The sequence below is a fragment of the Ceratotherium simum genome, chromosome 33 (assembly GCF_057802395.1).
Source record: "Ceratotherium simum simum isolate JZ-2026a chromosome 33, ASM5780239v1, whole genome shotgun sequence".
In the NCBI taxonomy this organism is placed as follows: Eukaryota; Metazoa; Chordata; class Mammalia; order Perissodactyla; family Rhinocerotidae; genus Ceratotherium; species Ceratotherium simum.
Genome location: NC_141932.1, coordinates 8,488,501 through 8,632,679, shown reverse-complemented (window position 1 = coordinate 8,632,679; position 144,179 = coordinate 8,488,501). Strand labels below are relative to the sequence as shown.

At 39.6% G+C, this 144,179-nt stretch overlaps 3 protein-coding genes and 1 long non-coding RNA gene across 4 annotated transcripts; 2 read left to right on the top strand and 2 right to left on the bottom strand.

Annotated features, from left to right (window-relative positions):
- Positions 1–54,003: 54,003 nt before the first annotated feature.
- Positions 54,004–66,256, top strand: LOC101397533 (uncharacterized). Its single transcript, XM_014794298.2, has 2 exons — positions 54,004–54,824; positions 62,416–66,256. The coding sequence occupies exons 1-2, from the start codon at positions 54,575–54,577 to the stop codon at positions 64,737–64,739; spliced, it is 2,574 nt and encodes an 857-aa protein (XP_014649784.2). The 5' UTR covers positions 54,004–54,574; the 3' UTR covers positions 64,740–66,256.
- Positions 66,257–90,053: 23,797 nt separating this feature from the next.
- On the bottom strand, positions 90,054–105,621 carry LOC101395448 (uncharacterized). Its single transcript, XM_087422051.1, is given in 5 exon segments — positions 90,054–90,163; positions 90,166–91,865; positions 99,617–99,743; positions 103,073–103,136; positions 105,232–105,621. Coding segments are annotated over 4 exon segments (1,878 nt in total). The 5' UTR covers positions 103,088–103,136; positions 105,232–105,621; the 3' UTR covers positions 90,054–90,127.
- Positions 105,622–106,449: 828 nt separating this feature from the next.
- Positions 106,450–117,417, top strand: LOC147912782 (uncharacterized). Its single transcript, XR_015549571.1, has 4 exons — positions 106,450–108,286; positions 112,086–112,180; positions 116,304–116,385; positions 117,358–117,417. It is a non-coding gene; the product is annotated as an uncharacterized LOC147912782 (long non-coding RNA).
- A 5,328-nt stretch (positions 117,418–122,745) lies between these two features.
- Positions 122,746–136,485, bottom strand: LOC147912781 (uncharacterized). Its single transcript, XM_087422044.1, is given in 5 exon segments — positions 122,746–124,160; positions 124,162–125,957; positions 132,013–132,166; positions 133,963–134,023; positions 136,088–136,485. Coding segments are annotated over 4 exon segments (2,082 nt in total). The 5' UTR covers positions 133,978–134,023; positions 136,088–136,485; the 3' UTR covers positions 122,746–124,043.
- Between the last annotated feature and the right edge of the window lie 7,694 nt (positions 136,486–144,179).

Below are 144,179 nucleotides of genomic sequence, written 5' to 3'. Positions count from 1 at the left end.
AAGGGACGCCTTGCCCAGGACGTGTGATTCTTGCCCAGCCGCGTCGATTGACAGGACTCTCCTGGCAGTGGGGTGTGGATATTGTGAGTAATTGATTTGATGTGAAGTAATTGATTTGATGTGTTCTCTTTTCCGTCAACCTGGTGTTTTTCCGGTTGATTTGTGTCATTTCTCTTCAGTCGATGTGGATGTTTTCCCTTTCCAGTCGAGCTGATGTTTTTTCCCTCTTAATATTTGACCTATTCAGATCTGTTTGCAGACTATCACCTTTACTGTCCTCTATATAATAAAATATACCTTCAGTTCATTTGTTTGGAGTGGAGAGTGTCTTTTACGTCTCCGATCGAATCCCTGAACCTCTCATAACAAGCCGCCAGTAGCGGAGTGGGCACACTTAACCGCTAAGTCACGGGGCCGGCCCTATTTTTTTTTAAATAAATGCTTAGACTGAAATGAATTGAAACTTTGGAAGATCAATTTCTCTTGGGTAAAAGAATAAGAACCTTTCTCCTGTCCCTCTCTCTACCCAGGCTCCGTGGGCTCGGCTCACTTCGCCTGAGCTCTGCTCACTCCACGCAGAGGGATTTTGAGGTAGTCCTAGATTAAGGAGCCAGGACTGTGCACCATTGGGGGTCAAGAGATGCTGACATCTGAACTCCCCATCTGGTTTTTCTTCAGCTACCTTGCCTTACATGGGGGCCCCTAACCCACATTTTTAATCAAATATTCTCCTCCGGTACTTACACATAACATGTGCTTGGTAATTTTCCTGACCAACTGAAGTGATTTCTCTTGGGCCTAGACAGGAAACTTATGGGTTGGAGGATCCCATGCTCCCCAAGAGAAGCTGAGCCCATAAGAATGTGTCTGAGTAAACCAAGGTCTCCTTGGCTCTCCTTTCCTGGCTGGGAATTAGATCTGATAACAGGTGAGGGGTGACAGAGCATTTTAGTATAACTTTTTCAATTTATATTTTTATTAATATTATAAGAAAAAAAGTCTCTAGGGAGTATTTAGAAAAACTGCCTCACGAAAGAACTAGGCCCCTTTTCAGGAGAAAGTGCAGCCCTCCATAAACACAAAGAAAGTTAGATGGAGGCCTCATGAGGGTCACTGTGATGGCCTACAGGAGCACAATGTGTGTAAGGGAGCCAGTGCCCACATCATTCGATGGAAATAACACCGTCCTCCTCCAGCCGCTGCCTGGACCTACCGCAGGTGACCATCAACATCTATGTGGCCTTCCAGGCTAACAGCAGAAATTTGATGAGAGCAGAAATTGGTGAATCTGCTGTGAATGAAATCAGGGAACCTTAGAAGAGGGAAGCAGTTTATGGGAATGGTTTAAATTGGTGGAACAAAAGAGCTACAGTTTGGAGATTCTAATTCCCCTGGATGGGGACATGGCCATATGTAAGGCTGTCAAGAGGGAAGTTTGAGAATATCGTGGCTTCCAGTGTAGGAAACATGGGACAGGCATTTGTCCTTTGATTTTTGGCTCTCCTTTGATTTTGACCCTCAAGATGCTCATGCTCCAAGCTTGTCTCACATTTTTTTTTTATGAATGAAATTACATTTCTTGATTAATATTTTAATATTCTAGTGATGCAATGTTGGCTGGAGGTGAAGAAAACAATTCAGAAGTAGAAAGTGAAAATCTTTCTTCTCCTGCACCCAGTAGATAACCCATTGACATAACCAGGGTGAAGAGTTTAAGGAACTATGTTCTGAAACATAAAAAAAAAATTCACAGTGCTTAATAAAATACACAATTCATATTGAGAAACATTTGGTAAAATAATGAAATAATACGGATGGTAATATGTTCCGTTGATTATTCCTTGTTTCATACTCATTTTGTAACAATATAAACCCTTCATTAGTGTGAGCTCTATCTTTCCAGACCATTTTATATACATTTAAGGTACAGAATAGTGCATATAATAATAACATACAGCACACTGTTATTCTGTACTAATAGTTTACATAAATACCACCAGTTGATTTTCTTAATCAAGAGCACTTTCTTGAGATATTTTCTAATATTAAAGAATATGAATGTACCAGAGGTTATTTAATAGTCTCCTCATTTTAGACATTGTTGTTTTATTTTATTTTTTATTTTATTTCATTTTTTTTTAAAGATTTTTATTTATTTATTTTTCCCCCCAAAGCCCCAGTAGATAGTTGTATGTTATAGCTGCACATCCTTCTAGTTGCTGTATGTGGGACGCAGCCTCAGCATGGCCGGAGAAGCAGTGCGTTGGTGCGCACCCGGGATCCGAACCCTGGCCGCCAGCAGCGGAGCACGTGCACTTAACCTCTAAGCCACGGGGCCGGCCCATGTTGTTTTATTTTATATGCTAGCTAGAATGTATAATGATTCTATTCTTGTACTTCTTGGATTTTTGAACATGTGTGAGTATTATCTGGATGGCTCTGAAAAGTGGCACTGATGATGAAGAAAAGCAGAATATGTCGCCCAAAAGTGTGCCACTCTGGCATATTGATCATTTTGAATTAAAGTTACTTGAGAAACAGCTGGTGCAAGAAGGACAGTGTCCCCCTGAAAGCATGAAATAAATCTCCCCTGTGAAAGGTACCCTCCCTGTACCAGGAGGAAGGAAGACATTCTTATCACCAGAGATAGGGAATTTAGGTCTGAGAAGGCTGCCTTGTTACTTCCAGACTAATTTACTATCCCTAGCCCAAACTTCTTTGTCTTGTCAATTCTCCACAAATTTATTGTTTCTTTGTGTAAAAGGTATAAAAGCTCCCTGCCTGGGTCACTTCTTGGAGCCTCATATCTTCAGGGTTCCCACATGAACAAAATTAAATTTGGTTTTTTTTTTCTCCTTTTAATTTGTATTATGTCAGTTTAATTATTAGACCAGCCAAAGAACCTAGAAGGGAGCAAGGGAAAAGTCTTCCTCCCCTACAGCTTTGGTGCCCAACATGGGGCTCTCCACTAGCTGAATAATGGTTGTTCCAGGGCTGCTGCAGCTGAGATGTCACAGGACCTCTGACAAGATCTGGCAGCAGGTAAGAATTTTTACCACCTCAGTCTCCTGGATCTCTGTTTGCAGGATCTGGTGGAAGCGAGAGTGGTAAGAGTCCTTTTGTTTTTCTAAATTGAGATTAGCAGGAGAGAATATTTGTATGAATTCGTTCCTTTGGTAAAGATTTGTAATGAGTCCTTATTTTCTATTGATCCCTTTCCTCCCAGAGATGGTCAGTGTTTTCCTTTGTCTCTGTCTTTTGTGTCATTTGTCATAAGGAGGAAAACCATAGGGCAGAACACAGGCATAGGTTATAAGCTTGTTGTTTGAGCCACCGTCACAGACTATTGTGTTCACTCTTCTCACAAGACCAGTGTCTGTTTAGACAAACTCTGCTGTGTAAAAACCAAATGAGCTTTTCCTTCCATCTTGTTCTATGTCCTGAAAGCTTGACTTTGTGATCAGTGAGAATATTCTCGATGGTCTCTGCCAGCCAGAAGATGCAAGTACCAGCTTGATTTTGGTGGCCAGTTCAATAGACTGGGGTTCTAAGACACAAAGTCACAAAGAACATTCTCTTTGTCTGGCTGTGCCAACTCTCCGAGGAGTTTATCATAAGGAGTCCCAATCCATTAAGGGACTTTGTTGTCTCAACTTTCATTGTCTTGTTAGTGCTAGAAAAGTCCCATTCCAGTAGCACCTGCCCCGTATCATAGATTAGCAAGTCTGTGAGTCGAGGCATCTCACATTCCTGAGATGAGAGACCAGAGACACCGTTTTCACTACACCATTCTTAACCAACTGTGACAACAAACGTCTTTCCTTTCTTCGGCTAACTCTGGGAGTGAACTGTCTGCATCTTGTGAGGGCTGCATCATTTACACTCTCTTTTGGGATGCCTCTTGTGCCCATGGTTAAGCCATAAAAAGCCTTATTGGTTTGAGTCACTATTGAGATTAATATAAGATCCTACTCATCAATGGCCAGATAATGGATCCTTTGAACCGGCTATATTTAAAGAAAAAAAATTAAAGAGCTCTCATCTTAAACAGTTGTCTTACTGGTAACTATGGAAACACCAAATTAAAAAGAGGACACAAAGGAATATAATGGCTAGCTTTAAAGACTCCCTTGACAAGATGAAAGAACAGAAATTAGAACAAAAATTAAAGTCCACATCCAATGTAAAGTCTCTTTCTTAAAATCCAGCCCCATCTCCTCAGCAATCTCCCTTAACTCCCAAAACTCCTACAACTGTATTTTGTTGTTGAAGCTTCTTGGCAAGTCACCCTTTTCTGTTCCAAAAGGTGGGGGGGAGACATGTGATTCCCTGTTTTGGAACAGCTGTTAAAAAAAAAAAAAAAAAAAAACAGGGCACCTCATAGTTAAGATGTCTTAGGGACTCTAAAGGCAAAGGAGGGGTTCCACCTGATCTAAAACTCTTTCTTCGCCTCCCTAAAAAAAGAAAAGAAAACAAAACAAAACAAAAAAACACTCCTGCTTCATATATATATATATCCACTATGGACCAGGATCTTGTACTTTAGAAAAAAAAAAATCCCCCTTTCCCTGAACTTTTTCCCACTCCCTCTTCCTCAGAACCTATCAGAACCTCTCCCTTTAAAATTAAGCCTTCTGAGGATCCAAGGCTAAACCCTTAATTTCTTATATTGCCTGGACCAAAGCTGAACTTCGAGCCATAGTCAAAGATTTTCCCAAAGTAACTGAAGATTTGCTGAGGAATTTAATATAGTCATTCAAATTTATCAACCTGGCTTCTCTGATTTATATCAGCTAATTCATATGCCTGTCAGTGAAGGCCAGGCCCAGCATTGGATGAAAACTACTAATTGAGAAAATCCTGAAAGATCTCTAGAATTACCCAGGAGACCAACCCACTGATCTTTTGTATAATCAGACTTGAATAATCAATAGACAACATCATTGGGCAATTCCTAGGGCTTTCCCAAAGCTAGTTGATTGGAACAAAATTCAGGATTGTGCACAAAAACTTGATAAACCTGTTCATGACTATTACAATCAACTTAAGATTGTTTTTAAAGAAAATTCTGGTCTTCCTTCAGATGTTGATTCCACCCACGCAGCTTTTAACTCTATGTTTATTAATGGGCTGAACTGAAACCTTTCCCTTTAGTAAAAAGGACCAGGATGGAATGGGAAACTGTGTCCTTCCAGATTTAGTTAATCTGGCAAACCAACTCTCTCCCACTCTAGATGAGTCACCTAAGGGAAAGACTATTAACATTCTTAATCATCAACTCTAGCAAATGAAGGCCCCTAAACAAAACCAAAAACCTCCTAGTTCCTGCTATTATTGCAAAGAGCCAGGACGTTGGAAAAGAATTGTTACAAATTTAAGCACTTCAAGTGCCTTTAGCCCTCTAACTAGCCTTTCCAATGTCCTCCAAATTCTCAGTGATGGGGCTCTGAGGAACTAGAGGGGCTCTTCCCAATACTCCCTCTTAATCTGCTCAGAGAAACATTTCTCCGAATTGGAAATGAATCTCTTCCTGTCCTAACTGATACCAGAGTCACACTCTCGGTGCTCAACCCCACACTGCAAAGCAGCCCCTGCATCAGAGTACTAAAACAGTTCAAATAGTGGGGATTTCTAATAACCCTCAATAGTTTTCTGTCTCTGAACCTATTCCCTTTCGTCTAGGCCCTTTGAGAGACACACACTCTTTTCTCCTTAGTTCCTCCACCCCTATTTATTTATTAGGCCAAGACTTCTTGAAAAAGTATTATGCCAGAATTTCTTTCCCCTGAAAGGGGGAAATAATTCTACAATTTGACAGTAGTCATCAAAACAGCCAACCAGGTGAATTAAATGACACTTTGACATCTTTTATTTCCTCCGTCTCTAACAGTATTAGAGCTGATTCTGGAAACACTGATCACTAGTCCCTATTGAATTAGCTACCAGCCTCCTTATGGGCAAAATCTCCAACAGATATTGGTAAAATTCACAGGGCACCTCCCATCAAGATTCAAATAGATCCCTCAAAACCTCTCCCCAGAATTAATCAATACCCTATAAGTAAAGAAGCTCTTCAAGGTATAAAGCCCATAATAGAGGATTGTAAGGTTGAAGGCCTCATTATCCCTTGTACTAGTCCCTGTAATACTCCTATTCTACCTGTGAGAAAACCCAAGGGCAAGGGTGGAGGTTTGTCCAGGACCTCTGAGCAGTAAACAACATTGTTATCCCTGGACACCCTGTTGTTTCTAACCCTCATATGCTATTAACATCCATTCCCAATGGAAGCAAATTTTTATGGTAATTGATTTACATAATGCATTCTTTAGTATTTCAGTTGATGAAGCAAGTCTATACCTTTTTGCCTTCACTTGGGAAGGAAAATAATTCACCTGGACAGTCATACCTCAGGGTTTTACTGAGAGTTTTTCTTATTTCTCACAAATCCTAAAGGCTGATCTGGATGATATAAAGTTCCCTAGGGGTTCTACTTGGTTGCAATATGTGGACAATTTGGTTCTTTGCTTCTCCTCCCAAGTCTCTTCACAGAAAGACAGCATCCACTTGCTAAAGCTTTTAGCCTTAAAGGGACAAAAAATCACCAAGGAAAAATTGCAGTTTGCCCAAACCCAGGTTCAATATTTAGGGCATCTGATATCAAAACAAGGGCCAAACCTAGATCCAGATAGACTTCATGATGTCCTAAGTTTCCCAAAACCCAAAACTAAGTGTCAATTGCAAGATTTTCTTGTGCTAGTTGATTATTGCCAAAATTGGATTCCAAATTTCTCCCTTATGGCCAAACTTCTATATGTTTTACTAAAGAACAACAACCCTGACCCCATTTTATGGGAAGAACAGGACGACATACCCTTTAAAGCCTTAGAGGAGAATTTGATGAACCCACTTACCCTTGGACATCCCAATTATCAGATTCCCTTTTTCCTTTTTGTATATGAAAAAGAAAGGAATGCCCTTGGGATACTCACCCAAAAACACGGGACTGCCATCAGCCCTTAGGGTATTACAGCCAGCAACTGGACCCTGTGGCATGGAGATACCCCCCTTCCCTTAGAGCCATTGCTGCCACTGCATTTTTGGTTAAGGCCACCAAGAAAATATTGTGAGATCTTAACCATTTTTGTACCGCGTGCTGTGCAAGTCCTCCTGAATTCTCATCACACTCAACATTTTTTAATCAGCTGCTTTACTTCCTAAGAAATCCTTTTGTTAATGCTCCTTATATAACTCTTCTACATCGTAATAACCTTAACCCTGTTACTCTTCCCTCCATTACCAACGAAGTCCCTCACAACTGCTTAACACTGATGGATCACCTGATTCCTCGTGATGATCTGCAGGAAACTCCTTTTAGTAACACCAACTTCTCATGGTTTACTCACCGTTCTTATTTAAAGGATGACAATGGCAAATACTGGGCTGGGTATGATATTGCAACTCCTTTTGATATTGTTGAGGCAGCACCTTTACTATGGCTACTTTGGCCCAACGGGCTGAATTATATGCTCTTTCACAGGACTGTACTTTAGCCAAGGGCAAAAAACTGCCAATATTTAAACCGAGAGTAGATATGCTTTCAGAGTAGCTCATGATTTTGGGATGTTGTGGAAGTAAGTGGCTTTCTTATTTCCAGCAGAAATAAAATTTAAAATGCCCCTCATATTCAGAAATTATTGGATGCTATACTTTTACCTCCAGTTTTAGCTATTATTAAGATCCCAGGGCATTCTAAACTTCACCCTCTGGAAGCTAAAGGAAATCACCTTGCTGATATTTCTGCAAGGAATTCAGCCCTTAAAGGAACCAAGAGCAGCAAACATTTGTCACAGAAGAAAGGGATATTTCTCCCAAATGATCATGTAGAAAAACTGGCTAGAGAAGCCCAAGAATTGGCCTTAGAAAAGGAAAAACAAGACTAACATTCAACAATTGTTGATTTGATAAAAAGAGAAAGCTCTGGTTTGCACCAAATAACAACCCAGTCCTACCAGAGTCTCTAAAATTCCCACTCTTAACCACTGTATATGCATTAATCCATTGATCAAAATGGTAGCATAATTGATTCATGAATCAATATTGTTGGAGAAATATTAACAAGGCAAAAAAAAGTGCCTACCTCACTTGTCCCACTTGTCCACAATACAACCCAGGGAAGCCTGTTCATAACTGCTCCTGGACCTTTTAAACTGCCTAATGGACCATTCGAGGTTTGGCAAATGGATTTCATACAACTTCCCCTGTCTCATGGATATAAATATGTTTTAGTCATGGTCTTATGTTTTCTCCCCCGACTGAAGCCTTCTCTTGCAGACAGGCTATTGCCTCTTCTGTGGCTAAAGTCCTCTTGGAAAAGATTATGCCTACCTGGAGAACTGTTGAACTTCAGAGTGATCCAGAAACCTATTTTGTTGGTCAGGTACTTCAACACGTCTGCACTGTTTGGCCGGTTTTACAACACTTTCACTGCACTTACCATCGTCAATCCTCTAGTTAAGCTGAATGCACTAACAACATTATTAAGATGCAGTTTGCAAAATTTTTAGAGACACGCCAAATACCTTGGCCAAAAGCATTGAATTGATCCTTCTAAACCTCAGATCTATCCCTTTTGGGACCCATATACTCGCACTCTTTGAGACAGTCACAGGACACCCAATGCACTTGGCTCCTGCCTCTTGATTCACACCTGATAAAAGCAGATATACTCCAATATTGCAAGGTCCTAATTGCTTCTATTAAAAATAATCATGTTTTGGTAGAGCAATCTTTTCACAGCACGTTCTTGGGACACAGATATCTTAAGCATCACACTTTGCAACCTGGAGATTTTGTCTATTGGAAAAGATACTTCAGGAAGGGCTCTTTTTAACCTCGCCTGAAAGGCCCCTATCTGGTACTGCTAATTAACCCTTGTGCTGCCAAACTGCAGGACATAGACTCACGTGACACAGCTAAAGAAAGCACCAAACCCTGATGGGACCTGCATATCATCCGGTGACCTGAAAGTAAAAATTTCCCTAAATTGAAACAGACAACATCTAATGATACAGCTTGCCCAAGATGTCTGGACCAGGACTGTTGGAAGTTTGTCTGTCAAACTTCTGATGATGTCATAACACTTCAGATGATCTCCAGTGCCTATGACCTTGATAACATATGAACTTTAGATTAAAAGTGCCTGAGAGTTCTCCCTTCTACCCCTCCTTGTTACTCAAATGTGGATACAATAGGTTTCCAATCTGTGCCCTTGCCCTCCAACATGGGACACAACATCCAGGAAAGATTCCTGGCATGGAGAGACAAAAGGCCAATGAAACCAGAAAAACCCAACTCCAGCAGTGATGTTTTCAAAGATCTCAATCCAAACGGGGAAACGTATTAACAGAAACCTCATTAAAATGGAGTCAGGAGATCAAAAGGGGGCCCTCTCACACACTGTCAATAGCCAAGCCCAGCAAGAAGAAAGACTGCCTCTTATTGACTGGCAAGAAGCTCAGCCAATGAGAAGCCACTACACTTGGAAGTCCCAGTCTCCTTCAATGGACTCTTTGTTTCTAATAGCCCCCCCAACTTCCTCTTCTATAAAAGAGTTTCTCTTCCCCTTGTTGCTCTGAACTTGTGTGTGGCTCACCATGTTTGCGGCTCACCATGTTTGCAGACTCCAAATTGCAATTCTCTGCTGATCCTGAATAAAGCCATTTTTGCTGGAGGAATACCTGGCTATTTGTTTAAGGTCAACATTTCCAACATAAGTGGCCCACACAACTCTAAGCTTTTACCTTAAAACTGCTTGAAACATTAACTTGAAATAGGTAGGAAGCAACACTGCTCCACAAGAGACAAAACAGACCTGAGAAGAGCCGGGCCCAGTGAAGCCCAGGCCCCGCCCGCCGCGCCCCTGGGGCCTCGCCCGGCGCGCCTCACCCACTCCCAGTTCCCGCCAAGGCCCGGCGTCTTGCCAAGTCCCGCCTCCTGCCAGTCACGCCCAGGCCCCGCCCCCAGCCTGCCCCGCCTCTTACCTCTGCCCGGGCGCCCGCAGTTTCCTGCAGACCCGGAAGGGGATAGCGCAGAGCGAGGGTCACGTTGCGGAGAGTGAGTTTCTCCCTAGTCCAAACCCGGGCTTCGCAGTCCTCCTGCCTCCCCCAGCGGGGTCTGATTTTCCCTACTGACCTTGAAATTCTCGCCCACACCTCTCCACGTCAAGTAAATTCAGATGTCGCCATAAGAGGCCAGGGGCGCTTCCCTTTTGGTTAAAATCGCTCTGAGGCTGGTTCCTGTCCTTGGCTTTTCTGCTTTCGTCCACGTAGACACCGCCTGTTGCGTCATTTTCCTGCTTAAAACCCTCTACTGACCTCTCAGCCGCGCCATGTAAAGTCCTCTTCTGCGAAGTGGATTTATTCCCTTCGTGGGCCCTTTGAGGGCAGCTCCTGCTGTCGCGCTCCAGGAGGTGCCGTGTCCTCTCTCTGGTTTTGGGATTCTGCAGATCCCAACCCTTTTAGGACACCGCCCCCCTACCTTTCGCTCCACAGGACTCCTCATAATTACTGCTTCTCCCGACCCTGCGTTGGGGAGGAGACTTGGCCCAGCCAAGTCTTGTGACCTTGTGTGTTCTTGGTCCCAAATTCCATCCCAGTGGAAAATATGCTTTTGCGGGGGCGGGAGTCGTTCCATCCTCCTCCTGAATGTGTGGGCAAGGGGGATCAGGAGAAACAGAGAGAGAGAGAAATTGAAAAACTAAAAATAGAAATGAGGGAGAACCAGAAACCCATGGCAAAGTGGGGCGGGGGAGAGACCTGCAAAGAAACCGTAAGAATGAAAGAATAAGCTGTGAAAGTAGCAGGGAGAGAAGAAAAGATGGAGTAATTTAGAGAAAAGCAGAATCTCCAGAGAGGTGAAAGGGCATGAAACAGGGACAGGGGTCCCTGGTCAGAAGTAGGAGTGGGGGCAACAAAGGGAGAGGCCGTTGGGATGGTGGGGTGGTGGGGGAAGGAGGATAAAGGAGCTGGAGCCATGTCAGACAGAGCAAGTTGGTGCTGGGACAGAAAGAGGTGGCAGTGTGTGACATAGAGAGGAAAGGGAGAAATAGCAAGTGTAGGGGAAGCGGGAGAATCCCCCTCTGCCCTTTCCCTTAAGGTTCTTCTGGCTGGCCAAATAATTAACAAGACAGGTTAGCAGGAGAAAATAATACCAAGTTTACTAACGTGTATACATGGAAGAAACTAGGGACACTGCGTTTCTCAACACAATAGCAGAAATGCTCGTCTTAAATACCATCTTCAGCTAAGGACAAAGGAGGATGTTGGGGGTGGGGGGAGTCAGTTACAGGAGATTACCACTAAAGCACAGTAAACAGGAGTAAGGGTGTTATGCAGATTTAAGGCCTCACCTTCCACATTGACAAGTTTCTAGAAATGAGGTCATCCCCTCTCTTCCCAATACAGAGAGAGAGATACCTTTACAAATGGAGATTTCCCTTGTAAATGTAAATGTTTGTCTGGCAACTCCTCACAGGGCCATGCAGGGCCATCCAGGGAACGTGGCCAGAGAGACAGAACTTCCAATAAGATGGGCTTGTTGGTGCCTTTTCTATTGTAACATCTGTCGGGGGCGGGGAAGAGGGAGAATCCCCCTCCGCCCTCTTCCTTAAGGTTCTTCTGGCTGGCCAAATAATTAACAAGACAGGTTAGCAGGAGAAAATAATGCCAAGTTTAATAACATGTATACATGGGAGAAACTCAGAAATGAGCAACTCGTCCCTCTGTCTCAGCTGCTTGCTTAAGTATTGCAGCTAAAGGCGAGGAGCGTGTTGGGGGTGGGTAGTGGCCTGGGACTTCAGAGGGCAGGAGGACAATTCTTTTCGGGGTCATCTATAGATAAGTGGTCAGGGAGAGACAGAGTTTTTTGATAAAAGGGGCCTGGTGCCCCTCCCATTGTAACATCTATTTTACATTATCTTTATAGCCATCATGATAGAAGATCTGTTCCAGGAATGAGCCACCATGTCAGATTTTTTTAGGCAGTTAGTGGGGGAGGTCAAATGTCCTTATTGTCTTCAGCTCGAAATAATCCGCATACCAGAGTGGTGCTTCCTGGGGCAGCTTGCCCTGAGCACCATCACATCTATTTTACATTGTATTATAGCCATCAGATAGAAGATCTGTTCCAGGAAGGAGTTACTATGTCAAATTCTTTAGGCAGTTAGTGGGGGAGGTCAAATGTCCGTTGGAGAAAACAATCAAGGTAAAGAGATATATTTCAGGGTGGCCAAATCTTGATCTCCCACACAAGGATAAGCATAGAGAGCTGGGCAGGGCGCCAGAGAATGGAGACAAAGGAGGTGTAACAGTGTAACCATGGGCCCATTCAGAGCCCGTCTGAACAGACCCCATCTCTTATCAACAAAGTGATTAAGGACTGTGTCGGGGGAAGAGGGAGAATCACCCTCTGCCCTTTCTCTTAAGGTTCTTATGGCTGGCCGAATAATCAACAAGACAGGTTAGCAGGAGAAAATAATACCAAGTTTAATAACATGTATATATGGGAGAAAGCAGGGACACTGCGTTTTTCAACACAATAGCAGAAATTCTCGTCTTAAATATCATTTTTAGCCAATGACAAAGGAGGATTTTGGGGGTGGGGGGAGTCAGTTATAGGAGATTACCACTAAAGCACAGTAAACAAGAATAAGATTTATTATATAGCCCCAAGGCCTCACCTTCTACATTGATAAGTTACTAAAAATGAACTCACCCCCCCCTTTTTCCAATACAGAGAGAAAAATACCTTTACAAATAGAGACTTCCCTTGTAAATGATTGTCTGACAACTCCTCACAGGGCCATCCAAAGAATATGGCCAGAGAGACAAAACTCCCGATAAGATAGACTTGTTAGTGCCTTTTCTATTATAACCTCTATCCTAAATTATCTTTTATAACAGTCATGATAATAACCCCTTCCTAAAACAGATTTTTTGGTTTTAAATTTTTTAGGCAGTTTGTGAGGAAAAACTCAAATATTTTTTCTAAACTCTCTGAGTCCTTATTGTCTTCAGCTCAAAATAATCTACATACCAGAGTAGTGCTTCCTGGGGCAGCTTGCCCTGAACACCATCAACTGTCTTTCAGAAAAACTGCGAAGTCACGCAGACAGGGCATGTGCAAAAGAAGAAATCATGACCTGAAATGACCTCGGAACCAAAGAGCCTCCTTCTACGGAACCCAAGGACCCGGACATGACTGGAACTTGAAAGCCAGACTAGTATCAGAAGCAAGGGGTCCCTCATTCAGAAAAATCTGGTGTTAAAATTCCTTCCCAATTTCATCATAGATGTTTAGAACCTCATCATAAATGTTTAAAACCTTACCATAGGGCTGGCCCCGTGGCTTAGTGGTTAAGTGTGAGCGCTCCGCTGCTGGCGGCCCGGGTTCGGATCCCGGGCGCGCACCGACGCACCGCTTCTCCGGCCATGCTGAGGCCGAGTCCCACATACTGCAACTAGAAGGATGTGCAGCTGTGACCTACAACTATCTGCTGGGGCTTTAGGGGAAAAAATAAATAAATAAAAATTAAAAAAATAAATAAAACCTTACCATAAATACCTGAAGCCCACCAATTGAAACCTGTACCACCAGTGTTTCCACGTGCCAACCTGTTCTCCCTAACCTCTTAAATTTTGTCCCAAATCCTGAATCTAGGAGACAGATCTGAGGGCACAGGCTCCCCCTGCCCACCCCCTCGCCCCCGCTGTCTCCCTGGAGATTGATCTTGTAGAATAAAAAGCTGATTTCTCCCCTCAAAGGCTGGTGCCATAATTAATTGGCTCGTTTATGCGCATCCGGCAGGGCAGAGAACCCCAACTGTGTGCGGTAACAACAGGAAAAGAGCCAACTTAGGAGGAGGGGGGCAATACATGGAGATTGGGGACAAACGGAACAAATGGAGAGAGCAGTAAGTGGTAAAACAAGTTGCAAGAATGCAGCAGAACAAGTGTTAGAGAAAGGAATAGAGAAAAGGGGGGGACACAGCAGGGGGAGAGAGGAGCAAAATGAGCAGAAACCCAGGGGAAAAACACAGCAAAGCAAAAAAAGTATAAAGAAGAAAAATAGTCAATGGCACTTGTTCAAGATGAGAAGGTGGGTTTTATTCAGGACCATCCTGGCATGTACTGGGACCACGACAATAGAATTTTAGAGTGGGGGAGAGAGATTAGGCTCAACTCTGAATGGGGCAAGTGGGAATTTAGAGGCAAAGAGCAGAGTGGGTGTCAGTGGATGGAAAATTGCCAAGAGGAAACATCAGGGGTAAGTGCAGTTCTGGTTAAACCGGCCTAACTGGATTCTTGCTAAAGATAGCCCAAGGTGATCAATATCAGCTTGGGGGCTGGTGGAGGATGAGGAACTTAATCAGATATGGAGGGTAGGAGCTTCTGATTAAACTAAATTTAGCAGGCTTCTTGCTAAAACTAGATTTTATAAGGAAGTGCACAAATGGGCCCAGGAGAAGGTTCAGGAGCCTGACTAAAGTTTGTTCAAGCAAAGAATCCTTGTCAAGAGACAGAGTAAGAGAAAGAAATAGGAGATAGAGATACAGAAAAAGGGGAACACACAGTAGTGAAGAGGGGATCTGGTTCCAGATGATTGCTGAGTTGTTTGGATATGGATGATTTAAGTTGTGATATATTGATTTGTGGTTTTATAATCTAATAAATTTAAAATGTATTTGTTTATACATATGAGGATGAGAATTGCAAAACTCCTGTCTATGAGGCTTGTGCATTTTGTAATTATTTGTATCAGAAGATAACTTCCATTTGCAATCCCTATTCAGCCAGAGGGCAGTGACTTGATTCAGTCAGTTTGTGGGTCCCCCTCTCCTCTTTTCCTGGGATGGAGGAGCGGATGGGAGAGAGGAGAAGTGGGGCAAGAAATGGCTGACTCTGTCACTACATGGTACTTTTTAAAGGAACATCCAAAAGTTGTTTTTTTGTAATGGATTTACTTTTTTCTTTCTCATTTCTTTACATTTTAATTCATTGTTCTTTTTGAAAGTTGGGATAAATCTTAGTTCACTCAATTTCTACTTTTTTATAATAATTATTAACTTCTGAAGTGAGCTTTGGTGGCATCCTATAGTCGACATCCTATAGTTGAAAGTTTTTTAAAACTTTACCTACATAATTCATTAGCGTTTAAAAACATGTCCAAACTTTCTTTTTTAAGTTAATTGTATCTTGTTCAGATTGAGGCCTGCTGGCTTTCTACTGTTTATCACATATTTTGGAAACATTCTTTGTACCTAATATAAAATTTTAGACTATTTCAATTGGTACTTGCTAAGGATATCAATGGTCTTTTATCTTAACACTCAAAACCTAGTTTAACCAGTTAGTCTAATATTCAATTTTCTTCTCTTTTATGTGATCTGTTAAAATAGTGAGCTGTGAGCTACTAATTTCCTCACGTCCCCCTTGTCCATTCTCTGCAAATGTTGAAGGATGGGCTGGATTGACTTGGAACCTTTCTACAGCAGAGCCCATGTATTCATAATGAAAAAATTTGCTCAGACCTTATTTCTGTAGGTGACTCCCTTTCAAGATTTTCAGCATCAATAGCTATGTGTTCACAATTTTGTATTTTATAAAAACGTTACTGTGACTTTCTGGAAAAGAGGAATTAACTGCTTGGGATCAATGTGTTCGAAACTTTGGAGAAGTTTCTTTTGTTCAGACGTATGATTTTCCTGGAATTTTTAAGATGGAAAAGTGATAAAGACAAACCCTGCCTATTGGCCTTCCCAAGCTACTATATGAGAATTCAGTTATACCCAGTTCTCCTCACTCATCATGGACCTTCTCATGGTAACTTGGCCCTTTCTCCTCCTTCAGGTTTATGCTCAGAAATGTCTCCTTACCCTCTCCTGCCCCATCACCTAAGTTCTATCCATCATGCAGACTTTAATCACATAACTTAGGTTTTATTGCCTCCATATCAATCACACATGTCAGAAATGCCTTTCTTCATTGCTTGCTTTGCATCTTTCCTGTTCTCCTTCCATTGGAGGGTGCACAGTCACCATCTCCTTCTCAGGACAGCTGCAGCACCTTACTTTGGGGTTCTGTTTAGATGGTAGGGGCTGTGGGTTGGGCCAAGAGGCTAGAGCAAGTGATGAGAATGGGTGCCATATTTCTTCTGGAAATTTCAATATTAATTGATCTAAACCTCCTGTGGCTACTTATTTTACTCAAAATAAGAGCAGAAGGATGCAAAGAGGCCTAAAAAGCCCTACAGAACTGTGTCCTCAACCAGTGTGCTGAGATGTCCCTATATTTAGCCTGCTGTGTCCTGCTCCGCTATACCTCCCAGGTCTTCCAGGGTCTGCACACCACCAGGGATCAGTTCCCATATTGGGCAGAAGATGTGCCTTCCACCAGGCGATCTGCTCAGAGTCAGAGACATGGTTTCACTTCAGGGAAGGTGCAGAGAAGGTTAGGAGCCTGAGGGGGCATGAAGGAGGCACTCTAGGGAATCTGCACTTTGCTTTGAGTGGAAAGAGGTGACAATAGTGGAACATTGGGGCCTAAGGCTCATGTGGCACATGGTTTTCATTAGAGAGGGCTTGCTGGGGGTGGCTTTATGGGCACAACTCCAGAAGGAGGGGTTAAAAAAGACTGTGACTTAGGAAAAGATTTTCCCAAGAATCAGAAAGCAAACACCATCATGGTGACCTGCAGCACAAATGCTTATCCTTGGGATTGTCCTTGGGAAGATAACAGGTGCCACTTTCATCCTGCCACGCTAGTGGTATTTACTCTCTACTGAACACACACACAGTCACAAGGCAGCTGAGGTTGGAAGGGCAAGATGTTTTAAACTAAACATGGAACAAGGATATTTCTGCAATGAGCCTTTAGGTCCTGGGAAGGGAGTTTGGAAAGAGTATGGGGAATACTGTTTGGAGCTTACAGCCCAAGTAGTGGTAGGGAGACTCAGGAACCGGATTAAGGAAAAGCTTTGTTCATCCTCACTTGGTGACTCCACGCTCAGCAGTTACTAGAATAGAATGGGTTGAGCTAATGGGGTCACATTTAGAGAAAGGATCTTGTCTTTCCACCAAATACACACTCACCCTCTGTCACACTTCTCCCTTTCTCCATTGTCTTCTCTAGAATGGCAGTGTTGGTGCCTCCCCGGGGTTGGTGACTTGAGGAAGGAAAGTGGTTTGTCTGTTGGTGCCTCTCCTGTGTCACCTCCGTCAAATCTTCTACCTTCCTCTCTAATGATCTGTTCAGACACACACTCGCTGCTGTTCTACTATCGCTTTCTACAATCCCAACAACCCATCTAAGACACTAGGATTTGGTTCTGTGAATATTTAAGCCAATGTTCTGCAAAGGGAGAAATTTCAGACACCAGGAACTTTTCTCCAGTGAGAGGTCCGGGCAGCCAGGAAGTCTCTCCTTTGGGCTGAGTTTAGAATCTTGTCACAAAGTGATGTTCTCAGCTTCAGGCAGCTACCCCGTGGATAGCTCACTGTTTCTGATTGAATTACGCTTGCCATCCCCTAACGCTGAGGGCAAGGACAGTGGTCTGAGTGAGGGATCCATGGCTGTACTCTCCTCTGCTGCTCCAAGTCCGCTCTCCCTCTCACACATGATGAAGACTATTTCAAGGACAGACAGGACCCCTGCACACATCAGTCCCCCCAAATGGAGGCCATGCCAGAGGGTGTACTAGTATCACTTTGTGTCCTCGTTCATTAATTTTTTCACTACATATGGAGTATATACTATATTTCAGGCCTTTTTTCTTTTTTTTTTTTTTTTTTTTTTTGGTTTGCATCAGGAATAAGAATGGTGAACCAATGAATTATACACCCCTACCTCATCCAGGTTATTTTTAAATGACGGAGATGAACATACCCTTTCAGCTACTTATAGCCATGCAAGTCAAATGCCCCAAAGCAAAGGACTGATGTTCATTCTCCCACATGCCCCCTACTTCCTTGCTTCTCCCTGACGTCGTCATTACATCCAACTCTGCCTCCTCTGTGTCTGTCCCCATGTGGCTGCTCACAGTTGGAGAAAAACATACACCCAAACTGACTGGTCTCACTTAATTCCTGGCCTGGCTCCTCTTGCATATCCCTATTTGTCTATCCATACCTGTCTTCTAGAGCCCCTCAGAAGTCTAACTCATCCTCTTCCATCTTTTTTCTCAAAGACCCTGTTTCTTCTTCAGGTGAGCTCCTTGAGCAAAGGGAAGAGATCTTCTCCAGCTGGCTCACCCCCTGCCTCAGGCCCTGTGCTCTCTACTCAGTATTGACCAGGAGTGGTCTGTCCCTGCTCCTGGCTGTTGCTGACCCTGCAATTGGGCCCCACTTGCCAGCCCCAGTCACAGTGTCGGGACGGTATGGCATCCTTCCACCGCTGCATCATATATTTTTACTTTTTCTGATTTATTTTGATCAGCATACATAATAGTGGTATTTCCAGCTTACACACACACACACCAAAAAGCTTTGTAGTCACTCTTTTCTTCCATCTTTAAAACAAAAAATTCTCTATTAACTACATTTCTTCCTCTAGTAAGTACCCCTTTTCTGTGCTCCCTTTCAGAGAACAACACACTAAAAACTTGTTTATATTCTTCCAATCTTGCTTCCAGTTGAACCCCTCCAATCAAGCTTTCACATCCACATTCCACTGATACTTTCTTTGTCAAAACCACCAACGACCTCCCCATTTCTAAATCCAGTATTTAATTTCCTGTCTTCATCTTACTTTTCCTGTCAGCAGCATGTGACACAGGTGATCCTCCCTCTTCCTTGAATCACTTTTACTCTTGGCTTTGAGGACACTCCACTAACCTTTATAAACCTATCTATTTGTTTTGTTTCTCACTTCCCTGATCACCTCTCAGTTTCCTCTGCTGGTGTCTGCTGAACTCCCTGGTCTCTGAATGTGGGAGCATTCCATGGCTTGAACCTCTTCTCCTCTCTTCTACACCCACTGCCTTTCCTCTTCATTGCATCCTACAGCTTTCAATACCATTGCATGTCTCCCAATTTCACCTCTTCAACCAGACTTCTGCCCTGAACTCTATATCCTGTGTTCAGCTCGACATCTCTGCTGGGATGTCTAATGGGCATCTCCACCTTCATTTGTCCAAAAATGGTCTTGACCTCCCCCAATCGCATTCCCCCTGCAGGCTTCCACATCTCAGTTAAGAGTGACTCTATACTTCCTGGGGCTCAGATGAACATTTTGTCATGTATATCAAATATGTAAGATATTACATTATTTGTAAGTATTTTGATGTATAAGTTGAAGAAAAAATTAGATGTTTATTTAAAATGAGTAAGGGAATACATGGTTTCTAAAATTCTTTAGAAGAATTCTTCAATTTTTTTGGAAGAAAGATGTTTGAAGACCAAGGCCCTTCCTGATCAGCTTCCCCCAGTGCCTCTCTGCCCTCCTACCCTGCTTGTCTCCTCCTCCTCACCCTGCTCTGGCCACACAAGTCTCCTTCCTTTTCCTGGGGCCAAGGCTGCTACTACCTCAGGGCCCTCACAGGGGCTCTCCCTCTGCCTAGAACCATCTGGATCCTCAGATGCAGATGACAAACAGCCTTCTTCCCTCAGGTTCTTGTTCTGATATCACCTTCTCTGACCCCCCTCCCATTTAACATGCCAGCCACATCCTCACCCCCGCCTCTGCTCCATATTGCCTGCTCTGTATGTTTCTTTCTGCTCCTTCCTGTTCTGCTGTCTGGGTCCTGAAGACAACAAGGCTCCCATAGGGAGAAAAGAGCCACAAAGGGGGAGGTGTGCTGGGCTTGCCCTCTCTGAGTGGTGCTCATCCTGGCTTCACGTCAGATCGCTGAGGCATAGTGCAAATACATCACTTGTGCCCAGTCCCCAGAGATTCCCTTCAAATAGTCGAGGCAGGGCCCAGGCTCAGTACTCTAATGTTTAAAGTGCCCCAGGTGATTGTAGTCTGTATTGAGCACCAAGGCTCTGGGTCCTCCATTTCTGAGGATGAGATCAGCCTGTGATCCAGGGAGAGGTGAGGGGGCTCTACTCTGCGTGGGGTTTGATCAGGGCCGGGTCTGACCTGAAGGGGGAGGGTCAATCCAGTTCAGATCCCCACTGCTACAGTGTATGTGAGGGCTTCACCAGAAAGGGAGCAAGTTCTGAAGAAAGAGGTGGAAAAACTCACTTGTTGGTCTCCATGTAGGATTTTACTGTCCCTGACTTCCTCCTGGGGCAGTGGGCAGCAGAGACCTTCTTTTCCACATGATGAGGTCTTCCCTGTGTATGTGGTTGTGACATAGGAAGGGTGTATGTTGATTCTGAGCATTAAACAGCATATTTTCCACATTCAAGATTGACTTCTAAGAAAGACTCATGTTGCCTGAGGAAGAGGCCCGGAAGAGGAGGAAGAGGAAAGAAAAGGAGTCAGGAATGGCTCTTTCTCAGGTCAAGTCATATTCTCAGTTGATTGTTCTACCTCTCCTTCCTGAAATGCCCTTCTTTGGACTTGCTAATCTTCTCTGACTCTGACGTATCCTCCCTGACACCTATTTGTTCACACTCACCCAGGGCCTTCTCTCAGTCCTTCTCTTCTGCGCTTAGATTCTATCTCACCATGACCCAGTGACATGTAACTTCTGAAGAGGCTCCACTGAGCGTGGTCCTGGGAGTGGTTTCACACCTATGGATTGGAGATGGGTGTGGGCCCTGTGGTGTCAGTGCAATTGGGCAGGAGAGATTGTTTAAGGGCCGCATCTGGAAGCACTGTCAGCTCTCTGTGGACCAGGATGAAAGAAGGTGCACGTGGAAATTAATGTTAATATGCACAAATATTTGGTAAATTCTGGACAAGGAGACCACTGAGAGGAAATCTGTGCTACTAAAGAGGGAATATTGTTTTCAGTATATTGTTATTAGTTCTTATACTTCAATGTCATCCTCTGTCTTGGTCGCAATCACGTGATCTGTGAATTTTAACCAGATCCAACTCTTTGACTCTCTACCCTCTCCCTTTTTTCTTTCACTTTTTCTCTCTTCTACTCCTCTCTTCTCAGGCATCCTGTGCAGTGGTGAATTGCAGAGAGGCTGGCTAGCCCCTTTTCTCTGCGTTGATTTAGAGGAAATACATCCAGTATTTACTATTGATCATGATGTTTGATCACCTTTGATCACAGGTGTTTTTTTCTTTCAAGTCTCCTTTTTTGCATGATTTTTAATTATCCAATAATTTTTCAGGTGTCTACTGCTGCAATACATATTTTTTCTATCTTATTCTGTTATTGTGTACCACTAATAAATTTTCTAATCTTAAATCATTGTTTTATAAGTGGAATGAACTAATAAACTCCATTTGGCATTTTTTTAATGCCTAAATATCTAAATGTAAGTGGATAAATTATATATATATATATATATATATATATATATATATATTTGTGTGTGTGTGAGAGAGGAAGACTAGCCCTGAGGTAACATCCGGTGCCACTCTTCCTCTTTTTTGCTGAGGAAGATTGGCCATGGGCTAACATCTGTGCCCATCTTCCTCTACTTTATATGGGACACCACCACAGCATGGCTTGACAAGCAGTGCGTCGGTGCGTGCCCAGGATCCGAACCTGAGAATCCCGGGCCGCCAAAGTGGAACACGTGTACTTAAGCGCTGTGGCACCGAGCCAGCCCCTATATTTATATTTTTGATTATAGGTATTTAATAGAGATTCGAGTTAAAGTTTTCTATGTGTATTTTTTTATGTTGTACCACTTTTTTTCAGGCATGATGTAGAATAATGTTGACAAACTTAACTCACTACAGTTTATATATTTTCATTGACCCAGATGGACTGAAATACACATGAGCAAAATGAAGATGAAAAAATTCATCCAAAATATATGTTATTGAGAGACAACTCCTCTCATTTCAATTAAGTGTGTGAATGGATGCACAAGCCCATGGTTTTTATAAAAAACACATCAAAAATAAGTTTTATATTTTTTAACAGTTGAAATTACATCCTAAATCTTTTCCATGGCTTAAGTTTTTTTACACTGTTAGGCTAATGATTTAAATAGTAGTAAGAATAGTAACGTATTATGTTCATGCTTGTGTGACCTTTCATGCAGTTTCATGTTATTACCTTGAACTTATTTCAAGTTCCCTCAGGGAATCTTTTGATGCTGTATCTGTTAACTGTTTGATTCTTAAGTTCAATTCTAAAGCCCATACATCTGGGATCAGGAGCTTGCTGTATCATTTCTTAGCTGTTTGATCTGGGGCAAGTTTCTTAGAGTGTCCATGACACAGTTGTCTCTTCAGTAATTTGGGAACAAATCTTTCTCTAATGGGCTATTCTGTTGTTATAGGAGTTAGTGCATGTAAAGCATTTTGAGTAATGCCTAGCACATAGGAACTGTTCAAAAATTTTGTCATTGCTGTTATCATCATCATCACAATTTTTAGATTCTGACCTTTCTTTAAAGCCACTGTAGACTTTGTCATCTCTGAAGATACCACTCATGCTCCAACTCACCTAGATATTGAATATTACTTGGTGTGTAGAACATAATAATTCATATTTATATATAGATATGATATCTATATAGATATAAATACTGTGTTGATCCTTTTTTTTGTATATGTTATATACTGTGCACAAAAAATGAGAAATCCACACTGATTTGGAGGATATCATTATCTCATATGGAAAAGTGTGATAACCAAAATTAGGGACTTATAACTTGCTCAAAAATGCCTTATGTAGATCTGTAAGAACACTCACTTCAATTGAATCAATCCTTACCCTTCTCTACTCTTCTTGTTTTATGTGAAGAAAAGAACTCTACCCATAGCCCCTTGGTGAAATGTGTTCTTTCATTTCAAGGACAGTTGACATTCAGGGATGTGGTCATTGAATTCTCTCAGGAAGAGTGGGAATGCCTGCAGCCTGCTCAGAAGGCCTTGTATGGGGTCATGATTCTGGAGAACTTCAGGAACCTGCTCTTCCTAGGTGAGGATGATTTCCCTCGAGAAGTTAGGATCTGCCCTTTGGGTATCTCAGCATTTTCCCCTGTTTGCCGCTTGGGAGCACCTACAATGCTTGACTGAGATCAAAGCCTGGTTGACTCAGAAATGAAAAGCTTCATGATGCGGCATCTGGACTTTAAACTTTCCCTTTCTTCAGATGATCTGCTCATTTCCTGATACATCAGGGGTGCTTCAAGAGCACATAAAACCTATGACAAACTTAAATATCCAATTCTTTGATTTCTACCTGTGCTTTTGATTTAGTAGTTCTGAATCCCTTTACATTTATTGAGATTTATTTTATGGCTCAAAAATGTGATCTGTCTTGGTAAATATTTTGTGTCCAGATAAAGATCAACATGCAAAAATGAATAGCTTACCAGCATACTAACAATAACCATCTAGAAAGTGTCTTGCAAAAAACAGATAAAGATTAATATCTCTGAAACCTATTTTTTTTTTTTAGAGATCAGAACAAACAAAATAACACAAAGGATTTGATTAGCCAATTCATGGAATACAAACGGGTAATAAATACATTAAAATATGTTCAAAATCACCAGTAATAATACAAGTAAAAATAATAGTAAAACTAATTCTGATAGTACTTATTAAATCATAAAATATACATACACACATATCAGTGGTTCTTCTCTTTGATCTTCAGTCCTACATCAGAAGCATATTTCAGTCTTTTAGGCTCTTAGCTTGGGGCTGAGGACAGAGCAGAGTACCATCTCAAGATCCCACAAAATCTGACCCCCTTATTTTGTATTTTTCTCTCTCTTCCAGTGCTCTACCTGGTCTGGACCTTGGCTCGGGGCCAGCCCTGTGGCGCAAGCAGTTAAGTGCACGCACTCTGCTGCCGTGGCCCGGGGTTCGCCAGTTCAGATCCCAGGTGCGCACCGACGCACCACTTGGCAAGCCATGCTGTGCCAGCGTCCCATATAAAGTAGAGGAAGATGGGCATGGATGTTGGCCCAGGGCCAGTCTTCCTCAGCAAAAAGAGGAGGATTGGCAGATGTTAGGTCAGGGCCGATCTTCCTCACACACACACACACACAAAAACAACAAACCTTGGCTCTTTCTTATTTTGTATTCTCTTAAGTATTGTGATTTTGCTTCTGGGACTTGCTTTTGATATGATCATTCTTAAGATCTGAAATGTCATTCTTTCTTGCTGCTGTGATAATCCACCTCTAGTTGATGGACAACTTCTGTTGGACTCTCCCTTGGAGTTGTTTACATGGTAACAGAAAATTCTTGAAGGAGAACACTTTGGCTAATATGTTTCCATGACATCTTATTACAGGTGTGCCTCTTGAAGCCACTGAGTAGAGTGGTCAGCATGTCTGAGGATGCTAAAATAGAAAGTATCACAGGACTGACTAATAAGTGTTTCAAGTTGTCTCTTTTTAAAAAATTTTATTCATTTTTGATATATAAAAATTATAAATATTTAAGGTGTACAATGTTATGTTTTTACATGTGTATTGATGGTGCTCAGGGCAAGCTACCCCAGGAAGCACCACTCTGGTATGCGGATTATTTCGAGCTGAAGACAATAAAGACTCAGAGAACTCAGGAAGAATATTTGAGTTTCCCCTCCCAAACTGCCTAAAGAATTTAAAACAAAAGATCTGTTTCAGGAAGGAGTTATTATCATGACTGCTATAAAGATAATGTAGGATAGAGGTTACAATAGAAAATGCACCAACAAGCCCATCTTATCGGAAGTTCTGTCTCTCTGGCCACATTCTTTGGATGGCCCTGCGAGGAGTTGCCAGACAATCATTTACAAGGGAAGTCTCCATTTGTAAAGGTATCTCCCTCTCTGTATTGAGAAGAGGGGGGATGAGCTCATTTCTAGAGACTTATCAATGTGGAAGGTGAGGCCTTGGGGCTGCATAATAAACCTTACTCTTGTTTACAGTGCTTTAGTGATGATCTCCTGTAGCTGACACCCCCACCCCCAACATCCTCATTGTCTTTGGTTGGACATGGTATTTAAGACGAGAATTTCCGCTATTGTGTTGAGAAACACAGTGTCCCTGGTTTCTTCCATGTATACATGTTATTAAACTTGGTATTATTTTCTCCTGCTAACCTGTCTTGTTAATTATTTGGCCAGCCATAAGAACCTTAAGGAAAAGGGCAGAGGGAGATTCTCCCTCTTCCCCCGACAGTATATGTTGTGAAGTGATTACTACAATCAAACTAATTAACATATCCATCACCTCTCATAGTCACTTTTTTTTTTTTTCTGGTGAGAACACTTGAGATGTACTCTCTTGGCAAATTTCAAGTATATAATATGTTATTAACTATACTCACCATGCTTTAGTGCATGGTGAGTATAGTTTAGTGCATGCATTAGCTCTCCAGAAATTATTCATCTTAGAACTGAAATTTTATACCCTTTGATCAATATCTCCTCTTTTCTCCCATGTCCTATATATCAGATTTTCTTTATCCATTCATCTGCTGATGGACATGTAGGTTGTTTCCATCTTTGCTACTGTGAGTAATGCTGTAATGAATGTGGGAATGCAAATATCTTTTGAGATAGTGATTTTATTTCCTTTGGATATATACTGAGAAATGGGATTGCTGGATTACGTAGTAGATCAATTTTTAATTTTTTGAGGAACCTCCATACTGTTCCATAATGCCTGTACCAATGTACATTCCCACCAACAGTGCACAAGGGTTCACTTTTCTTCATATCCTTGCCAAACTGTTATCTTTTGACTTTTTGATAATAGCCATCCTAACAGGTGTGAGATGATATCTCATTGTAGTTTTGATTTGCATTTCCCTGATAATTAGTCATGTTGAGCATCTTTTCATATATCTTTTGACTATTTTTATGTTTGCTTTGGAAAAATGTTTATTCACATCCTTTGGCCATTTTTTAATTGGGTTATATGGTTTTTTGCTATTGGGCTGTATAGCTTCCTTATATATTTTTATATATTAATGCCTTATCAGCTATAGAGTTTGCAAATACTTTCTCGCAATTCATAAGTTGCCTTTTCATTTTGTTGATTGTTTCTTTGCTGTGTGGAAACCTTTTAGTTTGATGCTTTTTTTGCCTATGTTTTTGGTGTCAATTCTAAAAAATTATTGCCAAAACCAATGTTAAGGAACTTTTCACCTATATTTTCTTCCAGGAGTTTTATAGTTTCACACCTTACTTTTAGTCTTTAATCTATTTGGGGTTGATTTTTTTTTTTAATTTTATTTATTTATTTATTTTTTCCCCTAAAGCCCCAGTAGATAGTTGTATGTCATAGTTGCACATCCTTCTAGTTGCTGTATGTGGGACATGGCCTCAACATGGCCGGAGAAGTGGTACGTCGGTGCACGCCGGGGATCCGAACCCGGGCCGCCAGCAGCGGAGCGCGCACACTTAACCGCAAAGCCACCGGGCCGGCCCTTTATACTATCTTTTGTGTGTGTGTGAGGAAGATCGGCCCTGAGCTAACATCTGCCAATCCTCCTCTTTTTGCTGAGGAAGACTAGCCCTGGGCTAACATCTATGCCCGTCTTCCTCTACGTTATATGGGACGCCGCCACAGCATGGCTCAACAAGCGGTGCAACGGTGCACGCCCAGGATCCGAACGGGCAAACCCCGGGCCGCCGCAGCGGAGCGTGTGCACTTAACCGCTTGCGCCACCAGGCTGGCCCCCTTGGGGTTGATTTTTGTGTATGGTGTAAGATAAGGGACCAGTTTCATTTTTGTGCATGTAGATATCCAGTTTTCCCTACACCATTTACTGAAGAGACTATCATTTTCCCATTATATATACCTAATAGACATTTACAGAACTCTGAGATAATAGAGAAAATATATAATTGTCTCTGCCCCCAGTTCCTAGCACAGAGCCCTAAAACCCTTGTAATTTCCTAAGTGATAAGAGCATGAGGAGCATCTTTTGTTCTGTTGAGGTGACTCTAATGGGGGCTGGTCACCAGAAAGATCAAGCCATGATTAAAAGCTTGGAATTTTTAGCTCTACCCCATATCCTCCAGAGAGGGGAGAGGGTCTGGAAATGGAGTTAAAAATAGTCAATCATTCCTGTGTGAGGATGCCTCCATAAATCCCAATAGTAGGGGTTCAGAGAGCTTCAAGGTTGGTGAACACATCCACACTGGGAGGGTGATGCACCCCAATTCCACAGGGACAGAAGCTCCTGCACTTGGGACCCTCCCAGACTTCACCCCATGCATCTCTTCACTTGGCTTTTCATCTATATCCTTTATCCTATCCTTTAATAAACCAGTAAATGTAAGTAAGTGTTTCCCTGGGTTCTGTGAGCCACTCTAGCAAATTACTCAAACCCGAGGAGGGGATCATGGGGGCCTCCAATTTGTAGCCAAATTGGACAGAAATTGTGGGTAACCTGGGGATCTACTACCTGTGATTGGCATCTGAAGTGGGGTGGAAACAGTCTTGTGGGACTGAGCCCTTAACCTGTGGGATCTGACACTATCTCCAGGTAGATAGTGTTAGAATTGAGTTAAATTATAGGACACCCAGCTGGTATCATGGAGGATTGCTTGGTGGATGTATCAAATAAAACCCCCAGACATTTGGCGATCAGAAGTGTCAGAAGTGAAGTGTTCTATGTAAAAGAAAAGGAGACACACAGTAAGGAAGAACTGGGTTTTTCCCTACACAGGAAAGACAAAACTGAGTTTTTCTAATGCAGTAACCCTGTTAGCAACACAACCCAGCTCTTATATTTCTCTCAAAGTATTTCTTTCTAAGCTCCTGGTATTTGCTGTGACCTGTTGTTATTTGTACTACCTGATTGGGCAGTTGTGATTATGTACATAGTGTCTGCAGGTCCAGGGTTAAATCCTGTTTTTTTCACTTACATTCTGTGTAAATTAGGATTAGATAAATAAACCCTGTGGGTCCACGGTCCTTATTGGAAAAATAGTGGTAATTTACCTCAAGGTTTTTAAGACAAGTGCTGTTAGATTGCTTAGAATACTGCATGTTTTACAAGAAAAACTCAAAAGTTCCTTTGTTTAATAAGATATATCAACTCTCTATCATGTTTATAATGAGATGGTCCTTTGCCTGTGTTTACTCAGTTTAGACTGCCATAACAAATACCATAGGCAGGGTGTCTTAAACAATATAAATTTAGTTCTCACAGTTTTGGATGCCGAGATGTCTAAGATCTAGATGCCAGCTGATTACATTCCTGGTGTGAGCCCTCTTCCTGGCTGGTGTAAACCAGCCATCTTGTTGCAGTGTCCGTACATGTTGGAAAGAGCAAGAAGTAAGCTGTCTTGTGTGTCTTCTTATAAAGGCATTATTTAATCCCTTTCATGAATTGTCTACCTTCATGACCTAATTACCTCTCAAAGGCAATACTGTCACTTTGGAGATTAATACCGAAACATATGAATTTTGGTGGACACAAACTTTCAGACACTAGCAGCCTCCATTATATCTTGCATGTTTCGATTTTGCAATTTCAACAAACAATGCTGTCTCTGACCTTAGTTAATAAATTTTCCAAGCGCAGACTCTATATCACAAATATTCTGTGGCCAATGAACTGGATACAGTAGTCCCTCCTTATCCACAGTTTCACTTTCTGCAGTTTCAGTTACCCACAGTCAGCCATGATCCAAAGAAGAAGGGTGAGTACAGTACCATAAGATATTTTGAGAGAGAGAAAGACCATATTCACATAACTTTTATTATAGTATATTATAGTTGTTCTATTTTATTATTAGTTATTGTTGTTAATCTCTTACTGTGCCTAATTTATAAATTAAACTTTATCACATAAATTAAACTTTACCATAGGTATGAATGTATAGGAAAAAACATAGCATATACAGGGTTCTGTACTATCCGGGGTTTCAGGCATCCGCTGGTGGTCTTGGAATGTATCCCCCACGGATAAGGGGGGACTACTGTGATTAAAAGGCACTGACTAGTTAGGGAGTTCCTATATTGATTGGTTGTTACATAACTGCAGGCAGGAAATCATAATTGTGATTTCTGACTTTTCCCCCAATTCTTATTGTTCATAATGTTATATATTTACCAATGCGATATTTCCAAAGTCAATGATTTCAAGATATTTCCCAGTTCTTATATTGTGTGCTGGTTCTGGAATAGAAGTTCTTCCTTTTTTCTTAAGTGGGAAGTGTTTAGAATTCCAGAAACTATAATTTTGTATAATTGTAGTTACTTATTATTTACATGTTGGTTTTTACTATGGGTTACTAGTATGTTTTATTTATTAATTTTCAGTATGAGTTACATATGATGGTGTTTCAGCATATATTATCAATTTAACTGACATGCACCGCTTTTTAATGTTGCAAAATGCCTATTCTACATGAGCATAGTCTTATAACAGGTATTGAGGAAAATATTTTATTTTTATAATGTTTTATTAAATGCTTACTTATTTTCCCATTGCTGTTTTTGATTTGCTATTCTACATTGACATTTATTTAGATTATTCATTAGATAATGTTAGTATAGATTATTTGCCTTTACAATACATGGTGCCGTGCTTTAGCATTTATTAATTCACAATAAATATGTAGTAAATATGTATAATATTTTTCACCTTCAAATAAGACACAACCATATGTTTACTGACAGTTGTGTGTGCTTTGGGGTTATGGTGGAAAAATACCCCCTTTTCAGGGTTAATATGTTTCCACAATGTGTTTTGGTCATATGTTGTTTGAAACTAGGCTTCCCTAAAATTAATTTGAATTATAAGTAATCACACTTTCTTTATTAAAAAATCCTATTTCATTTGTGTTCCTAAAAATTGAAGATCATGGTTGAGAAGTTTTTAAACTCTGTTCAATATAAGTATTACTCTTGGTGAAATATTATATTTTTCAATATGAAATATTTATTTAACAACTGTAATTAATACAAAATCTATGGTGCTTTACATCTTGTAGATTTCTCTCCTACACATGTGATCAAGAAATTACAAACAAAAAAGAACAGTAATACAGCAGAAGTCTTCCAAACAGCAATGTTGGAAAGACGTGAGAGCCATGAAATCAAAGATTTTTACTTTGGGGAAATCCAAAAAAATATGCATGACTTTGAGTGTCAGTGGAGAAATTATGAAAGAAATTACAAAGGAGTGCCGCTGACCCATAAAAATAATCTCACTGGTAGAAGAGACCAACATGGTAGAAGGGATGCGGGAAACATGCCGATTGGAAATAGGCTTGGATTAAGCTTTCAGGATGAACTGCAGATATTTTGTCAAACTGAAGGGAAAATTTATGAATGCAATGCAGTTGAGAAGTCTATGAACAGTAGTTTCTCAGTTTCACCACTTCAAAGAATTCTTCCTTGTGTCCAAACCAACATTTCTAATAAATGTGGGAATGATTTTATGCATCCTTCAATACTGACACAAGACCAGAAATCACACAGGGAAAAACCTTGCAGATGTAATGAATGAGTGTGGCAAAGCCTTTTATCAATGCACACACCTCACTAGACATCAGATAATCCATACTGGAGAGGAACCTTACAATGTGGCAAAGTCTTTAGTCAAAATTCAAGCCTTGCAAGTCGTCAGAAAATTTATCCTGCAAAGTAACCTTACAAATGCAATGAGTGTGGCAAAACCTTTATCATGAGTTCAAGCATGAATTGACATCAGAGTGTCCATACTAAACAGAAATTATAAAAATGTATGTGGCAGAACCTTTATCCAGGCCTCACAACTCATTAGACATCAGAATATACATTTTTGATGAAACTACACAAATGTAACGTGCATGCTAAGGCTTTTACCCAAAGATCGAAGCTGGAATATTGGAAGACTCACACTGGAGAGCATCCTTACAAACGTAATGAATGTGGGAAGGCTTTTTATCAAACATACATGTCTTTGATGCCATGAGAAAATTACACTGGAGAGAAAGCATAGAACTGTACTGAACCTGGAAGGGGCTGTAAACAAGGGTGGTGGGTCCTCAGGATTGACCAAAGAATTCATACTAGAAAGAAACCTTATAATGAATATAATAAGTATATGTAATATAATGAATATAAACCTTATAATGAATATAGTAAATTTTTTAACCAGTTCTCACAATGGACTCCACATCAGAGTATTCATACAAGGAATAACTAAGTCTCTAGTTCTCCAAGATTAACCCAAGGTATTACATACTGCAGAATAATTGCAAGTCAAAATATGTTAAAACTCATGACATATGTCAAAGGAGGAAACGTGGAAATGGCCGATTATGTTCTGTTTATAAGGTATTTTATTCAATTATGTGAGCTTCATTATTTATGACTTTTAACTTGAAATTTGAAGTCTGTTGATATTATGCCTTCCTTACAGGCCTTTCATCATGGTATCTGGGAAGGTCCTACTTCATTAGTTGAGGTTCATTCATATCCATGTTCCTTTTAAAATTAAACATTATCTGAATTAGAGAGCATGGAGGAGGGGTGGAGAATTATGTAAAATGATGCTGTATGTCATCATGCTTATCGTGGGGTTCTATTCTCCAGATAGAGGGTCACTGTGGTTTATAGGAAAGGAATGCTCTACCAAATGACCATAAAATGGAGCAGGCCAAGATGTTAGGAGACTGGGATTTATATAGGAGAAGAGTGATACGTTCCTTGGGACTGATTATGTGGTAGAAACAATGCAGGGGAAATGGTGGCCACATTCTCCATTGGTTGGTAATAGCCGTTTTATATCAAAAATTAATGAAAAATTAGCTTTGTTCTTGGCAATTGAAGACAGAAAAGTTATCGGAGAGGGGAGTTTAATTAAAAGAACCATAATAGTATGTGCATGTGTATGATTCACATTTAATTGCTGATGTAACTTTTGCTACTCTTGGGGGTTTTTTTTCAGCTTTGTTGAGGTATAATTGACAAATAAAATTGTATGATATTTAAAGTGTACATTGTGATGATTTGATATACATATACGCTGTGAAAGGATTTTCCCATCTAGTTAATTATCACATCCATCACTTCACATAATTTCCTTTTTGTGTGTGTGTATGCGAACATTTAAGTTCTACTCTCTTAGCAAATTTCAATTATACAGTACAGTGTTATCGACTATAGTCGCCATTTTATACATTAGCTCCTCAGACCTTATTCATTTTATAACTGAAAGTTTGTACCCTTTTACCAACTTCTCCCTATTTCCCCCATCCCCCAGCCCCTGGCAACCACTTTTCCACTCTCTCTTTCTATGAGTTTGACTTTATTTATTTATTTATGCATTTGAAGAAGCAAGCACCTCTTTCAGTCTTTCCAGACTGGTTTAGGTGGGTAAAAACCTTCTCCTGCTAAATCCTCAAACTGATGGAATTGCCTCTGGGATTGTGGTCAAGCAAAGGCTTAAGCCAGGTCACATGGCTCCTATCTCATCCACTGTCCATCTGTGGTTGGCATGCCTGTTACCAGGGGCACAGGAGGGCTTGGTTCCTGCCAGGTGCCCAGGTGGATGGGACTGCCTCAGGCACAATGGTTAAGCAGGGATGGAGCCAGGTCACGGGCCTGCTTTCAGTCTGCAATCTGGTCCTGTCAACAGGTATGTTACCAGGGGCACAGGTGGGTGTGTTTCCTGTGCGGTCCATGGGTGCACAGGACTGCCTCTAGGATTATATTTGAGTGGGGCTGGTCCTGGGACACAAGGCAGCTTCCGGGTCTGCAGATGGTGAGCCTGTTACCAGGGGTATGAACAGATGCAGCTGTCTCCAGGCTCCTGGGTGTGCTCCTGGCAGGTCCTTGGGTAGGCAGAACTGCCTTTGGGACTGCAGTAGAGTGGGGCTGGGGCTGTGTCAGAGCCTGCAGTTGGATCCAAAGGAGGGGGGGGTGTTACCATGGAAGCAGCTAGGCATGGCTCCTTCCAGGTCTCTTGGGGGATCAGGCTGCTGGCAAGACCACATACAAGTGGGGCTGGAACTGAGTTCACAGAGGGATGGGGCTACTTCCTGTCCATAGCCAGGACAAAGGTTGGTGGACCTGCCTTCTCAAAGTGGCCCTCCTTGGTTTTGGGCTCTGCAGGGGGTTTACAACCACCTCTATGGATCCTAAAACTCCCACAAAGGCACTTCTACCACTGGATGCCTGCCTTGTCATTGTTTCTGTAGCAGGACATGGGCTGGATTAATGCTTATTCAATAATAAAACTTCTTTCTCTACTACCTTTGTGGAGAGCATTTCTGGGTTGAGAGATTTTGTTTTTATTTTTAATTATATTTCCCCAACAGTGCTAATGTGGAATAAAGAGTATTTCTTGGATAATTCTATTCAGTTAGTGTTGACTAGTTTAGATGTGCTAAATCCTCAATAGGTCCTCACTGCGGGATTACATGAGGACCTTCTAACAGGTATATGGATGCAAAGAGTTTTAAGGTAATATCCAGTTCATCCACATCTGTATGTACTCTCTATATATCCAATCTGAATGAGAATTCACCTACAGCCTTCTCCCCAGGTCACAGAAAACAACAGACCTTTCTTCACTTTAATAAAGAACAGCTTATTTCTCATCAGCTTATGTCTGTAATGGAGCAAGACAACTTCCCCTCCAACTTGTCTTCAGCAGGGCTAGTAAAAGAGGGAATGCCAAGAAAATTTAGATTAAATTTTGAATGTAAACGAGTGTGACATTTTCTTTACTGCTTGTATTGTCTAATCATGACCAGAAAATTCATAATCTCTCTGCAGATTTTTTTCCATGATCAGCAGAAAAATAGCAGAGAGAAAAATATTTTTCTTAATATAACCTCCAGGTTTTTGTTCTATGTAACAGTTACACAGACCCCTGACTTCGGTGATTTAGAGCAACATCTTTCTACACTTAATGATGTCTCTTGTATGTGACAGAAACAAACACAATGACATGCAGGGCCCTTCAATGCCATTCAAAACCATAGAGGCACAGATTCCTGTATTATAAGTTTTAGTTTAAAGTTTCTGATGTTCCATTTTTCAAACATAACGTGTATTTATTATTTTTTGAATTTTGCTTGGTGTCATCATATTCTGTAGTGACAATGTTGGACTTTACTCCGACTCTGTAACTCTGGAAAATGGCAAAGGTAAGAGAACTCTTTCCCTCTTTTGTGTTGAAGGAAACAACTTACTTGCTAAGAACCACTCCATTAATGTCAATAGGACTCATGATAGGCCCCTTGTTTCCCTAGGAAAAGCCCGATACAGACCCTCCAAATCTCCATCCTTTGCCCCATCAATGATTACTGAATTGTTTGTCCCCCCTGATCCATAGGAGCAATGCTTGTTAACAAGACTTAATCAAACTTTATTTAAGCTTCTCTCCTCTCCCAAGGCCCCTGAATTTTGGGCCACTCTTGAGCATTGTAATCCAGAGTAGATGGCTTTAGGGTAAAACATTCCCTGATAAACTGTGGGGTCATGCCACCTGCTCCTCCACTCCCCCATAAGGGATTTTTTCTAGCCTTGTTTATCCCTGAGTATAAAAGAAAAGCTCTCTTCTGTCTGACTTTTGAGACATTTGCAGGTCTTGTTGTTGGAGCATTCTCCCCACTGTAATGATCCTTTTGAATAAAATCTCTCTAAGTTTGACAGTGGTGAATATTTTAGTTGTGCCATCTATACTTGAAAATGTATATTCTTTATTTTTCTAGCACAGGTTTTAATACATATACACAGGTCAAACTGGTTCCTTGTGATTTTTCACATTTTGAATCATTAATAATTCGCATCTGTTTCATATATATATTACAGGGAGATATATGTCAAAATCCTGTGATTTAGGAAATATCCTTTTTTTTCTTATGAATATGTCCATTTTGCTGCCTTGAAAATTATACAAACAATAAAAATACTCCCCATAAACAAAATAGGTTCACAACTTTCACTTATAATCAGCTTCTCCTTTACTGCTTTGTGTTTAATGAAAAGTTTCACCACTGACTCATTTCTTTGCTTGAAATTATGGAAGTTCATACTGAAACTTCTTTCTTGCCAACATGGCTAGTTAGCAATATTGCATAATACAGAATAATCTACCTTTAAAAGATCCCAAAATCTGTTCCAGTCACTGCATCTTTTAAAAATGTGATGATGGGGGCCAGCCTGGTGGTGTAGTGGTTAAGTTTTCACATTCCGCTTTGGCAGCCCAGGGTTCGCAGGTTCGGATCCCGGGTGTGGACCTGTGCACCACTTATCAAGCCATGCTGTGGCAGGCATCCCACATATAAAGTAGAGGAAGATGGGCACAGATGTTAGCCCAGGGCCAATCTTCCTCAGCAGAAAGAGGAGGATTGGCAATGGATTTATCTAAAAATATTTTAAATATGCTATCTAAACATATATTTCAATTGATTTCCTTTGCTCTATGGATGAAATCTTATACACGTAGGGATGAGAGGATACATACTTGTAGCAGATGTTAAGTAACAGATATTGCCATAAAAAATATTTAGGGTAAAACTGATTAAAGATTTGAAGCTATGTCCTGAAACCATAAAACTCCCAGAAGAAAACATAGGCAGTAAGATCCTTGACATCAGTCTTAGCAATATGTTTTCTGGATCTGACTCCAAAGGCAAGGGAAACAAAAGCAAAAATAAATGGGACTACATCAAACTAAGAAGCTTCTGCACAATGAAGGAAACCATCAGCAAAACAAAAAGGCAACATACTGAATGGAAGAAGAGATTTGCAAATCATATATCTGATAAGGGGCCAATATCCAAAATATACAAAGAACTCATACAACTCAATAACAGAAAAATAAACTGATTAAAAAATGGGCAGAGAATCTGAATAGACATTTTCCCAAAGAAGACATACAGATGGACAACAGGCACATGAAAAGATGCTCGACATCACTAATCATTAGGGAAATGCAAATTAAAACCACAATGAGATATCACCTCACACCTGTCAGAATGGCTATTATCAAAAAGACAAAAAGAAAACAAGTGTTGGCTAGGACGTGGAGAAAAGAGAATTCTCATGCACTGTTGGTGGGAATGTAAATTGGTGCAACCACTGTGGAAAACAGTACAGAGGTTTCTCAAAAGATTAAAAATAGAATTACCATATGATCCAGCAATTCCACTTCTAGGAGTCTACCTGAAGAAAATGAAAACACTAATTCACAAAGGCATATGCACCCCCATGTTCACTGTAGCATTATTTACAATAGCCAAGATATGGAACAACCTAACTGTCCACCGATAGATGAATGCATAAAAAAGATGTGGTATATGTACATTGGAATATTACTCAGCCATAAAAAGAATAAAATCTTGCCATTTGTGACAACATGGATGGCACTTGAATGTATTATGCTAAATGAAATGTCAGATAAAGACAAATACTGCATGATTTCACTTATATACGGAATCTAAAAAACAAACAAAATCCAGACTCATAGATACAGAGAACAGATTGGTGGTTACCAGAGGGGAGGACAATTGAGAGGTTGAAATGGGTAAAAGGGATCAAGAGGTACAAACAAACTTCCAGCTATAAAATAAATGTCATGGGGATGTAATGTACAGCAGGGGAATACAGTTAATACTGTATTAACTATGTATGGAGACAGATGGTAACAAGATTTATTTTGGTGATCACTTCACAATGTATACAAATATTGAACCACTATGTTGTACACATGAAATTAATATAATATTGTATGTCAATTATACTTCAATAAAAAATTATTGATGGTAGAAATTGTCAACCTTAAATAATATAATTGACAAATTATAAAAGCAACGTTGAGTTTATTCAGGAATAGCAGAGAAATTGCAATTCGGGACAAGCAAACTATGATGAACCATAGGCAAGTCCAAAGAGACAAAGGGAAGGCCAACTTTTATCAGGTTTTAGGAAGAAATTGGGGAGAGTTGTTTTGAATAAAAGTTCACTGGAGAAGGACTAGAGTTAGATGTTGCTGTGGTTTCTTAATGGCTGCAAGTGTTGATTACTGCATTATTGTTGGGGCAGCAAGGGATCTTCCTTCCCTAAAAGCAGGAGATGAAATTCCTATGTGAAAAATGTCCTCCCCTTTACCAGAAAAAAAAACAACATTCTTATCATCACGGATAAGAAGTTGAGACCAAAAGATTTTATACAAAGAATTCTATACAAACAGACCTTGTAAAAATACTACTTATCTTCCCTCTTCTTGCTGGTTATGTAGGCTGTAAGTGTAAGCCTTGCAGTGGGTGACAGCTCCCCCTTCAGGGCTTCCTGACTCCATTTAAAATGAGGTTTTCCTTTATTTTCACAAAGTGAAATTACTGGCTATTTGATAATATAGTTTTACTTGCTTTAGAGTTCATATTAAAGAGAATATCCCTCCTTACTAAATATACCCTTCCAAATATTACAAAACTGACTATTCTTTAGGTGAAAATAAAACCCTATGTCTTCTAAAGACTATATATTTCACAGGCTTTGTTAGCCACACCTGACAGAACATTCAGAAATAGACGGGCCCGCCCTGTGGCTTAGCAGTTAAGTGCACGCACTCTGCTGCTGGCGGCCCGGGTGCAGATCCCTGGCACGCACCCTGTTATGAGAGGTTCGGGGATTCGATCGGAGACGTAAAAGACACTTTCCACTCCAAACAAATGGACTGAAGGTATATTTTATTATATAGAGGATAGTAAAGGTGACAGTCTGCAAACAGATCCAAATAGGTCAAATATTAAGAGGGGAAAAACATCAGCCCGACTGGAAAGGGAAAATACCCACATCGGCTGAAGAGAAATGACACAAATCAACCAGAAAGAGAAACACCAGGTTAACCGAAAAGAGAACACATCAAATCAATTACTTCATATCAAATCAATTACTTCACATCAAATCAGTTACTCACAACATCCACGCCCCACTGCCGGGAGAGCTCTGTCAATCGACGCGGCTGGGCAAGGATCACACGTCCTGGGCAAGGTGTCCCTTCCACAGGTGGAACTCTCTCTAGGTGGAACTCTCCCTGAGGCTCAGTTTCCAGCAGTTTTTATACCATCAGTAATTTTTAGAGTAAGCAATTACAGAGTTTGCAGAGCAAGCATTTAGTGTTCCCATGCACAAATGGTTATCAGTGGCGTACGTGCACTGAGCCCCCTGGCTAACGGCCCAGCCCAGTAGTTGCGTACGTGCATTGTTCTCTTTGGTTATCGTCCTAGCCCGGCACAGATGGCCAGTCCATTCCGGGCCACGACGCTCCAAGAGCCTTGAAATGTTACAACTTGCAACTCTCTCCGTGGGAGAAAGGCCAGTTCCCGGGAAAAGGCCAGTTCCCACCACACAGAAAGCAGCTTTGTATTTCTTTTTTGTGCTGGTGGCTGTAGGTCAATGGAGCGGCCAAACATGGCTGTACTCATGTCAAGACACACCCAGGCACCGCTTCTCCGGCCATGCTGAGGCTGCGTCCCACATACAGCAACTAGAAGGATGTGCAACTATGACGTACAACTATCTACTGGGGCTTTGGGGGAAAAAAAATTAAAAAAAAAAAGAAATAGACAACAAAGAAGAGAGCTAAAATATATTACAATTTTTAAATAAAAAATAAACTTTCTAATTACTTTCACAATGAACATATAGTGAAAGTACAGTATATTATATTTAGATATTATTGACTTAAGTATATTATGATGAAAGCAAGTTTCTCTCAAATGTATTAGAAGGCAAGTCATCTCAAGTGTGGAACAGAATAACAATTATAAAAAGTGCAATTTATAACAATTTTTTAAAAAGTTATTGCTCTTTTTAATGCAATTGTTAGTGACCTAAGTAATCACATGCCTTAGTCCTCCAAGCCTCATACCCCAGGTCTTGTCCCTATGAAATTTTCTGGAACTGAGCAATGTTGAGTTTGGCATCCTGGTTGAATGGGAAATAAAATTCTGTTGGGTGTCACCATGAAATTGCCTATTCTATCAGGGAAAGTTTTGTATTTCACATTCTAGTTTGTAATGCCTACAAAGAAAACTCCAGTTATTCTTTAATTAAACTGCTTAAATTCATTCTAATTGCAGGAAATGTTCCTGGATCCAACCACCGCTCCACATCGACCCTCCATTGAGATCCCAGTTCCCAGACCGCTGAATTGCTTCAGCCTCACTAGCAGGACTTGTCTGCAACCCGCTGGCAAAATAGCTTTTGACTTAAACCGTTTTCAACTTAAGAGGAAAATATCTTAGTTTTCAACATAAGTGTCCTACACAACCTAAGGTAAGCTTTTACCTTAAAAATGTTACAGAGGATAACTTAAAATACGCAGGAAGCAACGCGGCTCCACAAGACACGAAAGACGCTCAAGCATTTCTAAACCCTAAGAGACATCTTGGGAGCGAGGCGGAGGGATGCACAGGCCACGCCCCTGAGGCCCCGCCTGCTCCGCCCACAAGGCGCCGCCTCACCCTCTCGCGGTCCCGGCGCCGGCTTGGCCTCTCTCCACGCCCCGCCCCCAGACTGTAGCGCCCCGCCCAGGCCCCGCCCCCAGCCCGCCCCGCTTCCTCCCTCCGCGCACGCGCAGTTTCCCGCAGACCCGGAAGCGGAGGGAGCGGAGCGAAGGTCAGTCTGTGCAGCGTGAGTTTCCGTCTTTGTAGTTTAAACGTGGGTTTCGCAGTCCTGCCTCCTCCACGCCCGGGGTCTGGGGCTCGCTACAGACCTTAAAATCCCCGCACCCGCCTCTCCACCCCAGGTAAATTCAGACGTCGCCGTGAGAGGCCGGGGGCTCGCTTCCCTTTCGGTTTGCAATCGCTGAGGCAGGTCTTGGCCGTCGGTTTTTCTGCCCTCGATCCACGCGGACACCGCCTTTCGTATCCTTTTCCTGCTTTTAAATCCCTGTACTGATCTCTCTGCCCGCTCCGCGCCATGTAAAGTCCTTTTCCGCGAGGTATATTTGTTCTCTTCGCGACCCCGGAGCCTCGCCCTTCTCGGCCCCTGGAGGCTGCGCCGGTCGCCCGGCCCAGGAGAGGTCGCGTCCTGTCTCCGGTCCTGGGATTCTGGACCCCATCCCTCTCCTGAGACACCCTCCCCGCCCCTTCCTCGCTTCCTCCTCAAGCCAGTCCTTCTGCTCCCCAGGCCTCGCCTTCATAGTGACCCCTTCCCCTGACTCTGTCTTGGGGAAGGTGACCTGGGCCTGCCGTGTGACACCCATTGTTCTTCTGTCCCAAATTCCGCCCCAGTGGAAGAAGGTGCTCTTCCAGGAGGCGGGCGTCCTATTCCTTAGCCATCTCTCTGAATTTGTGGGCGAGGGAGATCTGGAGAAACCGAGACAGAGAGGGGCTGAGAGAGAAATAGAACAACTGAGAAGGAGAAAGGAAGAATGAGTGAGAAGAGATGGCAACTAGAGGACGGATGAGGGGCTTGCAAAGAGACAGTACAGAGTGAGAGTAAGCACAGAAAGTAGCAGGTGGATAAAATGGAGAAGTTTAGAGAAAAGCGGATCACCAGGTTGATGAAGGTAAGGAAAATAGGAGACGGGCCCTTGATCAGCGGCAGGCGCAGGGACAACAGTGGTGAGGCACTTCAGACGGGGGATGGGGAAGAGGATAAAAGAGTGGAGCCATGGCCCACAGAGCCAGCTCGTGCTGGGACAGAAAGAGAGGACAAGGGGTGACAAGGAGAGCAGAGGAATAACAGAGCAGGAAGGAAGTATAGCCACCTGGGGGTGCCAGAGAGTGAAGACAGGGAGTGTAATAGGGATATAAGGAATGTCACTGGGAGAGCAGAGAGGGAGCAGGGGTGGGGGAAGCAACAAGCAGAAATGCATGGAGATTTAAAACAATTAGAAACGTTTGGGAGAAAGAGCAACAAGAGGGGAAACAAGTTGCAGAGTGGGGCGGCACAGAGTGAGAAAAAACAGAAGGGCAGAAAGAGCAGGAGAGTAGAGGAGAACAAAAAAGACAAATAGGGAGATAGATATACAGAATGAGAGAGGAAGACACATCATAGTGAAGAAAGAGGGGTGACTCAGATCCAGATGAGTTGATTGGATATGAATGATTAATTTGTGATATATTGATTCATGACTTTATAATCTAATAATTTAAAATTTTGTTTAAATTATATAGATGATGAGAATTGCAAAATTCCTCTGTATCAGACTTGTGCATTTTGTAATTATTTGTATCAGAAGGTAACTTCCATTTGCAATCCCTATTCAGCCAGAGGGCAGTGACTTGACTCAGTTAGTTGTGGGTCACCCTTTTTGCCTTTGGGATGGGGGAGGGAGTGTGTTTGGGTGGTGGGGGAGTGGAGCAAGAAACAACTTGGTCACTACATGGTACCTTTTTAAGGGAACATTAAAATAACTTGTGTTTTTTTTGTAATTTTTTTTACGTTTAATTCATTATTCTTTTTGTAGCTTGAGATAAATCTTAGTTCATTCAATTTCTACTTTCCTACAAATAAGGAATAACTTCTGAAATAAGCTTTGGTGACCTCCTATAGTCAACTCTTTATGTTTTTCTAAATATGATATATTCTCAATTATTTTTTCCACTTTGACACCAGAATTATTTAGATTTTAAAAAAATTAAAAATTGTTTCCCTATTAAATTTGTTTCTGATTTAAATTTCTTTCTCTTTATCTTATATGTTGGAAATATTCTTTGGTAACTAGCAAATAATTTTAGACTATTTTAATGAGTACTTGGTAACAATGTCAATAATCTTTTATCTTAACAGTCGAAACCTAGTTTAACCAGTTAGTCTGATATTCAGTTTTCTTCCCTTTTATGTGATCTGTTAAAATAGTGAGCTGTGAGCTACCAAGTAGATGTTCCCCTCAAGTCCCTCTTGTCTGCTCTCTGCAAATGTTGAAGGAAGCCTGAATTGACTTGGAACCTTTTTCCAATAGAGCCCATCTGTCTGTGATGGAGAAATTTACTTAAAAAAACAAAACAAAAGAACCCTCAATAAAGCTGAAATAAAAAAAAATTTTTGCTCAGAGCTTATTTCTACACCTGACCCTCTTTCAATGTTTCCCACACCAATAGTTATATTTTTGTGATTCTGTATTTTAAAAATATTTTACTGTGATTTTTCTGGAAAAGAGGAATTAAGTGCTTGGTATCAATGTGATCAGACCTTGAAAGAGAAGTTTCCTTTGCTCAGGCATGTGAAAGATGATCCTGGTGTTTTAAGTGGAAGGGTAATAAGGACAAACTGCCCACTGGTTCATCCAGCCACCATTTTAGAGTTCAGTTACAGCTAGTTCTGTTCACTCAACTCAGAAATGTCTGCCCCTCTGGGCCTCAGTGAGCCCATGTGTAACATGAAGATGAGAGATTAGACCAGAAACTCTGAGCAACACTGATCTTTGAAATAATTGGCCAAGTTGGGTGTGTGTCTATGTGGCGATTCTTCTTGGAGGGAGTGCCCAGTTGTAATTAGAATTTTAAATAGGTCCCAGTCCTCCAAAAATGAAAAACAAAAACACTAGCGTGGAGTCAGGGACATAGGCTCAGAGTTAAAGAGACCATCATGAGATGTCTTTCTCTGCATTAAGGGTAAACTTGAAGGGAGATTGTCACTCCTTGGCCTCCACTGGCTCCCATCATCATCAGGATAAAATCCCATCTCCTCACTGTGGCTACACAGCCCTGTATCACCAGGACCCTGCCAGTGTCTCCAACCTCATCCTGAGAGTTTACCCTCTTCTCATGGCTCACTATGCCCCAGTCACATTTGCCATTTCTCTGTTCCCAAACACCAAACCTTTTCTGTTTCAGATCTTAGTTCCTGGTCTTACTCTCTGTCCCTGAATCATCTTGGCTCTGGCCCTTTCTCCTCCTTCAGGTCTAGGCTCAGAGATGTTTCCCTGCCCACTCTCACCCATCGTCTAAAGCTCCCTTGACCAGTCAATGTCTGTCACTTTACTCAAGTTTATGCCTCCATATCAATCACCCACATCAAAACTGCCCTTCTCCATAGATTATTTTGAGTCTTTCCTGTTTTCCCTCCATTGGAGAGCACACAGTCTCCATTTCCTTCCCAGGACAGCTGTGGCACCTTTGAGGTTGTATTTAGATGGTAGGGGCTGTGGTTTGGGCTGAGTACTCCTTAGGGAAGACCAAGAGGCTACGGCAGGTGATGAGGATGATCCCCTTATCTGTTCTAGATATTGGAACTCTAATTCATATAAACCTGTGGCTACTTATTTACTCAAAATAAGAGCAAAAGGGTGTACTTTTTTTTGTAGAGGCCTCAAAAGGTCTACAGAACTGGTGTCCTCACACATTCGGCTGAGATGTCTCCATGTTTAGCCTGCTGTGTCCTGCTCCCCTGTGCCTCCCAGGTCTTCCAGGCTCTGCACATCCAGGCACCAGTTGCCATCTTGGGCAGGAGCTTTCCCTTCCAGCAATTCATCTGCTCAGAGTCCGGGATACTGATTTCACTTTGGTAAGGAAGGGGAGAAGGTCAGGACCCGAAGGGGGCATCAGAGAGGCCCCCATTAAAGAGCTATGGTATCTTGAAATTTGCTGTGAGTGGAGAGAACAGGAGACAATGAGATCTGGGGCCTTTCTCTTTTTGTGACATCCTCACTGAACTCAATCCAACCAGTCCTCAAATGCCTTTAAAACTGGACTGCATGATGTCCCCATTTGCTGGCAAATTTTACAGGAGGGCCCACTTCTTGATCTCCACACTGAAGGCCCAGTGTCTTTCCATTTGCAGCTTGTGTCCATTCCTGTTGCAATACCTGGTGCCTCTGTCCCTTTGCCTTTTAGCCCCATTTGCTCATGCACGCACGGAGGAGAGGGAGAAAAATGGGGAAAACTGGACGAGAGCCTGTAGAAGTCTGCAGGAGGGCTGTGGAAGCAAGTGTGGGCCTCTAGAGGAGCCCAGTGAATGGTGTGTGCGCCTGTCCCAAGCGTGGATGTGGGATCAAGGGGTATTTGGAACTGTTGGAAAGGGATGTCTCAGGCTTGGCTGGAGCACCTGGAAGTGGGTTTATGGGTGGTTGTGAGGCTGCATGAATGGGTTTGGGGTGTCATAGTGTCTTAGCTCAGGTTCCCTGGGACACAGATGCTGAGACTGAGGTTTGTATGCATGTGTTTAATTGGGAAACTCATGATCTCACCTGAGGAGGAATGAAGGCAGTGGAATTAGACAGAGAAATGTCCTGCAATGTAGTTAGCACCAAGGCCTGAGCTGAGCCCACAGGGAGCTCTAGCTGCAAGAAAATGGGTGCCTTGGTCCTGAGGGGGTGGATCCAGGAAGTGCCCCACAGCATCCACTCCACGTGGTGGCTTCTGTGGGGTCTTTTGGGAGAGCAAGAATCATCATGCAACCCGTAGAGTAATTATAGGGAAAATCTCAGAGATCCTTTTGTAGGTTACCTTTGGTATTTTGGGGTATTTTGAGTCACAAGTGAAGAAAGTTTTAGATGCATTTTGGAAGATACAAAAGAGAATTTGGAGTGTTTCCTTGGAAGATGTTGGGGTCTCATTGGAGCATGTGCATCACTGCAGACATTTCTCTTTTATTAGTAGATTTTGGAGGTGACGGTGTTTGGGCTGGGGATGCTGTGAATGAAAATATGGGTCTTCGGTCTGGTTCGTCCTTGTGTGTCTTCATGTGTATTATTCCATCATGAATGCATGAGTTATTGGGGCTTGGAATGGTTTGTGGGATTTCACAACAGGATGGGGGGACCATTATGGGGTGTTTGGGGAGTGTGTCAGACCCCATGGGAGTTTGTAGGTTTCTTTGAGCCCAGAAGGGAAACAATGGATCCTAAACCTCAGAGGACAGAAGGTTTTCTTCAGGGAGGGCCTGCTGGGGCTGGGTCTGTGGGTACAACTTGAGAGGGGCTGTAAGGGCCCATGACTTAGGGAAAGATTGTTCCAAGAATCAGAGGGCTATCAACACAACAGGGACTTGCAGCACAAAGGCTTGTCCTTGGGAAGATGCAGCTGCCACTTTCGTGTTGCCAGGCCAGCTGTGGTTACTCTGCTGTCCTCTCCCTGTCTGTCCCAAAACATGTGCGCACACACCTACACACACACACACACACACACACTCACAGTGACAAGGGGAGCAGAGGGACAAGTTTTAAACTAAAGGTGGAACAAGGATATTTCTCCAATGAAGAGGGCTACTGTGTTCTGGAAGGGGAATTTGGGGACAAGAATGGGATCACTCTTTGGAAATTTAGAGCCCTAGTAATGGCAGGGAGACTCAGAAGCTGAATCAAGGAAAAGCTCTGTTCATCCTTAAACCAGGTGACCTCAAACTCAGCACTTATTAGAATAGAATGCGGTGAGCTAATGGGGTCACATTTAGAGAAAGGATCTTGTCTTTCTGGCCAACACACACCCTACATACACTTCTCCCTTTCTCCATTGTCTTCTCTAGAATGGCAGTGTTGGTGCTTCCCCAGGTAGGTGACTTGAGGAAGAAAAGTGGTTTGTTTGTTGGTGCCTCTCCGGTATCCTCTCCCTTATCTTCCATCTTCCCCTCTACTGTTTGTTCAGACACACAGTTTCTGCTGTTCTTTTGCTGTTGGTTTGCACAATACCAACACCCAATCAGATCAGCATTTGAGGCCGTGAATTTTTAAGCCAATGTCATAGAAAAGTGAGAAATCTTAGACACTGGGAACTTTTCTCCATCAACGGGTCTAGGCAGCCAGGAGGCCTCTCCTCTTTGCTGAGTTTAGGCTCTTTTATTGCCAAAGTGGGAGCGCTCAGCCTCAGGCAGCTACCCCATGGGTCAGCTCACCACGGTTCTAGTTGAGCTTACTCTTGCCCTTCATTCCTGTTGAGGGCAAGGACAGTGGTCTGGGTGAAGGACTCATGGCTCTACCCTCAGCTGCTGCTTCTGGTCTCCTCCCTTCTCATTCATTCCAGGGCAAAGAACTCCTGCACACATCACTCCCCCAAAATGAAGACTGTGCCAGAGGGCGTGCTAGTTTGACTTTGTGTCTTCTCTTGTTCATTCATTTATTCACTACATATGAAGTGCATACTATACTCCAGGCTTTTTTTTTTTCTTTTTGTCTGCATTGGGGATAAAATGGTAAACCAGTGGAATATACTCCCCTACCTCATCCAGGTTGTTTTTAAATGATGGAGACAAACACACCCTTTCAGTTACTTACAGCTGTGCAAGTCAAAATGCTCCAAAGCAAAGGACTGATGTTCATTCTCCCACAGGCCCCCACCTCCTTGCTTTTCCCTGACGTCATCACATCCAACTCTACCTCCTCTGTGTCTGTCCCCATGTGGCTGCTCACAGCAGAAGAAAACATACACTCAAACTGATTGATGTCATTTCAAATTCCTGGCCCTGCTGCTCTTGCATTTCCCTGTTTGTCTATCCATGCCTGTCCTCTAGAGCCCCACAGAAGTCCAACTCATCCTCTTCCATCTTTTTTCTCAAAGACCTTGTTTCCTTTTCATTAAGCCCCTGGAGCAAAGGGAAGCGGTCTTCTCCCTCAGGCCTATCCACCTGCCTCAGGGCCTGTGCTCTCTACTCAGTATTGACCAGGAGTGGTCTGTCCCTGCTCCTGGCTGTTGCTGACTCTGCAGTTGGGCCCCAGTTGCCAGCCCCAGTCACAGTGTCAGGATGGCATGGATCCTTCCTCCACTGCATCATATGTTTTTGCTTTTTGGGATTTATTTTGATCAGTATTCACAAAGGGTGGTGTTGTCTGTCTTACACACAGACACACACCCGGAACCTTTTTATGCACTCTACCATCTTTAAAAGAAAACTTTCTCAATTACTTATGTTTCCCCCATTTACTCTTTTTCTATTCTTCATTTAAGAGCACAATACACTAAAAACTTGTGTATACTCTGTCTTCAATTCTTGCCTCCAATTCTCGTTTGAACTCCATCCAATCAAGCTTTCACATCCACCATTCCTCTGACCTTTTCTTTTCTAGAGTCACCAATGACTCGCTCATTTCTCAATCTAATAATTTATTTCCTCTTCTTATCTGACTTGTCCTGTTTGCAACACATTGCACAATTGATTGCTCTGTCCTCCTTGAGAGACTCATTTTCTTGGCTTTGAGGACATCCCATTAACCTTTAAAAATCTATTTGCTTTAATTTTCTTCTCGCCTCCCATTCACTTCTCAGTTTCCTCTGATGGATTTTCCTGAACTCCCTGGTCTCTGAATTTGGGAGTATCCCAAGGCTTAGCCCTTTAACCTCTTCTCTTCTTTGTCTACACCCACTGCCTTTCCTCCTCATCTCATCTCATGACTTTCAGCACCACCTACATGTCTCCCATTTTCTCCTCTCAAGACCAGATCTCTCCCTTGAAGTCTAGTGTCCTGTTTCTAGATATTTCTGCTGGGACATCTAACAGGCCTCTCCACCTTAATATGTCCAGAACTGATTTCTTGATCTCCCCCAATCACGTTCCCCCAGCAGTTTTCCACATCTTGATTTAGGGTGACCCTGTACTTCTTGGGGCTTAAGATGAACATTTTATCATGTATATAAAATATGTAAGATATTATATTATTTGTAAGTGTTTTAATAATGAGATAAAAATTACATGTTTACTTAAAATAAGTGAGAAAATACATGGTTTCTATAATTCTTTTGAGATATGCAAGAAGAATGTTTGAGGGGCCAGCCCGGTGGCGCAAGTGGTTAAGTGCACGTGCTCCACTGCAGTGGCCCGGGGTTTGCCAGTTCGGATCTCGGGCACGCACTGATGCACTGCTTGGCAAGCCATGCTGTGGCAGTGTCCCATATAAAGTGGAGGAAGAGGGCACGGATGTTAGCCCAGGGCCAGTCTTCCTCAGCAAAAAAAAAAAAAAAAAAAAAAAAAGAGGAGGCTTGGCAGATGTTAGCACAGGGCTGATCTCCTCACAAAAAAAAAAAGAATGTTTGAATACCATGGCCCTTCCTGATCAGCTTCCCCCAGTGCCTCTCTGCCCTCCTCCCCTGCGTGTCTCCTCCTCCTCACCCTGCTCTGGCCACACAAGTTTCCTTCCTTTTCCTGGGGCCAGGGTTGCTGCTGCTTCAGTGTGCTGGCAGAGTCTGTAGCTCTGCCTAGAACTGTCTGGCCCCTCAGATGCAGGTGGCAAACACCCTTCCTCCCCCAGGTCCTTGTTCTTATATCACCTCAGTGGAGCCTTCTCTGACCCCCCTCCTATTTAATTTGTCAGCCACACCGTCACCCTCACTTCTGGTCCATATTGCCTGCTTGGCATGTTTCTGCTCCTTCTCCTTCCATTGTGTGGCTACTGGGGACAAAGCCCCAAGGAGAGAGCAGTGCCAGAAGGTGGGAGATGTCACACCTGTTAGGATGGCAATTAGCAAAAAGACAAGAAATAACAAGAGTTGATGAGGATGTGGAGAAAAGGAAACCCTTGTGCACTGTTGGTGGGAATGTAAATTGGTACAGCCATTATGGAAAACAGTATGGAGGTTCCTCAAAATGTTAAAAATAGAACTATCGTATGATCCAGCAGTCCCACTTCTGTCTGTATATTCAAAGGAGATGAAATTAGTATCTTGAAGCGCTGTCTATACTCCCATGTCTCTATTGCCATTATTCACAACAACCAAGATATGGAAAAAACCTAAATGTCCTTTGACAGATGAATAGATGAATGAATAAAGAAAATGTGGTACATACGTACAATGAAATATTATTCAGCCATAAAAAAGAAGGAAATCCTGTTCTTTGTGACACCATGGATGAACTTGAAGGACGTTAAGCTAAGTGAAATAAGCCAGACAGGGAGAGACAAATACTATATGATCTCGCTTATATGTTGGATCTAAAAAAGTGAAACTCATAGAAACAGAGAGTAGAGTGGTTAGCACTAGGGGCTGAGAAGTGGGGAAAATGGGGAGATGCTGGTCAAAGAGTATAAATTTTCAGTTGTAAAATGATTACATTTTGGGGATCTAATGTACAGCATGGTGACTATAGTTAATAATACTGTATTAGATGCTTAAAAGTTGCTGAGAGAGTAAATCTGTATGTCACCACACAGACACAAAAAATGGTAATTGTGAGGGAATGAATGTGTTAACTTGATTATCATAATTTTTTCATAGTGTGTAGGTACTTCAAATGATCATGTTATGCACCTTAAATATACACAATTTTCATCGATCAATTATGCTTTAATAAAGCTGGAAAAGAAGGTAGGAGGTGTCCTGGGCTTGCCTCCTCTGAGTGGTGCTCAACTTGGACTTCACATTAGATTGCTGAGGCATTTTGCAAATACATCTCCTGTGTCCCCTGACCAGAGATTCTCCTGCCAATAGTTGGGGTGAGGGACAGCCTCACTAATATTTAAAGTGTCCCAGGTGATTCCAGTCTGCGTCCAGCATTGAGCACCAATGCTCTGAGTCCTCCCATTCCTGAGGGGTGAGATCTGGGCTGAGGGTCAGGGGGCTCTGCTCTGCAAGGGATTTGATCAGGGCCAGGTCTGTGACCTGAAGGGAAGTGTCTGGTCCAGCCAAGGTCCCCACTGCTGCAGCATATGTGTGGGATTCACCAGGTGGGGGGTGAGTTCTGAAGAAAGTGGTGGAAAGACTTACTTGTTGGTCTCTGTGTAGGAGTTTACTGTCCCTGAATGCCTCCTATGGCAGTAGCGCAGAGGACCTTTTTTTCCATGTGTTGAGGTCTTCCCTGTGTGTGGTTATGACACAGGAAGGGGGTGTGTTGATTCTAACCATTAAACAACATATTTTCAACTTTCAAGAGCTCTAAAGACTAATGTTGCTTGAGGAAGAAGCCCAGAAGAGGAAAGAAGGAGGAGTCAGAAATGGATCTTTCTCAGGTAAAGTCATGTTCTTGCTTGATTGTTCTGTCCTTCCTGAAATGCCGTTCTTTGGACTTGCTAATCTTCTGTGACTCTGAAGTATCCTGCCTGACACCTGTTTCCTCACATTCACTCGGGGCCTTCCCTCAGTCCTTCTCATCTCCACTTAGATTCCATCTCACTATGACCCAGTGACATGGAACTTGTGAAGAGGCTCCACTGGGCATCGTCCTGGGCAGAGCTTCACGCCCATGGATTGGAGATGGGTGTGGGCCCTGTGGTGTCAGTGCAGTTGGGCAGCAGGACATGTTTAAGGGCCCCATCTGGATGCGCTGATAGCTCTCTGTAGACCAGGATGAAATAAGTTGCACATGGAAGTCATGTATTAATGTGCACAAATATCTAGTGAATTCTGGAAAAGGAGACCAATTAGGGGAAATATGTTCTGCCTGTTTTTATAATACATTTGAAGGTAAATGAGTGAGTCACTGACTTCAAAATCTTAATGATTGGGGAAGCAAAGTTCTGAAACAGACATAAGTGATAGTGGATCTTTTATTCCATCATCGATTTTAGAATACAAAATCAACCTAAATGTCTAACAGTTGGAGACTCTTTAAATCATTTTCATCACATCTATTTCTGGGAGGTTGCCTTTTCACTCTGTTGATTGTGTCCTTTGACATACAGAAGTTTTCACATTTGATGCAGGTAAGGTTCCAGGCTCATTCTTTTGCATGTAGATACCCAGTTTTCCCAGCACCATTTGTTGAAGAGACTGTCCTTTCCCCATTGTGTAGTCTTGGCACCCTTATCAAAAATCATTTGAGATATATGCAAGAGTTTATTTCTGAGCATTCTATTCTGTCCATTGGTTTATGTATGTGTTTATGCCAGTACCACACCATCTCGATCACTCTTGCCGTGTAATATGTATTGAAATCTAAAAAAGTGAGGCCTCCAACTTTCTTCTTGTTTTTCAAGAGTGTTTTGGCTATTTGGGGTCCCTTGAGATTCTATATAAAGTTTAGCATTTTTTTTCTATTTCTGCAAAAATTGCCATTGGGATTTTGTTACAGATTCCATTGAATCTATAGAAAACTTTGGATAGTATGGGCATTTTAACAATGTTAAGTATTTCAGTCCATGAATATGGGATGTCTTTCTAGTTATTTGTGTCTTTTTAAATTTCTTTTAGCAATGTTTTGTAGTTTTCGGTGTACAAGTCTTTCACCTTCTTGGCTAAGTTCATTCCTAAGTATTTCATCCCTTTTGATGCTGTATTAAATAGGATTATTTTCTTAATTTCCTTTTTAGACTGTTCATTGTTAGAAGTATATAGAAATGCAACTGATTTTTGTGTGCCGATTTTGTATCCTGCAACTTTCTAAAGTTGTGTTTTCGTTGTAACAGTTGTTTTGTGTTTCTACATATAAGATCTTTCATCTGCGAAAAAGATAATTTTACTTCTTTTACAATTTGGGTAACTTTTATTTCTTTTTCTTGTCTAATTGCTTTGGCTAGGAGAGTGTGCCTGCTTGCCTTCTTCCTTGCAGGAAGAACGATCCTGCTTGCAGGATTAGTCTATATATATAATCCTATAAATGTTATATAATCCTATATAATCCTATAAATGTTTGGTGGAATTCTGCAGTGAAGCCATCAGGTCCTGGGTTTTTCTGTGTTGGAGATATTTGATTACTGCTTGAATCTCCTCTCCAGTTATAATTCTGTTCCCATATTTTATTTCTTTATGATTAGGTCTTAGTGGGTTGTATGTTTCTAGGAATTTACCTGTATCTTCTACATAATGTAATTTGTTGGCATAGTACTCTCTTAAAATCCTTTTTTAAAATTTCTATATCATAGTACTTTCTTATAGTTCATAAAATTTCTGTAACATCAGTTGCAGTATCTCCTCTTTCATATCTGATTTCAGTTATTTGAGTTTTCTCTTTTTCTTAGTCTAGCTTAGGGTTTTTCAATTTGTTAATCTTTTCAAAACAACTCTTGGTTTGTTCATTTTATATTGTTTTTCTATTTTCTATTTCATATCTCTGATCTAACCTTTCTTATTTATTTCTTTCCTTCTGCAAAACTTAGGTTTAGTTTGTTCTTCTTTTTCTACTTCCTTGAGATATGAAATAACATTTCTGATTTGAGATCTTTCTTTTAATTTAAGCATTTACCACCATAGACTTCCTTCTTAGTGGTGCTGTCACTGCATACAGTAAGTTTTGCTATTTTTTGTTTTCATTTTTATCCAGATATTTTTTGAAATCCCTTGTGATTTCTTCTTTAATTCATTGGTTGTTTAAGAATGAGTTGTTTAATATCCACATTTTGTGGATTTTTCTGTTTGCCATCTGCTTTTTGTTTCTAGTTTCATTTCATTATAGTTAGAGAACATGTTTTTTATGACTTCAGTCTTCTTAAATTTGTTGATTTGTTTTGTGGCTTGACATGTGTTGTATCATGGAGAATGTTCCATGTGTGCTTGAGAAGAATGTGTTTTCTGCTATTGTTGGGTGAGTGTTCTGTATATGTCTGTTAGATCAGTTGGTCTATAGTGTTGTTCAAGTCCTGTGTTTCTTTCTTTATCTTTTGTTTGGTTCTTCTATCTATAATTAAAACTAGGGTATTGAAATCTCATACTGTTAATATGTTGCTGTCTGCTTCTCCCTTCATTTCTGTCAATGTTTGCTTCATATATTTGGGAACTTTAATGTTTGATGCATATAGATTTATAATGGTTATATCTTCCTAGTGAATTGACCATTTTATCATTATGTAATGTCCTTTGTCTCTTGTGACAATTTTTGTTGTATAATCTGTTTAGTCTGATATAATATAGCCATCCCTGCTCTCTTTAGGATCTTATTTGCATGGAATATCTTTTTCCCTTCTTTCATTTTTAGCCTATTCTTGTCCTTAGATTTGTGAATTTTAAGAGTTCCAGCTCTTTGGGTCTCTCTCATTCCTGCTCTGTATTTTTCTTCCTTTTCCCTCTTCTACTGCTTGGGCTCAGGCATCCTGTACAGAGGTGAATAGCGGGAACCCTGGGAAGCCCCCTTTTCTCCACTGTAATTTCAGACAAAATGCACCCAGTGTTTTCTGCTGATCATGATTTTGGTGAAATGTTCTTGCTTAATAAGTTTTTTTCTTCCTTTTTCCTTTTTTCCTGATTTTTAATTATTGAAGAATTTTTTCAGGTATCTACTGCTGTGATAATTTTTTTTATCTCTTTTATCGTGAAGAAGATTAGCCCTGAGCCAACATCTGATGCCAATCCTCCTCTTTTTGCTGAGGAAGATTGGCCCTGGACTAACATCCATGCCCATCTTCCTCTACTTTATATGGGGCGCCCCCACAGCATGGCTTGACAAACAGTGCATTGGTGCACGCCTGGGATCTGAACCTGCGAACCCTGGGCCACCGAAGCAGAGCACACGCACTTAACTGCTACGCCACTGGGCAGGCCCCTAATTTTTTTTTTATGTTAGTCTGTTAAATTAATGTATAACACTAATAACTTTTCTAATCTTGAATCATTGTTTTATTATGAAATGAACTCTGTTTGGCTTTTGTTAATGCCTATGTATCTGCATTTAAATGGATAAAATTGTATTTACATTTTGGAATATAGGTATTTTATAGAGATTAGAGTTTAAGTATTCTGTTTTTTTTCATATTGGTAGAATTTTTTTACTAGCCTACTATAATGGTGGCAAACTAAATTAAGAACAATTAATACATTTTTATTGTCCCAACCATGCTGAAATACACATGAATAAAAATAATAATGAAACAAATCATCCAAAAATATGTCATCAAGGGAAAACTCCTCTCATTTCATTTAATTTGCATGCTTATGTATGTACATGAGTGCATGGGTGTGCAACTCTATGGTTTTTATAAAAGACATAATCATTTCATAAGTTTTATATTTTTTACCAGTTGAAATTACATTTTAAATATATTCCATGACCTTAAATTTTTCCTACACTATCACATTAATGATTTAAAAATAGTAAGAATCATAATGTATTATGTGTAAGAATGTGTATGTATGTATGTATATAATAACTTTTTATGTAGTTTTTTGTTGCCGGCATTGAATTTATTTCACATTTCTCAGGGAGCCCTCTATGAATGTACTTTTAATGTTCTGTTACTTAACTGTTTGGTTCTTTAGGTTCGATTCTAAAGCTTGACCACCTGAGGTCTGTGCTTGCTGTGTCATTTCTTAGCTGTTTGACATGAGGCAAGTTTCTTAGAATGTCTATAACAAAGTTTTATCCTCTGTAAGATGGAAACAGATCTTTCTCTAATGAGCTATTACATTGATAACAAGTTAGTGCATGTAAAGCATTTAGAGTAATGCTTAGCATATAGGAAGTGTTCAAAAATTTTTAGTCATTGCTGTTGTTATCATCACAATTTTTAGATTCTGACCTTTCTTTAAAGCCTCTGTGGACTTTGTCATCTCTGAAGACACCACTCGTGCTCTAGCTCATCTAGATATTGAATATCACTTGGTGTGTAGACCATAATATCTAACACTTCTGTATAGACAACCCAGTATTGAATTTTTATTTGTATATTTCATGTATTGTCCACAAAAATGAGAAATTCACACTGATTTGGAGTATATCTTAGTATCTTATGGAAAAGCATGAGAAATTAAAATTAGAGACATATAACTTGCTCAAAATATCTTTTACATGGATGTGTCAAAACAAACAGTTCAACCAAATTCATCTTTACACCTCTCTACTCTTCTCATTTTGTGTGAAGATAAGAAGTCTCTTCATGACCACTTTGGTGAAATGTGTTTTTCATTTCAGGGACGGTTGACGTTCAAGGATGTGGCCATCGAATTCTCTCAGGAGGAGTGGGAATACCTGGACCCTGCTCAGAGGGCCTTGTACAGGGACGTGATGTTGGAGAACTACAGCAACCTGCTCTGCCTGGGTGAGGATAACTTCCGTCTAGAAGTTGGGATCTGTCCTTGGATATCTTTCCATTTTCCTTTGTATCCCTCTTGAGAGCCCGCATCTTGATTGACTGAGGTCAAAGCCCTGGTGACTCAGAAATGAAAAGGTTCATGATGCAGCATCTGGACTTCAAACTTGCCCTTTCTTCAGGTGATCTGCCATTTCTTGAGACATCAGGGGTGGTTCCAGAGCTTAAATATGCATAAAACCTTATGACAAACTTAAAATATCCAATTCTCTGTTTTCTACTCCTGTGCTATTGATTCAGTAGTTCTCGGAAGAGAGCTAGGTATCTGCATATTATACTGTTCGGTATATTCAGAAAGAGTCAAGCAGTAGATGAGATTGTGAAATAGTTTCTGAACTGTCTGTAATGTCCTCCTCAGCTGAACAAAGAGCTGGGATTCTGGAAGCCACAGCACATCATGTTCTTTTCTTCTTATAAGCAGGAATTTCTGTTTCTGATCTGATTATTATCTCCATTTTGGAGCAAGGGAAAGAGCCCCAGACTGTGGAGAAGGAAGTGAAAATAGCAAAAAACCAAATGGGTGGGAAGGTACCAAAGGTGTGAACACAGATAAGAGCTTAGAAAAGGGAGAGAGGAAGCGCACCATTAATAGTGTTTGGGAAACTCTCCTCAAATGGGACAGTTCTATGGGAAAACAGAAGTTTATTTTTTGTGAACTCCCAAAAGAAAGTTTTCTTCCTCCCCAATTTATCACTCTGTCCTTCAACATGTAAAATTTATCCTTTCACCCTCCAGTGGTGCCGCAGCTTCAACAGAGACAAAGGCAAATCTTTATCGGGACCTACAACACTATTGTCTGGCTCTTGTGAACTCTTTGTTTCCTTGACTTTGAGGATCATGGGGTGGGCTGTTTTAAAGGCATCTCTTTCCCTCTTGGTCTCTCCTTCTGTACTTGATTCCGTCAGATGCTCAGTTCTCCGTCCATATAGATCAGAGCTGAGGCTTCCATAGGCCTAATCCCTGGAGCTATCCTGATTCCATCCCCTTTGGCTGTCCTGGGAAGACCTAATCAGAAGATGGCATAACCTTAGCTGCCCTTCCATTCCATCTGGTGCCCCAGAAACTGCATGGAGCACTCAAACCCTGTCTGTCTGTTCATATCCTCAGCCATTTCTTCTGTTGTGCTTTTGCTACATACTTCAGGGGTTTTTGTAATGGCGAGGTAGGTTGGATCTTGTGCAATTGTTACTTGGGAAAACTACAAAGACAGTAGACAGAGATCCTCTCGTTGGTCCCCAGTCCTACACGGGGAGCATTTATCAATCTCAGGCTCTTAGCTTGGCATCTGTGGGTAGAACACATGGTCCCATCTCAAGATGCTACAATATCTGATCCCATAACGTGTATTTTCACTCTCTTCCACCTCTCAACCTAGTCTGGGAGTATAGAGTCTTCCTGATTTTATATTCTTTTAAGTATGTATGATTTTGCCTCTGAAACTTGCTTTTGAAATACACATTTCTAGGGTCTGAAATGTCATCCTATTTTTTGTTGTGTTAATGCACCTTTAGGTGATGGACAACTTCTGGTGGATTCTCTCATGGAGTGGGTTTACTTGGTAACAGAAAATTCTTGAAGGAGAACACTTTGACTAATATTTTGCAATATTATCCCACTGCATACAGAAGCACCACTTGAAGCTACTCAGAGTGGTCAGCTTGCCCCTGGATACCGAGATCGCATGTATCATGAGAGCCTAAGTGATAAGTGTTTCTAGTCTTTGCAGTTTTGAGGAGTGTCACAAATGCATCTCTCAAGGGCACTGTGACAATGTTGATCACATATACTAATGATCGTCCCCTTTGAGCCACAATAAATGGTATAGGAATTTCTCCTGGGAAAACATTGTCCAAGTTCACATCCCCATTTCTCTGAGGCTGCCGACTAAACTATTATTCATGCCACATTTTCCATCCCCTGTGAATGCTATTGTTCATTCTACCTCAACAAGTACAACTTGGAAGCATCTTAGTGAGAGAGCTTATGAAGTTGCATGAGGTCTTCAGTAAAATCTACTGTAATTTTTGTTTAAGCCACTGCTACTTTCATTTTGTATATTTCTTTTTTTTTTTTGGTGAGGAAGATTCACCCTGAGGTAACATCTGTGCCAGTCCTCCTCTCTTTTTCATATGTGGGGTGCCTCCACAGCATGGCTGATGAGTGGAGTAGGTCCATGCCCGGGATCTGAACCCATGAACCTGGGCCGCCAAAGCAGAGCACATGCAACTTTAACCACCTGGCCCCAGGGCCAGCCCCTCATTTTGTATACTTCTGTGCATTATACATGAATTTAATTTTATGTATTTGACTATCAGTTCCGTGTTTTTGATGATGCTCTTAGTATTCTTTGTTTTACATTTTCAATGTGTGGAAGATTTGAATTGGGGAATAGATACTATTTCATATATTTTACATTATTTCCTTCTCTAGTGTTGAGGGTATGGCTCGGCAGCAGTTTCCCTAAATCCTACATGAAATCCAGAATATTTTGAAAAGATAGCTTTAATCATTCCTTCTGCTTCTTTTCACCTGACTTAGTACCTAATATTAAGTTGTACTTTTGTCAATTAAATTAAATATTACAGTTTTTAAATTGGGAATTTTTGGTATCTTGAGAATATATATATAATATAATTATTTTATATATATATATATATAATATTATTGTTATTGCCTCTTCCCAGAAGTACCATTAAAAGGACTTGCGATAATGTGTTATATAAGATTCATTGCTTCTTCTATAGTGTTTTCAGTTTTCTATGCATAATTTGTTCAGTTTTATGTAAATTTCACTGGGTTTTTATTTCTTGGTATAACCACTATATTCTAATAATTAGTCTCCCTGTCTAGATTCATCATATCCATGTTGGTACACTGAATTGATAGTTAAATATCTCATTGTATTTTACAGGAAACTTAGCCCATTTCTTGCACTTTATAAACTTTGTCTCCACTGTTGTCGCTAACATTTGTATTTTCTCCAGAATTTCTACAGCTCTGGATATCGCATTCTTGAGTGAACACATGACAATTGTCTTGTTCCCTGGCTTTCTTTCCATCTGAACTTCATATAGAGTGCACCTGGTTCCTGTTGTCCCACCTGGTGGTGCTGTCCTGTTCTCTGGCTCTTATTTGCTGCCTATGTTGCTCACCACCTCTCTGCACATCAACCTTCTCCATGGGTCTTCACACCACTGCCAGACAATATTTCTGCACATAACTGCTGACACAGCTCCCTGTAATACAAGTCCTTCCCTACTGCATGTCATGTATTATTTTCAAAAGGTTACCTATGTTCTTCTGATGATATTTATGAAGTCTAATTTATTAATTTTGGATAAGTGCACATTGTTTCATTGATTCATAATAACAACTATGTATCTACTAATACATACAGTAGGAGCACCCCTGATCTCATGTCTCTTTTTTATTCTGTCAAATAACTTTCATAATATCTTAGATCATTTGAGCTTAGCAGAGTTAATATATGCCATATTTTTTTTATAATTTGAATATAGATTCAATTGATTACCATGAGTATTTAAATTCACTTGATTTCTTCCTATTTTCCCCTCTCCCCAGCTTCTGGCAAACACCATTCTTCCTTCTATTTCTATGAATTGGACTATTTTAGGTACCTCACATAAGTGGAATCTTACAGTATTTGTCTTTTTCGTGACTGGCTAATTTCACTTAGTACAATGTCTTCAAAGTTCATCCATGTTGTAGCAAATGACAGGATTTGTGTCTTTTTTTCTTTTTGGTGAGGAGGATTGTCCCTGAGCTAAGATCTGCTGCCAATCTTCCTCTTTTTGCTTGAGGAAGATTGTCCCTGAGCTAACATCTGTGCCAATCTTCCTCTATTTTGTATATGGGACGCTGCTACAGCATGGCCTGATGAGCAGTGTGTAGGTCCGTGCCCAGGATCTAAACCCACAAACCTAGGCTACTGAAGAGGAGTGTGCAAACTTAACCCCTTAATGCCACCAGGCCAGCCCTGAGGATTTGTGTCTTTTTTTAAGGCTGAATAAATTCCATAGTGTGTGTATACCACATTTTCTTTATCCATTCATCTGTTATTGGACACTTAGGTTTTTTCCATATCTTGGCTCTTCTAAATAATGCTGCAGTGAACATGAGAGTGCAGATATCCCTTCGAGATAGTCATTTTATTTTCTTTTGATATATACCCAGAAGTGGAATTGCTGGATCATATGATAGTTCTTTTTTTAATATTTTGAGGAACCTCCATACTGTTTTCCATAGTGGCTGTACCTATTTACATTCCTACCAACAGTGCAAAAGGGTTCCTTTTTGCTATATCCTCACCAGCACTTGTTATCGCTTCTTTTTGATGATAGCCATTCTAACAGGTGTGATGTGATACCTCATTGTGGTTTTGATCTGCATATCCTAAGGGAGGAGCTGGGAATTGGGAAGCTTCCTTCTGTTCAATCTCACTGAAACATGCCAGAGAAGGAGTGAGTCAAAGGCGAGCATATTGCCATGAACTTTCCTGTACGTTTTCATTCATTGTTTTGAGGGTAGGCATTTGTTTGAGTCCTGAAGCTACTTACCTGGTTTCTAGAGTTTTCCCAAAAGATTTTTTGTTTTTATATTGTTAACTTGGTATCTCCCAGGGGTAATGAGTGCCTGGAGATTACTGGTCTGCCATCTTGCTGACATCACTCTTCATGTCTTTTTTATTGCAGAGATGTATTAAGAGATCCAGTGATACAATTTCAAGTAATTAGAGAAGCCTACCAAAAGCGATACTATTATTTTTAATAACAAAGGAGTCTTAGCCTAAAAAGTTAATATACCAAAATTGTTAAATTTTCTTTTTAAAAATATATTATGTAATTAATGTTTTAGTTAGTTAGATTCTTTTTTTCTTTTTCAACTAATGTGATCACATCCTTAAAATGCTCAGATTTTGGCAACAACTTCCTGCTAGCTTTGTTTCCCCAAACAAACTCTCTGCCCACCCAGCTAGGAGATCATGATTCTGAATCCATTGTCTCCCTACTTGGCTTACCGTTGATAAGATTTTATTGTATCTGCATGTATATGTACGGAATAAATTCATTCATCTCCTATTGTTGGCCATTTCCTGGTTTTTCTTTCCCAGTTCTACTGAGAACATTCTTGTATGTATCTCTTGGAATATCTATGTATGTTTTTCTTGAATGTATGCCTAGAAATGGAACTCATGGGAGATTCAATTTGATAAATTTCATAGCAAATATGGTAAAAAGACTTAAACCTGCTTTTTCCCTACATCATCACACTCTCTCCCTTTTTAAATCTGCCATTTTTGTTCCATACCCATAGTATAATTCCCATGGTTAAAAATGGGACGGTATTAGGGCTGGCCCTGTGGCGTAGTGGTTAAGTTTGTGTGTTCTGCTTCAGCGGCCCAGGGTTTGCAGGTTTGGATCCCAGGTGCAGGCCTACACACTGCTCATCAAGCCATGCTGTGGCAGGGTCCCACATACAAAATAGAGGAAGATGGGCACAGATGTTAGCTCAGGGACAGTCTTCCTCAAGCAAAAAGAGGAAGATTGGCAACAGATGTTAACTCAGTGCCAATCCTCCTCACCAAAAACAAAAGGGATGGTATTATGCTACTTGCTAAACTAATTCTTCTTTTCTTCCAAGGTCGGTATTTTAGTTGCCCTCCTACAGTCATATGCCCACAGATCTGCAAGCACAAGCTCTGCTCCTGCATGACCATTACTTCCTGTCCTCCACTTTTGTCCTTCCCCAGTGCTGACCTGTCCTCACATGGTATCTTGATCTGGATGGAATACACTGTTAGTTCCTAGCATAGTAAGTTTGCACTCCTCAACTCCCCAATTTCCACAGCATTCCTTTACCCTCACCCCCCCTCCTCCACTACTAACACTGTAAAAAATGCCCCCTATTCTTCCATGGGACAACTTTGTCAGGACACAACCTAAATCAACAGGTGCAGGAGTAAGGACTCAGAAACCATTTTCCGGAGGGGGATGGCTGAGTAACTATTATAGTGACTTGGCTCAGCTCTTGTATCTCCCTTGAAGTATTTCTTTCTAAGCTCCTGATATTTGTTGTAACCTTTTGGAACCTGTACTGCCAAGATAGATAGTCATGCTTAAGAACATGTCTGAGTCTGTAGGTCCAGGTTCAAATCCTGTTTCTCTCACTACTTTCTGTGTAAATTGGGTTATGTTTGTAAACCCTGTGAGTCTACTGCCCTTATTTAAAAAATAGTGGTAATTTGCCTCAAAGCTTTTAAAACAAATTAGTGTTATTAGATGGCTTAGAATATTGCACAATTTATAGTAAAGACTCAAAAGTTACTTTTGTTTAATAAGATATATCAACTTTCTGTCATGTTTCTTAAGAGATATCCTTTTGTCTGCATTATATTTTGTGTTTTTATTTTGCAATTTGTTCTCAATGTTTTCTCTGACGTTAGTTAATAAATTTTCAAAGCATGCACTCTGTATTACATATATTTGGATCTGATGAACTGGATAATTAAAGGGCACTGCATAGACAGGGAATTGCTCTGTTGATTGGCTGTTATATAACTGTAGTCATAAAATTATAATTGGGACTTCTTACTTCTTTCTCCAATTCCTGTTTTTATAATGTTATGTATTTTCCTGAATTGATATTTCAGAACTCAGTGATCTCAACATATTTCCAATTCTCATATTGTGGGTTCTTTCTAAAATAGATCCTTTCTTTAGCCTGAAGGGGGAATGTTTAGAGTTCCACAGAGTACAATTTTGTATAATATGGTTACTTATTATTTACTGCTGGTTTTATCATGGATGACTAGAACATTGTATTTATTAATTTTTATTGTGATTTACAGATGATAGTCTTTCAGCATGTATTATGCAATATAACTGACATGCACCACTTGTTAATGTTGTAAAATGCCTATTCTTCATGGGTACACAGTTTTATAACAAATATTTAGAAAAATATTTTATTTTTTAAACATTGTTTTATTGAATTCTTCATTTTTCAATGCTGTATTTGTTTTGAAATTCTAAATTGCCATTTATTTAAATCATTCATTAGATAAGCTTGTTTTGGATTATTTACCATTACAATATATTGTCTGTTCTTCAGCAATTTTTTTGTACAATAAGTATGCACAATATAAGTATAATATAATATTTTTTTCTCCTCAGTTATGAGACAGCAATATGTTTACTGCCAATTGGTGTGTGCTTTGGGGTCATGGTGGAAAAATACCCTTTCTTTTTGAGAGTTAACATAAGTTTGCACAATATGAGTGTTTCTGTCATAGAGTGTTTGAAACTAGGCTTCCCTAAAATTAATTTGAATTATATATGATCAATCTTTCTTCAGTAAAGAGTCAATTCCTTTAGTGTTCCTAAAAATTTGAAGATAATGGTTGGGAAGTTTCATAACTGTTCTGTATAATTATTACTTTTGGTGTAATATGTTTTCAACATGAAATGTATATTTATGAACAGTAATTAATATGATATCTATGTTTCCTTATATCTTGTAGATGTCTCTCCTACATATGTGATCAAGAAATTACAACCAAAAGAGAACAGTAGTACAGGAGAAGTATTCCAAACATTGATGTTGGGAAGACATGAAAGCCAAGAAATCAAAGATTTTTACTTCAGGGAAATCCAGAAAAATATGCATGAATTTGAGTGTCAGTGGAGAAATGATGAAAGAAGTTACCAAGGAGTGCCTGTAACCTGTAAAAAAAATCTCACTAACAGAAGAGATCAACATGGTAGAAAGGATGCAGGAAACAAGCTTTTTGAGAATAGGCTTGGACTAAGCCTTCAGGATGAACTGCAGGTGTTTCAAATGGAAGGGGAAACTTATGAATGTAATCAGGTTGAGATGTCTATCAACAATAGTTTTTCAGCTTCACCACTTCAAATAATTCCTCCTAGTGTCCAAACCAATATTTCTAATAAATGTGGGAATGATTTTATGCATCCTTCAATACTGACACAAGACCAGAAAGCACACAGAGAAAAACTTTACCAATGTAATGAGTGTGGCAAAACCTTTAATCGGGGCTCACACCTTACTAGACATCAGATAATCCATACAGGAGAGAAACCATATAAATGTGATGTATGTGGCAAGGTCTTTAGTCAAAAGTCAAACCTTGCAAGTCATCAGAGAATTCATACTGGGGAGAAACCTTACAAATGTAATGAGTGTGGCAAGGTCTTTAGCCAAAATTCACACCTTGCAAATCATCGGAGGATACATACTGGAGAGAAGCCTTACAAATGTAATGAGTGTGGCAAAGCCTTTAGTGTGCGTTCAAGCCTAATGAACCATCAAGTAATCCATACTGGAGACAAACCTTACCAATGTAAAGAATGCAACAAGGGTTTTTCCCAAAGTTCCAAACTTGTAAAACATCATAGAATTCATAGTGGAGAGAAACCACGCAAATGTAATGAATGTGGTAAAGCTTTTATCCAAAGTTCAAGCCTGGTTGCCCATCAGAAAATTCATACTGGAGAGAAACCATACAAATGTAATGAATGTGGCAAAGCTTTTAGTTTGCATTCAAGCCTAACTAACCATCAGGTAATCCACACTGGAGAGAAATCTTACCAATGCAATGAATGTGGTAAGGCTTTTATCAAGCATTCACACCTTAGGCATCATGAGAGAATTCATACTGGAGAGAAGCCATATAAATGTACTGAATGTGGCAAGGCCTTTAGGCAATGGTCTGACATTAGGATTCACCAAAGAATTCATGCTGGAGAAAAACCTTTCAAATGTAATGAGTGTGGCAAAGCCTTTACCCAGGGCTCCCACCTCACTAAACACCAGATAATCCATACAGGAGAGAAACCATATAAATGTGATATATGTGGCAAGGTCTTCAGTCAAAATTCACACCTTGCAAGTCATCGGAGAATTCATACTGGGGAGAAACCATACAAATGTAATGAGTGTGGGAAAACCTTTAGTGTACGGTCAAGCCTAACTTACCATCAGGTAATCCACACTGGAGAGAAACGTTATAAATGCAATGAATGTAGCAAGACTTTTATCAGGCATTCACACCTTAGGCATCATGAGAGAATTCATACTGGAGAGAAGCCATATAAATGTACTGAATGTGGCAAGACCTTTAGGCAATGGTCTGACATTAGGATTCACCAAAGAATTCATGTTGGAGAGAAACCTTTTAAATGTTATGAGTGTGGCAAAGCTTTTACTCAGAGCTCACACCTCACTACACATCAGATAATTCATACAGGTGAGAAACTACATAAATGTGACATATGTGGCAAGGTCTTCCGTCAAAATTCACACCTTGCAAGTCATCATAGAATTCATACTGGAGAGAAACCTTACAAATGTAATGAATGTGGCAGAGTCTTCAGTCAAAATTCACACCTTGTAAACCACCAGAGAATTCATACTGGAGAAAGACCTTATAAATGTAATGAATGTGGTAAATCCTTCAGTGTATATTCAAGCCTAAGTAAACATGAGGTAATCCATACTGGTGAGAGACCTTACAAATGTAATGAATGTGGAAAGGCTTTTAGCAGGTGTTCACACCTTAGGCTTCATGAGAAAATTCATACTGGAGAGAAGCCATATAAATGTATTGAATGTGGCAAGGCATTTAGACAATGGTCTGACCTCAGGATTCACCAAAGAATTCATTCTGGAGAGAAACCTTACAAATGCCATGAGTGTGGCAAAGCCTTTACTCGGGGCTCTCACCTCACCAATCATCAGATAATCCACACTGGAGAGAACCTTACAAATGTACTGAATGTGGCAAGGTTTTTAGGTATTGCCTTAAACTCAGGGTTCACCAAATAGTTCATTCATACTTACAAATGCAATGCATATGACAAAGTTTTAAATTAGTGCTCACTGTTCAATAGATATAAGAATATATATCCTGTAGAGAAACCACACAAATGTAATGTGTGTGGTAAGGATTTTACCCAAAGGTCAAAAGTGGGGGTACATACTAGAGCAATACCTTACAAATGCAATGAGTGTGGAAAAACCTTTAGCTTGAGTTCAAGTATTGTGCAACAACAGAGAGTCCATATTGAAGAGAAACCATGTAAATGTATGTGGCAGAGGCTCTATCCAGGCCTCCCAATGCACTAGGCATCAGAATATACATCTTTAAGAGAAACCACATAAATGTAATGTGCATGCTAAGGCTTTTATTCAGAGATCAAAACTAGTACATCAGAGGATTTATACTGGAGAGCAACCTTACAAATGTAATGAGTGTTGTAAGGCTTTTCATCAAGTGTCTATACCTCTTAAGTAATGAAAGAATTCATGCAGAACAGAAACTATGCAAGTATACTGAACATGGAAATACCTTTAAGAAACTGTGTGTCCTCAGGATTCACCAAAGAATTTATATTGGGGAGAATCCTTACAAATGTAATGAATTGGTAAATGCTTTGAGCAATTCTCAGAATAGTCCATAGATCTGAGAATCAATACTAGGAATAAATAAGTCTCTAGTTCTCTGAGATTAACCTGAGATATGACATGCTGCAGAATAATTACAAGTCAAAATATGTTAAAACTTATGACACAGTGTATATCACAGGGACAAGGACATGTGTGGAAATGGCCCATTATCTTCAGTATATAAAGTATTTTATTTAATTACTTGAGTTTTCTTGAAAAGGCTACATTTCTATTTAGGACCTTCAACCTGAAGTTTGAAGTCTGTTGATCTTATGCCTTCCATAGAGGCCTCTCACGATGTTCTCAAGGAAGGAATCAATATGATGAAAGGGTCTACTTCATTAGGTGTGGTTCATTCATATCCATGTCCCATGGAAAAATAAGGACATTGAATTGTCAAATTCAATATTGTATAAATTAGCATCAGGGAGGAGCAGAGAATAACGTAAAACTATTGTATGTCATCAGGCTTATTATGTTCAGGGTGCCCTTCTCTAGTCGTGCTACTGTGGGTCATAGGAATGAATGCTTTACCAACTAACCATGAAACAGAGTAGACCAGGACATTAGGGATTGGGCTTTTCATTGGAGGAGAATGATAGGTTACTAGGGACTGATTATGTGGTAGAAATAAAGCAGGGGAAATGGTGGTCACTTTCTCCATTGACTGGCAACAGCTGTTGTATATCAATGATTAATAAAGTTTAGTCTTGTTCTTGGAAATTAAAGAACAGTTACCTGAGAAGGGAGTTTAGTCAAAAGAACCAGAATTGTATGTGCATGTGTATGATTCACATTTAACTATTGGCATTACATTTTGCTACTGTTTTAAAAACTTCAGAATGTATCATAGATACTATGTTTTAATTAATAAAATTTAATCATTTTTTTCATAATCCTGAATGAATTATGTTCCTTCTACCAACACAGTTTCATCCCACCTTAGTAGAATACTTCATAACATAAACTAACAATGCACCATTAGGCTCTCAAGGTTGAAGGAATCTATAACAATTTCTTTCCATGATGGAATCAAATGACATGCAATTTTGACATTATATACTCTAATTTGTACTTGAGTTCTCTACACACTCTATCCCAGGGCATTATGTGGTTATAGCAGTGCAATTTCAGACTCTGATCCCCTAAAACCCGCCCCCTGTTCATGAACATTCACCATATGATTATATTTCTTCGTGTCTTTTTGTGCCCAAATAAAACCCATGGCATGGATCTTGCTTTACATGAAGTGAAAATAAAATTTAGTAAGCATATGACAAATATTAGGAAACGAAAGAAAATTTCAGAGATAAGAATAAAAATACAATCTTTTTTGTGCTTGGAGTGCTCCATGAAATAATTTAAAAAGATCAGTGTTCATGAGTTTCCTCATAAGAATGAACAATGTACAAAAGGAACTTTTTTGGTTTGATAGATAAACTGGAAATTTCATATATTCACTCCCAAAACATTTTGTTGTTGCTAATTTGCACTTGTGGCGATCCACTGGAACAGGATGGAACCCTACCCAAAATTTGGTTTGGATATCAAGACTGATGCCACACACTAAAGTGTTATGAGAATGTTTGTTATATAATGAAGCTTTCCAGGGATAGCAGGGTAGACTAACAAGCTGGTCGAAAAATGGCTTGAAAGGACAGAGAATGGTGACCGGCTTGGTGTGTTATGGTGATTACTGGGTGGGGCTGGGGTGTGGGTACCTGCCTGTGGTTTGAACTTCCAAGGTACCAAAAGAGGGAGCACTTGGGCTTTTTTAGCAGCTTGCCCATATAGGGAGAATAGGAAGAGGTTGTAGTGAGGTTGAGAAGGTGTCAGTAGTCAAACATCAAAAAATGGAGTCAGACTCATAAAACACTGGATGTTTACTCTTGAAATTCCTGATTTCTTGGTTGGGAAACACCACAATTTTTTTCATGCTAATTATTCCATTCCTCTTCCTGCTGCACACATAGGTTCCACTGTAGTATATGGTTGTTAAAGATGCTTTAAAATACTATTCAGATAAATTGCCTAAGATATTGCTACACTAATGAAAATTAATATAATTAATATTAGGAAATGTTTACCAGATAATAAATATTACTAAACAATTTTACAAGTGGAATTTCCCAAAGGATATTAAAATGTCAATTTCAGATTATGGTATTAAGCAATGTGTTACGTGGTTCATTTTCAACTGTATTAAAATTTTTTTTTTTTTTTTTTGTGAAGAAGATCAGCCCTGAGCTAACATCCATGCTAATCCTCCTCTTTTTGCTGAGGAAGACTGGCTCTGAGCTAACATCTATTGCCAATCCTCCTCCTTTTTTTTTCCCCCCAAAGCCCCAGTAGATAATTGTATGTCATAGTTGCACATCCTTCTAGTTGCTGTATGTGGGATGCGGCCTCAGCATGGCGGGAGAAGCGGTGCATCGGTGCACGCCTGGGATCCAAACCCGGGCTGCCAGCAGCAGAGCGCGTGCACTTAACCGCTAAGCCATGGGGCCAGCCCCTGAATGGATATTTAAATAAGATGCCATTACACTGATTACCACGTAATCCTACAAGAAAGATTATCCAAGATAAGGCTGGATTTGTTGAGACAAGAATGCTTCACTATTTTGATGGATACAAGAGATACGCTTCCTTTTAGCCAGCAACAAGAGTAAAAGTACACCAGCTACTGAAATAATTGCAACAATATTGTGGCTAGCTAAGGTTTAGAAACAAAACATGAGTAAGATAAAACTTTTTAGGGTAGATACTGAATTATTATTGATTACAGATCATATAATTATTAATATAGGGCTACTATGAGAAACTATTAGAAATAATGTAATAATTATTGAAATAGACTCAAAAGATATACATGTAAAGTTGCATCTAAAAGCTATGAAAATGGACACATTAAATAAGTTGAAACAGTAGACAGATTTATAGTGAGCCTAGGAATGAAAGTGAACTTTAAAAAAATAAGTTTATTGAGATATAATTTACATACCATAAAATTGTTTCATTTTAAGTATAAAATCCAATATTTTTTTAGTACGTTTACAAAGCTGTGAAATCATCTCCACAATCTAATTTTAGAATATTTCTATCAGCCCACCCCCAAAATACTTTTTACCAAAAAGAAATATATATATATCACATGATATATTTGAAAGGTAGAAACTGCTGAAATACCTGACCACCACCCCACCCCCAGCCTTGGTTTGAAACCCACATTGATGATGTTAACATTTTCTAAAAAGCTCACTTAAACTCAAGAAGGAAATTATTTTCATCATAGTCAACATACCACCAACGTTTTCTTTCTAGATACATTTACTGTCTCTATTAAGCACATCATATGTCCAGCACTAGAGAAAAGACACATATTCTACCCATTTTCACTAAGACACATAGAGTCTCTACATAACTAGACTATTGTATTAGTTCCATCTTTTAAAATGTGTGACTATTTCTGGTTTCTCTGTTCTGTTTCATTGATCTATGTGTCTGTTACTCCACCAATACCACATAGTCTTGATTGTTCTTAGTATATTAGAAATCTTGAGATCATGTGGAGTGATTACAACCACTTTATTATTTTTCAGATATTTTAGCTCTTCTAGTCCCTCTGCCTTTCCATATCAATTTTAGAATTATCTCATTTGTCTACAAAATATCTTGATAGGAAATGCTTTAAATCTATATGTCAATCTGGGGTGAATTGACATTTCTATATTGTGTCTTCAAAGCAATGAATATGGTATGTTTTTCTTTTTATTTAGGTCATCTTTGATTTCTCTCATCAGCATTTTGTGGTTTTCAGCATAAAAGTCCTGTCCATATTTTGTTAGCTTTACACATATTTCTTATACCTTTTCTTTTTTGAGCAATCATACGTCGTATTGCATTTCAAATTTTTTTCCACGTGTAAATTGCTAGTATAAAGAAATGTAATAGGGGGCTGGCCCAGTGGTGCAAGTGGTTAAGTGCGCGCATTCCGCTTCGGCAGCCCGGGGTTCGCAGGTTCGGATCCTGGGCACTCACCGAAGCACTGCTTGTCAAGCCATGCTGTGGCAGTATCCCATATAAAGTAGAGGAAGGTGGGCATGGATCTTAACCCAGGGCCATTCTTCCTCAGCAAAAAGTGGAGGATTGGCAAGGGATGTTAGCTCAGGACTGATCTTCCTCACAAAAAAAGAGAGAGAGAAATGTAATAGATTTTTGTATGTTCTTATGTCTTGACACCTTGCAAATTTTACTTTTTCTAGAAATTTTTGTAGATTCCCTTGGATTTTCTACATACACCATTTTCTTCTCTTTTGCTGCTGTAACAAACTACCACAAACTGAGTGGCTTACCAACAAAAATTTATTCTTTTACAGTTTTGGAGATTAGAAGTGTAAAGTGGATCCACAGCACCGGGCTCCTTCTGGATACTCCAAGTGGGAATTCATTTCCTTGCCTTTCCTGGGTTTCAGAGGCCACTTACATTCTTTGCCTCTAGTCTCCTTCCCCTAACTTCAAAGCCAGCAAACTAGCATCTTAAAATCTCTTTATCTCAGTCCCTGTGCTTCCATCATAACACTAACTTCTTGATGACTCTAACTCTACCCGCATCCTTCTTATTTTTAAGGATCCTTGGGATTATATCACATTTACCAGATCATCCAGGATAATCTCCCATCTTACTATCATAACTAGATCACATTTCCAAACTCCTTTTAACATTTAAAGTAACACTGTATAAAGATGAGGACATGGATATCCTTTGAGGGTGCATTATTCAGCCTACCAGAGTCATAGCTGTCTTCTGTAAATGGGTACACTATTATACCTTCCTGTCCTTTAGCACTTTTATTTACTCTTCTTCCCTTATTTCACTGGCTACATCTTCTAATACAATGTCAAATAGCAGTGGGTAAGAGTGGACATCCTTGTCTTGTTCCCAATCTCTGGGAAAAGTATTCAGTCTTTCACCATTAAGTATGATTTTGCTGTAAGTTTTTGTAGATGTCTTTATTGAGTTGAGGAAGTTTCCTTCTATTCTTAGTTTTCTTAAAGTGTGTATCATAAATAGGTATTCAATTTTGTCACTTTTTCTCCATGAATTGATAGGATCATGTGTTTTTTTCCTTCAGTCTGTTTACATTGTGGATTAGATTGATTGGTTTTTGAATATTGAAACAGCCTTCTGTCCCTCAAATAAACGCCATTTGGTCATGGTGTACAATTCTTTCTTTGTATCATTAATTTCTATTGCTAATATTTTGTTAAGAATTTTTTCATCTTCACGTTGAATTTACTTGTAGTTATCTTTCCTTTTGTTTTCCCCTAATACTTTTGTCTAGTTTTGGTATCACGGTAATACTGGTTTAATAAGTTGAGTTGGAAAGTATCCCCTCCTCTTCTGTTTTCTGAAAGAAACTGTGTATAATTGCTATTAATTCTTTATACATTTGATAGAATTGTCTGGTTTCACTGTTTTGACTTTGTTAAATCAACTTTTGTTAAGAAGCGCCCCCAGGGCCGGCCCGTGGCTTAGAGGTTAAGTGCGTGCGCTCTGCTGCTGGCGGCCCGGGTTCGGATCCCGGGCGCGCACCGACGCACCGCTTCTCCGGCCATGCTGAGGCCACGTCCCACATACAGCACCTAGAAGGATGTGCACCTATGACATACAACTATCTACTGGGACTTTGGGGGGAAATAAATAAAAAAAAAGAAGTGCCCCCAGGTGTCAGTGAGCTGGGGTTCAGTAAAAGACTGCAAGGGAAGGTGAAAGAGAGACATTTATTACTCATGGGTCCTGAAGGAGCTACAGGGCACACCTCAAGGCGCCATGTGGGGAGGTCAATGAAAGGTACAGGCAGAGAGCTAGGGGCAGGACCTGGGGCACTTGTTTTTATTAGGGTCCAAGAATGAGGTGCTTTGGTGTTGCCGGGCTGTCAAAATTCATCAATTCAAACCAAAAAGAGCAAGGTTTGGTAATTTTTTTTTTTTGGTGGGGGTAGTCTTATCTAAAGGGCACATAAGGGGAAGGCCCTGGGAGACAGGGGAGAATGCTTATCACAAGGGCAGTTGGGGGAGTCATATCAGGGACTTATATTTACTTGTGACTCTGTGGGCTGTTATCTAGGGCATGTGCTCAATGGAGGGGCTAGTGTCAGTTTAAGTCCTTGTAGACCACTTGGCCACATAAAATTGATGCCAAGGCAGCAATATTATGGAGTACTTGAGCTACACTCTCAACAATCACCATCTGTCTCTGCAGAATCATTTCCATGGGGGTGGGGGGGTGGGGTACATTTTAAAATTACAAATTCATTTTGTAATTCAAAGTATTTATTCTCATTATCTGTTTCACATTGGTGATTTATGGTAGGTTGTACATTTAGAGGAATGGGTCTATTTCATATAAGTAGTCAAGCATATGTGTGTAGAGTTTTTGTAATAGTCCCTTACTATCCTATTCATGTCGTCAGGTTCTGTTTCATTTGATATTAGTAATTTTACCTGTTTCATTTGATATTAGCTATTTGTGTTTTCTCTTATTTTCTTTGGTCGTTTTGCTAGTTGGTTGTCAATTGTCTTGATCTTTTCAATGAATCAGTCATTTCATTTATTTCCTCTATTTTTCTGTTTCCAATTTTATTTCTTTTTCTTCTTGCCTTTATTATTTCCTTCTTTCTGCATGGTTTGTGTTCATTTGTTTTTGCTTTTGTTTTTCAGATTTCTTAACTGCAACTTAGATTTTTCTGGGATACTTTCTGCCTTTTCTAGTGTAAACATTGAATGCTATAAATTTCCCTCTCAGTACTGCTTTAGTTACACCTCACAAATTGTGACATGTTGTATTTTCATTTTCTTTCAGCCTGTGTGTTTCCCTTGAGCCTTCCTCTTTGACCCATGGATTATTTAAAGTTATGTTGTTTGGTTTCCAAGTGTTTGGAAATTTTCCTGTTAACTTTCTGTTTTTGATTTGTAGGTGGATTCCACTATAGGCAGAGAACACACTCTGTATGATTTCCATTCTTCTAAATTTGTTGAGGGGTGTTTTATGGCCCATGATATGATCCATTTGTCATATGTTCTTGAAAAAATATGTGTAATCTGCTGGTTTTGGATGGTGTTCTAAAAATGTTGATTAGATCCTGTGATTTGATGGTGTTGTTGAATTCTTCCATGTCCTGCTGATTTTCTCTTGTTGTTGTTCTATCAATTACTAAGAGAGATGTATTGAAGTCTCAAACTATAATTGTGGATTTGTGTATTTCTCTTTTTTGTTCTCTCAGTTGTTGCTTAACATATTTTGCATCTCTGTTCTTTGGTACATATACACTTAGTTTTGCTAAGTCATCTTGGTAGAGTGACCCTTTTATCATTATGTAATTTCCCTCTTTTTTCCTTGGCAATTTTATTTTCTCTGGAATCTGTTTTATCTGTTAATATAGACACTGCTGCTTTCTTTTTTTTATTTTATTTTATTTTATTTATTTTTATTTTTTCCCCCCAAAACCCCAGTAGATAGTTGTATGTCATAGCTGCACATCCTTCTAGTTGCTGTATGTGGGATGCGGCCTCAGCATGGCCGGAGAAGCGGTGCGTCGGTGCACGCCTGGGATCCAAACCCAGGCCGCCAGTAGCGCAGCACACGCACTTAACCACTAAGCCATGGGGCCGGCCCTCCTGCTTTCTTTTGACTGATGTTTGTATAGTGTAACTTTTTCTATGCTATTGACATTGGGGGTTGATAATTATTTGTTGTGTGAAGCTGTCCTATGCATTGTAGCACGTTTAGCAGCATCACTGGCCTGTGCCCACTAGATACCAGTAGCACCACTCCAGTTGTGAACATAAAAATATGTCTCCAGATATTTGCAAATGTGTCATAGGAGGGGTGATCCCACCTAGATATCACCTGCACCAACACAGAGATCAGGAAAGTAAAAGATAGTAACATGCCATTTTGTTTTCAACTGCATTGGACACAATATTACAATAAAGACTTGACATTTGAAATGTGTGAGCTGATTTGCAAGCAAGATTTAAGGGTGTAGGGCCAGCTCCCATGGCCTAGTAGTTAAGTTTTGTGTGCTCCACTTAGGCAGCCGGGATTTGGTTCCCAGGCATGAACCTACACCACTTGTCTGTCAGTGGCCATGCTGTGATGGTGGCTCACATATAAAAAGAGGAATATTGACAGCAGATGTTAGCTCAGGGTGAATCTTCCTCAGGAAAAAAAAGAAAAAAGATTTAAGGGTGTAACTATGTCTCATCTCCTACTGGTAAAACTTACCATTAAGAAATACTTTGAGGGGGCTGGCCCTGTGGCCTAGTGGTTAAGTTTGGCCTGCTCTGCTTCGGCAGCCTGTGTTCAGTTCCCGGGCACAGACATACACCACTTGTTGCCAGCCATGCTGTGGGGGCAACCCACATACAAAATAGAGAAGGACTGGCACAGATGTTAGCTCAGAGTGAATCCTTCTCAGCAAAAAGAAAAAGGAAAAAAAAAAGAAATACTCTGAGGATCAAGTGCAAGTTAAAACCCACAATCATGGCAAAATCTAAATGAAGGACATGGCCCTAGTGTGTCCTTTGAAATAACCTGCCAGTTGCTTAAAGTGGCTCCTGTGAAATTGCTCCTCTTGGACAAAATGGTTTAGTGAACAGAAAGTACAAGTGTGACTCTCCTAGAAAGGCCTGAGATGCTCAAAGACCCTAGGATAAATCTAAAGAGCAGGCATATCTTGCTAAAAATTGTGGTTTTATCTAATGGAAAATGTAGCTGTTTGGTATCACATAAAGTGTTATTTTTTTTTAATATTTTACTGTTGAGAGTTCTAAAAGTGTGTACTATAGAAAAACTGTGACATTATAGACACGATAATCTTTCAGACTGTAAATATTTATGGGAAGGAAGTAGCAGGGGAAAGCTGCTTGTTGCTCAAGGAAGGCATAGTTTCTCATACTCTATTAGATGTAACTACGTGAAGTTAAGAGGAAGAAAACACAGAGGACTGGATATCCATTCTCAGGAGAAGAACTGGAGCCAAGAAATAGATCAGTCCTCATTTCTGCCCCCATGGAGTAGGGCCCTGACTACATCTGCCCAGCAAAACTGCACACTTGCTGTGGACCAGAGACTACTGGATACCTCCTTTCTTTTTCTTTTCAAAATAGGAAGGTTTATTGAGATTTTATTTCTTTGTTCCACCATAATGTATTATGAGTGAGGAGGACTCCACATAGGGGTCTGAATCAAGAGGAATTTCATGAGACTCTTATGAGATCCTCTTTTGTGATTGAAATCATGTTTGGGTAGGACTTTTAAAATTTCTTTTAGGACAGAGGTAAATGTATTTGCATGAACAAAGGAGGGACAAATTATTTCTGATAGAAGATGCATTATCATATATTGTAATATTATTTCCAATTAATTATAATCCTCCTATGAGATTATATATCTCTGCCCTTTGACATCAAGTTTGGACACTTGACTTAGCAATTCTTTTTTCCTTTTGAAAGGATTGCACTTCTGTGCCTATTTTACAGCAAGTTTAGCTCTGTGAGTTCCTTGGCCAATTTGGTGTGAGTAGAGATGGCATATTTTAATTTTAAATGGAAGCTCTAAAAGCCTTTGTTTGCTTCTTCTAACCCTCTCTTCTCTGTGCTGCAAGAATGGTATGTCCCGGATAGACTGAAATTTTACCCTAAATCCCAGAATCAAATTATAGAACCAAGCAAGAGCTGAATAACGGTAGATGTAATATGAGACAGAAATAAAAAGTTTGTTGTATAAACCAATGAGAATTCAGGGATATTTGTTAAAAAGCTAAACTCCCAGAAAGCTCACTAGTGTACTTTCAATGACCTTTTCCATTTTCCTTACCCACCTTTACCTCCTAAAGTCAAGGTTTTAGATGGGGGATCATTATCTCCAGTAATTGTACCACCTTGGAAATCTTGATTTCAAGAATTCCTTTTCCATGTTCTTACCTTCATTTCTTCTATTTTGTATTCTCTATTTCCATTAGAATGCCCATATATTTTTAATTCATCTAGATATATATTGCCTTTTATTGTCTAACTACTCTAAATGGACTATGTGTCCTGAGTTATAACATTTCACCCTGTTTATCATAATCAAATATTTGTAAATAGCCTCAAGAAACTTACCCTTTTTCACCATGCTGCCTTCACCTGAGTAAGGAAGCCTCAGAACTGGATGAGCTCAGTTACCAACTTAAGTCCCAGTACAATCAGGAAGTTCACACTGATGTCCAAAAAACCCAAGCAAACAAACAAAAAAATTGAAAGCGTCCTTAGGCTTATAGGTGTTTTGTTAAATTGCTGTCCCTATTCCAAGTGTGCCATTTTCAATTTCCCCTGCTGGAGTGGTAAATGACAAATGTTCTGTTTTCATTTTCATTCAATTCAGAATACATTCTGATTTCCTTTCTAATTGCTTTTTTGTCTACAGTTAGTCACAAGTAGGTTATTTTCCGAATATTTGAGGGTTCTACAGAGATTTTTCTGTTATTGATTCTATCTTAATTCCATTGTGGTCATAGACATATTTTGTATGACTTGAATTTTTAAAATTTATCAAGACTTGTTTGATGGCCAGAATATGGTTTATCTTGGTAAAGTACTGTGTGCACTTTTAAAGATTGTGTATAACTCTTTTGTTAGGTGGAGTGTTCTTATAAATGAAAAACTCAGTTTTCCTCCTCCTGCGTAGCAAAAAATCCAGTTCTTTCCTACTCTGTGTTTCTTTCCTGTCTCCTTTACTCACATACTACTGCAACACTCACACAGAACACTTCACTTCTGACACTTCTGGTTACCAAATGTGTGGAGGTTTTTCCCCACACCAAACAATCCTCTGCAACACCAGCTGAATGTCCTATAATTTAACTCAATTCTGACACTATCTACCTGGAGATAGCATCAGATCCCACAGGTTAAGGGCTCAGTCCCACAAGACTTCCCCCTGCAAACACACTTCAGATGCCAGTCACAAGTCCAGGTTATCGCCTATGTTTCTGACCAAGTGGCTATAGATCAGAGGTTCCAACAGCCCACTCCTTAGGTTTGATTAATTTGCTAGAGTGGCTCACAGAACTCAGGGAAATACTTAGGCTTACCAGCTTATTAAAGGATATGATAAAGGATACAGATGAACAGCCAGATGAACTGATACATAGGGTGAGGGTTGGGAGGGTCCCAAGTGCAGGAGTTTCTGTCCCCATGAAGCTGGGATGCATCACCCTCCCGGTATGGATGTGTTCACCAGCCTAGATGCTCACCAAACCCCATACAATTGGGGTTTTATGAAAGTTTCCTCATTAGGCACAATTATTAACTCTGTTTCTAGCCCTTCTCTTTTCTCTGGGGGATGAGAGTTAAAGCTGAAAATTCCAAGCTTCTAATCATGGCTTAGCCTTTGTTGTGACCAGTCCTCATCTTGGAGCCACCCAGGAGGCTACCTAGCGTCAACTCAATAGAACAAAATATGCTTCTAGTGCTCTTATCACTTAGGAAATAACAAGGGTTTTAGAGCCCTGTGCCAGGAACTGGGGGCAGAGACATATATATTTTGTATTATCTCAGAGTCCTGTAAATGTCAGGTCAATTTCATTCATTGATAGTATTGTTAGAATCTTCTAGGGCCGGCCCTGTGGCTTAGTGGTTGGGTGCGCGTGCCCTGCTGCTGGCGTCCCGGGTTCGGATCCCAGGCGCGCACCAACGCACCGCTTCTCCGGCCATGCTGAGGCCACGTCCCACATACAGCAACTAGAAGGATGTGCAGCTATGACATACAACTATGTACTGTGGCTTTGGGGGAAAAAATAAATAAGTAAAAAAATATATATATAAAAAAAAGAATCTTCTAAGTACTTATTGATTTTCTGTCTACTTGTTCTATTATTGAGAGAAGAGGCATGGAAATCTCTGACCATAAATGTGGATTTGTTTATTCTTCATTGCAATCCTGTCAGTTTTTTTCAGGGATTTTGAAGTTCTGCTGCGAGGTGCATAGCTTTTATGATTGTAATGTCATTTTGATACATTTATCCCTTTATGATTATGAAATATATTTCATTATCTATGGGCATATTATTTGCTCTTTAATCTACTTTGATCTTAATATAGCCACTCTATTTTGAATAGTGTTAACATAGTTTAACTTTTTTCCGTGTTTTTGTCTTTATTTTTTAAAGTATATATCTTGTAGGAAACAGACTGTTGTCTGTCTTACAAAAAACCCAATTGACAATTTTAACTTTTCAATTGGGGTCTTTAAACCATTTCCTTTTAAAGAGAGTATTTTATAGTAGATTTATTATCTTGCTACTGGTTTTATATTGTCCCCTTTGTTCTTCCCTTTTCCCTCTTTTTCTGTCTTCTTTGGAATAACTGAAATTTTTATGGGTTTTATCTCCCTTTTTGGTTTATTAGTGTTAGCTGTAACTATTTTCTCAGTGTTTATTTTAGGAGTTACACTATACAACTTATCACAGTTTACCTTCAAGTGATTTTATACTCTTTAGAGCATCAGACCCTTGCACATGTCTGCTTCCATTTCTCCACGCCTGCTCTGTGCTATCATTATCATAGATTTTACTTTTATGTATGCTATAACCCCATACTATAGTCATACACAGCATACTGACATTTCAGTGAATGACAGACCGGATATACAATGGTGGCCTCTAAGATTATAATGGAGACAAAAACTTCCTACTGCCTAGTGATGTCATCGTCATTGTAACACAAGGCATTACTCACGTTTGCGGCAATGCTGGTGTAAACAAACCTACTGCACTGCCAGTCATATAGCAAGGATATAAAGAAAGAGAATATTTTTGTACAGCTAAACAATGTATCAGTGTTTTAAGCTAAGTGTTTTTACTAGTTAAAAAGTTTAAAAATTAGAAAAAATATAAATTAAAAAGGTTACAGTAAGTTTATTATTGAAGAAAAATATTTATAAATTTAGTGTAGAATAAGTGTACAGTGTTTATAAAATCTACAGTAGTGTAATGTCCTAGGCCTTCACATTTACTCACCACTCACTCACTGACTCACCCAGAGCAACTTCCAGTCCTGCAAGCTCCATTCATGCTAAGTGCCCTCTACAGGTGTACCATTTTTTATCTTTTACACCATATTTTTACTGTATCTTTTCTATGTTTAGATACACACTTACCATTGTGTTATAATTGTCTACAGTATTCAGTATAATACCATGCTGTACAGGCTTGCAGCATAGGAGCAATAGGCTATACCATATAGCCTACGTGTGTAGTAGGCTATACCATCTAGCTTTGTGTAAGTACACTCTATGATGTTTGCACAAAGATGAAATCACCTAATGACACATCTCTCAGAACATATCTCTGTCGTTAAGCGATACGTGACGGTAGATTGTTCGTTTTTTAAACAATTATATTTTAAAGAGATTTAAAAATAAGAAAGACATTTTTAATTTACCCATGTAGTTACTATTTCTGGTGCTCTACATTCCTCTGTGTAGATCAGGGTTCTAAGAACATGAGCCAAATACACCCTATCATCTGTTTTTAAATGATCTTTAATTGGAATACAGCCACACCCATGTTTAGGTACTGTTGATCCAACAAGGCCAGAGTAGAATAGCTGCAACAGAAACAGTATGGCCTACAAAGAATAAAATATTTACCATCTGCCCCTTTATATAAAAAGTTTGCCACCTTCCCACGTAGAGTTACATTTTCTTCACATATCTGAATTACTACAAAATGTGGCATATAAAGCACACCAAAGGCCATGAGACCAGTTCTGCCAAATAGGCTGTGAGTGGAAGTAATGCATTACTCACCTGAATGACCAAATATATATTTCTCATAAATCACAATATCATACCCAGCAATTTCACTTTTAACAAATATACCAAGGAAAAATGAAAACATATATCCTCAAAAACATTTTGTAAAAGACTGTCCCTAGAATCATTTCTTATAATAGCCAAAATGTGGAAAGAACCCAAAGCTCCATCAAATGAGTGGGTAAACTAACTGTGGAATATTACTCAGCACTAAAAAGTTATGAAGCACTGATAAATGTCACAACACAGATAACTTTGAAAACATTATGCTAACTGAAAGAAGGAAGCAATAAGGCCACATATTGTATGAATTAATTTATATGAAATGCTCACAATAGTCACACCCATAGGGACAGAAAGGAGCTTATAATTTGCTTGTGGTTGGGGGGGGTATGTGGAGTAGGGAATAACTGCTAAGGGGTATGGAGTTATTTTAGGGGAGGTGAGAAAAAATATTGCAGTTGTACAACATTGTAAATACAGTCATGCATTGCTTAACAACAGGGATACATTCTGATAAGTGTCACTAGGCAGCTTCACTGTGTGAACACACAGTTTCACTGTGTGAACAGTAAGTACACTGTGTGTACTTACACAAACCTAGATGGTATAGGCTACTACACACCTAGGCTATATGGTACTAATCTTATGGGATCACCATTGTATGTGTGGTCCATTGTTGACCAAAATATCATTATGCAGAGCATGACTGTATAATAAATCCTTCTGTATTGTACATTTAAGTGTGAATTGTATGTAAATTATATCTCAATAAAACCCTAATTTCTCCATATTAAATTTAGAAAATAGTTCTGATCTACTAACCACAGTCTACAAGGCATTGGAGATGAGTTCCAGTTTCCATTTTAATAATGGAAGAATAATGATGATGGCAATGGTAATAGTAAGAAGGGGAGGAATTGGAGAAATACATTTAAAGGTAAAATTAACATATCATGTTTCCTAAATCCTAGTGATACACTTGCACATTAGCAACAGGTCTCTTGCTTCCACGTTATGAGACATTCCAACTCTCTCACTGAACTTGAAATGTAAGGACACTCTTTCTTCATGTTTACAGAACACATACTTTGCATCCATCACTCCTCTACATACGTTTTCATGCCACACAAATCTGAAAACAACCCTTCATTTATGTATCCTCCAGGTTTTTCACTGAAGCAAAAAGAAAGAAATGTAATATAATATATAAATTGGGCTAAAGAGTATTTCAAAAAATAATAAAAATATGATTAACAAAATGGAATTTTACTATGGTTGAGAAATCAATGTAATGCTTATTACAATAACTTCCAATAGAGATATTAACAGCCTTTCAAAAATGGCTCTTCTGAAAAATTACTGAATCATATTTATTGTCTGATAAACATGTCCACGCATTTTCATGAAGTGTTAAGATTATGTTAGGCAATTGATCTAAACAGCACTTCACAAACACTTTCAAGAATCATATTGTGCAAAGGGATCTGTGTGCATCAGAAAGAGGAATGTACTATATCATTAGCATGAGGACAACTGTGGTCATTCCCAACCAAACTAACAAAAAATGTGTTGAACAGTGAATATATGAAATTTGTAGTTTATCAAAAAAAAAAATCCCTTGTGTATTTTAATTTTTAAGAGGAAACTCATTAAGTTTCAAGAGTAAAATTTCTATTTTATTTTAAAGAGTCTAATTCCATTTTTGATGCCTGATTACTGACACCCTTTAAGCCTCTCTACACCCTCTTCCTATTCTGTCCATCTGGGCAGGGCAAGCCAATAATAAAGCCTGAGTGCTCCTTCCCTTTCCACTAGCAGTAAGTTCACACCACAAATGAGTACCAGCACCTGAGCCTCACCTGGTATCCACCATAACTCAACCAGTCATGATTCCCCGCTCTGTCTAGCCATTTTTGGAACATGAGAAGTCTACCCTGCTCTCCTCAGAAAGCCTCATTATGTGAAAAAATCATTCCCAAACACTTTAGTGTATGGAGCCATCAGACTTGACATCCAAACTAAATTCTGAGTGGGGTTCCATCCTGTCCCAGTAGAGTAAGCACAGGTGCAAACTAATAAAAAATGTGTTGAACAGTGAATATATGAAATTTCTAGTTTATCAAAAAAAAAATCCCTTGTGCATTTTCATTTTTAAGAGGAAACTCATGAACACTGATCTTTTCAAATTATTTACCTAAGTACTCCAAGCACAAAAAAGGCATTGTGTTATTTTTATCCTTATTTCTGAAATTTTCTTTTATTTCCTAATATTTGTCATATGCTTACTATATTTTTACTTTCATTTGATGTAAAAGTGCAATCCATGGTTCTTATTTCAGCACAAAAAAAGACATGTAGAAATCATATGCTATATATTCATGAATGGGGAGGCAGGTTTTAGGGGGGAGAGTCTGAAATTACTACTATGGTTTTATCATTACAACCACAGAAATAATCTGGGATACACTATGGAGTGCATAAAAAATGCAAATTATGAATATATATTTCCAAAATTGTAATTTGTTTGAATCTACGAAGGGATGAAATTGTTACAGATGCCGTTTAACCTAGAAAGCCAAATGATGTATCATTAGGGTTCATTATGAAGTGCCCCAATGAGGCAGAATATGCTTGGGTTGATGAAGGCACATGATTCATTCAGGATTACAAAAAAAAAAGACTACACTTTACTTACTGAGACATGAGAAGTATGATACATTCTATATAAAATGGTATAAAAATGCAATTTCAGTGGCCAAATTTGTATCCTTCAAAAGCACTGTCACTATGGTTCTTTTGATTCAACTGTTCTCTATAACTTTGTCTTTTCAGTTTCAAAATAAGACTAATTTTCATTCATTTATCAAATACAACGCATATAACCTTTAAAAAGAGGAGACCATCCTTCCCCCTCCATTCTTTCTACCACATATGCCATCCTTAGTAACCCATCATTCTATTCATGGGAAAACGTCATTTTCTCAAAGTCTTGCCTTTCTCTGTTTCATGATTATCTAGTACAGCAATCCTTTCCTACAACCATCAACAGAGGCCCCGTCATACTGACAAATACATAGAAGGGGCTGTGACCACATAACACGTAATTTAGATAACAGTTTTACATCTATTCTCTGCCACTCCCCATGCTCTCAAATTTATACCATATTGTACTTTAAAATTAGTGTCCTAGTTTTTCCAAGTTCCATAAACCCCACCTAAAGAAGTAGGTCCTTTCATCTTACCAATCCCTTCCCTGAGACCATCATGGTGACAAATGAAAAGCATGTATCAAAGTATAACATCAAAGATTTCAAACTACAGGTTGTAAGTCATCAATAATGTAGTCTTTTCAAAAAACCTCAAATAACTTAAGATTTTATAAACTGAAAGTAATTAGACCTTTCCACAGATGACCCTGCTCCATGGACACACATCATATGAGTTTTAAATAATTTTAATTTTTAGATCATACAACAAGATGGCGGCGTAGGCAGACTCTGAACTCACCTCCTCCCGTGGACACAGCCAATTTACAACTACTCGTGGAAAAATTACCCCTGAGACAGAGCTGAAAACTGGATGAGAGGAACTCCTGCAGCAACGGACAATCCTAGCTGGGGTGGAAGAGGCAGAGACTCCCTTCCGGAGAGGAGGGCGCCGCCTTCACAAGCCGCCAGCTTCACGGCCGCCGGGAGCAGCTCACAGGTGCGCAGCCTCCCTGGAGGCGCGGGGCCCTGAGCCGGGGAGCGCCCCCGCTGGGGGCATTTTGTGGACCCAGCACAATCGACACCAGTGGCATAATATCTGACTTTGCCTGCTACTAAAGCATTGGGGAGCACCCCCAGAAAACCCGGTTCACAAAGAAACTAAAACTGGCTCTTAAAGGGCCCGCGCACAAACTCACCCGTTCCAGAAAGCATCCTAAAATCACCAGAAAGAAAGGTGCACACTGCTTTGGTGACAAGAGACTCACCTAATAGGCCCTGAGTGCATCTCGGTGAGGGGTGAGACCTCTCCAGGGACTGGGACATTGGCGGCGGCCACTGTTGTGGCCTGGTGTGAGCGTGCTGACACAGACGCCATTGGAGTTTTCCCTGAGACCTGCTAGCCCAGGGTCTGCTCCACCCGCTAGAGCACCGATTTAATCCAGCTCAGCCAAGGCAGGCAGCCCACCCTAGAGACTGGCCCCACCTAACAACAAGCCCTCAGGCAACGTGTGGGCCTGCATAGATTGGTGACTGGATTCTCTGCAGCCTGGCAACTGAGCTGACTTGAGCGGGGCAGGGTGTGCACAAGGAGCGGGTGGAGAGTGTGGGGAGGTGGCGGAGTGTGTGGGGCTCCCGTCGTGGAGAGACTGGGTCCGCTTGGGGAGGTCGGGGCGCTCACACGGGGCAGGACTGTGTTGACTGTGTGTGTGGACCTCTGGGCAGCAGGGCTTGTCAGCTGCAGAAGACTTGTACTTCTCAAAGACCCACATAGGAGGTTTGCCCCACCTTCCAAAGCCTGAAACAATTGGGTGCTCCTATGCCTGAGGCCAGCCCCACCCAGCTGCAATCCTCAGAGAGCTGACAAGAGACCTAATAGGCTAGAGGTTTACAGCAATTCTAAGGCCCTGAGCCTAACAACCTGCCACACTGGGGGCCTACTCACTTAAAAGAAATACTGCAACACAAATGTGGTATTAGAACTTACAGCCAACTGTGCTGGGGCTCCCCACACCTGATAAAGAGACTGAAGGGCCCACAACAACTACAAGCAGCTGAGCATTACAACAGCTGGCCAGGAGCATAACTCAGCCTCCCTGGGCACCTATAGGGAGAGCTAACAGGCCACAATAGAAGGACACACGTAGCCCACATAGGGGCCACCCTGGAACATTGAGAACTGAGGAAGCACACTGGAAGCCTCCTAAGCCATCACTTACATAAGGTCACCTATCCAAGAGCAGGAGGCGTAGCTGACCTACCTAATACGTAGACACAAGCACAGGGAAAGAGGCAAAATGAGGAGGCAAAAGAATACATTCCAAGTAAGGGAACAGGACAAAACCCCAGAAAAGGAACTAAGTGAAACAGAAATGAGCAACCTACCTGACAGAGAGTTCAAACTAAGAGTGTTAAGGATGCTCACTGATCTGGGGAGAAGAATAGATGAACTCAGTGAGAATGTCAACAAAGAAATGGAAGATATAAAAAAGAACCAATCAGAAATGAAGAATACAATACTGGAAATGAAGAACTCATTAGAGGGACTCAAAAGCAGAGTAGAGGATACAGAAGAACGGATCAGTGAGCTGGAAGAAAGACTAGAAGAAATTACCCAAGGTGAACAGGTAAAAGAAAAAGAATTAAAAGAGTGAGGACAGTCTAAGGGACCTCTGGGACAACATCAAGCCCACTAACATCCGTGTTATAGGTGTCCCGGAAGGAGAAAGAGCGAGACAAGGGGGCAGAGAATCTATTTCAAGAAATAATAGATGAAAACTTCCCTAACCTAAGGAAGGAAACAGACATCCAGGTACAGGAGGCACAGAGAGCCCCAAACAAGATAAACCCAAAGAGGCCCACACCAAGACACATCATAATCAAAATGTCCAGAATTAAAGATAAAGAGAGAATCCTAAAAGCCGCAAGAGAGAATGTCAAGTTACATACAAAGGAAACCCCATAAGGCTATCAGCTGACTTCTCAGCAGAAACCTTACAGGCTAGAAGAGAATGGCACGATATATTTAAAGTGCTAAAAGGAAAAAACTTACAGCCCAGAATACTCTACCCGGCAAGGTTATCGTTCAAAATGGAAGGAGAGATCAAAATTTTCCCAGATAAGCAAAAATTAAAGGAGTTTGTCACCAAGAAACCAGTGTTACAAGAAATGTTAAAGGGACTGATTTAAGGGGAAAAGAAGACCACAAATAGGAAAAATTATCTATTTCCACGATTAGAGCGTAATGGATACAAATGCACAAAAGAGGTTAGATATGATATCAAAAACATAAAAGGAGGAGGAGGAGGGTAGTTAAAAGTACAGCTTTCAGACAGAGGTCAAACTAAAGTGACCATCAATTCTGTATAGAAGAAGTAAGGAACAGAGAAGGACTACTTAAACACTGAGGAAAAAAAAATAAAAAAGTTAAAAAATGGCAGTAAGTACATACTTATCAATAGCTACTTTAAACGTCAATGGACTAAATGCCCCAATTAAAAGGCATAGGGTGGCTGACTGGATAAAAAAACAAGACCCATATATATGCTGCATACAAGAGACACACTTCAGACCTAAAGACACTCACAAACTGAAAGTGAAGGGATGGAAAAAAATACTCCACGCAAATGGCAATGAAAAGAAAGCTGGGGTAGCAGTACTCATATCAGACAAAATAGACTTTAAAACAAAAACTGTAAAAAGAGACAAAGAAGGGCATTACATAATGATCAAGGGAACAATCCAACAAGAGGATATAACACTTGTAAATATCTACGCACCCAATGTAGGTGCACCTAAATATATAAAGCAATTATTAACAGACATAAAAACAGAAATAGACAGTAACACAATAATAGTAGGGGACTTTAACACTCCACTTACACCAACAGATAGATCATCCAAACAGAAGATCAATAAGGAAACATTGGCCTTAAGCGCCCCCTTAGAACAGATCGACCTAGTAGATATATACAGAGCATTCCATCCAAAAACGAAGAAGAATACACGTTCTTTTCAAATGCACATGGAACATTCTCCAAGATTGATCACATATTAGGCCACAAAACAAGTCTCCATAAATTTAAGAAGATTGAAATAATACCAAGCATCTTTTCTGACCACAACGGTATGAAACTAGAAATCAACTATAGGAAGAAAATCAGAAAAGCCACAAATACATGGAGATTAAACAAAATGCTACTGAACAACGACTGGGTTAACGAAGAAATCAAAGAAGAAATCAAAAAATACCTGGAGACAAATGAAAATGAAAATACGACATGCCAGAATTTATGGGATACAGCAAAAGCGGTTCTAAGAGGAACGTTTATAGCGATACAGGCCTATCTCAACAAAAAAGAAAAATCTCAAATAAACAATCTAAAAATGCACCTAAAGGAACTGGAAAAAGAAGAACAAACAAAGCCCAAAATCAGTAGAAGAAGGAAATAATAAAAATCAGAGCAGAAATAAATGAAATAGAGACCAAAAAAACAATAGAAAAATTAATAAAACCAAGAGCTGGTTCTTTGAAAAGATCAACAAAATAGACAAACCTTTAGCTAGACTCACCAAGAAAAAAAGAGAGAAGGCACAAATAAGTAAAATCAGAAATGAAAGAGGAGAGGTTACAACAGACACCTCAGAAATACAAAAGATTATAAGAGAATAATATGAAAAGCTATATGCCAACCAATTCGACAATCTGGAAGAAATGGATAAATTCTTAGAATCATACAACCTTCCAAAACTGGATCAAGAAGAAGTGGAGAATTTGAATAGACCAATCACCAGTAAGGAGATCGAAACAGTAATCAAAAACCTCCCCAAAAATAAAAGTCCAGGACCAGGCGGCTTCCCTGGTGAATTCTACCAAACATTCAAAGAAGACTTAATACCTATCCTTCTCAAACTCTTCCAAAAATTGAGGAGGAAGCTCCTAACTCATTCTACGAAGCTGACATTACCCTGATACCAAAACCAGACAAGGACAACACAAAAAAAAAATTACAGGCCAATATCACTGATGAACATCGATGCGAAAATCCTCAACAAAATACTAGCAAATCGCATACAACAATACGTTAAAAGATTATACACCATGATCAAGTGGGATTTATTCCAGGGATGCAGGGATGGTTTAACATTCGCAGATCAATCAGCGTAATACACCACATTAATAAAATGAAGAACAAAAATCACATGATCATCTCAATAGATGCAGAGAAAGCATTTGACAAGATCCAGCATCCATTTATGATAAAAACTCTGAATAAAATGGGTATAGAAGGAAAGTACCTCAACATAATAAAGACCATATATGAGAAACCCACAGCTAATATCATCCTCAATGGTGAAAAACTGAAAGCTATCCCTCTAAGAACAGGAACCAGACAAGGATGCCCACTGTCACCACTCCTATTTAACATAGTATTGGAAGTCCTAGCCAGAGCAATCAGGCAAGAGAAAGAAATAAAAAGGGATCCAAATTGGAAAGGAAGAAGTGAAACTGTCACTATTTGCAGATGACATGATTTTATATATAGAAAACCTAAAGAATCCACCAGAAAACTTTTAGAAGTAATAAGCGAATATGGTAAAGTTGCAGGATACAAAATCAACATACAAAACTCAGTTGCATTTCTGTACACTAACAACGAAGTAGCAGAAAGAGAAATTAACACTACCATCCCATTTACAATTGCAACAAAAGAATAAAATACCTAGGAATAAATTTAACCAAAGAGAGGTGAAAGATCTGTACACGAAAACTATAAAACATTTCTGAAAGAAATTGAAGAAGACACAAAGAAATGGAAAGATATTCCATGCTCTTGGATTGGAAGAATTAACATAGTTAAGATGTCCATACTTCCTAAAGCCATCTATAGATTCAATGCAATCCCTATCAAAGTTCCAACAACATTTTTCACAGAAATAGAACAAAGAATCCTAAAATTCATATGGAACAACAAAAGACCCCGAATAGCTAAAGGAATCCTGAGAAAAAGAACAAAGCTGGAGGTATCACACTCCCTGATATCAAAATATACTACAAAGCTATAGTAACCAAAACAGCATGGTACTGGCACAAAAACAGACACACAGATCAATGGAATAGAATCGAAAGCCCAGAAATAAACCCACACATCTATGGACAGCTAATCTTTGACAAAGGAGCCAAGAACATACAATGGGGAAAAGAAAGTCTCTTCAACAAATGGTGTTGGGAAAACTGGATAGCCATATGCAAAAAAATGAAAGTAGATCCTTACCTTACACCATACACAAAAATTAACTCCAAATGGATTAAAGACTTGAATGTAAGACCTGAAACTGTGAAAGTTCTAGAAGAAAACATAGGCAGTACGCTCTTCGACATCGGTCTTAGCAACATCTTTTCAAACACCACATCTGACCGGGCAAGAGAAACAATAGAAAAAATAAACAAATGGGACTACATCAAACTAAAAAGCTTCTGCACAGCAAAGGAAACCATCAACAAAACGAAAAGACAACCTAACAATTGGGAGAAGATATTTGCAAACCATACATCTGATAAGGGCTTAATCTCCAAAATATATAAAGAACTCATGCATCTCAACAACAGAAAAACTACCAACCCAATTAAAAAATGGGCAAAAGACCTGAACAGACATTTCTCCAAAGAAGATATACAGATGGCCAACAGACACATGAAAAGATGTTCAAAATCACTAACTATCAGGGAAATGCAAATCAAAACTACAATGAGATATCACCTCACGCCCGTCAGAATGGCTATAATTAACAAGACAGGAAACAACATGTGTTGGAGAGGATGTGGAGAGAAGGGAACTCTCATACACTGCTGGTGAGAGTGCAAACTGGTGCAGCCACTATGGAAAACAGTATGGAGATTCCTCAAAAAATCAAGGATAGAACTACCATATGATCCAGCTATTCCACTGTTGGGTATTTATCCAAAGAACTTGAAAACACCAATTTGCAAAGGTACATGCACCCCTGTGTTCATTGCAGCCTTATTCACAATAGCCAAGACTTGGAAGCAACCTAAGTGCCCATCAAGGGACGAATGGATAAAGAAGCTGTGGTATATATACACAATGGAATACTACTCAGCCATAAGAAACGACGAAATCCAGCCATTTGTGACAACATGGATGGACATTGAGAGTATAATGCAAAGTGAAATAAGTGAGAGGGAGAAGGCCAAATACCGTATGATTTCCTTCATTAAGTAGTAGATAATAACAACAATAAACAAACACATAGGGACAGAGATTGGATTGGTGGTTACCAGAGGGGAAGGGGGGAGGGTGGAGGGTGAAAGGGATAATTCAGTACATGTGTGTGGTGATGGGTTGTAATTAGTATTTTGGTGGTGAACATGATGTAGTCCATGCAGAAATAGAAGTACAATGATGTACACCTGAAATTTTTACAATGTTATAAACCAATGTTACTGCAATAAAAAAAAAAAAAATAGAATCAAAAAAAAAAAATAGAATCATAATTTTTAATTCACTGTGGAAATTAACATCTGAGGTTGGTTAATATTAAAATAATAGTTCCCTCTAGTATGAATTTTCTTACATGTATTCCATTGAGAGGATTGGTTAAACAATCTATCACCTTCCTTACATTTGTCCTATTTCTGTCCAGTATGAATTCCTTGGCGTATACTGAGGTCATTGTTTAAAGACCTTGACATATATGTATGGTTTCCATCTTATATGAATTCTTTCATAACCACAAAGGTGTACATTTTTGATAAAGCTGATGAAACTTACATTCGTAAGGTTTCTAATAAGAATTCTGCTATGTTCCACAAGGCTTAAACTTTGGATAAGTCTTGTCATATATTACAGTTGTGTGGTTTCTCTCAAAGATGTATATTCTGATATCAAGTGAGGTATGAGCCCTGGTTACTGGCTTTGACACGCCCATTACTTTTACATGGTTCCTCTCCATGATGGAGTCTCTGATGTTGAGTAAGGCTTGAACACTTGCGTAAGTTTTGTGTCAATCATTGTATTTGTAAGGTTTCTTTCTACTATAAATTCTGATGATCCCCAAAGCTTGAGCTTTGAATAAAAGCATAGCCACATATATTAGATTTATAATGTTTCTTTTTAGTATGTATTTTCTCATGGCTTGTAAGTTTTGCAAATTGGATAAAAGCTTTGCCACACTCATTACATTTGTAAGGTTTCTCTCCAGTATGGATTTTCTTATGTTGAGTAAGATTTGAATTATCTGTAAAGGCCTTGCCACACTCGTTACACTTGTAAGGTTTCTCTCCAGTATGGACTTCCTTATGTTGAGTAAGATTTGAATGCTCCATAAAGGCTTTGCCGCACTCATGACATTTGTAAAGTTTCTCTCCAGTATGCCTTCTCTGATGACTTGCAAGGTTTGAATTTTGACTACAGACCTTGCCACATACATTACATTTATATGGTTTCTCTCCTGTATGGACTCTCTGATGTCTAGTAAGGTTTGAGCACTGATTAAAGGCTTTGCCACACTCACTACATTTGTAAGGTTTCTCTCCAGTATGGATTTTCTGGTGTTGAGTAAGATTGGAACGTGCTGTAAAGGCTTTGCCACACTCATTACATTTGTAAGGTTTCTCTCCAGTATGAGTTCTCTCATGACACCAAAGGTGTGAATGTTTGATAAAAGCCTTATCACATTTATTACATTTGTAACGTTTTTCTCCCGTATGAATTCTCTGATGTTCCATAAGGCTTGAATTTTGGATAAAAGCCTTGCCGCACACATTACATTTGTGTGGTTTCTCTCCAGGATGTATATTCTGATGTCTAGTGAGGTGTGAACACTGCTTAAAAGCTTTGCCACACTCAATACACACGTAAGGTTTCTCTCCAGTATGGATTCTCTTATGCTGCGTAAGGCTGGAACGCTCAGCAAAGGCTTTGCCACATTCATCGCATTTGTAAGGTTTCTCACCAGTATGAGTTCTCTGATGTTGAATAAGTTTTGAAGACTGGTTAAAAGCTTTGCCACATTCACTGCATTTGTAAGGTTTCTCTCCAGTATGCATTCTCTGATGACTTGCAAGGTTTGAATTTTGACTACAAACCTTGCCACATACCTTACATTTATATGGTTTCTCTCCTGTATGGACTCTCTGATGTCTAGTAAAGTTCGAGCACTGATTAAAAGCTTTGCCACACTCATTACATTTGTAAGGTCTCTGTCCAGAATGAATTCTCTCATGATTCATGAGGTTTGAGTTTTTGCTAAAAACCTTCCCACACTCATTACATTTGTAAGACTTTTCTGTAGTGTGTGTTTTTCCATATTGTGTAGGTAACAAAGGATATTTTACAATCTTCCTATATTTATTACAAATATTTCTGACACTAGGAGGAATTCTTCGCAGTGGTGAAACTGAGGAACCATTGTTGACAGACTTCTCAACTTGACTGTACTCATAAATTTTTTCCTCAGTTTGAAATCTCTGCAGTTCAGCCAGATGTGCCTGCCAACTTAATCCAGTTCTGTTTTCCAAACACTTCATATACTTGTTTCCAGCCTCGCTCATGTTATTTTTTAGTTTTAACAAACTCCTCATAAATGGTTTGTCATGCATGAAATATTGGTATGTATTATTTCTTACAGAAACATTCTGCTTTTGAGGAAAATTAATTGAGGATTTATTTTGTTTTTGATCTATTCTACAAGTGAGATTTTTGTTATGAGTCAAAGGGACTCCTGTGTAATTTCTTACATCATATCCCCATTCATTCTCATGCTCATGCATATTTTCCAAGATTTCCCTGAGGTCAAAATCCTTGATGCCATGGCTTTCATTTCTTTCCAATATCTCTAGATGGTATAATTCTCCTTTATCAATGTCCTCTCTTGGTGATAATTCCTTTATTCCAAATCCAGCAGAAAGGCTTCCTATTAAATAGAGATGGAAAATAAATATTTTACATTGAATTACATAATTACACAAAAAATAATACTTATAATGAACATAGTCATAAAGTTTCTAAAGCATGGTCCTCAAATACTATTGTGATACACAGATTTTAAGAATTTTTAAATAATTTTTTCTGTATTAATGTCTTATCTGACCTTTGATCCTAAATTTTCAAAGAAGGGGCCGGCCCGGTGGCGCAAGTGGTTAGGTGTACGCGCTCTGCTGCGGCAGCCCAGGGTTTGCAGGTTCGGATCCCCGGCACGCACGGACGCACTGCTTGGCAAGCCATGCTGTGGCAGCGCCCCATATAAAGTGGAGGAAGATGGGCACGGATGCTAGCCCAGGGCCAGTCTTCCTCAGCAAAAAAAGAGGAGGATTGGCAGATGTTAGCACAGGGCTGATCTCCTCACACACACACAAAAAAACCTAAATTTTCAAAGCACATGATATACACTATACATATTTTTTGTCCATATAACTGGAGAATTAAATATACTCAATAGATAGGGAATTGATTTATGTACTACCATATAACTGCAAGCATGAAATTATAATTGAGATTTCAGACTGTCTTCCCTACTCCTTATTCTTTATAATAATGTGCATTTACTAATATGTGTATTGGGGCTGGCCTGGTGGCGCAAGTGGTTAAGTGCACACGCTCCACTTCGGCAGCCCAGGGTTCTCAGGTTCGGATCCCGGGTGTGCACTGACGGACCACTTGTCAAGCCATGCTGTGGCAGCATCCCATATAAAGTAGAGGAAGATGGGCATGGATGTTAGCCCAGGGCCAATCTTCCTCAGGAAAAAAAAAAAAAAAGGAGGATTGGCAACAGATGTTAGCTCAGGGTTGATCTTCCTCACACACACACAAAAACCTGTGTTTAATAACATGTGTTGATATGATGCAGAAAAAAGATACTAAAAAAATTGTATATTATTATTGTGATATACAGATTTTTGATAGTACTGTGTTAGTAACATTTTAGTAACCCATGATAAATCTAGCAGGTACATTAATAAGTAACTACAGTTAGGGGCCAGCCTGGTGGTGTAGTGGTTAGGTTCACACACTCTGCTTTGGCAGCCCAGGGCTCACAGGTTTGGGTCCTGGGCGCAGACTGATGCAGTACTCATTAAGTCATGCTGTGGTGGCATCCCATATACAAAATAGAGAAGATGGGCACAGATGCTAGCTCAGGGCTAATCTTCCTCAGCAAGAGGAGGAGGACTGGCAATGGATGTTAGCTCAGAGCCAGTCTTCCTCACACACACACAAAAAAATAAGTAACCACAGTTATACAAACTAATAGCCTCCGGAATTCTAAAGAATTCTTCCTAAAGAGCTAAAGAAAGAATTTACATTCCAGAAGGGGCACACAATAGGAAAAAAGAAAAATATGTTGAGAATCAGTGAATTTTGGAATATCGGTTTCAGGTAAACACACATTATTATAAAGATTAAGAATTAGGGTAGATTATCTGAAATCTCAATTATGATTTCATGCCTGCAGTTATATAATAGCCAGTACACAGATCAACTCTCTAACTATGGAGCATCATTTAATTATCCAGTTGTAAGTTCAAAAATACAGATAGTATATAGGATGTGCTTTCAAAATTTATTATCTAAGGTCAGAGAAAACATTAATATGGAAAAATTACAGTAAGAAAACATACAAGATATAACGCAGGCCAAGGTCAATATCATAATAAATAAGACAGAAAATTGACATATCTTATTAACTAAAGGTAACTTTTCAGTCTTTACTACATGCCATACAATATTTTAAGCCCTCTAACAGCATTAACTTATTTAGCTATTCTTGAGGTAAATCATTACAATTTTTAATATAAAAAAATGGTCCATGAGGTTTATATATCTATCCCTAAGTCACACAGAAAGCAAACTCAAGAGCCAGGATTTGAGCCTGAGTGTGAAGACTAAGATGGCATGTTCATAAGCATTAAGCACCAGTGCCCATCCAGGCATACAGATGACAACAGGTCATAGCAAATACCAAGAGCTTAGGAAGAAATGTTTCAAGGGAGATACAGGACCTGAGTTGTGTCACCTACAGTGTGACTGTCTCTCTATTCCCAGATGACAGCATGAGTCATCATGTCCTGCACATGTTGGTGCAGTGACTAGAGCATGTTGCTGTCCTGAACAAGCTGTCATGTGTAGGAGTAGGGGTCTTTCCTTATGCAATGTATGCAGTGTGCAGGAGAGCCAGCCCCGTGGATACTGGGGTGCACAGGTGCTCAAAATCAAGATACATGGAGGTACCAGTAGAGTTCTTTTAGAACAATGAAAGATCTGTGGCAAGGCCAGGACTGGGAATTAGAACAGGAAAAGTGAAGGGAAGGGAGTAATGGGCAATGTGGGATCAGTGCTTGTGCTTGCAAATCTATGAAAATATGATTGTGGTATGGCAGTTAAAATCTTCACCTTGGAAAAAGAGAGGAACTCATTTAGCAAGACACATAATACTGACTCATTCTGTAGGAACTATACTTTGGGGATGAGGCAAACAAGGAAGAGATCAAAAAGGGAGACAGTGTGGTGTTACGGGAAGAATGTAGATTTACTCCAGTATTTGCTCCAAAAAGGATCAAACTAAATAGCCCAAGAATTAAATTTCTATGCATATACTTAGTCAAACATACCTTCCAGAAGACATGTACAAGATTGTTCTCAGTAAGACCCAAAAGCAAAAAGCTGAAAATGGCCATCAAGAGGAGAAAGGATGAACTCACTCTGTACAAACATATGTGGATGCAATAAAACCCTCTCAAGGGTCCAGCAATGGAGGGTGACCATGGGTGCTAGATGATGACCTCTGACTGGGGGCACAGAGGCTGTATGGTGGAAACAAAGTTAGCAGGAGGCTTTCCCCAAGGTTTCAACTCTTCAGGAATGTGATTATATTTGGTAAAACATAACTTATGAACTATATTATATATTTTTAAAAATAGAAATTTATCAATTTTGACACATCAAGTTTGTTAGTCCAAGTGTCCTTGTTTGTTATATAAAAATAAGAGTATTTTTTTGCTAGAATTTTTTAATTATTTGAAATCATACCCTTGGATCTTTTGACATTACAATTCAAAACATATAAAAGATATCAGCTGAAAAGTGCTCTTACTATGTGCAGTAGTAGATAGTTATCATTAAGAATCAATAGAAATTAGTATTGATTAAAAGTGAATGATTTCTGATTTCATAAACATCATCAGAAAATAATACCCTTAAGGAATATTACTAAATGACATAGAGCACACAATTGTTGATATGGAGGGGCAGTCAGTAGCAGCATGTAACTCTAGAAGCAATTTTTGGCAGTGCCATGGCAATCCATGGCAGAGGTCTATAAGCAGCCAATAATAGGCAGAATATTAGGACAGCAATGGGATGTGCGTCAATAAGGACCAGGTGACTTTTTACGCAATTCATTGAAAAGGAGGACAGGGAACAAAACAGGCTTCATGCATTAATTGAAATATGCAATTCCAAGAGCTTAAGAAATTGTCTGGAAACACAAGTGTCAGAAACAGGAGTAACGAGGAAACCACAGAGTGTAAAAAATTGCCTAAGATTTCTACTAAATGAAATGAGATATTGGAAGATGAGGTTAGTATATCAAGACATGCATGACAATCTAGACAGGGAGAATAATTATTAGAATAAATTATTTGTAGCAAGAAAAAAATTCAGTGCATTTAAGATAAAATTCAAAAGTTATTTTTATAAAAGTAAATATATATGGAAAAAGCCAAGTATCGTATATAAAAACCTATGGCAAACCAATTGAGTGGTATTTCTGTGACTAAGACACTAACTTAATTTAAAAAGTGTTTTTAAGGTATCAAAAATTCTCAGTTTAAAACATGCAATAGAGAAGCCAGCCCGGTGATGTAGAGGTTAAGTTCGTGAGCTCTGCTTTGGCGGACCAGGGTTCATGGGTTTGGATCCCAGGTATGGACCTACACACCACTCATCAAGCCACACTGTGGTGGTGTCCCACATACAAAATAGAGGAAGACTGGCACGGATGTTAGCTCAAGGACAATCTTCCTCAAGCAAAAAGAGGAAGATTGGCAATGGATGTTAGCTCAGGGCCAATGTTCCTCACCAAAAAAAAAAAAAAAAAGCAATAGATTTAAGCTAAAAAAGTGTAAAAATGAGATGCAACTGTACAATTAAGACAGTGGTCAAAACGTAAAACAATGACACCACCAACCACTGATGAGGATGTGGACCAACAAGAACTCTTTCATTGCTGGTGGGAATGCAAAATGGTAGAGCCAAATTGGAACACAGTTTGCAGTTTCTTACAAAACTAAGCATACTCTTACAATACAATTTAGTAATCATGCTTCTTGGTATTTACCCAAATGAGATAAAAAACTTACGCCCACACAAAAAGTTGCATGTGAATGTTTACAGCACCTTTAACCATAATCTCCAAAACTTGGAAACTACCAAGATGTCCTTCAGGTGGTGAATGGATAAATAAACTATGGTACATACAGACAATGGAAATATGAGTCAGCACTAAAAAGAAATGAGCTATTAAGCCATGAAAAGAAATGGAGGAAACTTAAATGCACATTACTAGGTGAAGGAAGATAATCTGAAAAGTCTATCTACTATTTGATTCCAAGTATATGCCATTCTGGAAAAGGCAAAAATATGGAGACAAAAGAGATCGGTGGTTGCATGGGTTACGAGGGAGGGAGAGATGACTAGGTGGAGCAGAGGATTTTTAGTGCAGTGAAATTACTCTGTAAGATATGTGTCATTATATATTGGACCAACCCATGGAATGCACAACACCAAGAGTGAACTCTTAAGGTGAAGATGGACTTTGGGTGATAATGAGGTGTCAGTGTAGGTTCATGAATGGTATCAAATGTAGCACATTGGTGTGGGATGTTGATAATGGAGAGGGTCTACAAGTGTGGAGGTACGAAATATATGGGAAATCTCTACCTTTTGCTCAATTTTTGTGTGAAACTAAAACTGCTTGAAAAAATAGTCTACTACAAAATGAAAGTGTACGTTAATAGTAGGTATGAAGTAATATGAAACAGAAGTAAAAGGAACAACTAAGACTATCTTTTCAAAAAAACTCTGGGGCCGGCCCAGTGCCACAGCAGTTAAGTGCGTGCACTCTGCTGCAGCGGCTCAGGGTTCACTGGTTCGGATCCCAGGCGTGCACTGACGCACTGCTTGTCATGTCATGCTGTGGTGGTGTCCCATATAAAGTAGAGGACGATGGGCATGGATGTTAGCCCAGGGCCAATCTTCCTCAGCAAAAAAGAGATCAGGGCTGATCTTCCTCACAAAGAAAATGAAAAAAGAAAAAATTCTGGAGGTTACACAGGTTTTGGGGAAATGTTGAGTCATAAACACTCAAGAAAGAAATTCTATAAAATATATAAAAGTCTTCATTCCATGACCTCACCAATTGCAAATGTAAAACAAAGAACACTATGGATATCATCAAAAATATGGAACTGGTAATTAAACAAATAAAAAATGTTATTTATAACAATGAAATTAGCAAGATGACAGTGGCTTAAACAAAAGAAATTACAGTAGACTTAAAAAATGTAGGCATTATTCGACTTTATGAACTTCCTCAATAAGATGTGTCAAAATTGTATTTGTCGAGGGTGAATGAACAAGAGCACACACAGGGGATAAACAATGTGGCATACACAGTGGTTTAGTCAATAGTCTCATAGATACTAGGTTGTGAACCTGGACAGCGTTCTCTTTAGTTAAGTTACTACACCTTTTATTGTGGGCTCACAGGAGATGATCATATTATCTGATCAACTATGTCCCACTGCCTTAGGGAGGCATTGTTAAATTCCAAAAAAAGCAGAAAGACAACTGGAGGCACTTATCAGTTAGGCTCTCCCAATACCTTCTATGTCAGTATCCCGGGACATGCTGACCACTCTCCCAGGGGGTTCAATAGGCACTTCTGTATGCAGCAGGATAATACTGTAACATATTAATCAGTGCTCTCCTTCAAGAATTTTCTGTTACCCAGTAAACACCCTCCATGGGAGAGTCCACCAGAAGTTGTCCATCACCTAAAGGTGGGTTATCACAGCAGAAAAAGAGGATGAAACTTCAGACCCTTAGAATGTGTATTTCAAAAGCAAGTTTCAGAGGCAAGATCTTAGAGGAGAATAAGAAATCAGGAAGACCAAAGTCTTTCTATGTTCCTTGACACAGCAGAAAGAGGGAGAAAAATATAAGGTATGGGAGTAAAATCACAGAGTCAGGTTTTGTGGGGTTCTGGAGAAGGGGCTGTGTAACGTGCCTACAGTCTGTGGGGTGAGTGCCTGCAAGACTGAGATATACTCCCATGTAGCAATGGGGACCAAAGAGAGGATCTCAGTGTCTAGTCTTTATATTACTGCTCAGTAAAAACAATCTCAAATCCTATTGCTCTTTCCACACTTGTGGCAAAAAGAGAACTGAAGAGATGGCTGAGGGGCCTAAACAGGCAGGCAGGGCTTGACACAGCCCAGGGAGTTTCATGGAACCCCAGACACTATGGAACAGCAGCTATTTTGTCTGCCTATCGCCTGAGAAGATCTCCCAAGGACACAAAATGTGAATGCAAACTGAATAGGTCAGGACTACAGAGGCCTCAGCTCTGATCTCTATGGACTGAGAAGCAAGAGAGATCAAGGGGAAAGAAGACTCCATAGAGACAGCCATCTTGGTCTCCCTCAAACCAAGGGACCAAAGTGGTCAGAGGGGCCAGATATTAGTGTTGAATGTCATGATAAATCTTTGCCTGCCTCTGCAGGAGACGGACCATCATGGTAGAGTGTGATTTTAAACTTTTACACATTTGAATAACACAGTGGTAAGTGTGTGTGTGTTGGTGTTGGCAGGGGAGAGATTTCCTTTGAGAGTTTATAAGAAATAAACTTTTATTTTCCCACAGATCTTTCCCAGCTGAAAGAAAATATTGAATATTAAACAATATTTAATGGAGCAGCTCACTCTGTGCCCATCTGAGCTCTTACTTGTGTTCATACCGCCATACATTCCCATCTATCTGCATTTTTTCCTATTCTCCCTTCACTTTTCAGAGTCCAGGGCTGTTTCCCTTGCTCCAAAATGGAGATAATGTTGTGCTCAAGAGAGATTTCAACTTACAAAGAAAAAAAGAACCTGATGTGCTATACTTTTCTCAGCTCTCCGCTCTTTGTTCAGTAAGAGAGGACATTATAGATGGGTCTAGAGAAGTATTTCAAAAATCAGTCAGCTGATTACTTCCTTCTGAATGCTAAGGGGTTATTTTAAGCATGCAGGTATCTAGCTCTCTCCCAAGAACTACTGAATCCAAAGTACAAGGGTAGAACCACAGAGTCAGATATTTTTAAAAATTTCCCATAAGATTACTTATGTAATCATAAGTAATCCCATAAGATCATTTATGACTGCTGGTGTTCTGCAACCACCACTAACCAAGCACAACATGTACAGAACTTCTGAAGAAAGGGGAAGTTAGAGCCCATGTGCCACACTAGGAAGCCTTTCCTTTCTGAATCCAAACAGCTTCAATCACTCTCTCAAGAATAGGGATTTGAAACTCAGACAAGGAAATTAGGGGCTCCCAAGAGACTCTCAAGGGAAAACACAAAGATATACAAAAGTAGTTAACTTCAGAAGGGAAATTATCCTCACCCAGGGAGAGCAGGTTCCTGTAGTTCTCCAACATCACATCACTGTACAACGCCCTCTGAGCAGGGTTCAGGCATTCCCACTCCTCCCGAGAGAATTCTATGGCCACATCTCTGAAGGCCAACTGTCCCTGCAAGGAAAGCACATTTCACCATGTCAACAGGGACAAAGTTCTTATTTTGACACAAAGGGAGACAAGGAGACATGCGTAAGGATTGACTCTGCTGGAGGGAGTGTTCTCACTGATCCATGTAAGATAATTTTGAGCAAGTTATATTTCTCTATTATTTGTAACTGAGGTGAAATTCACATAACAAAGTTAGCTATTTTAAGGTACAATTCAGTGGCTTTTAGTATATTCACAATGTTGTACAAATCTCACCTGTTTCTAGTTCAAAAACATCTTTATCATCCCAAAGGAAATCCATTACCCATTAAGCAGTTGATTCCCATTCCCCTTCTCCCTCAGTCCCTTGTAATTACTAACATGCTTTCCATGTCTATGAATTTACCTATTCTGGATATTTTCCTATTAATAGAATGGAATGAAATGTGACCTTTTGTGTGTGGCTACTTGCACTTAGAAGAATGTTTTTGGTTCATCCATGGTGTAGTGTGTATCAGTATTACATTCCTTTTTTGTGGACAAATAATACTGCATTATATAATTATACCACAGTATATTTACTCACTCATCCCTTGATGGACATTCGGGTTATTTCCACATTTTGGCTAATCTTAATAGGGCTGCTATGAACTTTCATGTACAAGTGTGTTTCTGAATACCTGTTTTCAATTATTTTGGGTATATACATGGGAGTGGAATTACTAAGTCACATGGTTTAATTTTTTAAGGATCTGCCACACTGTATTTCACAGTGGTTACACCATTTTACTAGCAATGTATCAGGATTCTAGTATCGCCACATCCCTACCAACACTTGTTATTTTCTGTTTTAGTATAGTCATCCTATTGGGTGTGAAATGATAGCTCATTGTGGTTTTGATTTTGCATTTTCCTGATGACAAATTTCAGTGAACATCTTCTCATGTGCTCGTTGGTCACCGTATATCTTCTATGGAGAAATGTCTACTAAAGTCCTTCGACCATTTTTTAATTCAGTTCTTTGTACTTTGGTTATTGAGTTGTGGGAGTTCTTCACATAGTCTGGATACTAGACCCTGACCAGATACGTGATTTGCAAATATTTTCTCCCATTTGGTAGATTATGTTCTCACTTAGTAACAGTGTTCTTCAATGCACAAACACTTTTTATTTCGATGGAGGCAAATTTGTCTATTTTGTCTTTCTTTGCTTTTGGTGTCGTATCTAAAAATACACCACCAAACCCAAGGCTATCAAGATTTACCCCTATGTTTTCATCTAAGAGTGTTATAGTTTTAGCTCTTATATTTAGTCTTTATTTTGAATTGATTTATTTACATAGTAAAAGGTAGAGGTTCAATTTCACTCTCTTTCATGTGGATATGCAATTCTCCCAGCACCAGTTAAGAGACTATTCTTTTCCCATTGAATGTTTTTGGCACCACTGTAAAAAAGAAACTGTCTATAGATGGATGGGTTTACTTGTAGACTCTCAGTTCTATCACTCTGATCTATGTTTCCATCCTCCTGCTGGAACCACAGTTTTGATTACTCTAGGTTTGTAGTAAGGTTTGATGTTGAGAATTATAAATCCTCCAACTTTGTCCTTTTTCATGTTTATGGTCTTTTGGCATCCTTACTAGTGAATTTTCAGTTTCAGTTATTTTACTTTTCTGCTCCAGAATTTCTATTTCATCCCTTTTCTATAATTCCTCTTTATTGATATTTTCTATTTGTTGAAACATTGTTCTCCTACTTTCCTTTAGCGCTTTGTTCATGGTTTCCTTAGCTCTCTAAGTATGTTTAAGATAGTTGATTTAAAATCTTTCTTTAGGGCCGGCCCCGTGGCTTAGCGGTTGGGTGCGTGCGCTCTGCTGCTGGCAGCCCGGGTTCGGATCCCCGGCGCGCACCAACGCACCGCTTCTCCGGCCATGCTGAGGCCGCATCCCACATACAGCAGCTAGAGGGATGTGCAGCTATGACATGCAACTATCTCCTGGGGCTTTGGGGGGAAAAAATAAATAAATAAAATCTTTAAAAAAATAAAAAAAATAAAAAAAATAAAATCTTTCTTTAGTAAGTGCTTCCTCAGGAACACCATCATTAACCCAGCAAACCATGGTCATACCGCCCAACTGGAAAAATCCTCAGACATCTGTAGTGAAGTCGGCCTGCCAGAAGCAGCCCTAAGGCATTTTTTACAACAGTGAAAAACTGTAAACTACCCATGTGTCTTCATTAAGAGAATGTTCCAATGAGGATATAAAAAGCAAGTTATCTCTATGTTTACTATCATGAAAACAACTCCCAAACATGACATCTCAATATTTAAATTTGCAGAAAATATCTTAACAAAACATTTACCGAAGAATATTTTCTAAAATCACATTATGATATGTAAATGCATTTTTACAAGATTTGCACCAAGGAGAACTAACAGTAGTTCCTGACAGAGATAGTAAGTGATGGTGGAACACGTGACAGGGCAGGGGATATTTTACTTCCTAGTCTCTACACTGCATCACTGTGTGGAACTTAACCACAAAAACACACACATGAAATATTTAATACAAAAAAGTATAACGTTTAACAACAATTAGTGGAATCAAAGTTTGGCCCCAGCCTCTCTGATGACAGGAAGTTCTGTTCCTATGTCTTGGCTAAATTCTAACCATTTTTATCTAAAACACCTACTGCAGCAGAGTCCCTGAACGAATACCAGGGTCTTTGTGAGATGGATGTGCTGTGAATAAAGAACCCTTACTGTTAGACAATTAGGTTGACTCTACCTTTTAAAAACTAATTGTGTCATAAAACACTCTTTCTATTCTTTATTTCTATTTCTGATCTTCATATTCTATTCCAAAGTATTAATATTTTGCAGTCAGAAACACAGATTCACTTCAAGTGTTTATAACATCAGACAAAGCAAGTTTCCCCCATCAGTCTTCTTTTCCAGAGGTCTCCAGTCACTTGTGCACGTTAATACATCACTTACTTAAGGAGTCTGTTTTAATCCCGGTTTACATAGAGCTGAAAGGGCATCCAGAGGGGTCCCCTACACAATCCTTACTGTCCAGCCTCACTGACACCACAGAGCCTACTCCCCATCTCCAATCCATGCCTGGGTAGACAACCCTTCACAGGATGATCCCCTAAAAGGAGCCTCTTCCTAAGCTCCAGGTCACGGGTCACAATGAGATGGAATCTGCATAGAGATGAGAAGGCAAGGCCTTGTGTGAGAGTCAACATTTTAGGCAGGATACTTCACAGACAGACTATAATAGTAAGGCCAAAATGAGGCAGTTTAGAAAGGAGAAAACAGAAAAATCAACTAAGATTATGACTTTTACCTTAGAAAGAGCCATTCCTCCCTTTTTCTTTCTTCTTCCTCTGGGACTCTCAGGTTAGATTATTCTGTATGACAAAAACACATTGTTCAATGCTTAGAATCAACACACCCCCTTCCTCTGCCACAAGTATACACATAGGGAGAACCTCAATACAGGGGACAGACGGCCCTTTGCTGCCCACTGTAACAGGAGGGAGCAGGGGCAATAAACTCCATACAGAGACCCACAAGTGAGTTTTTCACACAGTTCTCCAGAAAGCCCTCCTCTCCTACTGAAACCCACACACTCTGCTGCAACTGCATTGTCCTTTGTCCACTTGGCACTCAGCCAAAGGAAACTGCCTCATCCAATTTTTTTTAGCTCTTCCCTAGACAGCCAGCATTCAATGATTGGTTGATGCAGGATATGGAAGCCTGTCCCTTCCCTCAATTTGGAACAATTCTGAAGAGCCACCAAGCTCCAGGGTTTCCTGAAGTAGCTACTCTGAGGAGTTCAGACTTTTTGTTCTGAGGGTGATGGGAAACTATATGAGGGTTTAATACCAAAAGATGATACAATCAAACTTAAGATTTATCTGTGATACCAACAGAGAGAGAAGCTGAAAGAGAGGCATGTCTCTCTCTCTGAGCCTCTGCCCCTGCCTTCTTAGTGGTTTTCACTTTTTTTGGAAGACTGGGACACATTTCAAGTTCTAAATATAACTGGGCACCATCTCCCAGAGAACTGCCAAATGCAGACACATGCCCAATTCTGAAAATCATTCCAGGGATCCCATTTGCTCAGACTCAGAATTCCTGGCCTACTCTATCATCTCCATGTTACAGGTGGGGGCACTGAGGCTCAGAGGGGGAGAAAGTTTACCAAGTTACCCTGAAGAGGTCTGAGTTCAGTGAGCAGAGCTGGGTGTAAGTGGTGGCCTGGATAGAACAGTAGAAAGGCTCTGTTCTAATTCCAGATTGCCTTTCATATTCTTGAGCAGGAGAAGCTTCTCGTTCATGGGTTTAATCAAACCCAAGCATTTAATTTCTCTTTTCTAGAAAAATATTTAAAAAATATGAAATTAAAAATAGTTATTAGGCCTGAAAAACATGAAAAAGGGTCACCTGGAGAAAATGAGTTCTGAGCAATCCGTTCATCATGAACAGATGGGCTCTGTGGGAAGAAAGTTCTACATTAATCCAGCCCATCCTTCAACATCTGCACAGAAAGGACAAAAGGGTCTTGAGGGGAACATCTACCTAGTTGGAGACCAGTTCAGAAGTCACTAATTTAACAGATTGTTTCAGAGAAGAAAGAACCTATTGATTACTAAACTGGTTAAATTAGATTTTGAGTGTTAAAAGAATATCAACATCCTTACCAGATGCATAGTGAAATAGTGTAAAGTTATTTACAGACATTAAAGAACAGTTCCAATATAAAACAGAGTAGAAAGCATATTTACTTCATACTCTGAACAATAAAATTAAGAGAGAAAATAATTTGGAAATTTAAAAAAATGTCCATTAGATTCTGAGATTAAAGGTAAAACAAGTGTGAGGATACTTCACACTTAAAAAGAATGACATGAGCCACAGGTGACAGAAAGTCCTCCCTCATTTCTTGAAAGGGAAGAAGGTGACCTGGAATTGACTGAGCTAAGTCTCTGCCCTCAGGGTGAACAGGGACTGCAAATGGAATCTTCTTCTGATGCAATAATTAGAAAATGCAGACTCCTCAAACACCTGCTTTTGTAACTCTCATTCTCTTCCGCATAATTCAAACATTTCAACAAATCTGAAATTAACTAGGTTATAAAGCTACAAATCAGTACTACTTCACAACTTACTATCCCATATCCAATCCACTCAATACTCGCCCGGGTTTGGGTCCCTAACTTTCTCCACCGCTGTGTGTTTTGTTCTCTGTATTTGTCTCTCTCTGAGTCCTTCTGGTTCTCTTGTCTCCTTTGTGCATTTCTGTGTTTCTCTCCGTTTCTCCTCATCCTTTTGCTTCCTTCCCTCTCTATTCCTCCTCCTACAGAGGAAACCTGTTTCAATCCCTGCGTTCTTTCTCCCTAAACTTTCTGGTGCCCTCTTACTCCAAGTAGTTCTGCCTCTTTCTCCCCATCTCTGTTCCCCTCTGCTCTCCCTGGAGGGGGGTGAAGGGCATGTACCCACCTCCTGCGTGAGGACTGGACCACGCGGTTGGGCGGAGTGAGGGGAGTGGGCGTCAGAGGAAGGTTCTGAGCAGGAAAACGATGCAGAGGCGGTCGGTGTCTACGCGGAGCGAAGGCAGAAAAGTTGGGCGGGCACCTGCCTCGCGGCGATTTTAACCGGAAACGGACGCAGACTCCCGGACCGCACGGAGCCGCAGGACTCGGCACGTCTATGGCGACGCCGCGAAAGGGACGAACTCACAGCGAGAGGGACGAGCGGGTTGAAAGATTTTAACTTAGGGGGCGACCCCAAACCCGGGTGTGAGGGGCGGGGGCCTGAGGACCGGAAAGCGCAGGTACGAACCAGAAAAACAGACTGACCGGCGTGCGTCCGTTGTCACGCACGATCCGCTTCCGGGTCTGCAGCTAACGGTACGTGCGCTTGCGCATCGGGGCGGGGTGGATTCGGGGCGGGGCCTGAGGGCGTAGGTTCTGGCTTTCTCCTCCGCCCCTCAGATTTCCGGATCTGTTTGTCCTTCCCGTAGTGTTGAATCTACGTGGTGTCCTTTTGAGCCGTGCCACGGAGAGAAGTAGAGATGTGTTGGCCAGTTATACTCGAAGCAGAGCTATTTCTTCTTACCAAATCTAAAACGAATGACGTGAAAGCTTTTTGACGCGCGGATGGAGCCGCCTGTCCTGTGAGGAGGCGGCTGGGGCGCTGGGCCCTGTGGGGGCGGGGCGGGAGGCTGTGGGGGGCGCTGGATCCAGGAAGGTCTGAGACGCGGACGGTTACAACTTCTTTAAGCAGAAGGCGGAATTGTCTGTGTAGGTGAGGGAAACTAGAATGTGACATGAAATACAAACTGTGGCTGCGCGGAGTGTGCAACTTTATACTAACCCCAGCAGAGCGTAATTTCTATTTCTGTTCCTCGTTCACTCGGGAGGTAGACACAACCCTGGGCTGGGTTCCAGGGAGTTTATGGGGCCAGGCCCTGGGCTTTGGGGGCAGAGAGCTGAGATGTTGCTTTAAAAGAACAAAAATTTGGGAGCTGGCTGGGTGGCGTAGTGGGTAAAGTTCGCGCGCCCTGCTTTGGTGGCCCCGGTTTTGCTCCCGGGTGAGCACCTTCGCACGGCTCATCGAGCCATGCTGTGGCGGCAACCCACATACAAAATAGAGGAAGATGGGCACAGATGCTCCTCAGCGCCCATCTCCTTCATGAAAAAAGAAAAAAGAGAAAACAAGAATTTCTTCCTGTATGGATATAAATTAATTTTTCCTTATTTAAATTTAAATTGTTATTCTAATCTACACCTCTGGAGATGAATAATAATCCAAATATGTTTGAGAGGTACTGGATGGCATCCTGTATTTTGCTGAAGTCATTAATTACTAAATATAATTGCAATTTCAAGTTTAAAAATTTTATTCTCAGTTAATTGGAAGAGTATTTTTAACTGGAAAATTAAATACATTGGCTATGTTAACTTATCTTTGTTTTCTGTTTCTGAATGTTTTATGTCATGTGCAGATAATGAGGCTTGTAAAAGGTAGACTTTTTGAGAGAGATTTGGCTTTTCTATAAACTAATGCAATCTTAAGTTTGAAATATTTCCAGAGACGTGAGATAGTGATGTCTATTGCCTTACTGAACAATAAATCCAAATAGTAAAACTAGTTTTCACGTTTGCAACTGCATCATTTACACCGTTAATAGTTTTATTTTGAAGTATGTGAGTTAATAGCTCTTTTTCTGTTCCCTGTGGAAATTCTGAAGATGATGCTGGCTAGGTTTTAATCAACCAGATCACATCTGTATGTGTTCCAGAAATTTCTGAAAGATTATTTCCAATGAACAGCACTCTTCTGTTTTCCTCAGAACTAATCCCAGTTTCTCAAACTTTTAAAAGTTTTTTTCCCCTCTTAATATTTTGCTGAGTTTTTATTTTTTTAAGTAATTAAATGCTTGGACTCAAACGGATTGAAACTTGTGCAGATAAATTTCTCTTGGAGAAGAGAACAGAAGCCACTCTTCTCCTGTCCCTCTCTCTCCCCAGGCTCCCTGTGTTGAGCTCACTTCCCCTGAGCTCTGGTCACTCCATGCAGACGGACTTTGAAGTGGATCTCCATGAAGGAGCCAGGACTGTGCACCATCTGGGGTCAAGAGGTGCTGATATCTGAACTCTCCATCTAAATTGTTTTCAGCCATCTTGCCTTACATGGGGACCCCAATCCACGTTTTTTTATCAAATATTCTCCTCCCACATTTACACATAACATGTACTTGGTAAGTCTCCTGACCAGCTGAAGTGATTTCTCTTGAAGTTGACAGGAAACTTATTGGTTGGAGGCTCCCATGCTCCCCAAGAGAAGCTGATTATAAGTTGGTGTCTGAGTAAACCAAGGTCTAGCCTCCACCTTGTTGGCTTTCCTTTATTGGCCGGGAATTAGCTCTCATAAGAGTTGAGGGCTGAAAACACTGAGAGTGCATTTTAGTATAACTTCGTCTATTTATATGTTTTATTAATATTGTGATAATTAATAAAAGGAAACCTCATTTAAAGTGGAGGCAGGAGGCCAGAAGAGGAAGCTGCCATGCAACTTGAGGTCAATTACAGGAAAGATAGTCAATTACAGACCCCAACAGAAAGAACTCATCAACAGGAAGATAGACAGTTACAGACCCCAACAGAAGACTCAACAGGAAAGAATTATTAATTATGGGAAGAAATGTACATTGCATCCCAAACAGAAATTGACTACCCCAGCAACTGGGCCCATGAGAAACTGTCACCCTGAACTCTTGGTTTTTTCCAATGGACTTTCATTCAAAACAATCCTTCCCAATTTCCACCTTTTTCTCTATAAAATAACATTTCTTTCTCTTATTTATTGGATTTCCCTATGGTTTGATGCAGCCTGCACATTCTGAATTATAATTCTTTGTGTATTCCTGAATGAACTTGTTTTGCTGGTAAAACAACGAGCTGTTTTATTTTTAAGGTTGACATATATGGCATCTGAAGTGGGATCCGAAGGAGGTAACTCCCAAAAGTTGGAACCCATGGAAGCTAGCAAGGTACCTGCACCAAGCCCCTTGTGCTCATTGCTTCCATGATTTTTTTGAGCTCAATTTGGTTTTTTGAGTCTCTTCTTGAATTTCAAGCTCTGCTGCCTTTGTGTTCTGAGCTCTCTGACTTTTATTTGGAATAGGGAGAGGCTTTGTCCTCCCGGTTTAAGGCTCTGTCCTTGAGTTCAAGACATCATCTTTGGTGAGTACTCAGTTGTTTTCTGATGGGAGCACAGTTCCTTTTGGGGCTCAGCCCTGGTGAAAATACAGGAGTTTTCTTTGGTTTTCAGATTCCTTTTGGAATCATGGCTGGGAATCCAGCAACTTTCTTTTGTTTTTAGATTCCTTTGGGGATCAGGGCTAGTATTGTAGTATCTTTCTTGAGCTTTCAGAGGAGATTTCAGAAATACAGTCCCAGTCATCTAAATGTTCTGAGGAAACCCTTCAGGTATCCTGGCTGGCTGGCTGTGATTTGGGCTGAGTACTCCTCAGAGAAGAGCAAGAGGCTAGGGCTGGTGATGAGGGTGATTCCCATAATTGTTCTGAAAATTACAACTCGAATTTATCCAAACCTCCTGTGACTAGTTATTTATTCAACATAAGAGCAAAAGGATGGACTGAGCCCTTTTGGGGCAGTTGACACTGCCCCAAAGCAAAGGACTAATATTCATTCTCCCAAAGGATCTCTACTTCCTTGCTTCTCTCTGACACCATCATCACGTCCAACTCTGCCTCCTCTGTGTCTGTCCCCAAGTGGCTGCTCATAGTTGGAGAAAAATATACACCCAAACTGACTGGTCTCGCTTAATTCTTGGCCCTGTTCCTCTTGCATTTCCCTATTTGTCTATCCATACTTGTCTTCTAGAGCCCCTCAGAAGTCCAACTCATCCTCTTCCATCTTTTTTCTGGACACCCTGTTCTTCCACTGAGCCCCTTGAGCAAAGGGAAGAGATCTTTTCCAGCTGGCTCACTGCCTGCGTCCAGCCCTGTGCTCTCTACTCTGTAGTGACCGAGAAGGGTCTGTCCCTGCTCCTGGCTGTTGCTGTGGCTGATTTGCCAGCTGCACTCACAGTTTCGGGATGGTAGGGCATCCTTCCTCCACTGCATCATATATTTTTACTTTTTCACTTTTATTTTGATCAGCATACACAAATGGTGGTGTTATCTATCTTACAAATGGTGGTATTTTCTATCACACACAGATACACACACATTCCCCAAAACCTTTTTATGCTGTCTACCATCTTTAAAAGAAAACCTTCTCAATTAATTATATTTCCTCCTCTATTAAATAACCTTTTACTATGATTCATTTCAGAGCGCAATATACTAAAAACTTGTTTATAGTCTTTGTCTTCAATTCTTACCACCAATTCTCACTTGAACCCCATCCAAAAGGTTTCACATCAACCATTCCTCTTATATTTTATTTTACAGAGTCACCAATGACCTCATTATTTCTGAGTCCAGTAATCTATTTCATCTTCTCATCTTACTTGTCCTCTTAGCAGCATGTTGCACAGTGGATGACTCCCTTTTCCTTGAAAGACTGATTTTCTTGGCTTTAAGGACATCCCATTAGTCTTCAAAAATCTATTTGCTTCAGTTTTCTTCTCACCTCCCTCTTCATTTCTCAGTTTCCTCCAATGGATTTTCCTGAAATCCCAGGTCTCTGTATGTGGTAGCATCCCAAGGCTTAGACCTTTAACCTCTTCTTGTCTACACCCATTGCCTTTCTCCATCATCTCATCTGATGACTTTCAGCACCACCTACATGTCTCCCATTTTCTCCCTCTCAAGACCAGATCTCTCCCTTGAAGTCTAATGTCCTGTTTCTAGACATTTCTACTGGCACATCTAACAGACATCTCCGCTTTAATACTTCTAGAACTGATTTCTTGAACTCCCCCAGTCATGTTCACCCTGCAGTCTTCCACATCTCAGTGAAGGGTGACCCGGTACTTCCTGGGGCTAAGATGAACATTTTGACATGTATATAAAATATGTAAGGTATTATATTATTTGTATTTTAATATATAAAATAAAGAAAAAATTAGATGTTTACTTAAAATGAGTGAGAGAATACATGGTTTCTAAAACTCTTTTGAGATATGGAAGAAAAATATTTCAAGACCAAGGCCCTTCCTGATCAGCTTCCCCCAGTGCCTCTCTGCCCTCCTCCCCTGCTTGTCTCCTCCTCCTCACCCTGCTCTGGCCACACCAGTCTCCTTCCTTTTCCCGGGGCCAAGGTTGCTACTGCCTCAGGGTGCTGACAGGGTCTGTCCCTCTGCCTAGAACAATGTGGCCCCTCCGATGGAGGTGGCAAACACCCTTTCTCTCCAAGGTCCTTGTTCTGATATCACCTTCTCTGACCCCCCTCCCATTTAACATGCCAGCCACACGCTTACTCCCACCTCTGCTCCACATTGCTGCTTTGCATGTTTCTTTCTGCTCCTTCCCCTTCCACTCTCTGGATCCTGGTGACAATGAGGCCCCAGGGGAGAGCAGAGCCACAAGGAGGTATCACACATTTTAGGATGACTATTAGCAAAAACACAAGAGATAACAAGTGTTGGCAAGGGTGTAGAGAAAAGGGAACCCTTGTGCACTGTTGGTGAGAATGTAAATTGGTACAGCCATATAGAAAACAGTATGGAGTTTTGTCAAAAAATTAAATATAGAACATTCATATGATCTAGCGATCCCACATCTGGCTACATACTTAAAGGGAATGAAATCAGCATCTTCAAGAGATATCTCCACTCCCTTGTGCATTCCGGCATTATTCACAACACCCAAGATGTGGAAACAACCTAAATGTCTGTTGACAGATGAATGGATAAGGAAAACCTGTTGTGTATATATATGTGATGAAATATATTCAACCACAAAAATGAAAGAAATCCTGCCATTTACAACATGGATGAACCTGGAAAACATTACACTTTGTGAAATAAGCCAGACAGAGGAAGACAAATATTACATGATCTCGCTTATATGTGGAATCCAAGAAAGTCAAACTCATAGAAACACAGAGTAAAATGGTGGTTATGAGGGGCTAGGAGGTGGGGAAAATGGAGAGATGTTGGTCAAAGGGTACAAATACAGTTGTAAAATGAAAAAGTTCTCAGGATCTAATTTATAGCATGGTGACTTTGGTTAATAATAGTGTATTATGTACTAGAAATTTGCTAAGTTAGTAAATCTTGAGTGTTCTTTCTGTGCAGACACACACAAAAATGGTAATTGTGAGGTGATGGATGGGATAACTAACTAGATTGTGATAATTATTTCACAGTGCATATGTATTTCAAATGATCACATTGTACACCTTAAATATACACAATTTTTATTTGTTAATTATACCTCAGTAAATCTGGAAAACAAAAAGAAAGTGGGCGGTGTGCTGGGCTTGCCTCCTCCGAGTGGTACTGAACCCAGGCTTCACATTAGATTGGTGAGGCGTTTTGCAAATACATCTTTTGTGCCCCCTGGCCAGATTCTCCTGCCAATAGTTGGGGTGAGGCCCAGCCTCAGTAATATTTGAAGTGCCCCAGGTGATTCTAAACTGTATCCAGCATTGAGCACCAAGGCTCTGAGTCCTTCCATTCCTGGGGGCTGAGATCTGGGCTAAGGGTGAGGGGGCTCTGCTCTGCATGGGGTTTGATCAGGGCCAGGTTTGTGACCTGAAGGGGAGGGTCAGTCCAGCCCACATCCCCACTGCTGCACTATATGTGAGGGCTTCACCAGGAGGGGAGTGAGTTGTGAAGAAACTGGTAGAAAAACCCACTTCTTGGTCTCTATGTAGGTATAACTTGCAAGACTGTCTTCTAAAAACTCATGTTGCATGAGGACAAAGCTCAGAAGAGGAAAGAAAAGGAGTCAGGAATGGCTCTTTCTCAGGTAAAGTCATATTCTCAGTTGATGGTTCTGTCTCTCCTTCCTGAAATGCCCTTCTTTGGACTTGCCAGTCTCTGACTCTGAAGTATCCTGCTTGACCTCTGTTCATTCCCGGTCACTCAGGGCCTTCCCTCAATCCTTCTCATCTCCACTTAGATTCCATCTCACCATGACCCAGTGACATGGAACTTGTGAGGAGGCTCCATTGGGCGTGGTCCTGGGCAGGGCTTTATACCCATGGATTGGAGATGGGGTGTCAGTGTGGTTGGGCAGCAGGGATTGTTTAGGGGCCCCATCTGGAGGCACTGTGAGCTCTCTCTAGACCAGGGTGAAAGAAGGTGCACATGGAAGTCACATATCAATATACACAAATACTTGATAAATTCTGGAAAAGAGACCAATAAGGGGAAATCAGTTCTGACTGTTTGTTTTTATAATACATTTGAAGCTAAATGAGTGAGTCACTGGACTTCAAAATATTAATGATTGAGAATGGAATGGAAAGTTGAGAAACAGATGTTAGTGACAGAGTGTGTTTTATTCTATCATCAGTTTTAAAATATGAAATCAACCTAAATATGTGACAGTTGGATTCTTTAAATTATTTTCATCACATCCATTCCTCAGAGCTCACTTTTTCACTCTGTTGATTGTATCCTTTGACACGCAGGAGTTTTTATGTTTGATGCAGGTAAAGTTCCAGGTTAATTCTTTTGCATGTAGATATCCAGTTTTCCAAGTACTATTTGTTGAAGAGACTCTCCTTTCCCCATTGTATAGTATTGGCACCATTGTCAAAATCATTTGGCACATGCAAGGGTTTATTTCTGAGCATTCTGTTCTGTTCCGTTCCATTGGTTTATGTATCTGTGTTTATGCCAGTACCACACCATCTTGATCACTCTTGCTTTGTAATATGTTTTGAAATCTAAAAAAGTGAGGCCTCTAGCTTCTTTTTCAAGTGTTTTGGCTATTTAGGGTCCCTTGAGAGTCCATATGAATTTTAGCATGTTTTTTTCTATTTCTGCAAAAAGCACCTTTGGTATTTTGATACAGATTCCATTGAATGTGTAGAACACTTTGGGCAGTATGGACAATTTAACAATAAGAAGTTTTCCAATTCATGAGTATGGGATGTCTTTGTAGTTATTTGTATCTTCTTTTATGTCTTTTATGAAAGGCTTGTAGTTTTAATTGTACAGGTCTTCCGCCTCCTTGGCTAAGTTGATTCCTACATATTTCATCCCTTTTGATGCTATGTTAAATAAGATTGTTTTCTTAATTTCCTTTTCAGATTGTTCATTGCTAGTGTATAAAAATGCAACTGATTTTTGTGTGCTGATTTTGTATCCCACAACTTTTCTAAAATCATGTTTTCCTTATAACAGTTTTCTTGTGGAATCTTTATGGTTTTCTACATATAAGAGATCTTATCATCTGTGAAAAAATATAATTTTATTTCCTTTCCAATTTGGATGACTTTTATTTCTTTCTCCTGTCTAGTTGCGCTGACTAGGACTTCTAGTACTTTGTTGAATAGGAGTGCAGAGAGTGTGCATCCTTGCCTTCTTCCTGATCTTAGAAGAAAAGCTTTCAGTTTTTCACCATTAAATATAATGTTAGCTGTCTGCTTTTCATACATGGCTCTTATTATGTTGAGGTAGTTTACTATTCCTAGTTTGTTGAGTGTTTCTATCTTGAAAGGCTGTTGAATTTTGTCAAATGCCTTTCTACATCAATTGGGATGATCATTTTTTTTCCCTTCATTCTGTTAATATGATATATTAACATTGGTTGATTTTTGTATATTGAATCATCCTTGCCTTACAGAAGTAAATTCTACTTGGTCATGATGTATAATTGTTTTAATGTCCTGTTAAATTTGATTTTCTTAAGGGTTTTTGTATCAATATTGATCAAGGATATTGGTTTGTAGTTTTCTTCTTGTGTTTTTCTCTGGGTTTGGTATCAGAATCATGCAGGCTCTATAGAAGGAGTTTGCAAGTGTTCCCTCTTCCACTCTTAAGATTTTTAGCTGGATTAGTATTAATTCTTATGTAAATATTTGGTAGAAATCTGCAGTGAAGCCATCTGCTCCTGAGTTTTTCTTTGTTGGAGGTTTCTGATTACTGCTTGAATCTTCTCTGTAGTTATAATTCTGTTCACATTGTTTATTTCTTCATGATTATGTCTTAGTAGGAATTTTGTTTATAGGAATGTTTCTAGGAATTTACCCATATCTTCTAGGTGACGTAATTTGGTGGCATAAAGATTTTATTTATTCATTTTTTCCCCCCAAAGCCCCAGTAGATAGTTGTATGTCGTAGGTTCACATCCTTCTAGTTGCTGTACGCGGGACTCGGCCTCGGGTTGGACGGAGATGTGGTGCCTCGGGGCGCGCCCGGGATCCGAACCCGGGCTGCCAGCATCAGAGCGCGCGCACTTAACCGCTAAGCCACAGAGCCGGCCCCATGGTATTCTTTTATAATTCTTTTAAATAATGTCTGCGACATCACTTGCAATGTCCCCTCTTTCATTTCTGATTTTAGTCATTTGAATCATCTTTTTTTTTGTTAATCTAGCTAACAGATTTTCAATTTATTAATTTTTTCAAAAAACGAACTCTTGGTTTGATTTTTATATTGTTTTTCTTATTCTATTTCATTTATCTCTGTTCTCATCTTTCTTATTTACTTCTTTCCTTCTGCTAAGTTTGGCCTTAGTTCCCCTTTTCCTACTTCCTTGAAGTGTAAAAATAGATTTCTGATTTGAGATCTTTCCTCTTTTTTAATGTAAGCATTTACCACTGTAGATTTCCTTCTTAGTGCTGCTTTCATTACATTCCATAAACTTTGGTATATTGTATTTTTATTTTTATTTTCATTCAGATATTTTAAAAATTCCCTTCTGATTTCTTCTTTGACTCATTGGTTTCTTAAGAATAACTTAAGATCCAACATTTTGTGGAATTTTCTGTTTTCCTTCCAGTATTTGCATGACATTTCATTTCACTGTGGTTAGCCAAGGTACTTCTTATGATTTCACTCTTTCTAAATTTATTAAGATTTGTTTCATGGTCTGACGTGTGGTTTATCATGGAGAATGTTCCATGTGTGCTTGAGAAGAATGTGTTTCCTGCTGTTGTTGGGTGAGTGTTCTGTATATGTCTGTTAGGTCCAATCGGTCTATAGTGTTGTTCAAATCCTCTGTTTCCTTATTGATCTTCTGCTTGGTTGTTCTATCCATAACTAAAACTGGAGTATTGAAGTCTCATACTATTACTGTGCTGTTATCTACTCCATTTCTGTCAATGTTTGCTTCATATATTTGTGAGCTCTAGTGTTAGATGCACGTATATTTATAATTTTTATATCTCTGTGTTGAATGAATCTCTTATCATTATAATTTCCTTTGTTTCTTGTGACAGTGTTTGTCTTATAGTCTGTTTTGTCTGATATAATATAGCCACCCCTGCTCTCTTTAGGATCTTGTTTACATGGAATATCTTTTTCTCTTCTTTCATTTATAGCCTATTCTTGTTCTTAGGTTTGTGAATTTTAACAGTTCCAGCTCTTCGACTCTCTCTCGCTCCCGCTCTGTATTTTTCTTCCTTTTCTCTCTTCTATTGGTTGGGCTCAGGCATACTGTACAGAGGTGAATTGCAGGAGCCCTGGCTAGCCCAATTTCTCCACTGTAATTTCAGAGGAAATGCATCCAGTGTTTTCTGTTGATCATGATGACTGGTAAAATGTTCTTGCCTAATACCAGTTTTTTTCCCAAATTACATTTTTGTCATGATTTTTAATTATCCTACAATTTTTGCAAGAATCTACTACGGTGATATTTTTTTTATCTTAATGTGTTAAATTACTGTATAACTAATAACTTTTCTAATCTTCAATCGTTTATTAGTTGAATAAACGAATAACCTCTGGCTTTTGTTAATGCCTACATATCTAAATTTAAATGGATAAAACTGTATATTTTCGAATACAGTTATTTTATTGATATTGGAGTTAAAGTATTCCATACTTTTTCATATCTATACTAGTTTTTAATGAGTCTAATATAGAATAATGTCGACTAACTAAATTAAGTACAATTGATACATTTTCATTTTCCCAAGGATGCTGAAATACATGTGAATGAAAATAATAATGAAAAAAATCTTCCAAAAAATGTCATTGAGACGAATCTTCTAATTTCAGGTAATTTGTGTGTTTATATTGTGTGCATGAATGTATGGATGTCCAAGTCCATGGTTTTTATAAAAGACATCATCATTTCGTAAGTTTTATATTTTTTAGCAGTTGAAATTATATCTTAAATGTATTCCACAGCCTTAAATTTCTTCTACACTATTAAAATAATGATTTAAGTAGTAGTAGGAATAGTAAAAAAATATGTGCATGCATGTCTATGTGCACATATATAATAACCTTCTATGCAGTTCCATTTGGTTAACCTTGAACTTGTTACAAAATTTCTCAGAGAACCCTCTGTCAATGTTCTTTTAATGCTCTGTTACTTAACTGTTTGATTCTTTAGGTTCAGTTCTAAAACTCCACCACCTGAGGTCAGGTGATTGCTGTCATTTCTTACCTATTTGATCTGAGGCGAGTTTCTTAGAGTGTCTCTGACACAGTTTTCTCCTCTGTAAGATGGGAGCAGATCTTTCTCTAATAAGCTATTATGTTGATGAGAAATTAATACATATAAAGCATTTAGAATAATGCTTAGCACACAAGAAGTGTTGAAAAACTGTCAGTCATTCCTCTTGTTATCACAATTGAAGATTCTGACTTTTCTTTAAAGCCACTGTGGACTTTGTCTTCTCTGAAGACACTACTCATGCTCTACCTATTCTAGATATTGAATCTCAGTGTGTAGAGCATAATATCTAACACTTTCTCATACACATGTTGAATTTTTATTTATATATTTCATGTATTGTCCACAAAAATGAAAAATCCACATTGATTTGGAGGATATCATTTCTTAGGGAGAAGTATAAGAAATTAAAGTTAGAGACACATAACTTGTCAAAATACCTTTACATGGATTTATCAGAACACACGCTTGAATTAAATTGATACTTGCACCTCTCACCTCTTCTCATTTGGTGTGAAAATAAGAACTCCCCCCATGACTCCTTTGGTGAAATGTGTTTTTCATTTCAGCGATGGTTGACATTCCAGGATGTGGCCATGGAATTCTCTCGGGAGGAGTGGGAATGCCTGGACCCTGCTCAGAGGGCCTTGTACAGGGACGTGATGTTGGAGAACTACAGGAACCTGCTCTCCCTGGGTAAGGAGAACTTCCCTCCAGAAGTCAGGATCTGTTCTTGAGTGTCTTTGCACTTTCCCTTGTTTGCCTCCTGGGAGCCCCTACATTGCTTGACTGAGATCAAAGCCCTGTTGACTCAGAAATGAAAAGCTTCATGATGCGGCATCAGGAGTTTAAACTTGCCCTTTCTTCAGGTGATCTGCCCGCTTCATGAGACATTAGGGGTTGTCCCAGAGCTTAACTATTTATAAAGCCCTACTGAAACTTTTAAATATCCAATTGCCTGTTTTCTACCCATGCTTTTGATTCACTAGTTCTTGAAAGAAAGGTAAGTATCTGCATGTTACACTGTTTCTTATGCATTCTAAAAAAGGGAGGCAGTGGATGAATTGGTGAAATATTTTTCTAGATCCATCTGTAATGCCCTGCTCAGCTGAACAAAGAGTTGGAATTCTGAATAAGCACAGAATATCATGTTCCTTTCTTCTTATAAGCAAGAATTTCTGTTTTTCATCTGAATATTATCTCTATTTTGGAGCAAGGGAAGGAGCCCTGGACTGTGAAGTGAAAATAGAAAAAACCAAATGAGTGGCAATGTACCAAAGGTGTGAACACAGGTAAGAGCTCAGAAAAGGAGAGAGGAAGCTGCACTATTAATAGTGTTTGGGAAACTCTCCTCAAGTGAGACAGTTCTACGGGAAAACAGAAGTTTAGTTTTTGTAAACTCGCAAAGGCAATTTTTCTTCTCCTCAATTTATCACTGTTGTCCTTCAACATGTAAAATTTATCCTTTCACCCTTGAGTGGTGATGCTGTTCCAACAGAGACAAAGGCAAAGTCTTTATCATGATCTACAACACTTATCTGGCTCCTGTGAACTCTGCTTCCCTTGTAACTCTGCAGGCTATTACAAAGGGTCTCTTTCCCGCTTTGGTCTCGCCTTCCATCAGATGCTCAGTTCTCAGTCCATACAGATCAGAGTTGAGGCCTCCATAGGTCTAATCCCTGGACCTATCCCAGTTCCATCCCCACTTGCTGTCCTGGGAAGACCTAATCAGAAGATGGGATAACTCTAGTTGCTCTTCCATTCCATCTGGTGCACCGGAAACTGCATGGAGCTTTCAAGCCCTGCCTGCCTGTTCAGGTTCCTCAGCCATTTCTTCTCTTCTGCTTTTGCAACACACTTGAGGGGTGTGTGTAATGGGGAGGTGGGTTGGATATTCTATAATTGTTACTTGGGAAAACTGTAAAGACACTGGAGAGAGAGATCCTCTCTGATTCCCAGTCCTACACGGGGAACATTTACCAATCTTTCAGGCTCTTAGCTTGGCATCTTGGGTAGAGCACATGGTCCCATCTTAAGATTCTACAATATCTGACCCCCATATCTTGTATTTTTCTCTCTCTTCCACCTCTCTACTTAGTCTGGGAACGTAGAGTCTTCCTCATTTCATATTCTCTTAAGTTTCCATGATTTTGCCTGTTAAACGTGCTTTTGAAATACATGTTCTGGGGCCAGCCCCATGGCGTAGCGGTGAAGTGCACACACTCCACTGCTGTGGCCCGGGGTTCAGATCCTGGGCACGCACTGATGCACCACTTGTCAGGCCATGCTGTGGCAGCATCCCATATAAAGCAGAGGAAGATGGGCACAGATGTTAGCCCAGGGCCAGTCTTCCTCAGCAAAAAAAGAGGAGGATTGGTATGGATGTTCGCTCAGGGCTGATCTTCGTCATAAATAAATAAATAAATAAATAAATAAATAAATAAGTAAAAACATGAAATACATGTTCTTAGGGTCTGAAATTTCATCCTATTTTTTTTACTGTAATAATCCACCTTTATGTGATGGACAACTTCTGGTGGACTCCCCATGGAGTGGGTTTACTTGGTAAGAAAATTCTTAATAAACAATACTTTGACTAATATGTTGCAAAAATTATCCCACTACATACAGAAGCACCACTTGAAACTACTCAGTAAAGTGATCAGCATGTCCCAAGATACTGAGATGGAATGTATCCTGACAGCTTAAGTGTTAAGTGTTTCTAGTTTTCTTTCTGGTTTTGAAGAGTATCAAGAAAGCATCTCTAAAGTGCACTATGATAAGATTGATCACACGCTAATGCTCATCCCCTTTGAGGCACAATAAATGGTATTGGACTTTCTCCTGGGAGAACACATGTCCATGTTCACATCCTCATATCTCTGAGGCTGTTGACTAAACAATTATTCATGCCTCATTTTCCATCCCCTGAGTGCCATTGTTCATTCTACCTCAACACATACAACCGTGAAGCATCTTATTGAGGGAGCTTATGAAGTTGAATGATGCCTTCAGTGAGGTCTACCATAATTTGTTTTAAGCCATTGCTACTTTAATTTTCTATATTTCTATACATTATAAATGAACTTGAACTTTACTTTCATTTAATCATCAGTTCCATATTTTTGATGATGCTCTTAGTGTTGTTTTACATTTGCAATGTGTGCGACGGTTGAATTGCAGAATAGATATCAGTTCATCTATTTTACATTATTTCCTTCTCTAGTGTTGAGGGTATGGCTCAGCAGCAGTTTCCCTAAATTCTACACGAAATCCAGAATATTTTGAAAACGTAGCTTTAATCATTCCTCCCATCTCTTTTCACCTGACTTAGTACCTAATATTAAGTTACACTTTGTCAATTAAATTTATTATCATTTTCGAATTGGAAATTTTCAATATCTTGAGAATATATAGTTGTAATCTCAGAAATACTATTTCAGTGACTTGCCATAATTTGTTATATAAGATTTATTGATTTTTCACAGTATGTTTTCAGGTTTCTGTTTTGTGTACATTTCACGGAGTTTTTATTTCTTGGTATAACTAGTATATTCTAGTAATTACTCTCCCTGTCTAGATTAATCATGTCCATTTTTGTACACTAAATTAATACTTAAATATCTCACTGTATTTTACAAGACACTTAGCCATTTATGTGCTTTATAGACTTCCTTTCCACTGTTGTCTCTAACACCTGTATTTTCTATAGAATTTTTAAACTTCTGGAAATTGCCTTCTTGAGTGAACACAGGACAACAGTCCTGTTCTCTGGCTTTCTTCTCATCTGGACTTCATAAATAGTACACCTGGTCCCTGTTGTCCCACTTGCTGGTGCTATCTTGTTCTTTGGCTCTTATTTACTGTCTATGATGCTCACCACCTCTGCACATGATCCTCCTCCATGGGTCTCCATGCCACTGCCAGACAATGTTTCTGCACGTAACTGCTGCTACTTACAGCAGCCTTTAATACAAATACTTACCCCTGAGGGTCATTTACTTATTTTCTCTGAAAAGTTACTTATGTTCTTCTGATGATATTAATGAAGTCTAATTTATTAAATTTTTTTTTTTTTTTTTTAAAGATTTTATTTATTTTATTTTTTCCCCCCAAAGCCCCAGTAGATAGTTGTATGTCATAGCTGCACATCCTTCTAGTTGCTGTATGTGGGACTCGGCCTCAGGATGGACGGAGAAGTGGTGCCTCGATGCACACCCGGGATCCGAACCCGGGCCACCAGCATCGCAGCGCGCGCACTTAACCACCAAGCCACAGGGCCGGCCCTAATTTATTAAATTTGAATAAGTGCATATTAAGTTTTATTGATTCATAACTATGTATCTACACATACAAACAGTAGGAGCACCCCTGACCTCGTCTCTTTTTATTGTGTCAAATAAGTTTCATAACATTTTACATCATTTGAGCTTAGCAGTTAAAATAGACCATATCTTCCTTGTGGTTTGCGTATAGATTCTGTTGATTACCATAAATATTTAAACTCACTTGTTTTCTATTTTCCACACAGTCCGACCCCTAGCAATCACAATTCTACTATTTCTATGAATTCTACTATTGTAGGTACTTCACATAAATGGGATCATATAGTATCAGTCTTTTCAGTGGGTGGCTCATTTGACCTAGCATAATGCCATTAAGGTTATTCCATGTTGTAGCAAACGACAGCATTCATGTCTTTTTTAAGGCTGAATAATATTCCATTGTATGTATATACCACATTTCATTTGTGCATTCATCAGTCAGTTGACATTTGGCTTGTTTCTACCCCTTGGCTGTTGTGAATAATGCTTCTGTGAACATAAGTATGTGAATATCTCAAGAGTCTGCTTTCTTTTTAATATATATATAGGCATACTTCATTTAATTGGGCTTTGCAGATATATATATTTTTAAAAGACCCTCCAGCAATAAGATTATGACTTGCTGATGGCTGAGGTGGTTAGCACTTTTTAGCAATAAAATATATTTTAATTAAGGTATGTACATTATTTTTTGTAAACATAACGCTATTGCACACATAATAGGATATAGTGGAAATATAACTTTTATATACACTGGGAAATCAAAAAATTTGTGTGATTTGCATTATTACAATATCTGTTTTATTGCAGTAGTCTGGAACCAAAGCCACAATATCTCTGAAATATGCCTGTATGTGAAATTTATATTTTATCTATCAAGAAATTCCCATTGTGCATATTCATTCTTAAGAAGAAACTCATGAACATTTATCATCTTTTCAAATTATTTTCCTGAGTGCTCCAAGTGTAAAAAATTGTTATTGGGCCGGCCCCGTGGCTTAGCGGTTAGGTGCTCGCGCTCCGCTGCTGGCGACGCAGGTTCGGATCCGGGCGCGCACCGACACACCGCTTCTCCGGCCATGCTGAGGCCACGTCCCACATACAGCAACTAGAAAGATGTGCAGCTATGACATACAGCTATCTACTCGGGCTTTGGGGGAAAAAAATAAATAAATAAAATTATAAAAAAAAAAATAGATTATTTTATCCTTATTTCTAATATTTTATTTCCTAATATTTTTCATATGCTATGTTTCTATTTTCATATCATGTAAAGGTGCAACATATGAATCTAATTTCAGCACAAAAACATGTAGAAATATAATCATATGGTGTATATTCATGAATAGGGAGGCAGGTTTTAGAGGGGGAGATTCTGAATTTGCATTAGTATGGTAATTTCATTATAGCCACAGAAATAATCTGGGATACACTATGGAGTGTGTAACTCAAATGCAAATTATGAATATATAGTTCCAAACTTCTAAGTTGTTTGAATCTAACATAGAAAGAAATTGTTATAGATGCCATTCCACTAGAGAGCTTAATAATGTATCATTAGTGTTCATCATGAAGCACTCCAATGAGGTGGGATATGCTTGGGTCAATAGAAGACACATGATTCATTCAGAATTATAAAAAAGGGTTATATTTTATTTATTTAGAATGAGAATATATGCTAAATAAAGTAGTAAGGTAATGCAATTTCATTCACACAATTTGCATCCTTCACAAGCACACTCTACTCTGGTTCTTTTGATTAAACTGTCCTCTATAACTTTCCCTTCAGTTTCTAAAACTAAGACTAATTTTCATTAATCTATGATATACAACACCTATTACCTGCCAAAAGAGACAGAGACCATCATTCCCCCTCCATTTTTCTACTACATATGCCATCTCTATTAACCCATCATTCTACTCAGTGAAAATGTCATTCTTTCAATATCCTGGCCTATTCTGTTTCATGATCATCTGGTAGAGGAATACTTTCCTATAATTATCATCGAAGGCCCACAGTCATACCAACAAATCTAGACAAGGGGCTGTGACCACAGAAAGCATAATTTAGATAATACTTTTACATCTATTCTCTACCACTCCCCATGCTCTCAAATTTCTACCATATCATACTTTAAAATTAGTGTCCATGTTTTTCAGGTTCCATGGATATGAATAAACTCCATCTATTGAAGTAGTTCCTTTCATCTTACACATCCCTTCCCTGAGACCATCATGGTGACAAAAGCACGTAATAAAACTATAACATCAAAGGATTTCAAAGTTCAGGTTGTAAGTTATCAATAACTTATAAGAAGCCTCTAATAACTGAATAAAAACATTTTATAAACTGAAGATAGACTTTTCCACAAATGTCCTTGCTCCATGGACACACATCATCACATGAGTTTTAAATCATTTTAACTTTTAGTTCACTGTGGAAGTTAACACATGAGGTTGGTAAATCATCAGATTAAAAGGCTTAGTTCCCTCTAGTATGAATTTTCTTATGTGTAGTCCATTAAGAGAATTGGTTAAAGAATTTATCACGCTCATTATATTTGTAATATTTCTGATCAGCATGGTGTATCACGAGGTCATTGCTTAAAGGCCTTGACACATTTGTATGGTGTCTGTCTCACATGATTTTTTCATGATCACAAAGTTGTACATTTTTGATAAAGCTGATCACACATTCATAAAATTTCTCTCTAGTAAGAATTCTGTTATGTCCCACAAGGCTTAAATGTTGGATAAAGTCTTGCCATATGTTACATTTGTGTAATTTCTCTCAAAGATGTATATTCTGTTATCAAGAGAGGTTGAGCCCTGGTTACCAGCTTTGACACATACATTACTTTTCTATGGTTTCTCTCCAGGATGGAGTCTCTGATGTTGAGTAAGGCTTGAACACTCGCATAGGTTTTGTCTCAATCCTTGTATTTGTAAGGTTTCTTTCTCGTATATATTCTATAATGATCCCCAAAGCTTGAGCTTTGAATAAAAGCACTGCCACATATATTAGGATTATAATGTTTCTTTTCAGTTATGTATTTTCTGATGCCTAGTAAAGCTTGAACACTGAGCAAAAGCTCTGCCACATTCATTACATCTGTAAGGCTTCTCTCGAGTATGGATTTTCTGATGTTCTGTAACACGTGCAAATCGAGTAAAAGATTTTCCACATTTATTACATTTGTAAGGTTTCTCACCCGTATGAATTCTCTGATGAACTGCAAGGTTTGACTTATGAATAAAGCCTCTGCCACATTCATTACATTTGTAAGGTTTCTCTCCAGTATGGATTTTCCTATGTCGAGTAAGATACGAACCCTGTGTAAAGGCTTTGCCACACTCATTACATTTGTAAGGTTTCTCTCCAGTGTGGATTTTGCTATGTCGAGTAAGATACGAACCTTCCGAAAAGCCTTTCCCACACTCATTACATTTGTAAGGTTTTCCTCCAGTATGGATTCTCTTATGCCACGTAAGGCTTGAATGCCCAGCAAAGGCTTTGCCACATTCATTACATTTGTAACGTTTCTCACCAGTGTGAATTAACTGATGAATTGCAAGGTTTGACTTTTGAGTAAAGAACTTGCCACACTCATTACACTGGTAAGGTTTCTCTCCAGTATGGATTTTCTGATGTCGAGTAAGAGATGAACCCTCCATAAAGGCTTTGCCACACTCATTACATTTGTAAGGTTTCTCTCCACTATGGATTTTCTGATGTCTTCTAAGGCCTGCAAATCCGGTAAAAGATTTCTCACACTGATTACATTCATAAGGTTTCTCTCCACTATGGATTTTCTGATGTCTTCTAAGGCTTGCAAATCTGGTAAAAGATTTCTCACACTGATTACATTCATAAGGTTTCTCTCCAGCATGGATTCTTTTATGCCGAGTAAGGCCTGAGTGTTCAGCAAAGGCTTTGCTGCATTCATTACCTTTGTAAAGTTTCTCTCCAGTATCCATTCTCTGATGACTGGCAAGGTTTGACTTTTGATGAAAGACCTTGCCACCTACATCACATTTATATGGTTTCTCTCCTGTATGGACTCTCGGATGTCTACTAAAGTTTGAGCACTGATGAAAAGCTTTGCCACACTCATTACATTTGTAAGGTCTCTGTCCAGAAGGAATTCTCTCATGATTCATGAGGTTTGAGATTTTGCTAAAAGCCTTCCCATATTCATTACATTTGTAAGATTTTTCTCTACTGGGTGTTCTCCCATATTGTGTAGGTAACAAACAATATTTAAGAACTTCCCTATATTTATCACAAATGTTTTTGACACTAGGAGAAATTCTTTGAAGTGGTGAAACTGAGGAACCATGGCTGACAGACTTCTCAACTTGACTGCATTCATAAATTTTCTCCTCAGTTTGAAATCTCTGCATTTTAGCCAGATGTGCCTGCAAACTTAATCCAGTTCTATTTTTCAAAGAATTTATATACTTGTTTCCAGCATCGCTTATATTATTTTTCAGTTTTAACAAATTCTGTATAAATGTCTCATCATGCATCAAATACTGATATATATTATTTCTTACAGAAACACTCCGCCTTTGTGGAAAACTACCTGAGGATCTGTTATGTTGCCGATCTATCCTACAAGTCAGATTTTTGTTATGAGTCAAGGGCACTCCTTTGTAATTTCTTGCATCATATCTCAATTCATTCTGATGCTCATGCATATTTTCCCAGTCTTCCTTGAGGTCGAAATCCTTGATGTCATGGCTTTCACTGCTTTCCAATACCACTAGATGGTATAATTCTCCTTTCTTAATGTCTTCTCTTGCTGATAATTCCTTTATTTCAAATCCAGCAGAAAGGTTTCCTATTAAATAGAGTTGGAAGATAAATATTTTATACAGAATTAGATAATTGTACAAACAATATTTATACTAAACATAGTTATGAAGTTTCTGAAGCATACTCTTCAAACATCACTGCAATATATGGATTTTTCAGATTTTCTTTTTAGAATTTTTTCCATATTTTCTCTTACCTTTGATAATAAATTTTCAAAGCACACATTATATACTATACATACTGTTTGGCCGTATAACTGGATAAATAACTGATACTCCATAGGTAAGGAGTCTTCTCTAACTCTTAATCTCTACAATAAGGTGTATTGATAGGATGCAAGAAAAAGATACTAAGAAAAACTGTATATCACAATAATAATAAATAAAACTTCTTCATTAACCCATAATAAATATAGCAGGTAAGATAACGAATAACCACACTCATACAAAATAACGGTCTCTCGAATTCCAAAGAACTGTTCCTAAAGAACTAAAGAAGGAATTCAAATTCTTTCAAAAGGAGCACACAATAGGAAAAGAGAAAAATATGGTGAGAATTAGTGAATTCTGAAATATCAGTTTCAGGTAAACACACTTTATTATAAAAACTAAGAATTAGGGAAGACTGTCTAAAATCTCAATTATGATTTCATGCCTGTAGTTATATAATAGCCACTATATAGATCAACTCTCTAACTACAAAGTATCATTTAATTATCCAGTTAAAAGGTCAAAAAATGTGGACTGTATACAGGATGTGCTTTCAAAATTTATTAGCTCAAGTCAAAGAAAACAATAATATATTAAAAAATTACAAAAAGAGTACACAGAAGATATAATGCAGTGTATGTAGTGTGGGGAGGGATGGGTCCTATGAAAACTGGGGTGCCTGGGTGCTCAAAATTAATATACATGGAGGTACCAGTACATTTCATTTAGATCCACCAAAGATCTGAAGAAACGCCACTACAGGGATTTAGAACAAGAAGAGGGAAGGGAAGGGAGTAATGGGCAATGTGGGAGCAGTGCTTGTGCTTGCAAATTTATGAGAATATGACTGTACTACAGCAGTTAAAATCCTATGCTTGGAAAAAGAGGGGAAGTCACTTAATAAGAGGTTTAATACTGACTCATTCTTAGGAACTATACTATGGAGATGAGGCAAACAAGGAAGAGATTAAAAAGGAAGACAGCGTGGTGTTATGGGAAGAATGTAGGTTTTGATCTATTCCAGTATTTGCTCTAAAAATGATCAAACTGAATGTCCCACAAATTCCACTTCTAGGCATATACTTAGAAAGATATATATATGTATATTCCAGAAGACATGTACAAGAATGTTCTTGGTAAGACCCAAAAGCAAAAACCTGGAAAGGATCACCAAGAGAAGAATGGATGAATTCACTCTGTACAAACTCATATGGATGCAATAAAACCCTCTCAAGGGTCCAGCAATGGAGGGTAACCATGGGTGTTGGATGATGAGCTCTGACTAGGGCGTGTAGAGGTTCTGTGGTGGAAACAAAGTTAGCAAGGAGGCTTTTGCCAAGGTTTCCACTTTTTGGGGATGTGATTATATTTGGTAATAAATAACTTCTGAACTAAATTATATAAATTATATATTTTTTAAAATAGAAATTATCACTTTTGGACACATTAGAGTTATTAGTCCAAGTGTCCTCATTTGTTATACAAAAATATGAGAGTCCCTTTTGCTGTAATATTTTAATTATTTGAAATCATATCTTTGGCTCTTTTAATATTACAATCCCAGACATATAAGAGACAGCAAGTGAGAAGTGCTCTTGCAATATGTATCAGTAGATATATAGTTATTATCATTATGAATTTATAAAAATTAATATGCACTTTTCCAAAAGTAATGAATTCTGACTTCACAAACATCATCAGTTAGGAGTATCTTTAAGGGGCATTACTAAATAACCTAGAGTACAGAATGGTTAGTATAGAAAAACAGTGTTGGTAGCAGCAGTGAAGTGTAGAAACAATTTTTGGCAGTAGCATGGTGATCTACGGCAGAGGTCTATGTGCAGAGATGTGGTCAGCAATGTAAGTGTCCAGTAATACCCAGAACAGGACAGCAATGGGATATGTGTCAACAAGGAACAGGTGACTTTTTATGGAATTCAGTTGAAAAGGAGGACAGGGAACAAAAGAGTTTTCATGGGTTAATTGAAATATGTAATTCCAAGAAATTAAATTGTCTGGGAAACGCAAGTCTCGGAGTAGATGAGGGAACCACGGAGTGTAAAAACTGCCTAAGTTTTCTATTAAATAAAATGAGATATTTAAATATTAGGTCAGTATACCAAGATGTGCATGACGAATCTAGACAAGGAGAATAATTATTAGAATAAATTATTTGTAGCAAGAAAAAAAAAGTCAGTGACATTAAAATCAAATCCAAAAGTTATTTTTTGAAAACTACATATACTGTGTAAAAAGCAATGTATTTTATATAAAGAGAAAAACTATGGCAAATCAATTGAATGGTATTTCTGTAGCTAAGTAACTTAATAAAGTGTTTTGAAGATATGAAAAATTGTCAGATGAAAAAATGCAGCTGATTTGAGTTAAATGTATAAAAACAATGAGATACCACTACACACATATGAGAATAGACAAAATCAAGAACAGTGACAACACCAAATACTGGCAAGGACATGGAGAAAGAAGAACTCTCATTCGTTGCTGGTGGGAATGCACAATGGCAGTCACATTGGAAGACAGTTTGCAGTTTCTTACAAAACTCAATGTATTCTTACAACACAATGTAGCAATCACCTTCCTTGGTATATATCCAAATGAGTTGAAAACTTATATCCATATAAAAACTTGCACATGAAAGTTTATAGCAGCTGTATCCATAACTGCCAAAACTTGGTAGCAATCAAGATGTCCTTCAGTAGGTGAATGGATAAATTGAGGCACATCCAGATAATGAAAGTATTATCCAGCACTAAAAAGAAATGAGCTATCAAGCCACGAAACAACATAGATGAATCTGAAATGCATATATCTAAGTGAAAGAAGAAAATCTGAAAGGGCTATATATTGTTTGATTCCAAGTATATGACATTCTGTAAAAGGCATATGAAGATAGAAAAGAGATCCATGGTTGAAGGGGTTAGGAGGGAAGGAGAAAGAGCACAGATTTTTAGGGCAATAAATTAATCTGTAAGATACTATTATGGTAGATATGTACCATTATACACTGGTCCCACCCACAGAATGTACAACACAAGAGTGAACTCTAAGGTAAAGATGGACTTTGGGTGATAAAGATGTGTCAGTGTAGATTCATGAATGATAACAAATGTAGCACACTGGTGTGGGATGTGATAATGGGGGAGGGTCTGCATGCATGGGGGTAGGAAATATATGGGAAATCTCTGTACCTTTTGCTCTATTTTGCTGTGAAATTAAAACTGCTCAAAAAAATTAAGTCTATTAAAGAAAAGCATATGTTAATGCTACTAAGCACTAAGTAATATGAAACAGAAATAAAAATAATAACTAAGTCTATCTTTTCAAAAAATTCTGGAGGTTATACAGGTTTTGGAAACAGTAATGTTTAGTTATAACCACTTGAGAAGAAATCCCATAAAATACATAAAACAATATTCATTTCATGACCCAAGAGCCACAAGTAGTAGATATAAAACAAAGAACACTCAGGGTATCATCAAAAACACAGAGCTGATTAAATAAATAGAAAACAAGGTCATGTATAACAATGACATTTGCACAATGAGTGTTATCAGTGGCTTAACAATGGGGCTGGCCCAGTGGCGTAGTGGTTAAGTTAGTGCGCTCTGCTTTGGCGGCCCAGGTTCAGTTCCCGGGCATGCACCTGCACCACTTGTCAGTGGCCATGCTGTGGCAGCAACGCGCATACAAAATAGAGGAAGGTTGGCACAGATGTTAGCTCAGGGCAAATCTTAATCAAGCAAAAAGAGGAAGATAAGCAACAGATGTTAGCTGAGGGTGAATCTTCCCCAGCAAAAAATAAAAATAAGATGTGTCGAAATCATATTTGTTGAAGGTGAAGGAACAAGAGCACACACACGGGATAAACACTGTGGCATAAAAAGTAGTTTAGTCAACAATCTCCTAGATATTAGGTTGTGAACTTGGACAGTCCTCCCCTTAAGTTAAGGTTCTACACCTTCTATTTATTGCCAGCTCAAAGGAGATGATCATATTATGTCTGAACAATATTGTCACACTGCCCTTGGGAGACAGTGTTAAAACTCCTCAAAAACCAGGACAACTGGAAACACTTATCAGTCAGGCTCTCCTAATACTTTCCAACTCAGGATCCTGGGACATGCTGGCCACTACCCACTGGCTTCTAGAGGCACTTCTGTAAGTAGCAGGAGGATGTTCTAACATTATTAATCAGCGTTCTCCTTCAAGAATTTTCTGTTACCCAGTAAACACCCATCATGGGACAGTCCACCAGAAGTTGTCCATCACCTAAAGATGAGTTATCTCAACAGAAAAAGAGAAAGAAACTTCAGACCCATGGAATGTGTATTTCAAAAGCAAATGTGTATTTCAGAGGCAAAATCTTAGGAGAATAACAAATCAGGAAGACAAAGATCTTTCTATGCTCCCTGACAGGGAGAATAGGAAAAGGGAGAAAAATACAGGATATGGGAGTAAAATAAGAGAGTCAGATTTTGTGGGGTTCTTGAGAAGGGGCTGTGTGCTGTGCCTACAGGCTGTGAGGTGAGTGCCTGAGAGACTGAGATACACTCCCATGTAGCAATGGGAACCAAAGAGAGGATCTCAGTGTCTAGTCTTTATACTACTGCTCAGTAACAAAGTCAAACAATCTCAAATCCCATTCCTCTTTCCACACGTGGCAAAAAGAGAACTGACGAGATGGCTGAGGGGCCTGAACAGGCAGACAGGGCTTGATAAACCCCCAGAAGTTTCATGGAACCCCAATTACAATGGAAGAACAGCTATTTTGTTTATCTATCTCCTAAGAAGTTCTCCGAAGAACATAAAATGTCAGTGCAAACTGAATAGGTCCTAGGGTCAGGACTACAGAGGCCTCAGCTCTGATCTGTATGGACTGAGAACCAAGAGAGATCAAGGGGAAAGAGGACTCCTCTCCTTAGAGACAGGCATCTCAGTCTCCCTCAAAACAAGGGACCAAAGCGTCAGTGGGGTCAGACAATACAGTGTTGTAGGGCATGAAAAAGGTTTTGCCTGGATCTTCATGAGCTAGTGCATAATGGTACAGTGCGGGCTTAAACTTTTATATAGTTGAATAACAGAGTGGTAAGTGTGTACGTGTGGTTGATGGGGGGAATTTCTTTTGAGAGCTCATAAGAAATAAACTTTTATTTTCCCACTGATCATTCCCAATTGAGGAGAGTTTCCCAAACAATATTTAATGGAACAACTTATTCTGTAACCATTTGAGCTCTTACTTGTGCTCATACCTCCATACATTCCCATCTGTCTGCATTTTTTCCTATTTCTACTTCATTCTCCTCAGATCAGGGCTGTGACCCTTGTTCCAAAATGGAGATAATTTTCTGCTCAAGACAGACATCAACTTACAAAGGCAGACAGAACATGATATGCTATGTTTTTCCAGAACACATTCCCAGCTCTTTGTTCAGCTAAGAAGAAAAGACATTATAGATGTGTCTAGAAAAGTATTTCAAAAATCCATCAACTGACTGCCTCCTTCTGAATGCTAAGGGGTTATTCTAAGTATGCAGGTATCTAGCTTTCTCCAAAGAACTACTGAATCAAAAGCACAAGGGTACAACCACAAAATTGGATATTTTAAAAAATTTGCTAGAAGGCTTTCTGACTACTAATGTTCTGAAACCACAACTAATAAAACATGAATGTAGAACTTCTGAAGAAAGGTAAAGTTTAAAGTCCAAATGCAACCTTATGAAGCCTTTCCATTCTGAGTCAAAATAGCTTCAATCACTCTCTTAAGAACAGGGATTTGGAACTCCGACAAGCAAGTCAGGAACTACCAAGAGACTCACAAAGGAAAACGCAAAGATATACAAAAGTAGTTACCAACTTCAGAAGGGAAGTTCTCCTCACCCAGGGAAAGCAGGTTCCTGTAGTTCTCCAACATCACGTCCCTGTACAAGGCCCTCTGAGCAGGGTCCAGGCATTCCCACTCCTCCTGAGAGAATTCTATGGCCACATCCCTGAAGGTCAACCGTCCCTGAAAGGAAAGCACATTTGACCACATGGACAGGGACAGAGTTCTTATTTCAACAAAAAATGAGAGAAGCAGAGACATGTAAGGATTGACTTGACTGGAGTAAGTGTGCTCACTGATCCATGTAAGAAAATTTTAAGCAAGTTATAGTTCTCTAATTTTATTTTAACTGAGGTGAAATTCACATAACATAAAGTTAGCCATTTTAAGTTCCATTCAGTGGCATTTAGTACATTCAAATGCTATACAAACATCACCTCTATCTAGTTCAAAGGCATCTTTATCATCCCAAAGGAAATCCTTTACCCATTAAGCAGTTGCTTCCCACTCCCCTTTCCCCCGAGTCCCTGGTAATCACTAACATGCTTTCTTTCTCTATGGATTTACCTATTTTAGATATTTTCATATCACTGAAAGGGTATGAAGTGTGCAATCTTTTGTGTCTGGCTTCTTTCACCTAAAACAATGTTTTTCGTTCATCCACAGTGTGTATGTGTGAGTACAACATTACTTTCTTCATGGCTGAATAATTTCATGGTATGACTATACCACATTTTATTTATTGACTCATCCTTATCCTTTCACGGACATTTGAGGTGTCACCATCTTTTGGCTAATGTTAATAATGCTTCTATGAACATGTGTATGAATATCTGTTTTCAGTTCTTTTGGCTATATACCTAGGAGTGGAATTACTGGGTTACACGGTTTAATTTTTTAAGTGTCTGCCACAATCTATTCCACAGCATTGACACCATCTTCCACCAATGTATCAGGATTCTAATATCTCCACATCCTTAGCAACACTTGTTATTTTCTCATCCTAGTGGGTGTGATAAATCTCACTGCAATATTGATTTTGCATTTTCCTGATGACTAATTTCATTGACCATCTCTTCATGTGCTTGTTGGCCATGGTATATCTTCTATGGAGAAATGTCCACTAAAGTCATTTGACCATTTTTTAATTTGGTTCTTTGTATTTTGGTTGTTCAACTGCAGGAGTTCTTCATATATTCTTGATACTAGACCCTGACCAGACATGTGATTTGCAAATACTTTCTCCCATCTGGTAGATTGTGTTCTAACTTAGGTCCTTCAGTGCACAACCATTTTTGATTGTTATGGAGACCAATTTATCTATTTTGTCTTGCTCTCTTTGCTTTTGGTGTCATATCTAAAAATCCACTGCCAAATCCAAGGTCAGGAAGATTTACTCCTATGTTTTTATCTAACAGTTTTATAGTTTTAGGTCTTACATTTACACTTTGGTTCATTTTAAATTAATTTTTTATATGAGGAAAGGAAGAGGTTCAATTTCATTCTCTTTCATGTGGCTATGCAGGTGTCCCAGCATCATTTAAGAGACTATTCTTTTCCCATTGAATGTTTTTGGCACCCTTTTAGAAATGGAATTGATTATAGATGAGGGAATTTATTTGTGGACTCTCAGTTCTATTGCTTTGATTTACATTTCTATCCTTATGCTGAAACCACAGTTTTGATTACTCTAGGTTTGTAGCAAGACTTGACATTATTATTATTATTATTTTGGTCATGTGGGTCATTACCAAACATAAATTTTAAAATTAGGTTTCCTATTTATGTAAAGAAGGCTGTTGAGATTGTGGTGGGATTTGCATTGAACCTCGACAATACTTTGGGGAGTACTGTCACTTAAACAACACTAAGTTAACATTTTACATAGAACCCATCAAAAACAGAGACGATTAACAAGTGTAAAACGTGGCATTTTAGGAAGGAGAGAATAGAAAATCAACTAAGAATATGACTTTTACCTTGGAAAGAGCCATTCCACCTTTTTTTACTGTTCTTCTGAGATTTCCAGGTTAGATTATTCTGCATGACAAAAAATATATTGTTCAGTGCTTAGAATCAACACACTCCATCCTCTGCCACAAGCATACTCATATGAAGAACCTTAATACAGCAGATAGATAGGCCTTTGCTGCTTATTGCAACAGGAGGGATGCAGGGAGAATAAACTCCGTACAGAGACAAATAAGTGAGGTTTTCACCCATTTCTTCAGAAAGCCCGCCCCTCCTGCTGAAACCCACAGACTCTGCTGCAACTGCACTGTCCTTTCTTCACTTGGCACAAAGCATAAGGAAACTGCCTCATCCAAGTACCTCCCTAGGCAGCTCGCATCCAATGCCAGGTTGATGCAGGATACAGAAACCTGTCGCTTCCCTCACTTTGGACCAACTCTGAAAGGCCACCCAGCTCCAGAGCTCCCTGCTGTAGATATACTGAGGAGTTTAGATTTTTGTCCTGAGGGTGATGGGAAAGCATTACAGGGTTTATTTCCAGGAGATGACACAATCAAACTTAAGATTTACCCATGAAATACAGAGAGGGAGAGAGTGAAGCTGAGAAGCATGCCTCTGTCTCTGAGCCTCTGTCCCTGCCTCTTTCTTAGTGGTTTTCATTATTTTTGGAGGACTGGGACACACTGCAAATAACTGGGCACCTTGTACCAGAAAACTGTCCAGTGCAGACACACGCCCAATTTTGAAAATGATTTCAGGGATCCCATTTGCTCAGACTCGGAATTCCTGGTCTACTCTATCATCTTCATGTTACAGGTGGGTGCACTGAGGCGCAGAGGGGAGAAAGTTTACCAGCTTACCCTGAAGACGTCTGAGTTCAGTGAGCAGAACGGGGTGTAAGTGGTGGCCTGGATAGCGCAGTAGAAAAGGTCTGCTCTAATTCCAGGCTACATTTCACATTCCTGAGCAAGAGAAGATTCTCTTTCATGGGTTTAATCAAACCCAAGCATTTAATTTCTCTTTTCCAGAGAAAAATATTTAAAAATGTTTAAAAAAATGAAGTTACAAATAGTTATTAGTCTTGAAAACATGGAAAAGGGTCACCTGGACATAGGCTCTGAGCAATCTGTTCATCATGGACACATGGGCTCTACTGGAACAAAGTTCCACATCCATCCAGCCCATCTTTCAACATCTGCACAGAAGGGGCAAAGGGGACTTGAGGGGAACATCTCCTTAGTTGGAGACTTCAGCTCAGAAGTCACTAATTTAACAGATCACTTTTGGGAAGAAAGAAGCTCTTGACTATTAAACTAACTGGTTAAACTAGGTTTTCAGTGTTAAAAGATTATCAACATCTTTACCAGATGCATAATGAAATACTGCAGTTATTTACAGAAATCAAAGTTCCAATATATAACAGAGTAGAAAGCATATAAACCTGAACAATAAAATCAAGAGGGAAAATAAGTCGGAAATTAAAAAAATACTAAAATTAAAACAAGTGTGAGGTACATCAAATTTAGACAAAAGTGACGAACCACAGGTGACAGAAAAGTCTTCCTCCATTTCTTGAAAGGGAAGAGGGTGACCTGGAATTGACTGAGCAAAGTCTGTGCCCTCAGGGTGACCAGGGGCTGCAAATGGAATTATCTTCTGATGTAATAATTACAAAATGCAGTGGCCTCATACACCTGGTTATGTAACTCTCATTCTCTTCTGCAAAACATTAACAGTTAAATCGGAAATTAATTAAGTTATAGAGCTACAAGTCAGTACTTCACAGCTTAATATTCCATATCCAATCGACTCAATACTCGCCTGGATTTGGGTCCCTAACTTTCTCCACCGCTGTGCGCTTTGCTCTCTGTATTTGTCTCTGTCCTTCTGGTTCTCTCCTCTCCTTTTGGCCATTTCTGTGTTTCTCCTTATCCTTTTGTTTCCCTCTCTCTCTATTCCTCCTCCTCCAAGAGTGTTGGGCCCCACTGTTTTGCAACCGCTGTTTGAATCCCCGCGTTCTTTCTCCCTAAACTTTCAGGTGACGCTCTAACTCCATGTATTTCTGCCTCTTTCTCCCCATCTCTGTTCCCCTCTGCTCTCCCTGGAGGCGGGGGGCGAAGGGCACGTACCCACCTCCTGAGTGAGGACTGGACCACGCGGTTGGGCGGGGGGAGGGGAGTCGGGCGTCAGAGAAACGTTCTGAGCAAGAAAACGACGGGGCGGGCGGCGGAGTCTACGCGGACCGAAGGCAGAAAGGCTGGGCCGGCAGCTGCCTCAGAGCGATTTGAACGGGAAACGACTCCCGGACCGCACGGAGCCGCAGGACTCACGAGGAACGACTCCCGGACCGCACGGAGCCGCAGGACTCACGACGTTTATGGCGACGCCGCGAAAACCGAAAGGGACGAACTCACAGCGAGAAAGACGAACGGGTTCAGGGATTTTAATTTAGGAAGCGACCCCGAAACGTGGGTGTGAGGGGCAGAGCCTGAGGACCGGGAAGCGCAGGGACCGGAAACACAGGCTTGCCGACTCACCGGGGCTCGCCGGTTGCGCCGCGTGATCTGCTTCCGTCTCCAGGAAACCGCGCATGCGCGTGCGTATCAGGGCGCGGCCGGCACAAAGGCGGGTGGGGCTCGGGCGACGTAGGGGCGGGGCCTGGGCGCGGTGCCTGGCGCTCTCCTCCGCCCCTCAGGTTTCCCTGTGTGTTTGTCCTCACGCCCGACAGCCCCATGCCCTCTGCTTTTGGGTGCCTTTGAATCTGTTGTCTTTTGAAGCCGGGCTTCCCACAGAATTACAAGTGTGTCGACCACTTATCCTGGAAGCCGAGATATTTCCTCTTAACAAATTGACAACGAATCACGTGAAAGCTTTTTGACTCGCGGATGGAGCCGCCTGTCCTGTGAGGAGGCGGCTGGGGCGCTGGGCCCTGTGGGGGCGGGGCGGGAGGCTGGCGCTGGATCCAGGAAGGTCTGAGACCCGGACAGTTACAACTTCTTTAAGCAAAAGGGGGAACTGTCTGTGTAGGTGAGGGAAACTAGAATGTGACATGAAATGCAAACTGTGCCTGCGCAGAGTGTGCAATTTTATGCTAACCTCAGCAGAGCGTAATTTTCTCTTTCTCTTGCCCCATTCACTCGGGAGGCAGAGACACAACCCTGGGCTCCTTTCTAGGGACTTGGTGGGGCCAGGCCCTGGGCTGTGGGGATGGAGGGTTGACGCGTTGCTTTAAAAGAACAAAATTTTCTTCTTGTATGAATAGAAATTAATTTTTCTTTCTATATATTTAAATTCTTATGCTAATCCACACTCCTTGAGATGAATTAATAATCTAAATACATTTGACAGGTCCTGGATAGCATCCTGTATTTTGCTGAAGTCATTAAATAATATAATTTCAATTTTCTAAATTTTTTTCTCAGATATTTGGAACATTATTTTTAACTTGAAAATTGTATTCGATAAATCAGGTATTTTAACATCTCTTTTTTTTTAGTTTTCTGAATGTTATGTCATGTGCAGATAATGAGGCTTGTAAAACGTGGACTCTCTTGCAGATATTTGGCTTTGCTTTTAACTAATGAAATAGCAATTTTGAAGTACTTCCAGAGACGTGATAAGGTTGTCTATTCCCTTAGTGAACAATAAATCCAAATAGAATTACTATTTATTCACATTTGCAATAGCATCATTTACACCTTTAATAATTTTTAATTAGAAATATACGAGTTACTAGCTCCTTTTCTGTTCCCTGTGGGAATTCTGAAGGTGGCGCTGAGTGGAGTTTGGATCAACCAGATCACAACTGTACATGCTCCAGAAATTTCTCAAAGGTTATTTTCAATAAACACCACTCTTCCGTTTTTCCCAGACCTAATACCAATTTCTGAAACTTTTAAGGGTTTTTTTTCCTTTATTATTTTACGGAGGTTTTATTTTTTTAAGCAATTAAATGCTTGGCCTCAAATATATTGATTTTTGGAAGATGAATTTCTCTTGGGGAAGAGAACAGGGCAACCCTTCTCCTGTCCCTCTCTCTCTCCAGGCTCCCTGGGCTGAGCTCACTTCCCCTGAGCTCTGGTCACTCCATGCAGACAAACTTTGAAGTGGATCTCCATGAAGGAACCAGGACTTTACATCATTTGGAGTAAAGAGATGTTGATATCTGAACTCTCCATCAGGATTTTCTTCAGCCACCTTACCATACACGGGGGCCCGTAATTCACTTTTTTTTTTTTTGTCAAATAGGCTCCTCTGGTATTTACACATAACATGTGCTTGGTAATTTTCCTGACCAGCTGAAGTGATTTCTCTTGATGTTGACAGGAAACTTCTTGGTTGGAGGCTCCTATCCTCCCCAAGAGAAGCTGAGCCCATAAGATGGTGTCTGAGCAAATCAAGGCCTAGCCACCACCTCATTGCCTCTCCTTTTCCCTGCTGGGATTTATGTCTGGTAAGAGGTGAGGGGTGAACAAGGTGAGATTGCATTTCAGTGTAATTTCCTCTACTTATATTTTTATTAATATCATGATAATTAATAAAGGAAAACTTGTTTAAAATGGAGTCAGGAGGCCAGAAGGGGAAGCTCCCCTGCAGTGCCACCTGAAGTCAATAACGGGAAAGATAGTCAATTACTGACCCAGTCAGAAAGAAGTCCTCAACAGGAAGATAGTCAATGATAGACCCCAACAGAAATGTCAACAGGAAAGTATCAGTAATTACAGGAAGAACTGTACATTGCATCCTAAACAGAAATTGATTACCTCAGCATCGGGACCCATGAGAAACCGTCACTGCCCTTAACTCTTGCTTTTCTCCAGTGGACTTTCGTTCAAAACAATCCCTCCTAATTTCTTCCTTTTTCTCAAAATAATGTTCCTCTCTCTTATTTGTTGAATTCCCTATGGTTTGCCATAGCCTACACATTCAGAATTTTAATTCTTTGGCTATTACTGAATAAACTCATTTTGCTAGTAAAATAATTAGGTGTTTTATTTTCATTTTTAAATTTTATATATTTTTTGGTAAGGAAGATCATCCCTGAGGTAACATCTGTGCCAATACTCTTCTATTTTGTATGTGGGACGCTGCCACAGCATGGCTTGCTGAGTGATGTGTAGGTCCACACCTGGGATCTGAAATCCCAAACTCTGGGCTGCCGAAGTGGAGTGTGGAAACTTGACAAATACGCCACCAGGCAGGCCTCTGGCTGTTTTATTTTGAAAGTAGACATATATGGTGTCTAAAGTGGAGTCCAAAGGAGGAGAACCCCAAGAGATGGCAACCCCTAATCTGGTGAGGTACCCACACCAAGCCACTTGTGTTCATTGCTTCCATGAGTCACTCCTACTTTCAGTCTGGTGAGTCTCCTCTTGTATTTTGAGCTCTGCTCCCTCTGTGTTCTGACTTTCTTTGGGATCAGGAGAGGCATTGTCCTCTCCCGAGATGGACTTTGTCCTTCCAGTTCAAAGCTCTGTTCTAGGGTTCCAGAAGTCACTTTGGTGAGTACTCAGTTGTTTTCTGAAGGTAGTACAGTTCTTTTTGGGGCTTTTGCTTGCTGAAAATCCAGGAGTTTTCTTTGGTTTTCACATTCCTTTTGGAATCAGGGCTGGGAATCCAGCAACATTCTTTCTTTTCAGATTCCTTCAAGGATCAGGGCTAGGACTCTAGTAACTTTCTTGGGTTTCGGAGGAGATTTCAGAAATGGGATCCCAGTCATCTAAATGTTCTGAGGGAAAACCTTCCTCAGGGACCCTGGCTAGGTTTATGTTTGAAAACTTTGGGCCTGCTACATGTGCATTTTTAACTAAGTGAGCCAAACGGACCAAGAGTAGTCTGAAATTACAATGGTCATCATAGGGAAATTTAGACCTGCCCAAACTCATTTTTCTTAAAACCAAATTGAGGAAGACCACGGCTTTAACATGAAGCAAAGTGCATGGTATGTTTATTTTAATTGGGACCTTGAGGCTTCCAAATGTGCAGAAAATTCTAAAACTGCCTCACTACAAGGTACCACATTTAAATTACCAAAAACAACTAAAAAGCTGAGGGAAGACAAAATGGTTTCTAAGGCCTCCCTTTCCCTTCTCTTGTTTCCTTTGTCTTATGATCAGGACCCACCTCTGGGTGGTGCCACCTTCCTCCTTCCCTTTTGCACCACCTCTAGTGCTGAAACTTTCACCATCTGAGCAAGTAACTTTAACTTATTCCATCTTCCAGAAACACAATTTGGATCCAACTATTCCATTGAATTTTGTAGCTGAGACATGGTTGAAATTTCTAAAACAAAAACTATAAGGTCTCTTTGTCTATGTATATGTTATATATGTCTATGTATATATGTGATATGTTTTAGCTCCAGATTGTAAGATTGATTGATTTGTAAAAGAGCTGTATTTAATTGGCTTGAGATTAAGTGCTTATAAATTAAGTATTCCTAAATCTCAGAAATACAATGGAAATTAACCCAAATTTTTTAAGATTATGTGATCTAGGATTAATTTTTAGTACATAAAAGGTAGCTTAAAGTTGTTATTTTAATTGAAACAGACATGTCTTTAGAGTTATCAATGCTGAATATAATGCAGACATTCAACTTTCATTCCATATGGGTTTATTAAGCTCATTTTATATCTATCAGCAAAAAAGGAACTTAAGATGATGTTTGCCTATTTAATGTAAAATGGAAGCATGATTGTTAAAAGCACTTAAGTTAAATAAGTGCAAATAAGATGAAAGTTTATACTAAGGTAAACTAAATAAAGGATGGTCTTTGAATATCTAAATCATTTCCAAATAAGATGAACATTAATTACTGAACATAGGTTTATCTACTTTTGGCTTCCTATTGCAGAGAAGCTAAAGATATTTGACTTTATTAGTGAACATGTTTTATGCCACATTGAGAAATTTACTTTGAGAAAAGGCCTATGTTTCTACAAATATATGAAAGGTATTTATAATTTGGCCAAGTTGCAAAATGCTAATATAGTTCACGATTGCTTACTTCTTAGGTTTTCACTAGGAATTAAAGATTCTAAGGGTTAAGAATTCTAATCAGTATATGTAATAATCAGAGAAACTTCTCTGTATGCAAGGAAAGTATGATATTTCAATAAAGGCAGGTATAAGGAGTGGAAATGCATTTTGTTAAAATAATAAAAAATAATTTTATCCTAAAGCGATGCTAGCTATTTCAGAATGGGAAAGAAGAAAATATAGGACAAAATCTAAATGAGAAAAAGTGTAGAAGGTTTGTTGCTGGAAGCAACTTTGGGAAAGGAATTTTAATGTGTGGTCAAGCTGGCTAAGATTAAAATAAATTTATTAAAATGAGTTTTAATACCTAAATAAATGGATGCAAAATTAAAAATTGGCTTTCCTTTCTGTTGAAAGCAGAAGGTTTTCTTAGGCTATTGGTCTGCTTTTAATAACAGATTGTGAAGGCTTCTTTGTCTTTAAGTAATATGCATAGAAAATAGAGATTTGTGTTTTATCAAAATAAATTCCTGTGTTGTTTCTCTAAGGTCTTCAATTACTTAAGAGAACTGAGTCTTCTTAGTAATAAAGGACTTAAGTTTCCCTTACAATCATGTAATCTTTTATATTTGCCTTTGAAACCTTTTAGTTTTACTTTGGTCAAATAGATACTTAGGTATTATTTCATAATGGTCTGTGATCCTATTTGGTCAAGTGTCCAAACGTTTTGATAGTTTTGATAAGCTTCCCCAAATATTCAAATTCTAAATGAAGTCTTTTCAACTTGGATGTAACATTTGGGTTTTCCAGAAGGCATCTGAGATAGCTCAAAAGATTTTTTCCATTTCCTTACAAAAAGAGAGATATTACACAAATTAGGCTTATTTGGTATATTAAATTACATGAGAAGCATGAGTGTGTAAACCCTTTTAGGTTAGATTGTATAGGAGCTTGTTACTAAGAAGTAGTCTAGAAATGGTATAAAATTCTTAAATATCTAACTTGTCCTACTATAATGTTATTACCTGTAATTCTATTTACTATTCAAAATGTGTCACAAAAATACCCAAATTTCCTTATCAATTGCATTTACCTCTTGCCGTTTTTAACAGTCTTTTGTCAGTTACAGACAGTTATTCTTCTACTGTTACACTTTTGCAAATATATTGTACTTTCAAAGACATTCATGGAAAAGACTGACAACTATTCTGGAATACAGATTTTGATAAATTTAAGATCATAACATTGAACTGGGTGGAAATTTCTGGAACTCAAGTGGAGGGCTGACTGCTTTGATGTTTTCTTTTCCAGATGTTAAGGAGCCCTTTTTGTCCTCTCCTTTAAGCTATCTATAACTTAAACAGCAATTTGGTAAAGTGTGCCTTTGCAACAAGGGTTTAAACATTTATGTTTTGCTCTCTACCTGATCCCTCCAGAACTCAAAAACTTAATCTTAAGTATTCTTTTCATAACAATATATGTATGTGCATCAGTGAAGGTCTGTTCTTGTAAGAGGACACAATTGGAAATATTGACTACAGTACCAAGGCTTTGACTAGAATGTTATATTCAAGAAAGATATATGGAGACTCAGAAATGACAGGACAGTTTTAAGGAGCTGCTTGGGAAAATCAGCCTAGTACCTTGCTTATGAGGTTTCAGCAAAGCAATCTTAAAAAAGAGCTTATATGATCAATCACTATTTTTGCTATATTTATGTCAAAAATCTGGCCAAGTTTAGTAGGAATAAAGTCCTTTTACTATGATTATCTCTAATAAAAATTGGGATAATTGTGGAGAGAGAAATTATGTTTTCATCTTTGTGGATATTAAATTCTAGCCCTATTTATTGTCTCTAAGGCTTTCTTATATACCTGTAAGCTAAACTGGATCCTAAATTCTAGTTTTGTTAAATGTTTGGCTATGATACTCCAAACTAATGTTTCCCGTTTTTACTCCCCTTGAAATATCCTTGGAAGGGACTATACTAGGCCCTCTCAGTACCCAGATACTCAAACTTCAGAGACTCATGCCTTGGGCACACATCTCACAGCTAGTTCTATACAAACGCTGGGGACCTCCAAGTCAAATTGACTAGGAAGAGAAGCAGCCAACTTCTGAGGCAGACAGCTTTCCCAAGAGGTCTGGACCAGGCCTGTGTGCTTTTCTTTCACTGCTCTCTCTCACTTTGTTTCCTGCCCCCCTTCTACGGAAGGATAACACTCTTGTCCTTATTCCCAAACCCTCACCAAAGGGGGAAACCTCTCTGATGACTGGATTTGCCATCAGAAACCTCAGTCCCTTGAGGACAAATGACACTTTAGTTCATCCTATAAGAAATTTCACTGGAATTCCAGAAGCCATTATATGTTTAAATTGTTCTGCAGACCTGTTTTATCAAGTCAGGGTACTAACTGCACCTAAGTTCATTTCTTGCTTCAATTTAACCCAAACTTGGGAGGGAAAGAAAAGATTTTATGAATATTTCTATCATAAGTTCTGTGGGATGGCCAATGTTAATGGGATCATTTGTACACTTGGTATACCCATATAGTTCAGCAGTCTCTCAAAATGTTAACAGCACAATGACTGAGCCTTGGTTAAATGGTGGTAATGCATTAAAAATGCAATTTCAGTGGCCAAGTTTGATAAGCATACTCTTCTCTGGTTCTTCTGATTAAACTGTCCTCTATAACTTAGTCTCTTGAGTTACCAAAAATAAGACAAATTTTCATTAATCTATGATATACAATATCTATTACCTTTCAAAAGAGAGGGAGACCACCATTTCCCCTCCCTTTTTTCTACCACATATGCCATCCCTAGTAACCCATTATGCTATTCACGTGAAAATATTTTCTCAATGTTCTGGCCCACTCTGCTTTGTGATCATCTGGTAGAGCAATCTTTTCCTATAATCAATGAAGGCCCTTAATCATACCAACAAAGCTACAGAAGGGGCTGTGACCACAGAAAGCATGATAATTTAGATAATTTTACATCTATTCTCTGCCACTCCCTATGTTCTCAAATTTATACCATATTGTACTTTAAAATTAGTCTCCTAGATTTTCCATCTACCATGGATATGGATAAACCCCACCTAATCAAGTAGTTCTTTTCATCTTACCCATCCCTTCCCTGAGACCATGACGGTGACAAATGAAAAGCATGTAATGAAAGTATAACATCAACAGATTTCAAGCTTCAGGTTGTAAGTTATCAATAATAATGCAGCCTTTTC

Excerpts from the sequence above, each read along its gene's own strand:
- LOC101397533 (XM_014794298.2), top strand. The coding sequence starts at position 54,575 with ATGGATGTGTCAAAACAAACAGTTCAACCAAATTCATCTTTACACCTC. Across the intron at positions 54,825-62,415 it reads CAGCAACCTGCTCTGCCTGG|ATGTCTCTCCTACATATGTG; the intron begins GTGAGGATAACT and ends TATATCTTGTAG.